The following is a 125,385-nucleotide window of genomic DNA, read 5'->3' as shown; positions in this document are numbered from 1 at the left end:
TCGTCCGTACACACCAGCAGATGGCCGACATCTTTCAGATGTGCTACACAGCAGATCGGATATGGCTGTAAACTATGTTGTTCACAGACATCTCCGCTGTACACACCCGGCGATGCACTATAGATGTAACAGGCGATATATCTATCAATGTGTACCCAGCTTTAAGCAGGCGAGGGTCTGTGTTGCATTATATAGATCTGCCAGCAGCTTGAAATCTTGATATCATACATTAGTGTGTCATACACCTAAACATTCCTCCACAAATGCTTTATAGAATAGTGACAACTGCGTTATAATCCGTACAGTGGTTTGCGAGATTAGCCCGAACACACAGACAGATGCCTACCAGGGAATTTTTGTAATACTTTGCATATATACAATATGTTGTGGATTTTGTTACCTATGTCCTCCATGGAGATAGCCACACACTCGGGACCTCATTCAGAGCCGCTCGACCTGAATGAGGACGGCCACTTCTCTATAATGAGCGGGCCTCCTGGCCGCTTGCTAAACTGTGGGTGACCACCCACAGTTTTAGCGAGCGGCCAGGTTGATGGTCGCGATGGTCAAGACCATTGCGACCATCGGGGCTTGCGACGAGACCCTTGTGGTAGGGTCTCGCCTGCCGCAAGCCCCAGTGAGCTTTCGGCTCTAATAGAGCCGGAAGCTCATCACTGACATCACGAGTCGGGAACGCCTCCGTTTGGCAAGCCACCCCCCCACCCCGCCTACAAAACGGTGCGAGCTGTCGATCACCATCGACAGCCGCCCCTTTTGTAGTGAGCCCCGGAGCGAGAGAAATTCTCTCTCGCTCCAGGGCTTGCGCACGCGCAGTGTGGCCGCTGCGCGTGCGCAGGGCCTCAACATCAATCCGCTTGCGAGTGGGTCTGAATGAGACCCTTTGTGTAGATCACATCCACACAGTAGGCATGTCCCCACATCACTGGTCACACTGCCACAGCGCTTGTCATACTCCACTGCAGCAGCACATAATAGGCCCTTCAAAAATGTCAGCACCAGGCCCATATGGACCTTAATCTGGCTCTGGCCTCCCTAGGTAGTGTCTTGAGCCAGTATGCATATAGATCATGTGGTTCGGAAGCCACCTGTTTGCGTAGGAATAATATGTCATCTTCATACAGCAGAGGTTCAACCAAATAATACGGAATATAAATTTGGGACAGGGCAAAAAATTTACTTCTCTGATCAAATCTCCATATTATCATTATTGTTTTTAATAACATACTTACCAAAATATGGAGGAAAAACCTGAATGATTAGATCAACTGTATCCTTAGATGGTGAAAACCGCTTTATTCCTATGGAGGCATGCTCGCAGGAACGAGAAACTGACATTGTGTGCATGCGGTGTCAGATTCTCAGGAGTCATTCGACTATGAGAAAGACTCCTCTAATACGCCTGGAAAGTAACTTGCAAAGACAACGGTTATCGCTACTGCTGTCACTGAGATATACATTTAGTAAGTAGATGGGAATTTTTTCTTAAAAATTAAAGTCTGCTGTGATATGGACTGTTAATAATTGTGGCAGTGCAGCGATTATTAAGCAGTAAAAAGAGCGGAAAAGTGGACAACTGGAGACGTTACCCATAGCAACCAATCACCTTTGAGGTAGCATTTATCAAGTACATTCTATAAAATGATAGATCGAAGCTAATTGGTTGTTATAGGCAACTTCTCCACTGGTTCACTTCTCCACCCATTTCACTGCTTGATACATAACCCTCACTGACCTGTATGCTTCTTACTGTTGCTTTTTATCACCCATATACCATCATTTGCAGTGCCAAGACATGGCTTTAATGCACCCTGTGCCAGCCCCCACACACCCCTAGTTATGGCCCTGATCATTCGTAATGTTCCTGCTTCTTAATAAGCTTTTCTCTGTTGGATGACTGACACCCTGTCCTGACATCTACTTGTTGGGTACATATTATCCCCAAATATCCCAGTATAAGGGACATAACTAGCTACTGGCAAAGGGTGCCACTGCACACAGCGCAAAGCTCTGTGGGCGGCACCGCAGCTCTCCACAGTCCCTGTATGTGGCTAGCAGGGTGCTGCAGCTAGAATCCCAGTAATGTCTTAATCCCCTTCACGGAGAGGACCCTGACATCATCAGTTAGTGTCCAATGTCATTCCCTGCCATCCAAGTGGGCATAGAGGAGGAATATAACCTTGTGGCTAGCATAGGGAGCTACCTAGCCCGAAGCATGGTCGAGCGCAGAACTTTCTTCTTTAGGTGGCCTTAATGGGCATGGAATTGCACTTCTGCCCTCACTCACGTCACTTCCACGTCCCTAGCATGAAGGGGAAATAAGCTCAACACTGCTGCAAGGGACCGGTGACGCAGAGCCGTACCTAGACTTTTTGGTGCCCTGTGCCAGAAAGAGCATTGGCGCCCCATTCATTTTTCAAAGGGACATATTGCACCCAAAAAAGGGCCACGACTTCATGGGAAAGGGCCAGGAAAGAGATAGGGGAGGTCAGGAGATGCTGGGGATGAAATAAGAGGAAGCTACAAGCAAGAATGATAATAAACAGAAATTTGACAGGCCCAAACAGCGCCCCCTGCCCTGTGCGATGGCACCGGCCGCACTACCCTAGCTACGGCCCTGCTGTGACATCACACCCACGTGACCTGCGATCAAAGGGGGAGGAGCAAGGATGAGAACGGGGGGTCAAAAGTGTCCCCTCGCGGGCTCGCTACGCTTCGGGCATGGTGGCTCGCTACAAAAATGTATTCCCGCTCTGTGCCCACGTGGATGGTAACACTGGAGCGGTCCAGCCCTACTGCAGCGGTTACGTGGTTGCAATGTCACAGAGGTCCTTTCTCCAAATAGAATCTAGCAGCAACTTGCCCATATCAATCTATTAGCTTCCAGGGGTGTATCTAGGGATCCGAGTGCCCCTGGCAAGGTAACGGATTGGCGCTCCCCTCCCCCCATAATTTCAGTAAGTGCTCCAAGTAGTAGTCCCTCTATGCAGTGCCCCCAGTAGTAGTCCACCCTATGCAGTTACCCCAGTAGTAGTCCACCCTATGCAGTGCCCCCAGTAGTCCCCCTTATGCATTGTCCCCAGTAGTAGTCCCCCCTATACAGTGCCCCCAGTAGTAGTCCCCCCTATACAATGCCCCCAGTAACGGCCATCCCCCCATAACGTGCCCCAGTAGCGGCCCCCTATACAGTGCCCCCAGTAGCGGCCACCCCCCCATAAACTGCCCCCAGTAGCAGCCACCCTCTATACAGTGCCCCCTAGTAGCTACACTCCCCCCCTCTGTGCTGTGCCAGAAAAAAAACCACACCCACACAGAAAAAAAAAAAGCAACTTACCTGATCCCCGCTCCTGCCGATGTCTGCCACTGTCCACTCCTCCGGGCCCGCTCTCGCTGTGCACTATGGGATGGGAGAGACGTCATGACGGCTCTTCCATCACCTGCTGCGGGGGGAGCTGGAGGGCGGAGCTCATGAGTGCGCTCCAACCAGCTCCCTCCGTGGACGCAGCAGCCAATGAGAGTCTGTCTGACTCTCATTGGCTGGCTGCTATAAACAAACACATGCTGCCGCTGGCGGCTGTGTTTGTTACTGTGTAGGGCAGACCGCTCTCACTCGGTCTGCCCTACACTTGTGGGGCACGGGGGACTAGTTCAAGCCCCTTGGGTAGTCCACCTACTGGGCGTTGGTGGTACTGCCGGAGACAGCGTCCCCCCCTTTGGCCAGCGCTCCTGGCGAGTTCCATCCTGGCCAATGGGTAGATACGCCCGGTAGCTTCTACTTATTTTATAGAATGGACCCATAATTGCTAGCTAGAAGCTGATTGGTTGGTATGAGAAACCTCTCCATTCGGCATACCATACTATCCCTTTAAACCAGGACGCTCATGAATTACACAGGTTCTGTGTTTTGCTGACTTCAAGCCTGGTTTTAATGAGCCACAGAACCTGTGTAATCCATGAGTGTTCTGGATTTAAAGGGATGATGTGGTAAGCCTAGGTTTTAACATCATGTATACTGGGCAGCACAGTAACTTTCAATTACGGTGCCTGGTACACCCCATCAACGCATGGCATAATGCAACGGGGAGCGGGGCTGCAAGCAACCATAACAATGGGGGGCTGTTATGGCTGCAATCTGCCATTTGGGGCGTCCAGAGGCTGGGAAGGTTACATTCCCCCTCAATGCCCATTTGGATGGTAGGGAATGACATTTGACACTAACATCAGGGTCCTCTCCGTGTGGGGATTTAGGGGTCTAGTTACTAAGCAGTGTTAGGAGGCAGAGTGAAAGGAGATAAGGTGCCAGCCAACCAGCTCCTGTCATTTTTCAAACACAGTCTATGAGATGGCAGTTAGGAGCTGATTGGCTGGTACCTGATCTCATTTCACTTTGTCTCCTAACACTGCTTAGTAAATAGACCCCTTAGACATTACCCTTGCCTGCAGCAATCTATTCTAGATCTATCCGGATGGAAAACTTCTCTAGCAGTTGTCCACTTCTCCTTTCTTTAGATTTGATACCACTCAGTCACGCTTATCCATTAGCCCGGCCTGTCATACAGGTGACACGCTTCTGCCCTATGTATATATCTGGATTCTGTGATATATAATACAATAATACAGCGGAATACTGGCTCCACCTCTGAGACAGTCTGATGTGCGACGAAGAAGACAGGAGGAATGTGACGTGACGGCAGCCAGTCTCCGCTCCTCCTTACCATTACGCTGAGGCCGGGGGCGGTGACTGTGTCGCGGCTGCACTGCTGCAGCGGGCCGGGGAGCCTCAGTCCGTGGGAGGCCATAGTGGCAGCGGCAGCAGCGTCTCGTATTCCGGCTCAGGTGGGAAGCAATTAGCAGCTGCTGTGTGCTGTAATGACGGGGCTAAGCATGCAGACCGGGCGGAGGCAGCACAGCAGGGAGCGGGTGGCCTCATGTCACTCACGGCATACATACACATTTGTTGTTACGCCTGGGCAGCAGCTCCCATGTGTGTGATGGTTATGCAGACCCTTCAACATGACCCCTTCCGCCAGGTCCAAAATACTCTGCTCCTAGATTTCCCACCTAATGTATGATTGCAGCCACCTGTGTTTAAACACCTGTCTCATCAATTAATTAGTTCAACACAGGTGGCTGCAATCATACATTAGGTGGGAAGTCCAGGAGCAGAGCAGTGTGTACCTGGTGGAAGGGGTCGTGTTGGAGGGTAGGGATATGAGGCATAGATGGTGTAGGATACATAGGGTATTTTTGAGCTATCCTCTTGCATTATGTATGAATGGTGTGCTGCCAGTTCAGTCCTTGCTTCGTAAACATGTTTAAAATTTTCATAGCTGCCACCTGATCAACTGTGTTTGGTCATGTATACAGTATGCTACATGAATTCTTCCAGTGCTGCAGTAACTTATTACCACAACTATGTATGTTTGGGCTTGTTTTACTAGGTCAGGATCTGTGGTTGTTCAGCTGTAGTTGCTCTACAGTCAAGCTGGGTACACACTGGGCTATATCTATTATGGGCCAAATTCAATTCAGTGCGATGATGAATAGCCGCAGGAGGGAGCTTCCGCAGCTATTCAATACACCGCGCTGTTTGCCTGGATTGGGAAATGGTTAAGTCAGAGAATGCTGGTTATCAATTTTGGGTGTGTAGCTCGCTATGTCTGTGAACAACGTTGTTCAAAGGCATCGCATTTGCTCTGCAGCACAGCAGATGCGTCGATATATATCTGCAGATATATCGCCCATCTGGCTGTGTGTATCCGGCCGCCCTTACACATGCTGCAGGGACCGCTGGTGATTGACATCACTCAGCAGGGCAGGCAATCCAAATGCCCACCCAGTTGTGATATCAATGCTCCTCAGTGGTGGGGAGGGCCACTTTTTACTGCCGAGGGCCACTTTGATATATATATATTATTTGCGGGCCTGGTGCAAGCCACGCCCCCTCTGTGTGACATCACATGAGGATGGGGTCACAATCACCGGTGATTAAAGCAATGCCCGGGGCATCCTGAGGATGCTCTGTGGAGCTGTAAGGGCAGCGGTGTGACCGTCTGAAGCGTCCTAAGGAGGCTCCAGGTGGCACTGCTGCATAGATTCTGGCTGCAAGGTGCCATTCTAGGCACCCTGCTAGCCAGACGAGGCTAGCAGAAAAAAGTTCCGAGGGCAAGACCAAATTATTCCGGGGGCATTATACGACCCCCGGGCCTGAGGTTCCCCCATCCCTGCCTTACCTGATCAGCCGATCTGACGGTGGGTTGGCAGAGAGATCTGCCTGGTTTGTCCCCACCTTCAGAGGCTGGCATTGGCTTGTTGGGACTTTCAGCAGTGGAACTATTGGTTATATATTGCATGAATAAGCTGGCCAGTGCGTCAGTAATTATTATCACCACTAAGTATGTGGGGGCCTGTTTTATAGTACGGTGTCCAACTGTAGTTGCTCTACAAGTCTTAGAGGGATGTAATCAGAATCCCAGCGGTCATCAGAATACCGGCTATGGAATACAGTCACAATCCTGATGGTGAGTAATAGGGTTAGGCTGCGGGAGAGCTAGGGTCGGGTTAGGCTGTGGGAGGGGAGGGTTACGGCGAAAGTTAGAATACTTGGCCAATATTTGTCAGTATTTTGACTGGGATTCTGGAGCCGGCATTGTGACCATCGGGATACTGACTGAGGGATCTTGTACCCCACCTGTTCCAGAGGCTGGCATTGGCTTGCTGGGACTTAAAGTTTAGCAGCAAAACTACTAGTTTCCTTTCTTTGGTGTAGTGTGTATCAATAGAATGAAACAGTCTATGAAGTGTTTTGTGTTGAAGACTTCACACTAGGTGGGTTTAGCAGGGTGCTGTGTCCTTCCTGATTTTAAAGCTGTGAAATGAGTCCTGCCCTTATGGTGGCGCCCTGCTGAAACAGCCTGCCGGATGTCGTCTACACACCCGGGCCGCAGTATCCCGCGGGTGGGAGAATTTATGGTGAAACAGACAGTCAGGTAAATAGTTGCCTTGCGCATGGCATGTTTTCATTCTGCAGGGAGAGTTTAGGCCTTAGGGGCTTCATAGCATCTCCGCGAGTGCAGGGTATGCCCCGTACAGTGACAAAAAGGGGACACGTCTAAAGTGCCTATTTTCATGCCAGGCGCCCTGCCCCTTTCCGGCCCTGGTGTGAATACTATATATAGTGGAATTCTCTTAACAGAGCGGACAGTATATATTGTGAAGCCTTTTTCTGCTTCCCACTAGGGACCATGTTACAGATGCTTGAGTACCTTAAAGTCCAAATGTGCAACCATTAATGGGCACAAAAGAATTATAATCTATGTAAAATTGTTTATTAATGGGTATTCATATAGCGCGCACACATTCAAAAACATGAGGAGAAGATACAAACTCCACACCCATAAGGCCTTGTTGGGAATCCTAAATGCAGACCTAAGTGATGCGAGCAGGGGCGTATCTATAATGGGTGCAGGGTTTGCGGGGAACACGGGCCCCGCACCGCACACCCTGCAACCATAATATTACTTAACCTCTCCGGAGTTCCACGTCGGTGCGGGGGTCCGTCGCTGTAAAACGACTGGAAAATGGCTGCGGCGGCCATTTTCCTGTCGTATGCGCAGTACAGGGAAAATGGCCGCGGTGGCCATTTTCCCGGTGACCTGTGCATACATTATAAACTGTGGGCACACTCTAGTGCCCAGAGTCTGTAACTCCGGCGCTGGCCGCGCACAGCTCAGTGCTCTGCCGGGTGGAGAGGAGGGGGCCCGTGTCGGAGAGGAGGGCGGCCCCCTCATCTCTAGAAATGCTCCTGGCTGTGAGCCAGTAATGCTAACCACTGCCAACCGTGCCGCCCAAAATAGTTTCCATGACTTATTGTTTTCTTGTAGAATACTAATTAAACTATATACCAGAGCTTCATATGACCTTCAGTATGTTTTTTTTTTTCTCAGTAACTATACCTGCAAAAGTCTAACATGAATTATTTCGGCTGTAACATAATATGTAAATTAGAGGCCAATGTACTAAGCATTGGAGAGAGATAAAGTACCAACCAATCAGCTCCTAACTGTCATTTTTCAAGCACGGCCTGTAAAGTGACAGGAGCTGATTGGATGGCACTTTATCTCCGTCCACTTTCTCTCTCCAAGGCTTTAGTACACAGACCCCACAGTGAGGGAATGGGAGGAGTCATGGTTGATCATATTCAGGGAAACCAGTAGCTTGTTGTTTGTACATCAGCTTTGAACTTTTGATATCACGCTCCACTTGAACATACATCATATTGTGTCATTTCAGAAAGGAAGTCCTAATATTAGAATGTTGCCTTGGTTGAAGCTGGTTAGTGTTTACTGAGTCTATATCCAGGATATCGTCTCTCAGGATGTGCATTTAAATATTGTTTATGCACACATCATGGTAACTGCTTCAAAATCCACCTTTCTAATATTAGTCCGAATGCTTACATTTTAATATTACCGTATGCAAAATGAATTTGTGTGTTCTTTGTACTGGAACCTTACTTCCATATTGCTGTTTGATATACCAAGCTTTATATACTTGTAGTAAGAGTTTTGATGATCGCTGTGGATTTGTTTATAATGCAGCAAATCCTCTTTATCACACCCCCACAAAAAAAACATTCCACACAGAATTTCACAGGACCTGTTACTTCTTGTATTGGTATACTATACAACAGTTTTTATCATTTTCTCTGATTTTGAACCAATGTTGCCTATAAGAACAATGCATAAAGACAATAATTTATTTGTTCCTAAGTAGATGTTGCCATATTGCTGAAAATGTCCCTCCACGATCATACATTTTTGGTAATTTAAATTAATGTCTTTTTAGCAGTGTATGTTGTAGCTGATTTTAGATTTTTAACTGTTTTTCAGTGGCATAGTGGTTAGTATTGCTGTCTCAAAGCTGTGCGGTCATGGGTTTGATTCCCACTTATACCCCTTTTACTCCGGAGCTAAAACCCGTGTTATTGCAGGGTTAACCCGGGTAGCTCCTTGGTGTAAAAGGGGAAAGGGTTGGATTGCTGGGTCGAGTGACCCAGCAATCCAACCCAGGTAACTTGCAGTGTTAAACAAGGGAATAACCCGTGAAACCCGGATCGCGCTGTTTACACTGCAGGGTAACGGTGACCTGGATCGTGCCGTATGCCTGCCGATTGGCCGGCTTCAGTGGCGCTTGGCGATGACGTCATCTCCAAGCGTCCACTTCAACGGCGGAAAAGCCAGGTCTCTGCAGACCCGGCTCTGGTGTGAAAACGCCGGCTTGGGAATATCCTTGGTCAGCGCCGAGGAAATTCTGGCTCTGAGCCGGATTGGAACCCTTTTCCAACCTCTGGGTCAGACCCGGAATTTTGGTCTAAAAGCTGTATAACGATGTATATGTTTGTGTGGATTTCCTCTAGTGTTCTGACTTCCCTCAAATTTCAAAATCATGTAGGTAGGCTATTTTGGTTTCTGACAAAACTGGGCTCAAGCATGTAAGAAATTTAGATGGTCAGCTCCAACGGGGCAGGGACTTGTGTGTATAATTGCTTAAGGTGCATACACACGTAAGGTGCATACAATCTAGTTGATTGGTTGGAATGAAAATCTGGTAACGTATGGGAGTAACTGATGATCAGCAATTTGCTCCTAAATGCCAGAAAATAGATGAAAATGGTCGTTAGACAAGTTTGTTAAATGTTTGAACAACATTTTCTGTCCATTTTCTGGCGTTTGGGAGCAAATTGCTGATTGTCATTTGCTTTCATTCCTTACCAGATTTTCATTCCAACCAATCAACTAGTTGGATGGTTGGACAGAAAATCTTTCCGTGTGTATGTAGCTTTACAGATTTGTCCAAATACATCTTACGTCCGTGCGCTACAAGTCAAGTTAAATATAACGTGTAAGCGCCGTGCGACTCAGTAACACCGAGCATTTGTCAATTGCGTCTTATTCACAAAATGGTTGCACAAGCAGCTTCTGATTAAAATATGTGGCATGCCTATATACTGTGTGCAACTGAGGGTGTATCTGTATGCACAATGCTACATTACAGTGTCAGTGGCTGTGACTATAACGTAGCATTTTGCATGCACATACACCCGAAGTTACACACAGACTACAGGCATGCCACATATCATTTTAATCACCAGAAGCTGCTTGTTTGTCCTATTCGCATCGCTTTTGAAGGTAAAAAAAGTTGCACGAAAAGAGGCTGCTGTTTAACTCGCAAGGAAGTAAGATGTATTTGGACACATCTGTACGACTCTGTAGGGTGCTACAGCAGAGTTTCCCAAACTCTGCCATTACAGACCAGGTTTTAAGAATATCCATGCTTGAGCACAGGGGACTAAATAAGTACCTCAATCAATTTTGATTTAACAATCTGGACTGAAGCATCTTTAAAACCTGTGCTGTAATGGCGGAGTTTGGGAAACTCTGTGCTACAGACTCTCAAATAAATTATCATAAACTGTTTTCAACCCTTTGTATAAAGTGTTTTTTTAAAACAAAAGGGGGAGATGTATCGAACCGTGGATGGAGAGAGAGAGTACCAACCAATCCGCTTCTGTCATTTTACAGAGTGTTTGAAAAATTACAGGAGCTGATACATTGGTACTTTCTCTCACCACTTTAACTCTCTCTAAGGTTAGATCCATCTCCCCCAAAGTTATTTCATACATGGGGCCATATTCAATTAGCGTTGAAAAGCAGTTTTCGCCGTGTTTTTTTCGCTGATGTCGTAATTTTCGTCACTTTTCAGTTATTCCTGTATTCAATTGTTCTGACTTTTCACCGGTGCGAAAAGTCAATGCATCGGGACCTGCGAAAAAGTATAGCTGGTGAGAAAAAATATGAGATATGGTAAGAACTTACCCTTGTTATCTCTATTTCTACGAAGTCCATAGGGTTCCACAGGATACCTTGGGGTATAGGTGTGACGTCAGTCGCAGGGCACCAAAGAGTTAAGCTTTCAGCCTCCCAGGATGCACTAGGTCCCCCTCCTATACCCCGCCCCCAAGCCAAGGCACCTCAGTTAGTTACCAAGCCATAGGCCGGAGGAGGAGAAGGAAGAGAGAGAACAAAGATCTGGACACATACAAGAATCACATTCTCACCAGAGGGAGACGGAAAACCGGTGACCAGAGCAAAGCCCATCTGCAGCACAGGTGCAACAGGGCGGGAGTCCTGTGGAACCCTATGGACTTCGTAGAAATAGAGATAACAAGGGTAAGTTCTTACCATATCTCATATTTTCTACTTCAGGGTCCATAGGGTATCCACAGGATACCTTGGGGATGTCCCAAAGCAGTATCCTTTAAGGGTGGGGACGCTCCTGTGCAGAAAGGAGAATCCGCCGCCCGAAGGAAGCATCCTGAGAGGCGAAGGTGTCAAACCTGTAATACCTCACGAAGGTATGGACAGAAGACCACGTAGCAGCCTTGCAGATCTGAACTGCCGAGGCACCACGTCGAGCTGCCCACGAAGGACCCACAGACCTAGTGGAATGAGCCTTCAGAGAAGGAGGGACCGGTAGGCCTTCATGAAGATAAGCTTCAGAAATAGCCATACGGATCCAGGCTGCCAAAGTTTGCTTTGAAGCAGGCCAACCCTTTTTACGGAAGCCAAAGAGGACAAACAAAGCGTCCGACTTCCTAAACGAAGAAGTGCGGTCAACATAAGTCCTTAAGGCCCGCACAACATCCAAAGAGGCCTCACCCACGGAAAGACCCGGTGAGTTAAAGGCCGGAACAACTATTTCCTCGTTAATATGAAACTGGGAAACAACTTTGGGAAGAAACTCGGGCCGAGTGCGGAGCACTGCCCTGTTCCCATAAAAAACCAAGAAAGGGGGTCTACAAGAAAGAGCCCCTAACTCAGAAACACGTCTGGCCGAAGCAATGGCCAGAAGGAAAACAGTCTTAGCTGTTAGCCATTTAAGATCCACTGAGCCCAGTGGTTCAAACGGCGGTCCTTGGAGAGCCCTCAGGACCACAGCCAAATCCCAAGGCGCCACAGGTGGAACAAAGGGCGGCTGAATGCGGAGAACACCCTGCATAAAGGTGCGCACATCCGGGATTGTAGCAATCCTACGGTGAAACCAGACAGATAGGGCCGAAACCTGTACCTTCAAAGAAGCAAGGCGAAGCCCATGATCTAGACCCGCTTGCAGGAAGGCGAGAATCCGAGACAGACGAAACTCCCGCGGTGCATAACCTCTCGGTCGACACCACTGGAAGAACGTATGCCACACGCGATGGTATATCCTCGCGGAAGACGGTTTCCGAGCTCGTAACATGGTACGCACCACAGAGCTGGAAAACCCCCGGGACCTCAGCATGGCCGTCTCAACAGCCACGCCGTCAAAGACAGCCGAGTTAGGTCCGGGTGAAGGCAAGGACCCTGAGACAGAAGGTCCGGTCGTAGCGGCAACCGCAGAGGAATGTCCACGGACAGATCCTGAAGGTCTGAGAACCAGTGCCGTCTGGGCCACGCGGGAGCTATCAACAGGAGCGTCCCTCCTTCCTGTTTGAATTTCCGGATTACCCGTGGAAGAAGGGAGACCGGAGGGAACAGGTATGCGAACCGGAACGTCCACCGGACGGACAGAGCATCCACCAGAGACGCCCCTTCGTCTCTTGTGCGAGACCCGTACACCGGCAACTTGTTGTTGTGCCGGGACGCCATGAGGTCGATTTCTGGAAGACCCCACCTGTCCACCAGTAGTTGAAAAACGTCCGGGTGCAGGGACCATTCCCCCGGATGAACGTCCTGGCGACTTAGAAAGTCCGCCTCCCAATTGAGCACTCCCGGGATGAAAACCGCTGATATGGCCGGAAGATTGCGCTCCGCCCAAACCAGGATCCGAGAGACCTCTACGAGAGCCGCCCGACTGCGAGTTCCTCCTTGCCTGTTTATGTAGGCCACGGTGGTAGCGTTGTCCGACTGGACCTGCACCGGGCGACCCTGGAGAAACCGCTGTGCCTGCTGGAGAGCATTGAAGACCGCACGGAGTTCCAAGATATTTATTGGAAGCTCCGCTTCTGTCGGCGTCCACCTGCCCTGGAACAAGTGTGGACCCGAAACTGCTCCCCAGCCCCGAAGACTGGCGTCCGTTGTCAACAGGACCCAATTTGGAACCCAGAACGGACGTCCCTTGTTGAGGTGGGTCGTCTGTAACCACCACGTAAGGGACAGGCGAACCTCCTGGGTGAGCACAATCGTCTGGGACTTCAGAGACTGAGTCAGCCCGTTCCACTTGGACAGGATCAGGTGCTGCAGAGGTCTGGAGTGAAACTGGGCGTATTCCACCATGTCGAACACCGACACCATGGAGCCCAGTAACCTCATCGCCGAGTGTAAGGACACCCGGCGGCTGTGCAGACAACTGCGCACCCTTGACTGTAAAGCAGAGATCTTGTCCTCCGTCACGAAGATCCTTTGCTGTCCCGAGTCCAATAAGGCTCCAAGATGCAGAATCCTCCGAGACGGGATTAGAGTGGACTTCTGCCAGTTGATTAGCCAGCCGTGCCGTTGCAGCAGTGCAATGGTCAGGTCCAAGTGGCGTAACAGGAGCTCTGGAGATCCTGCCACCAATAACAGGTCGTCCAAATACGGCAACATGCGGACTCCCTGCAGCCGCAGAGAAGCCGCCATGACCGCCATCACCTTGGTGAAAACACGTGGTGCTGTTGCCAGGCCAAAAGGTAACGCCCGAAACTGGAAGTGGTCGCTGCTGATTGCAAACCTGAGGAACTGTTGATGGCGCCAAAGAATAGGGACATGCAGGTAAGCGTCCTGTATGTCCAATGACACCAAGTAGTCCCCAGGTTCCAGCGCCAGAATGATGGACCGTAGGGTCTCCATCCGAAACTTCGGGACCCGCAAAGACTTGTTGAGTGCTTTGAGGTTGAGAATCGGACGATATGACCCATTGGGTTTCTGTACCAAAAATAGATTTGAATAGAAACCCTGGCCCCTCTGGGAGAATGGAACCGCCACTATAACTCCAGCCTGGAGCATAGTGTGCAATACCTTCCGCAGCTCCGTAGCCTTGTTCCGGTCTGATGGGAGACCCGTGGTGAAGAAGCGAGCCGGGGGTCTGTGCCGGAAGGAGAGGGCGTATCCGTGGGAAACCACCTCCAGAACCCAAGTGTCTGTCGTAGTAGTCGACCAACACTGGGCGAACTGTAGCAGGCGGCCTCCCACCCTGGGATCCCCCAAAGGGAGGCCCGGACCGTCAGGCCGCAGGCTTGCCATCTGGCTTGGGGGCCGGACGTCTGGTACTCCATGCCTGCTTCCGGGGCTTGACCGATTTCTTAGGGCCAGCCTGTCGAGGAAACGACTGTGGTTTGGGCCTGCCCTGGGCCCTAGATGACCGAAAGGACGATGGTCCCGAACCAGAAGGAGCAGCGGCCGACGGGAGACAGGCAGATTTGGCTGCCGCCAGCGTGGCCACAATCTTATCCAGATCCGGACCGAAGAGAACTTCTCCGGTAAACGGCAACGCTTCCAGACCTTTCTTGGAATCTGCGTCCGCCTTCCAGGATCGCAGCCACAAGGTGCGACGAGCAGCTACCGCTGCTGAAGAAATTCTAGACACCAGAGTACTAATGTCTAGAGCCGCCTCGTTGATGTAGGTGGCCGAATCACGGAGATTGCCAATCAACTCCGCCTGATCGGCCGGACAGTCGGATTCAAAAGAAGCCTCTAATGAATCCGCCCAGCGCTCCATCGCTCTGGCAACCCAGCAAATGGCCATAGCCGGCCGTGCTGCCCCCCCTGCAAGGGAATAAGCGGACTTCAGGCAGATTTCTACCTTGCGGTCCGTAGCATCCTTAAGGGAGGACATGGATGGCATCGGCAATGTGGCACTACGGACAAGACGGGTCACGTGAGAATCCACCTGTGGAGGGGATTCCCACTTCGCAAAGTAATTATCCGCGAACGGATAAGCCACCGCCAGGCGTCTCTGCGGCTGGTATCTTTTGCCAGGTTGTTTCCACGCCTCCTCTAAATGGTCCACCAACTGACCCGAAAGAGGAAAGACTGTGGCATCGCCCTTCACATCTTTGAAAAAGGCATACTTAGATTTAGCCGCTGGGGGAACTTCGTCCTCAATCACCAAGGCTGTGCGGACCGCCCGAATAAGTCCAGGAATATATACTTTGGACTTAGCATCAGCGTCCTTAGTATGGAGAGGTTCCTGATCGTAAGGATCTAGAATCTCCCCATCATCAGACGTCCCTTCGTCATCCTCATAAGGAGCGGACAGAGACGCCACCGGCCTTTTATGAGACCGCATCACAGACTCCCCTTGCAACACATCCGACAAGTGCTGTACAGAACTCGTCAGGGAGTTAACCCACGCTGGCTCCTGAGAACCCGGGAGCGGGGAAATAGGGAGACTGTGGGGTACCACCAATTGTCGTGGGAACCCCTGCATGGGTGACGACACCACAGACTGCTGGGACAAACCCATCGGAGTAAACGCGGGCTGCGGAGCTAACTGGCCCACTAAAGCTGTTAACGCCTGAGCGAAACAAGCCCAGGGCGGCTCCTGTACCGGTGCTGTAACCGTAATAGGCCGCGCCATGGACAAACACTGCCGGCAAAGGCCCTCCGCGCTACCCTCCCCCTCCGCTAACGGTACTTTGCACGTGGTACACTGTAGCCGGAGGGGAAAATCACTTTCAGACATGATGGCACCACGTATGTGACCTCTCTCACCAATTAAGTATTAAATAGGCGAGAGACCACCCTGCAGCACCGCACCGCAAGGGCTTTAGCAGAAAGAACAGGGACAGTAATAAAGCTGACAGTTTAGATGAAGAAAAGATTACAGGCAGCAGCGCTAGCACAGTCACATACAATGCAGAGAAATAACAATTCCTGCACTAACAGCGCTGATCACTCAACTACACAGACACAGGGCCTGGTAGGACACAGCGCTGCATACACAGACCTGACCACAGCGGAGGAGAGGTATGCGGGGGGACCCAGACCACGATGCTTCCTTCCAGCGCTTCCAGCAGCGTTCACCATGCGTTCTGGAGAAGATGGCCGCCGAGGAGCAGAGAGGAGGCTGGCCTGGGGGAGGAGCGCTGCCACAGGACCAGTCGGCAGCATGCAGAGAGGGCTGTGTGCAGCGGGGGAGGCGCCGGCTGTGAGACAGGGAAGGCGCGCTCCCCTGGCATGCATTTAACCCCTGGGACGCCGCAGCGCTACCGCTCTGCTGCGGTCCGCTGTCCCAGGGGGTAGTGGAAGCGCAGGTTGGTCGCCTGGCTCCACGCTGCAGCCAGTCCCCAGGGAGCCCCCTGCCTGGGGACTTAGGACCATGTGAACAGCGGGGACCCACCGCGGGACCCCGCTGCTTACCTCTGTCCCCCTTGAATCCGGCCATGGTCCGGAGCATCTGGGGTCACCGCTAGCTGTGACCCCAGACGCCCACCAGCATCCCCGGATCAGTACCGGCGTTCTGGTACCGGCGGGGTGTAGGGAAGACAGCATGGACGTCAGGACTGACTGTCCATGCTGTTCATCCAGTTGTGCAGCCACAGCTGCATGAAGAATAAGCTTCAGGGGCTCTTCTAGCCCCCACTCCAACAGGTGCACCCGACTCCGGCCGGGCACCAAACTAAACTGAGGTGCCTTGGCTCGGGGGCGGGGTATAGGAGGGGGACCTAGTGCATCCTGGGAGGCTGAAAGCTTAACTCTTTGGTGCCCTGCGACTGACGTCACACCTATACCCCAAGGTATCCTGTGGATACCCTATGGACCCTGAAGTAGAAAGTGCAGAATTGGGGTTTTGGGGTACAAACTTCCAAAAACCGCCCTGCACCCCTTGGACAGTCCCCCAAAGGTATTCTATGTCAAAATAATTTTAAAAAGTACCACAGGACACCCCGAAAAACGACTTTCGTGTTGGGGGCGAAAAAACAAAAGTTGGGGGACAAACTTCTAAACTAGCTAAATAGACTCTGGGGGGTCCCCAAGTATGCACCAAGTGTTTTTTAGTTTGCATGTGGATTTTTCACATTTTTTAAAAGTTCACATTACCCACTTTAAAATATGTTTGCACCCATTTTCAGGTACTCCAAATTTGATGGGACTACTTATTTTCCCCAAAAAACTTGGTAAAACCTATTCTTCACCACTTATTCAAAGTTGCAAAATAACAGCTATTAAGACCATGTAAAGACCCCAGAATACCTGCAGCAGGGCAGTTCTGGGGTACCCATAGTGAACTCCGATGTCAGATCATCTGTTGGGGGGTGTCAGGCTGATTTGCCCAAAATTTACAGCACTTTTCGCTCCTTTCGTATTTGCCGGGTGCTGTTTTCGCCGATTTGGAATTGAATGCGGGGATATGCGGGGATGAGCGCGATACATTTTCACTCTGAAAAGTGGCGATGACGGCAAAAAGTCAGACCGTGCAGCAATATTGGGCTATTGTGATGTGCACTTTTGAACATTGCAACCCGACATCGCGCATAGTTGAATTGCCCCCATAAATTGTGTTGATGTGAAGTACTGACTTGCCTTCTCTTTGTTTTATAGATATTTGGAGCTATAAGAAAGGACTGCTATTCCATTGTCACATAATACGACTTCCTGGTGAATGGTTACATGAGATATGATTGCCAATGACAAACAGTTAGAAATTGGCTCTAAGAGGAAAATACAATGGTCTTGTAAACACGGTCATACAAACATGTGAGTAGCCATCACTTGTGTTCTCTGTATGTACAGCAAAAGCAGGAGGAGCAGAGGGGAAAAGACTTCCTTCACCTTATTGGTAATTAGTGTTTATTTGGCAAAGTGAAAATGCATTCTATATTGCTTTTTACCTGTGCTCTATGAAGGGTGTGCCTTGAGTTTCTCCAAATATATATTCTCTTTCATCACATAAGTCTTAGTGCCGCTCCCTGACTCATCAAACAGATTGAGCTGTGGGTACAATGTCCACTTTTAGTACATTACGAGTATATCTCAGTTTGTGAGGATTATTTATTGACAAAGTGCACTTTGGTTTTGTAACACCCTGGGGCGGATTGGGAGCACAAAAGTGTGCTTATTTTTTCTTAATAACAACTGAATGATTTTCTATAATATGGAGACGGCAAAATCATTTAGATGTTTCTAGAAAAAAGTGGTTTCTCTTTTACCTTATCTGCTTTCATACATACTGAGGTTCAAAGTAAGTGTCAAATAGCGCTGGTTATAACGCATTTGCCAATTGACACCTCTTTTTACATCTCCCCATTATGTTAGTCAGTTAACACACCTAGATGATCTGGAACACTAACACTGCATGTTTTCCAGGAGGACCGGGTTTGAGAAACAGTACTATAGGGCTTGTTTCAGAGGTGGATGCAGTGTCCATTTCAGTGGCAAGTGGCCAATGTTTTCAGTCCGCACGTGTCAGTCACACTGATCATGTGCCGTGATGGTCTTGTAACAAAATAAGCTGCTAGTGTTAGGTAATTCTCATATCTAGATGTCTTCATTTTACCTTCAGTGAGTATAATGCATTTCTTCATGGAGCACTTCCACAATTCAAGTGACATTATTTCTTCTCAAGTATGTTATAGTATAATTATTTGGTGTTTGCTAATACACGTAAAAGTACACATCTGTACAGTTTCTATAAAACATTCTTTTTAGCCCTCAAGTTGGACAAGTTTTTCATCACCTGAAGCAGAGCAGCATCCCCATGGCATTGTGCTCACGCTATCTAATGACTAGAATAATATCCTTGGGTTGATGTGAATATATTAGCGGCTAGCATTGAGACTAATGCCGGGTACACACTAGACAATATGTCGCCCGATCCGACCGGACGACATATCTGGCACATTGGCTAGGGTGTGCCCTCAATGTCGCTGACAATGCGCGCATCCTGCATTCAGCATGGTCCCCGCTCTCACGCCGTCACTCCGGGCATCGGCAAGTGTGTATGGACTTACCGATGCCGGCACCCTGCCGGGATGCATCGCTAATGAGGTACGGACACACTAGACATCGCCTAGTGTGTACCGGCCATAAAATGTCTGGTGTTGGTGTATTCAGGCCATGTGGGCGGTCCTTACAAGGGCTGTCTGTAACACTAGGGGTCAGTCCTATTAGCCACGATGTACTATCGCGGGTGTGAGTCTTCGCAGCAGTAGTCGCACTTTACGGCAGCCTGAACTAACTCAAAAGTGCTCACAGCCCCATAGGGCTGCGAGCAACATTGAGCGACCTTGGGCTGAGAGCGGGCCGTGAGGGGTGAGATGAGGTGCTGTTGCTGGTGTTTTAATGCTGTGGCAACGTAAACTCACACCCTTTGCGGTTTGTGTATTTTCAACATTGTTTTCTAGGGGGTGCATAAAAATAAAACACACAGAATTCTGAAGTGCCAAGTTCTTACTACATATTCAGTTTTTCCATGGAAGGCTGGTCGATCGTTCTTTGTAGCCTTCCAACAAGTGCTCTCTTGCACAGATTCTTGCTTTTGTACGACAGGCTCTTTTAGATGAATTTACAGAATGTGGCAGCGCAGTGGTGCAATGATCCGTTTTCTTCTTTCCACCCAGCTCTATCTGGATGGGTTTCCTCTGGGAACTTTGGTTTCCTCCCATAATCCAAATTCATACTGGTAGAGTAATTGGCTTCTGACAAAAAAAAAACTACTCTAGTGTATGTGTGTGCACATTTTGTAGGGAATATAGGGGGCGATTCAATTCAGTGCAATTTGAATAGCGTCGGGTAGGAGTTCCTGGAGCTTCAATTGACCGCGCTGCACCCTCCACTTAGTTGGGAGATGCCGGTTACTGCACCATCAACCAGGTGTTAAGTTGCGGTAACTGGCATTCTCCAACTACAGTGCTGGCTGCGATGCTGTTGGCACACACGCTAAGCTGGAAAGCGGCATCGGGGCCCTAGTTTAGTCAGATAGCATCTTGCACCTCACGAAGATGCGAGCACAAATCCTCTAGTCAGGAGTTTACAGCGCGTTCAATGGAATAGCTCTGGGAACTGCTTCCCGGGGCTGTTCAAGATCACACTGAATTGAATCACCCATGTAGATTGTAAGATCCTCTGTAGAAGGTAGTGATGCCAATGACTTAATATTCTCTGCACAGCGCTGTGGAATATGTGTGCGCTATATAAATAACTGTTAATACAAAAATAAATAATACTGTTGTTCCATATTATCTCCGCTTCTTTGGGGATTTTCTCAAAATGTTCTATAAACATATTTTATTAAATGTTCATATATATTGGTTACTTACAGGAGGTTATGCATCACTTGTATAAATACAGTTTGTGTGCTTTTTCTGTTTTCAGTTTGTGCAGTTCTAGTGCCCATCTATAGTGACGATGGTAGATGTTGGCAAATGGCCAATCTTTGCACTCTGCCCACAAGAGGATCTGAAGTTTGTCAGACAAGCATGTGTCTTTGGTTCTGGAAATGAGGTTTTATATATCACGAAAAATGATGAGGTAAGGTAGACAAAAGCCTGTACTACGTCTGTGTAAAGAAAAAGAAAAGAAAAGTTTGGACTTTTTGTTAATTTACTGATATATTGACCTTGTTTTCTAAAAGTATGACCTGTTTTGTATCTACTGCTGATGTTGGTTTAAATGAAAGCAGATTACACAATAAAAAACACAACAAAATGGACATGAACCTAGTAATACAATGTCTACTTGTATATTGTGTGCAGTATACACACATAGTGGGCAGTTTATTAGTTACATCATTCTAGTATTGGTTAGGACATGGCATTGCCCTCAGAAAAAATCTTAAGGATTTGTCGCGTGAAATTAAAAAGCTGCTGGAAACCTTTAGAGAGTCTGGTCTATATCAGTGGTGAAACTCTAGGTGGGTTGAGCTGGGCTCGTGCCCTGTGCACCATCGGACCGGGGCGCCGCTGACCGCGGTCCAGGACACGGGTGGACAGTGTAGTGCGAACCGCATAGAGTGCAGTCCGCACTGCACAGTAACAAACACAGCCGCCGGCTAGTACACTCGTACTACCTGGCGGCAGTGTGTTTTGGCAGCCAGCCAATGAGAGTCATTGGCTGCTGCGCTCACTGCCGGAGCCGGGCTGAGGCTCACTCATGAGCTTCATCTTCAGGCTCTCACAGTGGGCGATGGGAGAGACGTCATGACGTCTCTCCCATACTGCAGAACGGGTCAGCCCGGGAGGACGGAGGAGTGGACAGCGGTAGCAGGGATTCAGGTGGACCACTACTGGGGGGTACTGCATTGGGGGGGGACTACTATTGGGGGCACTATATAAGAGGCACTGCATAGGGGGGACCACTACTGGGCGCACCTATATAAGGGCCACTACTGGGGGTACAGCATAGGGGGGGGACTACTACTGGGGGCATTGCATAGGGGGGACTATGGCTGTACACTCATGCTGCAATTTTCTCGTTCTACCACATTCCAAAGGTGCTCTATTGTATTGAGATCTGGTGACTGGAGGCCACTGGAGTACACTGAACTCATTGCCTTGTTCATAGAACCAGCTTGAAGTGTGCTTTGTGGCAGTATGTTATCCTGCTGGAAGTAGCCTTCAGTAGATGGTTAGACCGTGGCCATAAAGGGATACATTTGGTCAGGCGAAAACTCATACCTGCGATCATTATTTTTAATGGTGAAACATGCGAAAAGTTATCCAGCTTTTGGGATATCAGTCTGGCCGCACTTTTACTTTCATTTGCAACGGTACCTAACACTTGGCCGCAATAAAAGTATTTTGGGTTTTTAAATTGTGTAAATTGGCTGTTATATGCGTATTTTGCATAAGTGTTGAAAATTGATAGAAAGCAATAATTTTTGGGGAAAATAACTGCTGGACGTAAATTGGGGGTGCATTAAATGGGTGCAAGCATATTTTTGTATCTATAAAGTGCACTTGTAATAAAATTTTAAAATACATCTGCAGCCACCTGCAATGTTTAAAATAGCTGTCCCATCCATACAGCCCCCCAAAATACCAGGCCCACTCCTTTAAACCCATAATCTTATTTTTATTTTTTTTTTAACCCATAATTGACATGTCATATTTGAACAAATTACGTCAATATGGATTTAGCATTTTTATTTTTTTTTCACCTACCCTGAGATGGTGAAAACGTATCGCCAGTTTCTGTCTATGCAATTATCACAAATGCGATAATTGAATTGCACGAAATCGAAATTATTGCGTCTTATTGAATCCAGCCCATAATGTGTCACTACCGCTACTCTGAGCAGTTGACCCAAGGCACGATGAATCCATTGATTCATGTTTACGCAAAATTCTGACCCTGCCATCTGCATGTCACAGCAGTAATTGTGTTTTGCCAGGCACGTGTTTCCAGTCTTCAACAGTTCAGTGTTACTGAGCCTGTGCTCACTGTAGCCTCCGTTTTCTGTTCTTAGCTGGCAGGAGTGGAACCCGGTGTGGTCTGCTGCTGCTGTTGTAGCCCATCCACTTCAATGCTATGCATACATTGTTGTAACACTGTTATTTTAGTTAGACTTTCTGTCAACCTGAGCCAGTCTAGTGGTTCTCCTTGGCCACAGAACTGCTAATCGCTGGATGTTTTTGTGTTTTGCACACCATTCTCTGTAAGAGACTGCTAAACTCCAGGGATTTTCACGCACAATAATTTCTGAGATACTCAAACCACCGCATTTGCCACCAACAAAATCCACATTTAAAGTCACTAAATCACTTTTCTTCCCCATTCTGGTGTTTTGTCTTTGTGCATGTTTATTATTATTATTATTATTATTATTATTATTGTTGTTGTTGTTATTCTCATTTATTTATATGGCGCCGCAGCACCTTACAAAGTACAGAAACAAACGAGCACACCAGAAAACTGTTATTAACATTACAAACAATGCAGGACAAGTACATGATTTATAAACATTGCTGCATAACACCTACTGTAAATAAGCAGCAGGGTGTCAGCAACCAAGTGTTAGGTACCGTTGCAAATGAAAGTAAAAGTAAGGCAAGGAGAAGCAAGTGAGGGAAGAGGGCCCTGCTCGTGAGAGCTTACATTCTAAAGGGGAGGGGCAGACAAACAGGGGAGACTCAGATGGGCTAGATCAGGGGTCTTCAAACTTGGCCCTCCAGCTGCTGTGGAACTACACATCCCAGCATGCAATGCCACCTTTTTGATATAACAGCATGCTAAAACTATGTGCAGTGCATGCTGGGATGTGTAGTTCCACAGCATCTGGAGGGCCAAGTTTGAAGACCCCTGGGCTAAATAGTGAGACAGGAGCATAGAGTAGTGGGTTAAGATGAGCGCTGGAAAGCTTTGAGGAAGAAGTAGGTCTTGAGAGCCCATTTGAAGATTAAGAACCAGGAAGCAAAGTTATGGAGGAAATAAGAGCTAAGGCCAGGGGTAAGAAAAAAGGCAGCTACTCCAAGAAGTTGGAAGAGGAGACTGTTACGAGTGTTGAATGGAAAGAATGAAATGGAGGGTTCATAATGTAAGATTTGGTAGGAGTGACCCAAGGATAGAAGGACCCCAAGACCACCACCGTGGAAACCTCCAGGCCAGGTGTCCGAGAGAATGTGAGGCCCTCAAAGGAGATAGCTGCAGGAGCAGTGGTATCAGATGGGTAAAGCAAGGGTTTGGTGATTGCAAGGAGAATCAAGGAGTTACTCATGAATGGGGACGGGGACCAGTTTATTATAGACAGAACTGGCTTTCCAGAGGGCACAGGAGAGAGGCTCAGAGTTAAGAGGCGAGAGGAGAATGAGATTATTAGGGTTGATCTAGTGTGGAGGTGAGATTGATTTAGAGCCGGGGGATGAAGAGAGTGTGGGTATGTGGCGGGCTTCCGAATGAGGAAGGGTGACAGCAGGTGGTGGGTAAGGTGGAGGTGTGGTGTGGGTGGAGAAGAGGAGAGGTGACTTGGAGAAAAGGGAGATACAGGGTTTAGGGGTGGTGCAGCAGGACCATGGTGGAAGAGAAGTGAATAATACTGGATTTATGGGAGATGCAGTGGAGAGTATTAGATGGGATGAAGAGAGAGAGAGGAGAGGAAGGAGGGGGAGAAGGTGGAGGAGACTATGGATGGAGTAAAGAGGTGGGAATTGGTAGTATAGAGGAGAGAATAATGTAGCTGCTGAGTGAGAGGGAGTAGAAGAAAAGAGGCATAGTGTAGATGAGGGAATTGAAGGGAGGGAAACGTTAGTAGTAAATGAGCATAAGATACAGGCACAGTACAGTTCAAATGTCAAAATCAGATAAAAGGAAGAACAGTGCTGGTAGATGAAAAGGCACAACTACAATAGTATATTATAAACAAAAAGGGCCCTGCTGGTGAGAGGGCCTGTCAGACGTGGTGGGTTTGGAGGAGAGCCGGTAGGGCTTGATAAAGAAATTTGTTTTAGAAATTGTTTAAACTTAGGTCAGAGGTGGAGAGTGTAAAAGGAAATGGGAGTGTGTCCCAGTGGTGGGCAGCAACACGGGTGTAGACATAGAGGCTGGAGTGGGAAGAGGATATCTGTTGGGAAGAGAAGCAACGGCAATAAGCAAAACAAAATGGCTGAGCGGGAGTGTGGAGGGAGATGATTGGGTGAGGATTATATAGGAGTGAGCGAGGGCTCTGAACTGGAGTCTGGGGAGGCAGATACAGAACGGATGGAGAGAAAAATTAGCTGAGCAGCAGAATTAAGGATGTACTAGATTTGAGAGAGGTGGGAATAGGAAGGGCCAGATCGGAGCTTTCAGGAGTCCACTTGAGAGATGATCACTGAAAAGATGACTGTATTTTTTTGAATCCATGGGGAGAAAGGGTCTGAACCTGAATGGAATGAATTGAAGAGGCCATGACATTGGGGTTTGAAAGAGTGGAAGGATTACTGCTAGACACCAGACTTGTGGGAGAGAAAAGAAAGTGGTGTTGTCATTAGATAGCGAGGTGAGGAAATGCTGATAGTGGGAAGACGATAAGCTCAGTCTTCAGTAAGTTTAAACGAACCAGTTGCCAACCGTGACAGAGAAGCCTGCCGGTGTTGGAAGATAATCTTCTGGCAGCCGCCAGGCTCAGGCCACCCGGCTGGCCCCTCCGGCTCCCCCAACTGCCAGCTGGGCTACAGGAGGTAATTGCCACCACCTGCTGGTAGCAGCTTTACACAGTTCAATGAGCCAAACAAACCTGTAAGATAAATAAATATATATATATATATATATATATATATATATATATATATATATATATATATATATATATATATATTAGAAATAATAGAAATAATTTTTTTTTTATTTACATGCAATGATGATTTGGTCCTTGGGTCAATAAAATGCAATCAAGTGCAGCCAGTGATGTGACCAACGTTTCAGTGTGTTGCTCTCATCAGGATTATGTTTATATAAAGAAAACCTCTCAACTTCTATCCATAGTGCAGCATATCCGGGATCGGGACTGAGGGCCTGATTCAGATGTGGACACTATTTCGATGTTCACGATTATCGGCGAACTGTGCATGCGTTTTAGCTGCAGCACGCACTGCATTTGAATTGGATCAAATGGGACTACGGTTCTAGTTGCTAGTGAGTGACAGACTGGCCTGTTTTTGTGGGAGGTAACTGAGTGGAGGCAAAAACTGTCGCGCCCATTTTTTGGGCGTTTATCTCCCTACATCTGCGATACTGTATGCAGAAAATATGGCGCCAGCGTCTCGGTTCCCTTGGCCATTCTGTATGACAATGGGATTACTCAGATGGTCGATTATCAATGATCTGTGTTCACCCATGCAAATTTATACACCGTTGCTTGGATTTGCGAGGCCGCCTCTGAGCATCTCAAAACATTTCCAGGCAGCTATGGCATTACCATATGTTCATACTTAGCGTTCACTTTAGGAACCCCCCCCTTATCACTCCTGGAGACTTCCCTGGCACTTACGGACATGCTGGGCCGCCCCAAGCTCTCCTCTCTCTGTGACTAGATGCGGTGCGCATGGCATCTATTCCCCGGCGATGATGTCTACAAATTTGCAGCTGATAATGCGTACACATCTGCATCATGCCCTGAGTGCCCAGTCGGCTTCACAGCCAGATGATATTACATTGAGATGTCACGTCAGGCGCCTGGCATCTGTGTATCAGACCATTACTATAGTGGCATATAAACGTTTCCCTTTTTGTTCATCTGGTAGACGCAACCATTGTCAAGGAGAACTGCTTATGTGTTTTTATATGCCTTTGAATATTTATATATTGTAAGTACATTATATTAAATATTGTGCTTTTATCCAAACTGTGTTTGCACTGTGTATTTTTATATTTTTTATGCACCATTGAACCGAATGAAGAGATGAGACACTATGAGGAAGATGGGCATATATATATTAATCCTATGCGGTAGGAAGAATACCATTGGGAGTGGTGGTGACCCCTACTATCCCTAAGAGAAGACTCACTTATATACCCATTTTGTGTGACACGTGGTGGATAATATTGTAACATATGTATTACACTGTTATATTTTTATTTCATTTTTTTAACATGTGCATCGTGAGAACATACTGACTGAGGAAGTGTGCCATATAAGAAATATATCCCAGTTTTTTTTATAAGAGTGGAGAGGACGAAAGCCAGATTAAAGTGGGTGAAGGAGGATGGTGTTGGGGGAATGAAAGTGGAACATGATTGTAGATAATGTGTTCAAGAAGCTTAAAGGCAAGGAGAGAAACGGGTCAGTAGTTAGACAATGACTCGGGGACAGTTTTTTTAATTTTATTTATTTTCAGGATACTCTAGTACACAGGGGACAGAACCTGATGAAAGATTATCATTTTTAATGATATATGATCGCAAGGGTTCTGAAGTGTATAGTGGATGGAATATATAATAACATTACATAGTACATAGATGATCTAACAGGGCAGTTAGACAAGTTACCAACTTTACAAGTTTACACGACTGCAGATTACATTACATTACCTAGAAAACAGAGAAGGAGAGAGGGACCTGTTTTCAATATGTTATGTTCTATAGGGGCTATGGGCGAGCACATAGATGGAGAGGGAAGCAGAGTAGGGTATTGCAGAGGCTGCATGCTTAGGAGCAGGGGTGCTAAGCCTGGGCGGAGAGACGTGTGATGGGGTGTTTGAGGCTGGATGAGTATGTAATTTCATATATCTTTTCAGATTTTTTTCCAGATTGGTTTATGTTTGATCCAATTATATTTCTCAGAGAAGTTGTGTTTAGCCCATGGCAGAACTTGTTTCAAACTAATAATTTATCTCTATCTTTCTAAAATATCTTTGTACTGTTTAAAATAACATTAATGGGTTTTGTTATTTATTAGCACATTTATTGCTAACTAATTTGGAAATTATTGCAAGCTTTGAATGCTCCAAGACCCTTTTGTCGGCATACATATGTATATATGCAATTTGGAACAAATGGCTTGCTTTTCTATTTTATATTTATATAAATCTATTATTTTATGTTTATTTCACTTTTTTGTTTTCAGGTTTTTGTGATGGGCACAAACAGCAGTGGCTGTTTGGGGACTGGAGATGTTCAAAGTACTATTGAACCAAGATGTCTTAATGTGCTGTGTGGGAAGAGGATCGTCGGTCTGAGCTGTGGAAGTGGTCCCCATGTTGTCATTGTTACCTCTGGTAAGTGTAACTAGTGTACAGGATGTCTAGTGCGTCTGTCAGAGCTCTTATAATTTACCGTAACTCATTACTCTTTATGTATAAGGCTGGTAGAACACGCAGCCATTGTGCCAGCTGGCTATGGGATCAGTGCAAAAGAGGGAGTGTAATTGGATCAGCACAGGGTTGCTGTTAATGGGATTTGTAGTCCACACATATGACTTGACTGCTACCTACTACACTGTGTACCTCAGTCAGAGTCGGTCGAAGCGGTCGTACGGGAAAAGGGGCCGGATATGCAAATGATTCCCTTGTAAGTTGCGTCCCTAAGTTCGGATCGGTAGCTGACCGACCAAGGGGAGGAAGCTGTCGGAAGACAAAAAAATACGCCCCCTTCTCGTACGCATTGCACATCATCTCCGGGCATTTAAGGATTAATTGAGACCATCGGGAACCATCGGAACTGGTCGTAGAGCTTAAGGTTGACCATACCCTCTCTTAAGCTCTACGATCATGTCAGTGTAAAAACCTCCCATGTCACATGTGCCATGACGCTACTTTGTTAATTATGCACTCCCATAATCCGTATGCACTCCCATAAAACGCTGTTCGCATAATGAGGCACGCCTGCGTTCGGATCTCCACTCCCCCGTTTTCAAGCACCTTCTCCTGTTACCACCCACAAACGCCTCCATCTGTCTCTCAAACTACCGACCTGGCTGTGTTCAAGGAGAGAGAAATTTCTGATCGTAGCAGCTAGTTTGCGCACGCGCATTGGGAACTTTACGCATGCGTAGTATAGCGAACATCGGTGGCGTACGACCGTGCGGCCGCTTCGACCGACTCTGAATGAGGTCCTGTGTCTATTCCTTTACTGTAATGCCACCTTACCATACAAACCACTAAACAACCCATATTATAGTATGTGTAATACTGAATACAGTAAAATCCTTACATACACCCTCACACCTAGATTCGGCATGACCAACCTGAAATGACATTGAGTCATATTGGGAAGGTGAGACTTGGTGATGGTCAGTTTTCTTTTAATTTTCTCAAAACCACCATCCCAACTGCGAAATACTGCTCATCCTTAATGTCCTCTTGAAAAGTTTTAAAGCCTGCATTTAATTACAATTATGAAACTTGAGCGCTACATGTGGCACCCAAAACACCAGTATAATATGTTTGCTATACAATAAGTCCATATACATATATTATGAAAATTAAATGTGGAAGTTTTTGTTTGATGTGGACAACCTGAGAGTTGTCCTTTTTTTTTTTTTCTTTTTTTTTGTTCCTAATTTTGAAACTTGTATATAGCTCCAGGCAGGCTTGGTGTAGCCAAGTTTATTAATGTAATTTAAAACTGTGAAATACAGTAAAAATATTTTCAATTTATTGTTTAGTCTAAAAAGACGCCTCTCCTGTGTCTCAAAGTGCCCCTCTCCCGTTGCCTCCCACACACATACGTTACATTGTGTTTAGCAGTCTCTATATTCTGACTTGTGCAACTAAACCCATGTTTCTTCAGGGTCCATAGGGATCCACAGCAATACCATGGGGAAAATGTGGTTGGAGTGATCCAGACACCAAATTGTTAAGCTTTCAGCTCCCAGGATGCCTCAGGTTCTCCTTCACATATACCCCGGCCACAGGCATTCAGTTTTTAGTTTGGTGTGGCAGGATTCAGACGCACCATTATAACAGGGGGACTGCTCATGCAGTACCAACCTATATATTTTATGATTTATTTTATTTACTTTAAAACAAGCAGCGCTAAGCGTCCTAAAGGACGCCTGTGCTGCTGCTCCATCTACCCCCACAGCAACACCAGTAACTGGACTAGTGATTTAGGCGGGCACCAGCAGAGATTGGCTAGCTTCGATACTGGGACCCGGGACTGCAGCCAGGAACGCAGGTAAGGTGGTTCCCCGCTCGTACGGAACCACGTGGCAGTCCGTACCTCCAGCGGTTGGAGACCTGCCGGAGGTTGCTGTAGTGGGGTGACCGCTGCATCCTCTCCCCCACTAGACCACCGGGGCAAGTCAGTCTGGCGTCCGGGACAGTGGCGGCGCCCATGTTTTAAGGCCAGCACACCCGGGTGGTGATGGACTCTCCCTTGCAGCCCCTCCTCCAGCCCAGACGCCGATCCAGCGGAGGTTTTCCTGCTTCTGGGTTGCTCCTCCTACTCTCTGTATATGAGACTCCCAGCGACCACTATCATTGTGCTGAAGCTGCTGGTCTCAGGAGGTTTGCGTCTAATCTCCCTGTATACCTCTCCTCAGAGGTCAGGTTATTCAGTGCTCAAAATCATACCAAGCCTTGTGCTTTGATTAGTTGATTCAGGGCCCATTGCAATTAATGATATATGCAGTGTATGTGACTTTTGCTAGCTCTGCTGTGTTGTTACTGCCTTTATTTCTGTACGGTCAGTTATAACTATCACTACTATTTCTCCTCAACCCTTTGCTACAGGTGTGTGGGGAATATTTTTTTTTTTATGTGTGTGTTTTTAAAATTGTACTTCACATTTATTGTTTTTGTGAAGGCAGTCATATTTGCACTTATTTATTATGTCAAAGAATAAGGGTAAACAGGAAACTGAGGCCCGGTGCTGGTTTCATGTAAGATTTGTTTGGTGGGCTTGTCTCCTCAGGACTTTAGACAGGATGGTTTGGGTGCTGTTTGTTATAAAGAACCACCTCACCAGTCCAGTTTACCAGTCCCTGTACAGGAGCCATCTTGGGTGTCCTCCTTGTCTCAGGTAGTGTACAGTTTGGCTACTCCCACGCTGCCTCCCTTAATGGGATACCCCCACCAGTTACAGCCCGCTATGTTTGTTCCCCCTGTACATCCTTCCATGGATTTATGCCCACTCAAGTCAGAGTACGGCTCAGTCAGCTGCTGCATTTCAACAAATGCTGCAGGCGAACAGACGGTTAGTCACCAAACTGTCTAAGCGGTCAATTTATTAGTCTGCTCAGAATGTAGATTTAGACTCATCATCTGAGGAATTGGAGGACCATCCATCAGTGGATGTCCCTTCTTTGGTGAAGGCGGTCAAATCCTATATATAGAGGATAATGAGCCAGCTCCTAGACCTAAGGCTCCAGTGTTTAAAGACCAGATGGTGGTAAAATCTGAGTTTCCTAAGTCTGAGCAGCTCACTGAACTTATGGAAGAAGCATGGAGTAACCCGGATAAACGGTTCCATGTTACAAAAAGATTAGCATCTTTGTATCCTTTCCCACCTACTGAATGTACTAAGTGGGAAGTCCCTCCTACTGTGAATGCTCATGTTACACATTTAGTCAGGAGTGCTACGTTACCTATACCGTCAGCATCTTCACTTAAAGATCCTACAGATAGAAAACTTGACACATGTCCTAAATCAGTGTTTTCATTGTCTAGAGCTGTTACTCCACCAGCTATGGATGTGGCTTGGGTGTCCAAGGCTGTTGAAGAATGGACGGGGCATTAGAAGATACTCTAACGAATGCTACCAGAGAACAGCTGAAATATATCTCCTACATATGGGAAGGAGCCTCTTGTTTGGGAGAAGCTGCAATAGATGCTGGGCTCTTGGCTTCTAGAGCATCGGCAGCTTCGGTTGTTGCTCGTAGAGCCCTTTGGATAAGGTCCTGGAAAGCAGATAACAGATCCAAGAAGGCTCTTGAATCCTTAGCTTTTTGGAGCAGAATTGGATAAGATAGTGGTTACTCTGGCACCCTCAAAATCTGCAGGTCTGCCATCAACAGCTACATCAAAGTGTAGGCAATCTTCTTTTTGGTCCTTTCGCCCTCAGGGAAGGGCAAAAGGACGGTCTTCCTCCAGACCGTCTAGTTCTCGCAGGACCACTAAGCACCAAACTAAGTTATCCTGTCCGGTCAAACGACCAGCTTCTTAGCTGGACGACAAACCCTTTGCCTGATGGGGCGGGCCTCCTCCCGGGGATCCCAGGGTTGGGAGGCCAACTTCTTCAATTTGTGGACTACTGGCATCAAACAGACGCCTGGGTCTGAGAAGTGGTGTCTCGGGTATGCTCTCACTTTCCGGAGGCATTCTCCCCAGAAGTTTTTTTTTTTACAACTCCCCCATCAGATTCTATCAAGGCCTTGGCCCTCCAGGAGGCCATTTAGTCCCTACTGCGGGCAGGGGTGATAATCCCGGTTCCTGTGGTACAACAAGGATGGGGTTATTACTCCAATCTATTTCTGGTGCAGACACCAAATGGGTCTCATCGCCCTATTCTAAATCCAAAAACCCTCAACAAGTTTATCCGTGTACCCAAGTTCGGTATGGAGACTCTTCGGTCTATTATTTTGGCAATGGAACCTGGGGATTTTATGGTTTCCCTGGGCATTCAGGATGCGTATCTGCATGTGCCTATCACACCAGCAATTTCTACGGTTTGTTCCTACAACAACGTTACCAATTTCAGGCACTGCCCTTTGGTCTATAAACGGCCCATCGGGTCTTCACCAAAATAATGGCGGTTATGACGGCAGGGAATCTGAATACCTGGACGACCTTCTGATATTGGCACAGTCTCCAGCTGTTCTACAACACCATCTCCAACTGACCATTGCCTGGCTACAGACACACGGCTGGATCATCAATTGGAAGAAGTCCTCCAATACAGCGCATGGTACATCCCGGGATTCTAGATTCTCATACACGCAGGGTATTTCTGTCAGAGGAAAAGATTTCAGCCCTAATATTGTGAGTACGCAAATTGCTATGCAAGAGAAGGGTATCCATTTTATCAGCGATGCAGGTCCTGGGGTCAATGATGTCCACCTTCAACATAGTGGAATATGCTCAGTTCCACTCCAGGTCTCTGCAACAATTGATTATCTCCCGGTGGAATGGGCAGTGTCCTCTAATACGGTCCCAGAGGATCCTTCTCACTCCCAGAGATTCGGCGCTCTCTCTCGTGGTGGCTACGAAAGACTCATCTGGACAAGGATCGCTCATTCTGGATTCCTCACCACGGGCGCCAGTCTTCGCAGATGGGGGGCGGTGACAGGTCATCATACCTTTTCAGGCTGGTCCAGATCCAGTCCGACAACGCGACCACAGTAGCCTATCTAAATCATCAGGGAGGCACGCAAAGTCAGGCAGTCATGAGGGAAGTGATAAATATTCAGATCTGGGCAGAACGTCATCTTCCGGCTATCTCGGCAATATTCATCCTGGGAGTCCTCAACTGGGAAGCAGGCTTCCTAAGTCATCAGGACATACACGCCGGAGAGTGGGCTCTCCATCCTGGAGTTTTTTAACTTCTGGTAAACAAATGGGGCGTGGACCTCATGGCCTCACGTCACAACCACAAGGTTCCAAAGTACTGTTCCAGGACCAGAGACCCCTCAGCCACCTTTGTGGGTGCACTGGCAGTGAAGTGGGGCTTCAAGCTGGTGTATCGCTTTCCTCAGATTTCCCTCCTCCCAAGAATCCTCAGGAAATTCAAGCAGGAAGGTGGCACAGTAATACTGGTAGCTCCTGCTTGGCCCAGGCGCTATTGGTTCACTGATGTACGGAATCTATCCATATACACTCTGTTTCCTCTTTATCTATGGCCGGATCTGTTAGCGAATGGTACCTGCCTGCATCCGGACCTACCTCGTCTGTCTTTGACGGCGTAGCTCTTGAGTCTTCCATCTTAAGAGCCAAAGGTTTCTCCTGCTCTATGATTCAAACGGTGCTTAGGGCATGAAAGCCTACCTCTGCCCGCAGTTATTACAGAGTGCGTATGCAAATTCGGTTAACTAACAGCAAGGCAGACGATAGCACAGCAAGGCATAAGCACGCCCACTATGTCTTGGCGTGCGATCGTCCGGTGTATGCGGACTCCCACTAGCCTGTCTTAAGGCATTCACTTGCACACGTCATCTCCAGGAAGTGTATGCAACCATCGGTACATCAGGTACCATCGGAATACCCTACCGCAAGCACTGCGAGCACTTCAATGTAAAATTCAACCAGGTGACGTGTACAATGACGCTGTCTGTTAATTATGCACGCCTCTGAAACGGCGTTATGACGCTCAGGCACACCTGCGTTCGCATCTCCACTCCCCCGTTTCTAGTGGCCTGCCCCTGTTACCCACCCACAAATGACTTGTGCTGTCATTCATTCAGCTGGGCTGTCTATGCTCGGCGAGCGCACACTTCCTGATCGCTCGGACTAGTTCGCGCACGCAGAATGCGAACCATTGGCAGCTACGAGCCCTCGGTCTCCGCCTGGCTACTCTGAGAGTAAAGGTTTCTGCGCTGTCAGTTTGGTTCCAGCGAAAGATTGCTTCTCTGCCGGATGTTAGAATTTTTTTTCAGGGTGTTCTCCGAGTGCAGCCACCTTTTGTTCCACCGTTGGCACCGTGGGATTTGTCTTTAGTTCTCAAGGGGTTACATTTGAACCTTTTGGACTCACTGGTTTTGAAGTGGTGGACAGCGGAGACCTTTTCTCCTCTCTATCTCTTCTGCACGCAGTCTCTCTGAATTGGCAGCGCTCTCTTGTCACTCCCCCTTTCTGGTTTTTCACCAGGATAGAGTTGTTCTCCATACACGGGCGGGTTACCTTCCTAAGGTAGTGTCCCGTTTTCATGTCAATGAAGAGATTCTGGTTCCAGTCTTCAGGCCTTGCTGTAGGTGAAGCCTCTCTGGATGTGGTTTGTGCTCTCCGTATCTGTGGATCGTATAAACTTTTAGAGAATCGGACGCTCTTTTTGTGTTATATGGTTGTCACAAACGAGGATGGCCAGCTAATAAACTCTGGCTCAATGGTTACGCATGATTATCTCTCAGGTTTACATGCAGGCTGATCTCCCTGTTCCAAAGACTGCGACAGCACATTCTACCTGGTCTGTGAGACCATTGTGGGCGTTTCGCCTCTGCTGAACAATTGTGCAAGGCAGCCACGTGGTCTACTGTCCACACTTTTCTTAGGTTCTACAACTTTGACACTTTTGCCTCTCAGGGTGCTTCCTTTTGGGCGGCGGCCTCTCCTTTCTGCGCAGGAGCGTCCCCACCTTTAAGGGAACTGCTTTACTAAATCCCTGTGGATCCCTATAGTTAACGGATTCCATCATCTTGTGTGAGAGCGTTTCTGGTGTACATGGTTCTTCCTCCTCCTGCCTTGGGCTTGTTTACAAAACTGAATGCCTGGGGGCGGGGTATAATGTGGAGGAAGACCTGAGTCATCCTGGGAACTGAAAGCTTAACTGTTTTGGTGCCTGAATCACTCCAACCACATTATCCCCATGATATGCCTGTGGACCATATGGACTTCGAAGAAAAAGAGTTAACAAAGGTAAATCTTCCCTGATATTATTTCAGTTTACAATAGTACAGATACAGCAATAAACACCAAACATTGCAATATATTTCATTCTATTCACATTAACACCTATACAGACTACTAAAATCCTACATTACACTCTATCTCCCACTCACTACATATAATGAGTTACACTGCATGCACCCTATTCTCTCCCTGGTCATTATGTCACCAGGAACTGCATTTCATGCACAGGTGTTCTGCATCACATCTACCCTTGTGTGTGTGCCTCAAATTACCTTTTTCCCCAAGGGTGGGGAATGTCCGGGCACGATTCTATTCAACGCGATGTAAATAGCGCCGGGAGATGGCTCCCGGAGCTATTCAATTCATCGAGATGTTAGGTTGGGGAAGGCTCGTTCTCGCGCCTTAAACAGGGTTTTTAGGCGCGATAACGGGCATTCCCCGACCTAACTTCCCGGCGCGAGGCTGTTTTCCAGGCGCGAAGGGCAGAAAACAGCCTCGCGCTGGGACTTTTGTTGGATTTCTTCTCTCATCCCCGGAGGGATAGAATAAAATCGTGCCCATAGTGTCAGAGCCGAGTGCTGCACTTAATTGTACAGTGCAGCACCCAGCTCCTGTCACTTAGGGGGAGTCTGCACCTTGGTGTTGCCCCTCGGCGGGTAACACCCGGGTGCGGCCACTGACCGCAGTGACACTACTCCAGCAGTGGCATTCTCCCCCTCAGCAGGATACGGCTATTATTATGGCTGCGCAGCGGGGTGTACAGGGCTGTCATCAGCAGGTCCGGCCTGGTTACATCAGTGCTGGTGAGAGAACCCCAATGTTGCCCCTCCACCTTGCCTAACATACGACCAGGAACCATCAGGGATAACCCTCCAGACCATCTGCCCCTCTACTCTCCCTGGTGCCATACACAGACACCGCCTTCCCCTCCTCTTGGCTGCCGGAGCCCACCATCTGTCCAATCTGGCTGGTTGGAATGAAAACCTGGTTATGTATGGGAGCAAATGACAACCGTCCATATCTCACAAACACTGGAAAATAGCAAAAAATGGTCACTCAGACAAATTGGTTAAAACTAGGGATGTGCAGGCTCGGATAGGTTCGAGTTTGCACGTGGAGTTCGGATTTTTCCCTCCAAAAAAACGGAACTCAGAACGAGGCAAAACGTCATCTTACATGGACGAACATCATCATTCCTGGACAAAAGACCAGGAATGATGATGTTCGTCCATGTAAGATGACGTTTGCCTCGTTCTGAGTTCTGTTTTTTTGGAGGGAAAAATCCGAACTCCACGTGCAAACTCGAACCTATCCGAGCCTGCACATCCCTAGTTAAAACACACACATTTAACCAATTTGAACAATTTTTTTTGTCCTTTTTTCAGTGTTTGAAACCATATGATCGACTATCATTTGCTCCCATACATTACCAGGTTTTCATTACAACCAGCCAGATTGGACAGATATCTGACAGATAATTGTATAGAGTATGCCCTGCTCTAGTGACCAGATATAGCAGGCTAATTTTTAAGTTGATGATTTTGTATGACCTGCGAGTGATGTTATAAATATCCAAATGGCCCTTGGCAGGAAAAGGTTCCCCACCCCTGTTTTACCTTAACGCTTTATTGTAAAGCCAATGAGCATGTCACTTTTTCCTCTAAATTAAAATTGTTAAAATAAACTCAAGTTTGGGTGCATATATTGCTGTTTCAGTAAGTAGACCTCGTCAGTCTCACATAATTCCTCTATGATCAGAGCTAGATATGAGTTTCCGTGTAACATGTTAGGGTTTTCCATTAATACTCCCAATGTAATCAGTTACTTTTATACTTTACAACTTTGGATAATAGAAAATGGATGATTGTTGTTTCTGCAGATGGAGAAGTATATAGCTGGGGGCATAATGCCTACAGCCAGCTGGGAAATGGGTCCACTAATCAATCACTAACTCCATGCCAAGTATCCACTAACTTGGTAAACAAGAATGTTGTAAATGTGACCTGTGGCTCACATCATTCCATGGTGGCTACATCTGACGGAGAGGTAAGTGCTTGGTGTTTCAGCCTAGGAGATGGTTCCTTTACCTGATTAGTTCACTACTTTCCAAAGTTGACAGATTTTGAAGTTCCCTGAAATCCTCCATGTACTTTTATTTATTACCTTTTTGGGATTGGACTTGTAAATAAATATTTCTAACACATTTACAGCACTAACACTATTCAGTTACTGGTATTTTATACTGTATATTCTACCTACAGGCCATTTTTCTAATGTGTTTATATTTTATTCCATCCTGGTCATCTTCATTTCTATACCAATACTGATAAGTGGACTTTTGTTAGATGTAAAGAAATTTTTGGATTCACATTTCTATTATTTATCATTGGTGAGAAATGTTATTTCCTTGTAAGAACTGTAAAGTTCACCTCTCCTTCAACCCTGTAATGAGTGAGGGTATTGCCAAGCTGCTTTATAGCTCGTATTGTTTACACCTCACCTGTCTAACTTCTTCAATGTCCTTACCCTCACTAATAATAACTTCCCACTGCTCCCACCACTAAAACATGCCCTGAAACGAAGTGTAAAGTGCTATGAAATGTGCTTGCACTGTATAAATAAATGCTTTGCTTCTATATTAAAGAGAATCGTACCAGTCCCCAATGTTTTGTGAGCCTTGTACCCATCTCACTCCTCTCTTAAATATCTAAGATCATAGAGCGAATGTTATATAACCGTGGATACAAATAAGCTGTCACACATTTTTTTTTTTTTCAATAAAAGATCATGTGGTGTAGGGATGGCCATCGGTGGGGTATCCATCAATGGGCCCATTTGTGATTACCATCAATTGCACAAAAATCTATGGAGAACCATTCATGGTTTGCACCCTCTCGATGGCCACCGCTGCTGGGGGCACGGCGAGCTGGCGGGCCAATCTAAAATGGGGGCGGTGCTTAGTGGGTGCTGGGGTGTGTGGTTAAGCTTCGTCCTGTCAAGGGGAAAAAAAAATATTCTCCCACCCATCCATCAACGGTGGACAACCATGGGTTCTCTGCCATCCATGGCAAAACTAGTTGACATCTGTGTTTTTAAATCATTGATGATCGATGGCCATACCTGATGTGGCGTGCCTGGCAAGCACCTGGACCAGACGTGCCAAACATGAGCTTCCGGCCGGCGTCTGCCTTTTTCTTATATTTGGGCTCACTGGCGGCTCATTGGTACAATCTGCAAAGCCAAGGGATGCCTTCTGGTTGCCGCCTACTCACCCACCTGAAGCATGGGCCTTGATTTAGAACTGGATCCGGCGGAGTGCTCCTCTGTGCAGGGATCTGGAAATTCTACCCCCTCGACACGCACTTATCGACAGCTGCCTCCTGGACCTGGTTCTGGCCCGAAGATCCAGAGATTACCTGTTACATTTCCATCTCTGGAGCCATTGCTGACTGCCGCTGCTTCATCTGTGTCCCAGTTGGCTCTTGGGACAGCGTCGCTGCTGGCTTGTCCTGGTCCATGTCCTTTTTCATATTGTAAATACCAAGGGAAAGGGGGATGGGGGAATTTAGATGAGCACAGGACAATATGATAATAGCAATGTATATTATTGTTATAATATGATTTGAAAAATCCACAATCATCAAAATCAAAACCCTATGGTCAGTAGGGGCCTGAAAAAATAACAGTGGAGGTGCTCCCCGGAGAGTACACATCATTGGGAAACAAGAAAGAAGAAAGAGCGTTTTTTTTCTTCTTTCTTGTTTCCCTTTTTCATATTGTCCCTGCTGCTGATGAATCCTGAGGGGTTTGGGCTGTACTCTAGCCCCCTGCTCTCTTCCGGCCCGGGATATCTCCACCTTTTTAATTTGGGGACATAGTAATGCACATCCTGCTGTAATTCCTCACTAATTTCCCATTTTATTCTATATACTTTATTCTATGTATTTTCACTGATTGCATCCTTGCAAAAGGGGATCCTATTTTACCATTTCTGTTTTTGGAACTCCCTCTAGTGGACTACCTATACAACTACACCCCAGTGTGTGTTTTTATCCCATACCCCCTACCATTAGTGTTCGTGAAAACGCTTATATTCATAATTAGGTATATTCAATTAGGTGCGAGAATAACAAAAATACCGTACCTGCAGGGTTTTTGCTATTCAGTTAGGTGCAGGGTTTTTCATTTTTTTTTTTTTTTCTCGTAGCCACAGAGCAAAACCAATTTTTTCCTAAAATACATATTTTTAGCAAAAATGGTTGGGAATTGCCCTGGGACCCCTGCGGAATCCCCCCAATGACTAAGCAATTGGAAGTTTTAAATTGACTTAATTAGTCCAATAGATGCTCCCTTTCTAGCAGCACTGTTCTCTCTTCTGCTCTCCAGCATGCTGAAGGAGTATGTGTGAGCGTTGTCATGCCTGTCAGTGTGTGAACCAGTGACTCCCTGTCGTGTGTGTGTGTGACCCTGTGACCCCATCCAGTGTGAATGTGCTGTGCAGTCACGTACCTCACTCTGGTCGACTTCTCCGGTGCAGCAGGCAGTAGCAGCCAGTCCCGGGAGTGAGAAGAAGCCGCAGCTGGGCACAAGAGAGACCGGAGTCGATGGAACAGGTGTGTAATTTTTTTTTCTCTCGGGCACAGTAGGGTTTTCAATGCTGAAAAGCTTGCGCATATACAGTCATGTCCATAAATATTCAGACATTGACAGAATTTTCAGATTTTGGCCTCTATTCACCACCACAATGGCTTTGAAATGAAACAAACAAGATGTGCTTTAACTGCAGACTTTCAGATTTAATTTGAGGGTAATTACATCCAAATCAGGTGAACGGTGTAGGAATTACAATGGTTTATATATGTGCCTCCCACTTTTTAGGGGCCAAAAGTAATGGGACAAACTAAACAATCCTAAATCTAACTTTCACTTTTTAATATTTTGTTGCAAATCCTTTGCAGGCAATTACAGCCTGAAGTCTGGAACGCATAGACATCACCAGACGCTGGGTTTCATCCCTGGTGATGCTCTGCCAGGCCTCTACTGCAAATGTCTTCAGTTCCTGCTTGTTCTTGGGGCATTTTCCCTTCAGTTTTGTTTTCATCAAGTGAAATGCATGCTCAATCGGATTCAGGTCAGGGGATTGACTTGGCCATTGCATAACATTCCACTTTTTAGCCTTAAAAAAACTCTTTGGTTGCTTTTGTAGTATGCTTCGGGTCATTGTCCATCTGCACTGTGAAGCGCCGTCCAATGAGTTCTGAAGCATTTGACTGAATATGAGCATATAATATTGCCCGAAACACTTCAGAATTCATTCTGCTGCTTTTGTCAGCAGTCACATCATCAATAAATACAAGGGAACCAGTTCCTTTGGCAGCCATACATGCCCACGCCATGACATTACCACCACCATGCTTCACTGATGAGGTGGTATGTTTTGGATCATGAACAGTTCCTTTCCTTCTCTTCCCATCACTCTGGTACAAGTTGATCTTTGTCTCATCTGTCCATAGGATATTGTTCCAGAACTGTAATGGCTTTTTTAGATGTTGTTTGGCAAACTCTAATATCTGGTCTTCCTGTTTTTGTGGCTCACCAATGGTTTACATCTTGTGGTGAACCCTCTATATTCACTCTTGTGAAATCTTCTCTTGATTGTTGACTTTGACACATATACATCTACCTCCTGGAGAGTGTTCTTGATTTGGCCAACTGTTGTGAAGGGGTTTTTCTTCACCAGGGAAATAATTCTTTTGTCATCCACCACAGTTGTTTTCCGTGCTCTTCCGGGTCTTTTGGTGTTGCTGAGCTCTCCGGTGCGTTCTTTCTTTTTAAGAATGTTCCAAACAGTTGATTTGGCCACACCTAATGTTTTTGCTATCTCTCTGATGGGTTTGTTTTGATTTTTCAGCCTAATGATGGCTTGCTTCACTGATAGTGACAGCTCTTTGGATCTCATATTGAGAGTTGACAGCAACTGATTCCAAATGCAAATGTCACACCTAGAATCAACTCCAGACCTTTTACCTGCTTAATTGATAATGAAATAACGAGGGAATAGCTCACACCTGTCCATGAAATAGCATTTGAGTTGATAGTCCCATTACTTTTGGCCCCTTAAAAAGTGGGAGGCACATATTGAAACTGTTGTAATTCCTACACCGTTCACCTGATTTGGATGTAATTACCCTCAAATTAAATCTGAAAGTCTGCAGTTAAAGCACATCTTGTTTGTTTCATTTCAAAGCCATTGTGGTGGTGAATAGAGGCCAAAATCTGAAAATTCTGTCAATGTCCCAATATTTATGGACCTGACTGTGTGTGTGTGTGTATGTATATATGTATATATATACTCCCAGATTTGGGGTGCAGACCTGCACTCGCCATTCCCAGGACTGGGGTGCAAGTGGCCTGTGACCACATTGCCTAAATAAATAAAAACAGAAAGCCCAGCACTCACCATGTTTAAACACTCTCAATGATGTCTAAATAAATAAATAATGGGCATTTGGTTCATGGATTGATCAATGCATTTTAAGCCCGCAGCCCACATCACGGGACCCCACTTTTCTGCAGGTCCTACACTATCCGTCACACTAATGGAAACCTGGTAGCTGTTATCACATAGTTTAGACTGAAAAAATGAAAGCTATGATCACAAAAGGTTAATTAAAAATTAACCGCATAAACAAAGTCAGAAACCCACTGCACTCGCCACTCCCAGATTTGGGGTGCAGACCTGCACTCGCCATTCCCAGGACTGGGGTGCAAGTGGCCTGTGACCACATTGCCTGGTAGCTGTTATCACATAGTTTAGACTGAAAAAACGAGGTAACATTTTTTCAGTCTAAACTATGTGATAACAGCTACCAGGTTTCCATTAGTGTGACGGATAGTGTGGGACCTGCAGAAAAGTGGGGTCCCGTGATGTGGGCTGCGGGCTTAAAATGCATTGATCAATCCATGAACCAAATCCCCATTATTTATTTATTTAGACATCATTGAGAGTGTTTAAACATGGTGAGAGCTGGGTTTTCTGTTTTTTTTTATATATATATATATATATATATATATATATATATATGTATGTATGTGTATATGTATATGTGCACATACCTACGGTGATCCAAAATTGGTTGTGAGGTCCGTGTGATTTTTTGCGGTTAAAACTTTGCGACCTGTTGAATATGCCCCTAAGTGGCAGACCCTTATGCCTGCGTGGATTCACCCATCTACTCCTATGAGTTGTATTGTGATATATTGTATGGCCATGACACCCTGACTCACCCTAATGCTATGGGGGAAAGGCTATGTGATGACCTCGGCCCGGGAACCCGTCTTAGATTTCAATTTAATATAAATAAGAGTGTCCCCAAAGCATTTCTTTTTTTGTGATATTTTTATTTTATTTTTTTTGCCTCCAAGCAACTATTTCTGCAGTATTTTCTAGACAACCGGGCTCGGCGTAATACTCTCCATATTTGGGGGATTTCTGAAGATGTCCAGGGCCCTGTTTATACTGACTAAAGTGAAATTGACGATGCCGACCCTAACAATGTTATTCTCTTTGACCGCGCACATTGTGTGCTTCGTCCGAAAGGTCTTCAGTCTGAGGCTCCTAGAGACATTTGTCGCTTACATTACCATCATGTTAAAGAAGAGCTCCTCAGCAAAGCTTGTAAGTTGGAAAGCGTCGAATTCAAAGGCTCAAAGATTAAAATTTTCTCCGACCTATCCTGGACACTTTTCAAAAATGACGCCTTCTTAAACCACTTACCGGTGGTCTCAAACAGAAAGCTATCAGATTCCGTTGGGTTTTCCTTTATGTATCCAAACTTCTCATGATTACCGCCAGGTTACATTGCAAGCACCTGAGGACTTGGACAAATGTTGTGCTGCACTTGCTATTCAAAAAAAAAAACCCTGTCCCTCACGGACTGGACTCATTTGACCCTCCCGTCTTGATCCTCTTGGTCCTATTACTGAATGTGCCTTCTGGGCATTAATGAGAGGAAAAAAAACGCTGTGCCTTGTCCCCGCGTCCTGATCGTGTGGAGTCCGGCATCTGATGGTCCATCATATCTTTTTGTGAGCTTATATTTATTTTTCTTTAGGTTGATGATTGATGGACTGTCCTGCAGTGTACCCAGGGCCTGATTCAGGAAGGATCGCAACTGCTACAGCGTACTCAGTCGATTGTTGCGTACTGCGCATGTGCGAATGCCTCACTGCAATCGGGACGGCGATCGCAGTGAGTACGCAGACACAAAGCAGAGTGATTGACAGGAAGTACTGTTTGGGGGTGGTTGGAGAAACGCAGGCCTGCCAATGTGTTGGAACACTGTTGCAGGGACGTGCATAAATTACCCACTGCGATTGCATACGCAGCATGAGCTCTCACTGTGTGCAGGAAGGTTAGCAATTTAGTGGTAGGGTCATTCCTGCCTTAAATGTGCGAGTGGCTCCGATGTACTTCGATGTTACCAGCGTTTTAGCTGGATTGCAAGGTATTACGGGTGTGCGAGAGGGGAAGTGGGCGTCTGCATGTTGTCTGTGCGAGTGATTTGCAATTATTAGCATACTTTCGTGGCAGAACTGCGTGCGTGATTGCAGCCGCTCACAATTGCTTTACTTGTGTTTATTTGTCACACTTCTCTGCAGATTACACAGAGTCCCCTCATAGGATTTCACAGCTTAATTGTTAGTCATTTTCTATAGTATGTTATTGTCTTTCTCTTTTTCCAATGTTCTATTACTTTTACAGCAGTTTCTCCTGTTTGCCTTGTACGCTTTTGCGGACATTATAGATATGATGTAGATATGTTATTATAGTGTTGTTGATACATAAGTGTAATTGTAGACACAAATACTATATATGGGGCAAGAAACCTGGATCCATGCTTGCTAGGGCTTTGAGAGCGCAGAGGCTGGAGTCCTATGTGCACTCTATCTTTGGGGAGAAATGTCTACAAGGTTTCCTTTAGTACAAGTGACTAACGTTGTCATTTGCCCTCACCTCTGTTCTATAGGCCTGACATGGTGCAGGTATGTAATACTGTTACCTCAGGACTCCTCTGATGAAATGCTGCAGAGATATTACAGTTTCCGTATACCTATCTAAATTACTGCAGAGAGGTCCTGTAGTACCAAGATACTGCTCCCCATCTGGCTATACAGCTAAACAACTGAGAGAGCCTGCAGAATAAACATTCTGCCAATGTCTCTCTGGGACTTTATTATTAGTGATAGGTTCAGTAGCCTTTTTTGGTCTACTGGTCCCTTTAATGCAATGGTACCCAAACATTCTCATTTCATGGTGCCCTTAGGTCCCGTATATTTTCCCTAAGGCCATGGCATTGTACACTTTTTCTAGCTTCTGCAGATATAACTGGCATCATCCCTATCGGTACTTGCACCTGCCCCATGCCAGGTACACGAGATCCGTCAGAAACAGGCTTCCCTTCTCTGTACGCACAACTCCTAATCACACGGAGAAAAAGCCTACTTCACATCAGTCTCTGTTCACACAAGATGCGACACGCATGCGTAGGACGCATTGTAAGGCACATGCGCAGTCTGCTCGAAATCGGGAGATGTTTCCATTTTCACAGATGTGTCCAACCCAGAGTCACCCCCACAAGTGAATATTTATGACTGACTTGCTCCACTGTGATTGATGGACTGGTGCAAATAAAATACACTTTGACATATAGGGCAATCTTATTTCTCTAATTACAAGTTATTCAGCGCTGTTATCAGCCCTTTTACGCTGATGGCTAAATGCAGAAAGTGTCAGAGGTATTATGGACAGGAAGTGTGGTGTGCATAGGAAAAAAAAAACACTTCCGCAGTGCTAAAAATCTTCTATCCGATCACACCAGTTCAATTAGCCGCTATATCAATTTAAAAATAAAGTTGAATTATCTGGTCTTTATAATACAGTTGTGCTTTTACCGGTCAGTTCAAACCTGTTTTGTTTTACATATCTGAACATTAATAGGAAAAATGGGCTGTATCATTTATCCAGTGTGCATTATGTTTATAGTGTTTTGTGGATTAGCAAGCATTCATTTTATTAGTTAATCATTGTACGCAGTGCACAATGTATTATTTTACCAACAGGATGTTTGCACTAACATTGTCATGTTGCTGATTACTTTTTGTTAATCAGTTGCAAATGTTTTTGTATTGTAACTCTTTGGCACAAAGCATGGCTAACTGAATATTCTTTTACTCCAACAGGTGTATGCTTGGGGTTACAATAATTCTGGGCAGGTTGGTTCTGGCTCTACTGCTAATCAGCCAATTCCTAGAAGAGTAACTAGTTGCCTACAGAATAAGGTTGTAGTTGGCATTGCTTGTGGCCAGATGAGCTCCATGGCTATAGTGGACAATGGGGAGGTAAGATGTACTTTTTATGCTTTGATTGACCTCCAAGCACTGATTTCTATCGCTAACTGGGAAAGGTCCAAACAAATATGTCCCCACTGTACAGTAAATACAGGCTGTCCACCTGTTACCTGAAGCACTGGGCTGGCCCGCAGGTAATGCTGCTCCCGCAGGGGAAATGGCTTGTGGTAAAGTTATCTGGAAGGATATGTCCTTTTGAAAATGGTTTATTCAAAAGTGAACAAATCTTCAGCTATAATAGAGCTACAGAGGTGATTGCCATAGTGTTTAGTGGAAATAGGATGCATCCATTGCATACCTCACAATGGTACTAATACAATGTAACTCTTCGCTGCTCATTGATTGAAAAAGTGACCTTCCAGTGTTCAAGTACTTCTTCAGTGTTGCCTTTTGAGGACGAATCTCATACACTGGAAAGCTGTGAATTAAACAAAACAAGGCTTCAGATACTTGGTCAGTAAGAGAGGAATTGCCACAGTCTCTCCTTGTGTTTTACTTGAGTAACAAATTACCAGTAAGTGCCTGTTCTCCCACCAGTGTTAGTGCATTCCTGTATTCCCTGTGAGAATAGTGTGTAGGTAGGCCTTGTGCTATAGAGCATGTGAGGGGAGATCTGCCTGGGTATATGGTCATTTTGGATACTCTGACATTTGAGATCCTAGGCTTTGCGTTTTGCCGATGCTGTTGCTCTAGTTGTGATGTCCGGTCGGGCTACAATAGTGCCCCTTGTTGTGATTCAGGAAATGTCCACTACTAAAGCATTGTAACATCTCCTTTATAGCCACAGGCCAATCACAGCTGGTTAGTCAGGCAACTGCAGTATCCATATATACATGAATGTACTGTATCAAGAGATACCTCAACAATTTTCCTGAGCTTCACTTTACATATATGAGCTGGGATTAAATAAACCTGTATTGAGAACTGTCCTCAAGAAAATAGAGAAGTCATTTAATGGTGAGTTAGAGACCCCCCTAGTGGATTGATGGCATTAGAACACCACATAGCAATAGCATAGACCGTAAGTAACTTCTGTAAATGCCAAAGTCATCAAATGGAGGAATAATCCAAATGAAGGGAAGTGCTTATATATAATATGTATGTGACTAGTACAGTTCATCTATACCCTAAAGAATTGCATAAATTGGGAATGGTCTAAATAACATATACACCAAACACCATAAGACCTCCAGTTATGTGTGTTGCTTGCATATAAATTCTGCAGGTTCCAGAATTGACATGATATTCGGTTGTATTGGGGTGCTGAATGTTTTAACCAAAGCAGATATTATTTATTTTGCCTGGTCGGATCACTGTTTGGTTTTAGCTTCTATCGATCTCCTGCACTTATGCAGGGGTCGCCCCTCATGAAGACTGAACGAGACTCTGCTTCGTATTCCGGAATTTAAAAACTTCCTCAATTCCCATACCAAAGATTATTTTGATCTAAACGTCACAACAGAGGATGTTTCTTTCCCCATGATATGGGAGGGATGTGGATTAACAGATAGACAGTAAAAAGGTCGACAGTGTCTAGATAGACACCAGATGTTAGACAGTCAATAGGTTGACTGGAACAAATGGTCAACACGAAATTGGTCAACACATGATTTTTATTTTTATTTTTGCCCTAATCTTCACCCTAACCCTCCCCTTGGTGCCTAACCCTCCCTCCTGGTGCCTAACTCTAACTGTCGGGTAAGTGCCTATCTCTAAATAAAAATAAAAATCATGTGTCGACCATTTTTGTGCCAACCATTGTCATGGCAACCTTTTCACCCTGTGGACCATTTGTAGCTGTCGACCTTCTTACATGTCGACATTTTGTCCCAGGCGACCTATTGACTGTGAAACATCTGGTGTCTATCTAGACATGGTCTATCTTTTTACTGTAGTCTATAGTCCGGAACCCATATGGGAGGCTCATAAAGTTGTTATTAGTGGAGTGGTTATCAAATTTGCTTCTCATAGAAAAAAGCAGCAGACTAAAAGGATCACCGACCTTACTGCACAGCCGGAGCGCTCTCATAAAACGTCTCACTCCCCATCAGAGCTTGTGCAGCTCCAAAGTGTTAGGGGTGATCTTCAGTCCGTGTTGGCAGTGGAGACAGAGAAATCGCTTCGCTGGCCGAATCAAAAGTTATACGAGAGGGGAAATAAATCTGATACTTTCTTAGCATCTCAATTGAAAGCTAAGAGGGCGTCGCAGACCAAAGTGGCCCTTAGGAGCAAAACAGGTGCCCTCAATTCTAACTCAGTCTCTATTAATCACTTCTTTTACAAATATTACAAAGCCCTGTATAACCTATCTAAGATCCAACAAGTCACGCAGCCGCCCTCTGTCTCTATTCAGGAGTATTTGGACTCTTGTGAACTTCCCCAGCTGTCTGGCTCTGCCATTTCGGACTGTCTGGCTCTGCCTATATCCTATTACAAATCATTCTCTGCTCCTATTAATTCCTCAGTTGGTCACCGTTTTTAACAAGATTCTGGAGGGTGGACACTTTCATCCAGACTCTTTTGAGATCTCTCATTATTGTAATACCCAAACCACAAAAGGTCCCAACTTGCTGTACTAACTATAGGCCAATTTCTTTAATTAATGCTGATATTAAGCTCTTTGCAAAAGTCTTGGCTAATAGGTTGAGTTCATATTTGTGTCACCTGATCGACACTGACCAAGTGGGCTTTGTACCCAGAAGACAGGCATTAGATGAGGTACCGCACTGTGACCCTTATTACCTATATTAATAAACCTAAATTGCCGGCGTTGTTGTTATCCCTTGACGCAGAAAAGGCTTTGACTGCTTGTCACGGCCTTTTATGTTCCAGACCTTGCAGACAATTGGTTTTCGTGGGGGCTTTCTCCCAGCACTCAAGGCCTTATATTGTGGTCCAACGGACATAGGGCCTCATTCAGACCTGCTCGCAAGCGATATGCGCTCGCAAGCATGTCAATGGTGGGGCACTGCGCATGCACGAGCACCGGAGCGAGTGAGAAATTCACTTGCTCCGGGGCTCGCTGCAAACAGGGCGGCTGTTGATGTTGATCAACGGCTCGCCCCGTTTTGTAGGCGGTTCGGGGGTGTGGCTGGCCAAACAGGCGTTCCCTAAAGAACGCCTGCAGTTTGTGGGCGGCCCTACTGACATCATTCGTGATGTCAGTAGTGAGCTTCCTGCTCTATTAGAGCAGGAAGTTCACTGGGGCTTGCAGCAGACGAGACCCTACCACAAGGGTCTCGTCGCAAGCCCGATGGTTCGCGACCATCACATGGCCACTCGCAAAAGCTGTGGGTGGTCACCCACAGCTTAGCGAGCGGCCAGGGGGCCAGTTTTCAAAACAAAAGCGGCTGCCCTGATTCAGAGCGAGCGCTCGCTTTTTGCGAGCCGTTCTGAATCAGGGCCATAGTCTCAACCAAGGGGCTGTCCTCTCCAGTCTTAACCTGGGTAATGCTTAGGATTTCCCTTTGCCTTATGCCCTGTGTATCGAAACATTGGCATCTGGGGTAACCCTGACATTATACAAATTATCCTTGTTTGCGGATGATGTGCTGTTAATATGGTCATCTCCTTTGACTTCTCTCAGTAACTTGCAGGCAGAATTTCTCACCTACCGGGACTGCTCAGGGCATAAGGTAAACAGCTAAGTCAGAAGCTTTGGCCTTTCTACTTCAGGGTCCATAGGGGGTCCACAGGGTTGACCTTGGGGTATAGGTTGGGAACCAAATCCGGGCACCACGCAGTTAAAGCTTTTAGCTCCCAGGATGCACTTGGGTCCACTCTCCCTATAACCCCACCCCCAGCCAGAGGCACCTCAGTTTAAGTTGTGCCCGGCCGGAGTCGGGTCACCGTTTAGTGCAGTGGGGAGCTGATTAGCAGCCCCTAAGCTTTATTTTTTCTTTTTTCTAAGTACAGAGTTTTTTTATTTTTACTTTGGACTTTCAGAGCGGCAGCGTCGGACTGTCCATAGGACGTCTAAGCTGCCGCTCCGTCACCCCGCCGGCGCTGAGACGCCAGTACAGATCTGGGGATCTCAGCGGGACCCCAGAGTCTGTACTAGCCGGACTCTGCGGGCGCCCAGGACTGCTGCCGGATCTACGGGGAGCAGGTAAGGTCGCGGATCACCGCTTGCGGTGATCTGCGCATTTAATATGCAGTCCTGTGCCTCCGGTCTCCGGGGACAGACCGGAGGCGCCGGCAGTGGCGGCGGGCCCCCCATACCCCGTGTGTCCACTAGACCACCAGGGACTTACTGATCGGCGCTGGGAGCCGGCGTTCCGGGAGGTTAATAGCCGGCCAGGGGAGGAAGCTTTCCCTGTTACAGCGGCTCCTCCCCTCAGCTCAGCGCGCCTTTCAGTATGTATAGTCTGGCGTCGCTGAGCTGCTTCCTCCGCGGGCCACGCTTCTTCTGAGGTCTCCAGCGGCCATTTTCTTGTGGTGTAGCAGCAGAGCTCCGGAGATGGCAGTGAGTCCAGTCCCCCTGCGTACCTCACCATCAGGTCAGTGTACACAGCGCTGTAGCCTTCCCAGACACTGAATCTGGGTAAGTTGAATGCAGTGTAATAGTGCAGTATATTATATGACATGTTTATGTATATATGTATATATCTGCATGGTATGTGACTTATGCTAGTGCTGACTGTCTGTATTTAATTCTCTCACCTGTCAGTGTATATCTATCCCTTTTCCTTATCTGCCCTAATACAGCTGTACTTAGGGTGGTTCTGAGACCTCACATTTATATACTCGTTGATATTTGTGAGGTTTGTCACATACTGTTGCGTGCTGCACGTTGCCACATTTTCGTTGGAACTGTGTGTTGCATACGCTGAAAATGGGTCCCTGCGGCTAATTTTAGCATCAGTCAGGACCAGTATAGCACTGCTTGATATTTCCGCCAAGATTGGTCAGATATGTTTGACCAGGAGATAGAGCGTTATACTGCACCCATTTTTGCTATCCTGCAAGTCATGTGCTGCAGGTGTTAGTGCGGAGGATTTGTTTCATAAAGGGTTCTGTGTGTGGCGTCATCTGGTGCCGGCCCCTTTCACGACCCCCTTGGGAGGTTTGTTTTCTCGGGATCCTCTCAATTGCGGATCGCCGGGTGGGCCCCATTGTTGTACCTCACTTGGGGTTACTTCACCATACTGCCCTTTTCATCTCAGGGTATCTCGCAGTTTCTTGCACTCTTCCCCTGTGACACAGACTATCGCTCCCTGCAGGGGGTTTGCGCAGTATATGAAATCCCCCTGGTGCCACCATAGTCTGTCATTCCCCTTGCAGGGATTCCCACGGCCACCCTTGGTGGATGTCGTTTTCTACGAAACGCAAATTGGCGTGGTTGACGCCCTGTGGTTACTTCCCAGTTGGCTCTGCGTGAACTGGATACTGTTTTGGGCTCTTTCCCTCTTACACGGGGGGAAGCCTATTTCAAGTATTATTATCCCTGCTTTGGGCTGGTGGCAGGTCCATTCTGGTTAGAGTGAATGTTGACCTGCACCTGTATCATACACCCTCAGTATTGTGTGCCTTCTGGTTCCCTGTTGCTGACTAGCGGGGGGATCGCATGGCGGGACTCTGGCTGTTGTCAGTTATGAGATATTACAACAGTGTTTGGCCTCCTGTCCCAAATTCCCTGAGGGTCATCACGAGCCCCTCATGGGGTGGATGGGCGTGTTACTCGTCAGATTACAGACGTTACTATGCATCCCATTCCTGCGTGGTCGGATTCTTCTGATCCGTAGGTGGTAACTCTGCCTGAAATCAGTATACTCGCTTTCAGGGGTTGTTACCCATCCTACCATGGCTATAGCATGGTTGGTTAATACTATTGCATACTAAAGAGCTGATGCATTTGTAATGTTTTTTCCCCACCAACACGTCTGGGGTTCAAATGTATTTGGTCGCTCATGTAATATATGCAGTTGTCATAGGTGGACATGCCTATATTGGATACCAGTCTCCTAACTTTCAGAGTTCCGGCTGCGACGGTATCCTCCGTAACACCCTATGGCTGCGCTCTGGGAATGCAGAGGTGCAGATACCATCTATAGGGTAGATCTTGTTGGGTCCTGACCTTGACAGTGGCAATACAAATTTCCCGCCTTCAGCTATGCCCACTACAGGGCCTCAGACTAAGTCTATTAAGTCTTTTTGTCCTCTGGGTCAGACTAAAGGTCTGTTTCTTCAACCGAGCAGGCCTGGACTGCCAGCCGATCCTGCTTCTGAACCTACGGATATATCGTCAGCATGACGAGACAGGCCTACCACTGGGAGATGGCGATTTTCTCAGTTCGCCCGGTACTAGTGTCTAGTTGCTGCGGCTACGTGGGTAGGAGGGTACGCCCTCTCTTTGCTCAGGCGGCCTATTTCCATGTGATGGTACGCAGGCCCTTATTCGGACCCGAACAGGGCCTTACGAATCCAGAAAGCTATACAGTTGTTGGGGTAAGCGGAGCTAATTGGGCCATCCCCACTTTCTCAGCGAGGGACTGGTTGTTCTGCTTTCTTTCTGGTGCGGTGGCTGAATGGTCCTCTTTGGCCTATTCTCTGTCTCAATTCCCTGAACCAGTTCCTAAAGCTACCTGGGCTCAGGAGGCAATCCCTATGCTCCATCATACTATGTTTGGAACCTGGGGACTTTATGGTATCACTGGATATACAGGACGCGTGCCTACGGGCACTTACAGAGACCTTGCCTCAGCATGGACTGAGGTTTGCTGTATCACAGCACTTACGGTTTTCGGGCTCTGCCTGTTGGGACTGTTCTCAGCCCCACAGGGGTTTACCAGCGTTTTGGATTTTCTGACAGTTCTTCTGTTCAGTATATCCCAATGCTCCTGTACCTGGATGGCCTCCTGCTCTTAGCAGGATCACCGGGGTACTTTACAGCCGGGTCAGGTTGACTGTGGCTTCTTCAGGGTGCAGAAGTTTAATCAATGGGGAAAAAGTCCTCCCTGCATCCCTCTCTGGGTATTCTTCACCTAGGAGCCCTGCTGGATTCTCAGAATCTGAGAATTCTTCTGGCGTAAGACGGCATCTCCACTCTTCCATTAGGAGTACATGGATGTCTGCGCAGTCGACATATGTCTTTGCACTCTGGGAGGCATGGTCCACTATTCAGTGTCTGCCTTTGGAAGGGTGGAATGGGCTTAGTTCCATTCCAGGCCTTTCCATAATTGGCTTATCTCCAGATGGAACAAGTTTTTTTTCTGTCTGATCACTGTTCAAATGATGCTGCTCTCCCCGGAGGCAAGTCTGTCCCTTTTCGGGTGACTATGACCATCTCGTCCAGGGTATTCTTTGCTAAGGACAGTGTCTGGTTCGCATCCATTTCAGTGCAATTGGATGTCTGTCGATTCCACCCTGTCAATTAACTTGTTGGAACTTTAGCCTGTCTTGGGCCTTCACTCTGGCATAGCCCTTGTTTCCCAGTGAACCTGAAAAAGTTCAGTCCGACAGGGTCAGAACAGTAGCTTCCTTTTTAGCAATACTGTTCGTTGGGTGGCAATGTCAGGTATGTCATACATTCGGACATTGTCTGAGGGTCTCCTCCCGACCATCTCGACAGTGTTCATTTCAGGTGCTCTCCATTGGGAAGCGGGAGTCCTCAGCCGTTACGACGTGCATCCCGGGGACTAGTCTCTTCCCCAAGAGAGGTTTCATCTCCTGGTGAGCAGGACATGGTGACACTCATGGCCTTCTCACTCTATCACACTATGGTGTTACAGTCCGACTCTGGGGATTCTGAAGCAACCTTCAGTGACTCTTTGTCGGTGAAGGGGTTCTTCCAGTTTGCGTACCTGTGTTCTCCAGTCTCCATTATTCCTCGAGGGAAGTGTTTCAATCGAGATAAAGATGCTTTCCTGCTGGTGGCTCCTGATTGCCCCAGATGTCAGGGGTACTTGGTTTTTCGGAGTCTCTCCATCGATACTCCATTCCTGATGCTTCACTACCCAGACCTGTTGTCTCAGGGTCCTGGGGTTTGCCTTGGACCTGGGTCGTTTGTCTTTGACTACGTCCCTACAGTGGTCTTACGGCTTCCATGGCTTTGTCATCGTTGGAATGATTGGAGCACATGGATCAGCTTTTGCTGGGACCTACCACAAACTGTGGCAGCCATCATTCTTATGGTATTATACCTATCGATACGATCCTCTGGTGTCCAGGATTTCCAGATATTCTGGCATTCCTTCCGGCTGGCTTGGGTTTCACCCTCGGCCTGGCCTTCCTGACAGTGCAGATCTCTACACTGTCAGTATGATTAGGTTATGGAATTGCTCCGCTCTGATATCCAGTTCATCCTTTGGAGTGTTTTCTGGATTATGCCTCCATTTGTCCTCCCTAGGGACTCCTTGGGAGTTAGGAGTGGTTCTTTGTTAACTCCGGGGAAAGTTAATGGAACCGCTGGTTGTGATAGCCATTACATGGTCTATTGTTTTGGCTTTCTCTCTTTCTATCAGGGAGTTTATATCAACCAGGTGAGTGTCGGAATTGGGAGCGTTCTCATGTGGCTCCCTCTTCTGGAGGGCATCTTGTCAGGGTGTGAGTTGCTCTCACCCTGTGTTTCTTCTTAGTGATTTTCAGGTTCCATATTATTCTGGAACTTATGGTGCGGCCATTCAGTCCCCAGTCCTCTCGGCTGGTGTGGCCTCATTGACTGTGGTCCGGCCTCTGTGGATTTATGTGATCCATTCAAGTTCCTGACGGAAATCGGACTCCTTATTGGTGGTCTGAGATTTCTGGTTTTAACAGGAAAGGATGGCCGGCCTATGGCCATATGTTGGCTGGACGGCCTCGTATGTCTTCTTCAGGGGCCTACCCATGGGTAGGCCTTTCTGTTGTTGCTGCTTGTTTTTTTCTCGGGCCATGTAACCCTCGTGGGTGGCTCGCTGTGGCGCCTTGGCTGCTTTGCCTTGCTAGGTGGCCACGTGGTCTTCTGTCCACACCTTTTTAAGGTTCTAGGCATTGTTTTCCTTTGCCTCTCAGGATGCTTCCGTTTTGACGGCGGATTCTCCTCTCAGCACAGGAGCGTCCCCTCCCTTGGTTGAACTGCTTTGGGACATCCCCAAGGTCAACCCTGTGGACCCCCTATGGACCCTGAAGTAGAAAACAAGAGATATGGTAAGAACTTACCTTTGTTATCTCTGTTTCTACGAAGTCCATAGGGTCCACAGGGCACCCGCCCTGACGCACCTGGCTTCAAATGGGCTGTGTGACTGGTCACCGGTTTTCCGTCTCCCATTTCTGTGAGTATGGTTATCGAGTGTTCCAGTTTTCTCTCTTTTTTTTTCTCCTCCTCCGGCCTTTGGCTACTTACAAACTGAGGTGCCTCTGGCTGGGGGTGGGGTTATAGGGAGAGTGGACCCAAGTGCATCCTGGGAGCTAAAAGCTTTAACTGCGTGGTGCCCGGATTTGGTTCCCAACCTATACCCCAAGGTCAACCCTGTGGACCCTATGGACTTCGTAGAAACAGAGATAACAAAGGTAAGTTCTTACCATATCTCTTGTTTTAACCCCCCATCCCCCCCACACACACTATCAATAAGGAAGCTATTAGAGCTTAACTTTGATTACATTTGGCATCCAAACTCTTTTAAATATATGGGCATATCTAATACGAAAGCTTACGATCGATTGTACCAGGCTAATTATATCCTCCTACTTTAGTTGCTCAAAAAATATCTTACAAAATGGGCCGCCTTCTGTATTTCTTGGACCGTTCGTGTTAATTCTAATAAGATGAACATTTTACCCAATAAAGGTGCCGTTGTCTTATCTTCGTGAAGTTCAGTCGCTGTGTGGTTCATTTGTGTAGTCCAATAACAAACCCAGACTTCGTAGAATGTGCTTGTCAAAATCCACAGTTAATGGTGGCTTGGGATTGCCCATCTTTGAATTATATTTTCATGCAGCACAGCTTTGCCATATTGTGTCCTGGCACACTACGGAAGGGAGTAAAAAATGGGTGGTTCTTGAGAACGACCTGGTGGGTGACCAACCTGTGAGCTTTCTCCCCTGGTTCTCTCCGAATATGAGACTGGCCTCGGTTGAGGGAGTTCTTTGTGTGAAGGCTGAATAAACTATTGGATTTGGCGCCATACCCGTCCTTTGTGATTCCCCTCTGACGTCATCCACATTTTCCTTTAGGAAGCATATCCTCATACATGCGTCCTTGGGTTTCTATTGGAATAACTAGAATCCTCTACGTCCAAGGTGACTTCGCACCCCACTCTTTTGCTGATTTATGCGCGAAATCTGGTTTATCACCTAGGTTTCAGTTCGCATATTTGCAAATCAATAGTTTCATAAACTCTCTTAGTAAACCTCACAAACTTAGACAACCTACCTCATTTGAATGTCGTTGCATTTATGATCCCAGCCATAAGGGTACTATTTTACTCCCATACTCGTTGCTAGCCACCCCACCTTGCGAGTTAAAGGAACCCTTTGAGCACTTGGGAACTTGACTTCAGTAGTGCCCAATTCGTGGCTTGGAGGACAAGGATTGGGCAGATATTAGGTAATGGGTGTCTAAATCATCTATTACCACTAATATCAAGGAAAACTCCTTTAAACTGTACTCGCGTTTTTGTACATGGTCCCAGCGAGGTTGCACCTTATTTTTCCGGGATCATCAGACAACTGTTGGAGACAATGTGGCCATACTGGGACCTATATGCATATTTGGTGTGATTGTCCGGTGATCTCTAATTACTGGAATTAAATTTCTTCCTTGATCAGTAAGGTGTTAGGTATCTCCCCTCCAAAGGACCCACTCGGATCCCTCACTAAACCCCAAAATAAATTCTGCAGCCACACTTTTGATCACTGTGAATTGGACGCAAATAATTGCTCCTCCAGTGCAGACTTTAATCAATAAGATATGGTTTACTGCGTCAATGGAATATATTTCTGCTCTACTCAGTGACTCTGTACCTGGGACACTTGGTACTCTTCTTACCAGAGACAACTCCTTGGTGTGGTATTATACTGCCCTATTCTGGGTCAGATCTGTTATATGTTGTCTCAGTCCCTCCCTTATTTCCCCACTCCTCCCCTTGTTGTCTTTTTACTGTCTGTGTTATTTTATTTTGCTCTTTAAGTTTGGAATTAAACATACATCCCACCAATAGCTTGACTCTACCTTTTTGTTGTACTTTTAAACTCTCAGGTTTTTTTTTTTTTATTGTCAAATTTGTATTTGTTTTATACACATTATATATTTTCTGATTCTACATATTTGTTTGTAAAATGTATAAATAAAAAGATTAAAAAATAAATAAAAGGCTGCAGGATGGTGTATTTGTATAGTTTTATATTGGACATTGGCATGAAATGTGACTTTCCAACTGACCATCCTTTTATACATCATACTGTAAATGTATAATAATTGGAGCAACAATTGGAGAGCGAGAAACCAAGGAGGAAACACAGCCACAAATCTTGTATAATAATAATTTGTATTATATCTTGTATATAAAATTCATTGGTTTGTTTGTCTGGTTATGCATTCGGACACTCCTGCACTGATTGGTATGAAACCAACACAAGTTGGTCCAGTTGGATCCTGGCCAGGTTTTAGGGGGGTTGAGGTCCCGGTTGGACCTCCCGGTGGTGTATGCTGAGCAGAGCTTTGACCCGGGGAGCCTGTACTGTGCCTTCCACTGGATGGATCTGGATGAAAACTTCACAGAGGGTGGCAATTGGTCTGGGATGCCTAATGGAGTGGTTGGGGTACAGGTCGGACCTCACGGCGGAGTGTACTGGGCAGAACTTTGACCCAGGGAGCCTGTTCTGGGCCTTGCATTGGATGGATTTGGATGACATCACAAAATAAAACGTAATAATTTGAAGATTTAAACCTGGGCAGCGCTGGGTACTTCAGCTAGTAAATAATATTATAGTATGGTAGTATGTCATACTAACTTTTTCCCACTGCTCTCCACGTCATACCGCCCGATTCAGCACTGTTTGGAGGCATGCCTCATGCTCTCATTGGGAGCTACCAGACAAGCTGCTCTCCCATGGAATCATATTGTACATTTTTATAGAGCAGACGATAGTCTATTTGTAGCATAGTGTAGAGATCTGTGTAATGTATTGTGGGTAATATAGTGTGTTTATATGGGTAAAAAGCACACATAGAAATTTACATTTTATAAAATAATAATATTTGTCTAAATAAACTCTTTCAGACTATCCATCACATGTGCATTCTTCTCTCATAATGTGTCCTCTAGTATGTATTATGCCACTGCTGTGATTGGTGTTTCGTATAGAAACATTTGCATTTGAAGATGTAACTGTTGAATTTATAGACTAAATAATGCCACATTGACGTCTTCCATTCTTCTATTTAACACATAGTTATATCTATGTAATACCCCTTTTACATTAACAGTAATAACCCTGGTTATTGCACGTGAACGCGCAGTAAATTGTGTAGTGTGAAAGGTGCAGGTTGAAAGAAGCCAGAACCCAAGTCACGAGAAGGGTTGAATGCGTGTTCCAACTCTGCTCGTAATGCAATGTGAACCCGGGTCGATGCGACCTGTGTCCCGTTCACTACATAAGAAGGGCCAGCGCTTTTAGATGAGCCGGTGCTTGGGGACGAGATAATCACGTGATGCCGATGGCGTCATCAACCAGGCATTAATGCCGTGTCGGGCCGTCTGTCTGTATTGGGTCCCATCCAGGATGGGCGCGTGAACAAAATCTCATTTGCGACCCGGCATTCAGATGGAAAGTATAATTTACCTGTAAATATTACCTGCCTGATGGCGTCATACTTGCTGTAAGACCCCCATCCCCCACAAAAGCCTAACAAACCTTTTGCTGTTAGAAGAAAAAAATAAACTCTGCTAGGGGGACTTTATATTTACACCAGTGTGTCTGGAATTCACAAGTCGCCTCCTTCCATTGCAATCTATTAAGGTAAATGGGGTGAAATATTATCACAATACCACACTATACGCAGAGAGATTATTTGATATGGAATGTGTTATGTGGAGCTGTTCCTGTCTGATTGCCTTGGTATTAATGTGCTGGTCAGAACTTAAGCAGTTCATTTCTTTTGGTATGAAATACAATCTCCACAATATGATTGTATCTAGGAAAGACAAATCTGGGTATGTATACAGTGTAAAAGACACTCGCCGTCTTCTCACTTATCCATAACTGACAGGTAGCACATGTTTTCTGATTCTGCCCAGGAGACGTCGTTTTGTCATACGCACTTCTCCCGCAAATACAACATAAAGATAAGATTATTGTATTGTGATGACTAGCAGTGGGACATTATTTAGATTGTAATACTGATAAAGTGAAGGGAAGATGGTTTCCATTGCTTCCCTTATCGGCAGGGTCTGTGTTATTTTATCTGCTTGTTAAGAAACACAATGATTGCATGGACTATATTTAGCACTGGGAACACTGCGGTCATCAGTCTTTTTGTTTTATGTTTGTAAAGGTTTATGCATGGGGCTACAATGGAAACGGACAGCTGGGATTGGGTAGCAGTGGCAACCAGCCAACGCCGTGCAGAATAGCCGCTCTTCAAGGTATTCGCGTGGAACAGGTGTGTATCATTAAGGGTTTTCTGTGACACAAGTTTGTGACTGGTACATTCTCCAGAATAAATCCTTGATAAAAGAAGAAATTGTTGTTACATAGTTACTTGGGTTGACATTCAGCCAAGTCCGTTATCTTCATATTCCCCCTTAGTCATATCTGGTGTAATTACGTGTATCTCTGACAAATTTCTCATAACTAAGATGTTCCATATAATTTATTTATAGTTCCTGTTTCCACCTTTGTACTAGAAAATCAGACTCTTGTATGTACTGTAGAAAACCATGGAAAAAATACCTTGCTTTTAAATTGTCTTTTATTCCTGTTTATAGTCATTTGTTTAGCAGACGGTGATTAAAGTGTTTTCAATATACTAGTTTCATTTTATTTGAGAACGGGCCCAATTTAAAAGTACCTTGTATATATCTAAACCGATAAATTGCTATGGTACTCCCTGCAGCTAATGTCCTCTCTCCTGTAGATTGTTTGTGGTTACGCACACACCCTGGCATTGACAGATGAAGGTGGCATGTATGCGTGGGGAGCCAACTCCTATGGTCAACTGGGTACAGGAAATAAAAGTAACCAGTCTTACCCTGTTCAAGTGTGTATAGATAAAGAAAGGTAACTCTCTTATCTTTATTACCATGCATTGTGACATTGTATGTGGACTTGATTTGCACATTAGGGCTCGATTTCTGAGCCTTTTTCTTTTTATAATTTGCTGTGCATTAATGTAAACTTACAAGGATGCTATTTGTTCCCAATTGTGCACCAGTTGTGATATGAGTTGCAGGTAGGACAATAAATGTAAGCTCTATAGCTGGGTAGACACTGGGCAATATTTTAGGCCGTCCAATCGTCGTACAGACACATCACATTGTCTATGCAGCACAGCAGATAGCTGCTATATCTGCAGATATATTTCTGCATCTGCTGATGTGTATGGGCAACCTGCCGATCGTCCGTACACATGCAGCATAGACCTGGCGGTGAGTGACGGCTCAACTGGGCAGGCAAATTTTAAATGCCTGCCCAATTGTGATCTCCGGCCCGACACATCGGGCGGACGAATGGTAAGCGTCATCCTAGTGTGTTCCCTGGCTTATCATGGAAAAGAGGTTACATAACACAAACAACCAATAAAATATTTACTTTCATTTTCTATTTAATGTAATCTGCAAATCACAGGTCCCAAAATGCCCATCTTTTCTGGACACCAATACAACAAAAGTGGCTTGCCACTTATTTATGGATAACTATTATGCAAGTATTCCGCCACAACATTGGTCCTACTAGTTATTTCCTTTTTAACTCCGTGTCAACCATAATGTATAGGTTAGACAGCTGAGGAGAGACAGGAAAAATAAACTCCCCTGGAGGGTACTTAGTGTGACTCTTCCTTTTGGTGGCTCTTCCTGGTCTCTCATCTGTGAGGTGCATGTGCAGTGTCAGTGGCTTAGCTGTTCCCATTGAATCTGGATGGTCTCTCTAGCACACTTCCATGAAGGTAATCAGGCATAGGGGTGGCTCCCTGGGGGCACTTGTTGCTACTTCCAAGTTGCAAACATAGGGCTGGAAATTCAGCCCTCCTTTTATAATATTGCTAAGCATGCTGGGAGGTCAGTAGCATCTACTATATATGTAGTCACTTCCGTGTCATGTCTGTGCTGATGGGGGGGCACTATGGAATGCAGAGGCCTGCGCTCCTTGCTTCTGGTGTCAGAGATGCACCAGAAGCCGCTGCTGTCAGGGTCCGGTATTGTCCGCATCCTCACTACACCACCGAGGCATTGTCTGACGCCGGGGATCAGCAGCAGACTCTTCTGCTGCCACGAGGCCAGCGTACCTGGCTGGTTAACCCAGCTTAGGGGAGGTAGGCGCTCCCCCGGCAGCTCCTTCCCAGACTCATACCCTACGAAAGGTTTCGCACGTCTGGGTTGCTCCGCCTACCCTCCACGTGTATATGAGACACTCACAGTCCACACTAAATGAGCCCTGTAGCTGTTAGTCTCAGGAGGGTTTGGGTCAGTCTCCCTGTATACCACTCCCTTGGTTAAGGTATATAGGCCCTCATTCAGAGCCGTTCGCTATTTGCGGTCGTTCGTTTAAAAACAAGGGGTGGCTATTCAAATGATCCGTACGCACATTGCAGTCTGTTCACACCTCTAAGTCTGAACGAGCGAGCAAAACATACGCTCGTTTATTTGTTAAAAACGCCCCCTGGCCGCTCGCATCATACGTCATGTCCGCTATTTATTAGATTAATCGAGTACATCGACCAGCGTATGAACTGCTCGCTATTCTTGTGGTTGGTGTTTGCTACCACAAATTTGCGAGCAGTTCTGGCTATAAAATAACCCAGTGACGTGGTCAATGACGCTGCTGTATTAATTATGCACACCCATAAAACGCCCGTTTTGACCTTTAAGCACGCCTGCGTTCTGATCTCCACTCCCCATTTTCAAGCACCTTCCCCTGTTACCACCCACATACGCCTCATTCTGTCACTCAAAATAGCAGGCACTCGCTATATTGCGTACCAACGATTTTCGGCCGCACTGACTGGTTCGCGCATGCGTACTAAAAACCGTACGCATGCGCAGATGTGCAAACATCGCTCGGAACGAGCGTACTGCCGCTAACGAGCGGCTCTGAATGAGGGCCATAGTGCTCTATAATCCTACCATTCCCTTGTGTTTGTGTAGTTGATTTAGAGTTGATTGTAATTTTATTACATATGCACTGTTTTGCTAGCTACTGTATTGACACTCTTTTATTTCTGTCTGTCAATTATAACTATCACTGTTTTTTCTCTCCATCCTCTTGGGGTGGAGGTTTATCTCTGAGTACTTCATTCATTTAGATTTTGTGAAGACTGTCGCATAACATTGCAATATAGAGTCCACTGGGACAGGGACTGATGTGAATGGCCAAATATTCTCTGTAAAGTGCTGCGGAATATGTGTGCGCTATATAAATAACTGATAATAATAATACAGGAGCCCTCTGTGCTGGTTTCATGTAAAGCATTTATGACTTATTTGTCCCCTCAGGACATTAAGGATGGTTTGTGTGTTGTCTGTCATAAAGAGCCACCTAACCAGTCCAGTGTACATGTGCCTGGACAAGAGACTTCTTGGGTTTCCTTTTTTTTCCTAGGTAATGAAGCAATTTGAGGATCGTATGGCTGCTCCCATTATGCCTCCTTGGATGGGGTGTCCACAGCATGCTATGTTCGCACCTCCTATGCATTTTTCCTGGAAGGATGTTGATGGCTATTATAGTCAGACTATGGCACCATCTAATGCTGATAGCAGACCGGTAGTTACTTAAGCGCAAGTTAGCTTATTATCAGTCTACTCAACATATGGATTCAGACCAATCATCAGAGGAATCAGATGATGCACAAGGTTCCTCTCAAGGGTCTAGCTCGGGGGAGGAGGACCATCCGTCCACAGTGGAATTTCCTTCTTTAGTGAAGGCGGTTAAATCAATCCTAGACATTCAGGATGATGAACCAGCTCATAGTAAGAAGTCTTCAGTGTTCAATCACCACCGGAAGGTGGTCAAAACTGAGTTCCCTGTATCTGAACAGCTCACTGAGCTTATGGATGAGGCATGGGGTAATCCTGACAAACTTTTTTTATGTGAATAAAAGAATAACATTGTTGTAGCCTTTCCTGGCTTCTGTATGTACTAAGCGGGAGGTACCTCCTACTGTGGATGCTCATGTGACTCATTTGATCAGAAATGCTACATTGTCTATTTCGTCGGCATCCTCCCTGAAGGATTCCACTGATAAAAAGATTGAAGCATGTCTTAAGATGATCTTTTCATCATCTGGAGCTGTTACTCATCCAGCTAAGGCGGGAGCCTGGGTAGCCAAAGCTGTTGAAGAATGGATGGGAGCATTGGAAAATTCTCTACCAAATGCTACCAGAGAGCAAATGATGTATATCTCCCATATATGGGAAGCTGCTTCCTATCTGGGAGGAGATGCTGTAGATGCTGGAATTTTAGCTTCTAAAGCATCAGCAGCTTCAATAGAGGCACTTAGGGGCCTTTGGTTAAGATCCTGGAAAGCTGATACAGGGTCAAAGAAGGCGCTGGAAGTTTTACCTTTCTATGGAAAAGTACTTTTTGGAGCAGAGTTAGATAAATAGTAGCTAGTCTGGCAGTTTCAAAGTCAGCAGCTCTGCCATCTACGGCGACTGTAATGTCTAGGCAGGTTTTTTTCGGTCCTTCCTTTTTCAGGGACGAGCAAGGGAACAGCCTTCCTCTAAGACATCTAGTTTTCGCAAAATATCAAGGCGGCAAACTAAGAGGTTTGCCCTGCAAAGACATCCAGCTTCTAAACTGGACCAAAACCCTCTGCCTGATGGGGCGGGCCTCCTCAAGGGGATCCCAGGGTGGGAGGCCGACTAATTCATTTTGCAGATTGTTGGTGTCAAACAGATGCTTGGGTCCGAGAAGTAGTCTCTCAGGGGAATGCCCTCACTTTCAGGAGGCATCCTCCCCAGAAGTTTTTTTGCACAGATCCTCCAGCAGATGTTGGAAAGGCTTTGGCCCTTCAGGTATCTATTCACTCCCTGCTGCAGGTGGGGTAATAGACCCAGTTCCTGTGTCTCAACAGGGAAGGGGTTATTATTCCAATCTATTTCAGAAACCAAATGGGGCCTATCACCTTATACTAAATGTAAAAACCCCTAACAGTTTTATCCAAGTTTCGTATGAAAACTCAATTATTTTGGAAATGGAGCCGGGGGATTACATGGTTTCCCTGGACATTCAGGATACATATCTGCATGTTCCTATTATACCACCCCACCAGCATTTTTTGACGATTTGCTGTCCTTCGGCAACATTACCAATTTCAGGCTCTACCCTTTGACCTATCTACAGCTCCCCGGGTATTTACCAAAATAATGGCAGTCATGACAGCCTATGTCAGGTGTCAGGGAGTCAGAATTCTGCCATATCTGGATGACCTTCTGATAATGGCACAGATTCCGGTTGTTTTACAAAACAGTCTTCATCTAACCATAGCCTGCTTTCAAAAGCACTGCTAGATCATCAATTGGAAGAAATAATCACTTTCTCCAACACAGCAGATGCTACATCTGGGAGCTCTTCTTGATTCTCGGGCACAGACAGGGTTTCTGCTAGAGGACAAGATTGTGGCCCTATCATTGCGAACACGCAAGCTGCTACGCAAGCAAAGGGTATCCATTCAGTTAGCGATGCGGGTCTTGGGATCAATGGTATCCACTTTCGACATGGTGGGGTATGCCCAGTTTCATTCCAAGCCTCTGCAAAGATTGATTCTCTCCAAGTGGAACGGACAGTATCATCAAATAAAGTCCCAGAGGATCCTTCTTACTCACTCCAGAAGTTCATCACTCCCTCCTGTGGTGGCTGAGAAAGGATCATCTGAACAAAGGACGTCCATTCTGGATTCCAAATTGGGTGTTTCTCACCACAGACGCCAGTCTTCGCGGATGGGGAGCAGTGACAGGTCATCACACCTTTCAGGGAAGATGGACAAATCAGGAAAGTCCTCTGCCAGTAAACATTCTGGAACTGCGAGCAGTGTACAAAGCACTTGTCATAGCACAGAACCTGCTCCAGGGCAAGCCGGTCCAGCTTCAGTCCGACAATGAGATAACCTCAATCATCAGAAAGGCACAAGAAGTTATGCAGCTGTGAAAGAAGTGACAAGGGTTCTGATTTCAGCAGAACATCATCTTCCAGCCATCTTGGCAATATTCATACCGGGAGTACTCAATTAGGAAGTCTGCTTCCCAAGTCGCCAGGACATACATGCCAGAGAGTGGTCTCTCCATTGGGGAGTGTTTCAGCTCTTGGTAAACAAATGGGGTCTACCTGAGAGAGATCTCATGGCATCACATCACAACTGCAAGGACCCCAGGTACGGGTCCTGGTCCAGAGACCCATCAGCAGCCTTCATGGACGCACTGGCAGTAAGATGGGACTTCAAGCTGGCGTATCTCTTTCCTGCAATTTTCCCTTTTCCCAAGAGTTCTCAGGAAACTCAAGCAGGAAGGCGGAACAGTAATACTGGTGGCTTCGGCTTGGCCCAGACGTCATTGATTCACCGACATACAGAATCTGTCAATAGACAGTTCATATCCTCCATCTATGGCAGGATCTGCTAAAGCAGGGCCCCTGCCGGCATCTGGACTTGCCTTGTCTGGCTTTCACGGCGTGGCTCTTGAATCTTCCATCCTAAGAGCAAAAGGTTTTTCCAATTCTGTAATTCACACGATGCTTAGGGCACAGAATCCTGCCTCTGCCTGCATCTTTTACAGAGTTTGGCATTCTTTTGGTCAATGGTGTTCCCACAGAAAGTATGATCTTAAGGTGTTTAGGATTTCCAGGATACTGGCTTTTCTACAGGCAGGTTTAGACCGTGGTCTCCGTCTGGCTACTTTGAGAGTGCAGGTTTCTGCACTGTCAGTCTGGTTCCAGAGGAAGATTGCCTCATTACCATATGTTACATTTTTTTCCAAGGAGTTCTGCGAGTTCAGCTTCCTTTTTGTCCCACCGGTTGACAGCGAGAAGAAAAGGTCTTTGCTATTACTTCTGCTTGCAGAGTCTCTGATTTGGCAGCACTTTCTTGTCTCTCTCCATTTTAGATTTTTTTTCACTAGGATAAAGCTGTTCTTCGTACAAGGGACGGTTACCTTCCAAAGGTATTGTCCCATTTTCATGTAAATGAAGAAATTGTAGTTCCAGCTTTTCAGGCTCCAGATCTTTTTGTAGGTGAAGCCTCCCTGGATGTAGTTTGTGCTACCTGTATCTCTGTGGAGCGCACAACTTTGTTAGAAAATCAGATGCTCTTTTTGTATTATACGGTTTTCACAAACGAGGATGGCCAGCTAACAAACAGACTCTGGCGAGATTGCTACAGATGACTATCTCTCCGGTGTAAACACAGGCTGATCTCCCTGTCCTAAGCACGGTGACAGCACATTCTACTTGGTCTGTAGGGCCATCATGGGCATTTAGTCGTGGTGCCTCTGCTGAATAATTGTGCAAGGCAGCCACGTGGTCTTCTGTCCACACTTTTCTTAGGTTCTATGCCTTTGATACTTTTGCCTCTCACGATGCTTCCTTTGGGCGATGAGTTCTCCTTTCTGCTCACCTAGGGCTTACTGCTTTACGACATTCCCATGGAATCCCTGTGGATCCCTATGGACCCTGAAAAAGAAAAGGAGTTATCTAGGTAAGTCTACCATAAATATAATTATCCCTCTATGTTACATGTAGCTGGTAAAACCAAGATAGCAGATTATCTCGGTCAACAGTGGCGGAACTAACAAAGACAATTGAGGTGGTCTATGCCAGGTGCCATCCCTGAAGGGGGCACCAAACCTCTTCCATTGCCCCGCCTGGTTCTGTAATAGGCGCTCCAGAGCCCCCCTTCTGGAGTCTGGAGTGGATCTGCTCCAGGCAACTAAGGGGTGGGTGCACATGCTGAAGTGGAAGGCCCATGTCAGCACCCCCCTGCTTACACATGCAGGGGGACCCACTTCCTATGCTCTGGCAGTGAGCACTGTGCAGTATACATCAGCCAGAAGACTGGGTTCCTTATTAGCAACAGGCAGGGAGTGGTGGTTAAGGGGGTGGGGTGTACTGATGGTGTTGGTAGTTTAATGAGGGGTGTTTCTGGGGTGTTGGTAGTGAACAGGGCCGGCCCGAGCCTAATATTTTTGGTAAGCGAAGAAACATTTTGGCGCCCCCTGGCGGAATTTGTACGCGGCGAAGATGCGTGCACCAGCCAAAGGAAAGGGGTGTGGTCTCATGGGAAAAGCCATAATCACGAGCGCTGTCCTGTAATTCCATTCATGTTGGGTACATGCCCAGTGCTCTTGGAGCTGCTGGGCATGCTCTGTCCCTTTCTCCAGTTAATAGATACCGCATGCATATGCATGGCATCTATTCACCATTCCCCCCCATCTGGGACACTTTCTCGCCATAATCAGGGTGGTTGGGAGGTATGCTAAAGGCGAGGTCTCAAAAGAAAGAGGCGTCACACAATAGTATCTCCAATTCAAACTACACCACACAGTAGTGCCCCTTATACACAGTGCCCACAGTAGTAGCGCCCCTAATACAAGGCCCACAGTAGTAGTGTCCCTTGTACAATGACTACAGCTACAGTGTCACTTACACATAATGCCCACAGCAGTGGTATCCCTTATGGAGTGCCCCCAGTAGTGGTGCCCCTTCTGCAATGCCCCTATTAGTAGTGGCCCCAGTAGTAATGCCCCCAGTGGTAGTGCCCCTGTAATAGTGCTCCCAAACGTAATGCTCCCTGTATTAGTGCCCCCTATAGTAATGCCCCATGTAACAGTGCCCCCATTAGAAATGCCCCTGCAATAATGCCCCCAGTAGTACTGCACCCAATAGTAAGGCCCCTGTAAATGTGCCAACAGTAGTAATGCCCCAAGTAGTTAGCCCCCCGTAGTAGTGCCCATGTAAAAGTGCCCCCAGTAGTAATGTCCCCTGTAAATGTGCCAGCAGTAGTAGTGCACCTGTAATAATGCCCCAGTAGTAATGCCCCCTGTAAATTTACCCCCAGTAGTAATGCCCTATGTAAGAGTGCCGCGCATACTGTACACACACAAATAAAAACAGAATACTTACCTTAAGCCCCGATCCTGCGTCCTCTGCCGTCCGCTGCTCCTTGGAACTATGGGAGAGACGTCATGACGTCTCTCCCATAGTGCCCGTGGGGGGAGTTGGACACCGGAGCTCAGGAGTGAGCTCCGGTGTCTGCCGCTCCTCTGAACTATGGGAGAGCTGTCCCCTGTGGGACGCTAATCCAAGCGCTCTTTGCTGGTTGGCGCCCTACGCACCTGCGGTAGTCGGCGTAACGGGCAGGCCAGCCGACTCTGGTAGTGAATGAAGGGGGTGTCTGAGTGCTACTGGAGTATTCGTAGTGTATGTGGGTGGGTGCCCCTGGGGTTTTGGTAGTGAATGAGGGGTGTCTGGGCTGGGTGTTGGTGGTGAACGTAGAGGAGTGTTTGGGGCTGATGATGGTAAATGAAGGGGTAGTCTTGTGATGCTGGGATTTTGGAAGGGAATGCACATGTGGGGAAGGGGGGGCAGCACCAACCACTATTTCGCACCTGGTATGAATTTACGCCCTGTCAGCCAATATCAGTCCTTACAGGAGAATGGACTTTTAAACAAAAGTTTGGACTAACTCAAATACATTTGATGAAAAAACCTGGAACACCCAGGTAACTCCACTAGAAGTGTAAAGAGGACATACTACTTTGTACTTTCTGGCTCTGATTGGTCAAAAAATATTTAAATATGCCCTGACGATGCAAGAAGGATCCATGTTTTGAGCTGTTGTCTTCATATCCTCACTCTGCTATCTGTATGGTACAATTGAAAATGTGATTTGTCAGACCACATGACACATTTTCAATCATTTACTGTCCAATTCCTGCGTTCCTGGGAAAACCCTGTTTGCCATAAATCGCAATAGTGTATGGAAAAGCCTTCTGTAATGTGCGGTGTACTGTTTGGTAAGAGGCCATCTGATTTGATATCTGATTCAGATTATCCGTAATATGATGCACTGTTTCCTGTCTGTGGGACTAAACAAGTCTTCCTGTGCCGATGGAGCATGCAGTAACCGTTTATGACCACAGGCCTTGCACAGTCCCAGTCTTTTGCCTGCTGGTAAACTTTGTGTACACTTCCTGAAATAATTCACTACTGCAGCCACTGTTGCGAGCACAAGCAATCTCATTCCTTGTCCACAGTCCGTCAGATTGTCTATTATTTTATGAGCGATACACTTCATTATTCTCTGGATACCTTCACCCTTCCGTTATTAAACAGATTGGGACATCCTACGTCAGCACTGGTGGTCATAATAATTTGGCCACTCAGTGTATAATGCCCCTAGAGTAAAATAGCCACATAGATGTGCTTTGTGTAAAGTATAACACTTGGCATGAACAAACCACATAACAACATGTATTTATAGAGCGGAAGTATTACTTATGTCATAGGTGTGGTAGCATCTGATAAGCACTGAATTGCTATTTACTGTAAGTAAACACTCTGAAAAGAAAGTGTTTTGTTTTCTGTTCGTAATTTCTCCAAGTGCATCAGTGCAGCCCATGGTATGTATACAGCGACTGCTCTCCCTATAGTGTCTGCAGGTCACTGAGCTACTACTACAATGGTGACCGTGCCAGGTGTAGTGTTATTACTTCTGTATATTTATAGCTGTCACATACTGTACGCAGTATCGTACATGGAGAAGACAGAACATAAATAGCACAAAGTGAGAAGAATACACAACAGCTAACTTGTATAACTACATAGCATGTATACAAGTTATAGTAAAACCATGGACAGGAAGGGACAAGTAAGGGTAGTGCAACTAAATGTAGCTTGTAGGAGCAGGCGCTGGTGAATAGGAAGGTGGGAGTACGAAGCAATAGCAGAGATGTGACTGGTATCCAGGGCTTGTGTGCAGCCTGCTTTCTCCTCATTACCACACTCTATACTGTAGTAGGCTTAGTCAGGAATATAACTGGTTGTTTCCCTAAAGAAGACCAGTACTAAACATAAAGGATAGTAAAAGAAAATAAAGTGTTAAATTCAGAGACTCGAAAAACTCTGTTTAGATCAATATTTAGCAAGTTATCCATTAACCCCGCCAGTATACCCTCTCATCCCGGACACTGGTGTCTGCATTGTTACACTGAAGGCAAGATACATGGTAGAGGATGTTATTCCTATTTTTAAGTCTACCAGCCCAACTCCTCCATCACTACCAGCTGTACATTCCCACTCTGTCACCCTCCTCTTATACTCTTTCTTCCATCCTGTATTTATCTATCTATCTATCTATCCAGGGGCGTATCTACAATGGGTGCAGGGTGTGCGGTGAACATGGGTCCATGGGGGCCCCGCACACCCTGCACCCATAATATTACTTACCTCAAAGGTGTCCCACATCAGCGCGGGAGTTCAGCGCTGTAAAACGACTGAAACATGCGCATGCACAGTACAGGGAAAATGGCTGCCGCGGCCATTTTCCCGGTGACCTGTGCATATATTATAGATTCTGGGCGCACTCTAGTGCCCAGAGTCTATAACTCCGGTGCTGGCCGCGCACAGCTCAGTGCTCTGCCAGCTGCCGGGTGGAGAGGAGGGGGCCCGTGTCGGAGACTGCACACGGGCCCCCTCCTCTCTAGAAATGCCCCTGTATCTATCTATCTATCTATTAAAATGTCCCCACTGACTGAATCATCAACGCCCAACCCCTGGACTTGAAACCCCTGAAACATGAAAATCGGGGACATATTCCTTCCCACTAAACAGGGATTTTTTGAAATTCAACTCCTAAGGGGATTAAATGGGCTAAAATGTCTTACTATGGCAGTGAGGGAGGGGATGCGTTACTATGGCAGTGAGGGAGGGGATGCATTACTATAGAGGTGAAGGAGTAATGTATTACTGGAGCCATGAGATGGAATTGGAAACAGTAAATATCTAAGGTATACCGTGGGGAAAACTGGTACATCAGCTAGTAATTATAATAATATTCCCAGACAATAAAACTGGATCTGCCAGAGTCTTAAAAATTAGCTTTCCAAATTGTCTTTAAAACCATAATACGGAGCTGAAAAGGCAAGTAATGCCACCAATGTAAAATGTATATATGAAAGTCTGTATTGCTTATCTGAAATAACTGTATGACATTGCTGTGCAGGTTACTACATTATGATGAAAGTGCTTCTCTAGCTAAGCAGGCAGATTTGGAGCAGCAGATTTATACACCTGCACTGTATTGATTGGTAGATTATTATGCTGGAGAAGAGCTGTTGATCTCAGTAACCAATGATTGCCTTTTCAGATTTTCGACCATGATGTATGTCACTAGGGCACTGTCCTAAAGATGTGTGAGGAGCTTCAGTTATCTGTAATGCAGTGTGTCATGGGGGTGATGGTGGTAATAATGTTACTGCTTATGAGAGCTAGATTGGAACACCATTCTAACTCTGGACCTGATTCAGACCCGCTCGCAAGCGGGTCGATGTTGCGCATGCGCGAGACCCGAATAACAACGGCCAAGCCGTCGTTATGGGTCTCGCACCAAAGGGGGCGTGCTGTCGATGGTGATTGACAACACGCCCCCTTTGGTGGGCGTGCTGGGGGCGTGGCTGCCCAGACAGAGGCGTTCCCATAGAACGCCTACCGTCTGGGGCCGGCCCCACTGACATCACTAGTGATGTCAGTGGGAGTGCTTTTGGCTCTGATAAAGCCAAAAGCACTCCAGGGCTTGCGGCAGCGAGACCCTACCGCAAGGGTCTCGTCGCAAGCCCGATGGTCGCGATGGTCTTGACCATCACAACCATCATTTTGGTCGCTCGCTATAGCTGTGGGTGGTCACCCACAGCTATGCGAGCGGCCAGGAGGCCGCTCCAAAAAGTAGGAGGGACGGCCCTGATTCAGAGCGAGCGCTCTGTCAGAGCGTCCGGCTCTGAATCGGGGCCTCTGGTCCATGTTTCTGAACACTAATTCTGGGTGTGATGTATGAGTTTCTAAACATATGCAGTAGATTGATTGTGTATCCATAAGAGTTTTTTTTTTAATCGTATACTAATTTAATTTTGTTGTATTTTCTTTTGTTTGTGAACAGAATAGTAGAAATTGCAGCTTGCCACTCATCCCACACGTCTGCTGCTAAATCTCAGAGTGGTCAGGTGTACATGTGGGGGCAGTGCCGGGGGCAGGCTGTCATCTCCCCACATCTCACCCACTTTACCTGCACAGATGACGTTTTTGCCTGCTTCTCCACGCCTGCTATTATGTGGCGCCTGCTTTCTGTAGGTGAGAAAATGACTACGCTGGGTGTGATGTTTCTGTATGACCTCTGAAGGTGAATGTACAGTTATGAGATAATTCTGCTCTTAGTCAATGTGCTACCTGGTGCCCCAATAATCCCGTTGCTCTAGCACTTCCTGACTGTCCTTACCTTGTGTACAAGACATACAGAATGGAGTGTGATTACTTTGTACTTGCTAATGAAAGTGTGCCATACTTGTGTTTATTTATCTGTTACTTTTTATGAGGATCTCTATTAATGTTCAGTCTTAATATACATAGAGGGTTTTCCTTTTAGAATTGAAACTACCTTTAATGTAGAAACAGTACTGTTTATAGGATGTTTGTCATATCCATGCCAAATCTTTACACAACCGGGACTCAGTGGCAGCACTTTTATTACTAGAAGAGGAGCATAGTGGGGACTGTCCTCAGTAGAATGGCTACAAACACACATTCGCATGTATATAGTGCACTAGTGCTAGCATTTTACTGTTTGTTTATATAGCTCTTACATATTACACAGCCCTTTACAGAGGATATTTAGTCATTCACATCAGTCCCTGAACCAGTGGATCTGTATTCCCTAATACACTGACACACACTAGAGTTAATTTTACCTGTATGTCTTAGGAGGGTTGGTGGTAACCTAAATATACACAGAGAGAACAAGAAAACTACACTCAGAACTGCACTTCATGACACAGGTTCCATTCTAACTACCCGAGGAGCTTTGTTTGGAACTTAAGGCGTGTTTCAGACCCGCTCGCTAGGATGCGTTCGCACGTAGCCTGTCGATGTTTGCAATCTGCGCATGCATATAAGACCCAGTGCGCGAACTAGTCCATGCGATCGGGAAGCGTTCGCAGCCTGTATGCAGACGCTCCGCAAGCATGAATGACAGGACGTGCCGTTTGTGGGTGGTGACGGGGTGGTCGATGGTGACCGGGGAGGGGGGGGTGGTCGATGGTGAGTGGGGTGTGGTGGTGCAAACGCAGACGTGTCTGTGCGTCTGAACGCCGTTTCAGGGGTGTACATAATTAAGACGCAGCGTCAGCATACACGTCACATGGCTGAATTACACACAGCAGCACTCGCAGTGCTTGCGGTAGGGTATGGTCAGCCACAAGTGCTGCGTATGTGTCTGATGTTACCGATTGTTTATTACACTTCCTGGAGATGATGTATGTTACTAAGGGTAAGTGGGCGTCTTGTGTCTGGGTGGTGGATGTCTAAATACGTACCGTGATCGCACGGCAAGACATAGTAGGCGTGCTGATGTCTTGCTAGCGAGCGCAGGTTTTGCATGCTTTGGCTGCTGACGGCTGCGTGCGAACGTGTCTGAATCCGGCCCTTATTACTGTGTGAATTGGCAACCGCCCTCCACAACCCTGTAGACATATTAATGGCATGTGGGAAATCCGGTTGTAGCTTATATTTCCCCTGGCCCAGTATTCAATATCAAACAGTGTCTCAAGCACAGCCCCAGTGCTCAGCCACTTCTGGACTGTTGAACTTCAGCCTCATGTTTCCCAACAAGTCCAGCCTGGGCGCCAACCACAAACCCACTACTCTCCCAGCCATTTCTCATTGCGCCTCATGCCTTAAAGACCAATTAACTACTTGTACTTCATTACTTGTCTGAAAGTGAAGTAAACAACATAAAATTTAGATTTACATATAGAACAATTACACAATATACCAGAAAACAAGACTAAAGAGGAGCTTAAAATATTGGATCCAAAAAGTTGCTCCTAACCTGGTAACCATAGGAAGTGTTTCTGAATTGAGGTTCTATTTACCTTGTGTGTTCTCTTCCTGCCTGCAGAGCCAGATGATCACCTGACAGTCGCGGAGTCACTGAAGAAGGAATTTAACAATCCTGAGACTGCAGACTTAAAGTTTTTAGTGGATGAAAAATACATTCACGTGCACAAAGTTCTACTTCAAATTAGGTAATAGTTAGGTGTAGAGGTTGATTCTAATCAGAGACAAAAGTATGTAACTAAGGTAAATGTACTTTTGTTTAATATCCCCTTCCCCCCTAGATGTGAGCATTTCCGTTCATTTTTGCATGAAAGTAACGAAGACCTAATTGAAATGAACCAGTTTTCCTATCCAGTGTTTCATGCCTTCCTGGAATATCTGTACACAGATAATATCAGCATTTCTCCAGAGGACGCCATTGGTAAGTCTAAATATGCATTGGCTTTACCTCATATTTACTACCTATCAGCTAGACGTTACATAGGCTTGTAGCAGTTTCATTTTAAATTCATTACAAAATTGAGCCTTATGTATTAACCTTACTAAGGGCCCCAGTGCTCCATTTTGGCACTGAGCAGCATCATATGAAATATTCGGGCAATCTCAGAGGCGATGGGGGATAATGGTGCAGGGAAGGTGGGAGAGAGCAGTGCACTAGGCCAGATGGTGATGTTTCCTATCATTATCATACGTACACTCCCTCGCCTCTGCTCACGCCCCACTGATGGCTTCTGTTTAAATGCAAATATGGAGGAAACCCTACAATTGCACTACAGTTTCCTCTATAATTTACCTTTATATAAACTCCAAACATTGGGTGAATATTGGCGACTTGAACCAAGCTGTGGGGTCTGTTGCATGATGGGTCTGGTTTTTCCTCTGCTAGATCCATGTTTGCAAAGTACAGTCCTCATTTCAGAGTCTGACACTAGGAAACCTCTGTCCTCAGAGCCAGGTTCCTTATATAAGGTCACTGTTGAGATGAGAGAGGTTATGGCTGCATTTGCCCTAATCTCTGCTGTCACTGATTTAAGGAGCTGGAATAATTCATTGCTGAGTGCTGAGTGCACATAGTGATGAATGTCATCCAAGCCCTCTGCAGAGCTTTATCCAGGTGCCTTCATGGTCCTCAGTGACAAACTCCTTAGGCAACATGGAGACACCAAGAGGATGTTCCATTGTTTTGAGGTAGGTGCTAAAGCAAGACATCTGGCGCAAGGAGGAGCCTGATAAGGGGTAGAATATATGACGAGTAATTACCAGAAGGGGTTCCATGTAACACATGGCTAGCAATTGCCTAGAGGTATTCTCTGTGCAGTATACGGGTAAAAATTAGGATGGTATATATGTCCAGACAGTGTGTGCTGTGTAAAGTGTTGTGTGCATTATATAGCTGTAACTTGGTGGTAATCCTCTGCAATGTATGGCTGCTGATTATGTTGTTGTGGGGTATTAATCATATATAGCAGAACACAAGGTATTTATTCATTGTATTGGTTTGTGAAATGAACCTACCAAAGAGGAATGATATATTATAGGAAGGCATGGGATTGACCACGTTAGAATTGTATGTACACAATCCTAGTTCCCATTAGAAGTGCAATATACAAGAGAGTATGGGGAAAAGGGATAAGAATTGTAATGTGATCAAACATCATGTGTATTATACCTTTCTATAAGACCCACATGATAACGGGGTTGTACATATCAACAGCTGTGATATATGCCCAGACCCTAACCACCCATCATGTCCGATAGGGCCTGATTCAGAGTTACCATCGCTGGTAGGTCTTTGGACATATGCTAATGCCACAGAAGGGGTCTTGTGTAAATATGTCTCCTGCCGTCTTCTTTTAACCGCTACTGCGTCTGAGGATGCAGCATTGTATCACCATCGGGCAGCTTAGGCATACTCAGACTGGCCGCCAGAACTCCTCTGCCAGGGCCAGGAAATATGTGTCGGTAGACACAGAACTTGGCATGCCTGGGAAACTGGGTCAATATGCCCCTGTTTTCTGGGATGTAGCTCGACTCTGACGCAGTCTAGTCCACCCACCATCGTAGATGTATGGAAACCATTGGGTTTGCGTACATCTCTGATCTGGACCATCGTACAGATGTGTGTGGTGAATGTGGCTCCTGAATGAATCGGCAGCTGTTCCTGTCCACTCACCAGCCAGTCACTATTTAGACTGTGACACTGAGCCAGGAGATAAGGACTCTCACTCAGAGACATTTCCCTGGCTGTGAATGCTATAAGTGGGTGGTTGCTGTCTGGTAACCACAAGGGTCCACGGAAGGGTTGTACAAAAGGATACGGTCCCTTTTAAGGTTTGTGTATAGCAATTAGTCTGCCAGAAATCTGATCAGGCAGTGACACATTGCATGAGTGACTCATAAACATGACATCATACAAAGTTCTGTAATGATGTAGACACTTCATTAGAATGAGGCAGAAAATTCTCCATAGTTTGCTGAAGTGAAAATACATTGGCAGTCATCTATATTGGCCATAGATGATATACTATATATTGCAGTAAGATTATTACTAGTCTAACACTAGGAAAGTTTATATCATACTCTTTACTGAGTATTCCTGGAAATAGTGTTCAAACAAAACCTAAAACTGGGAATAGAGAATAACTTGATTAGCAGATTTTTTTGTACAGATTTTGTTAATTTGTGTTTTAAATTTCACAGGACTTTTGGAGTTAGCAACAAACTATAGAGAGAATAGGCTGAAGCAGCTCTGCCAGCAGACCATAAAACAAGGTATCTGTGAGGAGAATGCCGTCATACTACTGTCAGCTGCTGTTAAGTATGAAGCCCAGGTACAAGGACATCTCCTTATACATTATATAGAAAATCAACGTCTCTAACATTTCACTTTTATACACATCATAATGGAATGAAGCTTGAAATCTAGGGATTATTATGTGTGTAACAAGGTTCATTTTGTGTTGAGCTGGAAGTTCCCATTACTGTTCCTTTCTAGTAGAAGGAGAAGAGATCAATATTTGATTTTAAACCAATCCTTCCTGTCCACCCTATCCCTACCTAGTCACGCTGTTGACTTCTACAGTAACTTCTCAATTAGGACACCGCTACCAGTATGCAGAGAAATCCACAGTACTAGGGTAGGTAAGGATGATCCATTTGTTAATGTAACAGCTTGAAGGAAAGACAGAACTCGTAATGAATTTGCCCTCACATCCTCAATTGGTAAAAGTTCCGTAACCTGAGTAACCTTGCAGTGAAAAACCATCTATGGCCTCCTTCCAGTCCTAGTGTATTCCATACTTACTGTACAGTGAGTATGGAAAGCACCTCAAACAAATGTTTGTATCGACCTAGAATATAAGCCAAAGGTGCTCTTTTTCCAACACAAACCAATTAATTTGTCTGTTCTTTATCATGTAACTTTTACAAATTATTTGAGAGTTCAAAAGTTGTCAGCCGTATTAATTTCTGCTATGCCCTCCTTATAGATGAGACTAAAACTCAACACTTATTTACAAGATAAGTGACTTACACCATGGTAACATTGTGTTTTCATTCCATACATTGATGTGTGACTGGATATCCACCAAGCACGTATTCTCATTGCAATCTGGATCAATATATAGGATGTAGCAATTATCCTCACGTTTTAAACTCCTGTAATCCTGTAGATGTGTAAGAGTGTGAGCAGGTACGTCTCACCTCTGTCTGTTATTACCCAGTCTCATTTTTATTACTGATTTGTTCTCAATTGTAACCAATTGGTGCTATATAAATAAATGTTACTAAATAATATATGCATCTATCCTCCTTTTGTAGGTGAAGGGATTTGTTTAATTTGCCTAGTTGTAAAACTGTATGTAATGATACTATTGCTGTGGCTTAGGTGCATAACCTTACATTTGTTTGTGTTCCACTTAATGTGGAATTTTCCTGTGGCTAAATATGTAAGAGAGGCAGTTACTGTCCAGCAATAACCACACACATTGTAACAACCAAAGGTTCATCCTTCAATATTCTCTGGTTATCCCAGTTTGGTATATATAATTTCCCTAATGAGATGCTTCTAAGGACGATCAAGGTCATTGAACCTGATTTGCAACCAGATAAGTGTAAAATAACTGTATGGGCACCTTTATGCCTCCAGACTAGGCCAGACCAGTACTATATGATGCCTACTCACAGGCTGATGATAATTAAATCCAGGTTCACTTTTTTAACAGTGCAACAATATAGACACAGCTCATTAATAATATATGCACGTATCTGAAGAAATTATGAATAACATTTCAATGTTTTCTGCAATGAAAACACACCCATGTAAACTAGAAATGGCAAACAATAAATGAATTGTTTAAGTTGTATTCGTTCATTTAAATGGAAATAAAAATTATATATATATATATATACACAGATACACAGTCAGGTCCATAAATATTGGGACATTGACAACATTTTCAGATTTTGGCCTCTATTCACCACCACAATGGCTTTGAAATGAAACAAACAAGATGTGCTTTAACTGCAGACTTTCAGATTTAATTTGAGGGTAATTACATCCAAATCAGGTGAACGGTGTAGGAATTACAACGGTTTCTATATGTGCCTCCCACTTTTTAAGGGGCCAAAAGTAATGGGACTATCAACTGAAAAGCTATTTCATGAACAGGTGTGGGCTATTCCCTTGTTATTTCATTATCAATTAAGCAGGTAAAAGGTCTGGAGTTGATTCTAGGTGTGACATTTGCATTTGGAATCAGTTGCTGTCGACTCTCAATATGAGATCCAAAGAGCTGTCACTATCAGTGAAGCAAGCCATCATTAGGCTGAAAAATCAAAACAAACCCATCAGAGAGATAGCAAAAACATTAGGTGTGGCCAAATCAACTGTTTGGAAAATTCTTAAAAAGAAAGAACGCACCGGAGAGCTCAGCAACAACAAAAGACACCGAAGACCACGGAAAACAACTGTGGTGGATGGCAAAATAAGTATTTCCCTGGTGAAGAAAAACCCCTTCACAACAGTTGGCCAAATCAAGAACACTCTACAGGAGGTAGATGTATATGTGTCAGAGTCAACAATCAAGAGAAGACTTCACAAGAGTGAATATAGAGGGTTCACCACAAGATGCAAACCATTGGTGAGCCACAAAAACAGGAAGACCAGATTAGAGTTTGCCAAACAACATCTAAAAAAGCCATTACAGTTCTGGAACAACATCCTATGGACAGATGAGACAAAGATCAACTTGTACCAGAGTGATGGGAATAGAAGAGAAGGAAAGGAACTGCTCATGATCCAAAACATACCACCTCATCAGTGAAGCATGGTGGTGGTAGTGTCATGGCGTGGGCATGTATGGCTGCCAATGGAATTGGTTCCCTTGTATTTATTGATGATGTGACTGCTGACAAAAGCAGCAGAATGAATTCTGAAGTGTTTCTGGCAATATTATATGCTCATATTCAGTCAAATAATTCAGAACTCATTGGACGGCGCTTCACAGTGCAGATGGACAATGACCCGAAGCATACTGCATAAGCAACCAAAGATTTTTTTAAGGCTAAAAAGTGGAATGTATGCAATGGCCAAATCAATCCCCTGACCTGAATCCGATTGAGCATGCATTTCACGTGATGAAGACAAAACTGAAGGGAAAATGCCCCAAGAACAAGCAGGAACTGAAGACATTTGCAGTAGAGGCCTGGCAGAGCATCACCAGGGATGAAACCCAGCGTCTGGTGATGTCTATGTGTTCCAGACTTCAGGCTGTAATTGCCTGCAAAGGATTTGCAACAAAGTATTAAAAAGTGAAAGTTAGATGTAGGATTGTTTAGTTTGTCCCATTACTTTTGGCCCCTTAAAAAGTGGGAGGCACATATAGAAACCGTTGTAATTCCTACACCGTTCACCTGATTTGGATGTAATTACCCTCAAATTAAATCTGAAAGTCTGCAGTTAAAGCACATCTTGTTTGTTTAATTTCAAAGCCATTGTGGAGGTGAATAGAGGCCAAAATATGAAAATTCTGTCAATGTCCCAATATTTATGGACCTGACTATATATTATATATATTTACCTTTTCCACGTGTAATATCTCTTCTTCGGGGTCCGTAGAAATTACCTTGGGGGTCTGTAGCTGGAGTGGTCCAGGCACCAAACAGTTAACAAGCTTTAGCTCCCAGGATGCCTTGGGTCCCCCTCCATACATGCCCCGCCCCTGGCCGTCAGTTTTTTGCTGTTTGGTGCAGGAGCACCATGTGGACAGTGGGACTGTGATACCAGTCCCAAATAAGTATTATTTTTTTCTTCTCCTCAGAGTGACGGAGGGGAGACCTGAAGCAGCTAAGCGTCCGGATAGACACTCGTGTCGCCGCTCCGTCATCCCCCGCCAGGCCGCAACGCTGGTGTGGGTACTGGTGATTTCGGCAGGCTTAACCAGCCCAGGACTGCAACTGGGAACATCGGGGATGCAGGTAAAGGGCTCCCCGCAGCCGCTAACATGGGGGACCATGTGTGGCATTCCGTGCCTCCGGCAGTGGAGACCCGCCGGAGGAAGCTGTAGTGCAGAGCCAATGTGTAAATTGTCTCCAGCACTAGACCACCGGGATATGAGGGATCCTGACAGCAAGGTGCTTGATGGCGGCCGCCATGTCAGTGTGCCAGGTGGATCCATACAGCATAAGGGGAGGTACGATATCCCCTGTTGGCCCCTCCCCCAACCTGGATACTGGTTCAGTTGCAAAGCTTCCCGTGTCCTGGTTGCTCCTCCCAGCCTCCTTCTATATGAGTCAGCCAGAGACCACTCTTATCTGCTCTCGTTGACTAGGTTCTCAGGAGGTTGTGTCAGTCTCCCTGTATGGCCTCTCTCTACGGTGATCAGGTCATGCAGAGCTCAATATACTACCTGGGCTACATGGTAGTTGCTAAAAGAGCTTGGTGCATATAGTTACAATGCACATACATAGTTAATATATATTATATGTGACTTTTTGAAATCTGTGTGTTATGCTGCCTTTTCTAAATAACTGTCAGTCATAAACTATCACTGCTGTTTCTCCTCATTTACCCTCTACTGTAGGTGTGGGATATATTGGGTGTGAAAAATTGTCACATTTGTACTCAGACTTTGCATAGCACTAGAGATATTAAGTCCAAAGAAGCTGAAAGACAGGTGGCTGAGGCTCCTGTGCTGGTGTCATGTTTGCCTGTAAAGCGGGGTTGTCCCCACAGGATTTCATAAAGGATGGATTATGTGGCTACTGTTTTAAGGAGTCGCCACATCAGTAAAACCTACCAGCTTCTGGGCAGGAGCCCCCTTGGGCTTCCTTTTCCCATATTATGGCACAGGTTGCGGATAGATCGGCGGCCCCTGGGCCAGCCGCAATATTGGGATCCTCTCAGCAGCTGCAACCTATGTTCTTTTCCCCCATTGCATCCGTCCTGGTTGGACATGTATGCCCACTCAAGTCAGAATGTGGCTTAGTCTTTAGCAGCTTTTCAGCAGCCAAGGCAGGCGACTAAGCCGGTGCAGCCAAAGTAAAGAAGGCGATCGGTCTTGCACAACGTCCGTCCTTCAGATTCTGGTACATCTTCTGATAAGGTGGGATACACAGGGTTCCTCTCATGAATCCCCCCTCAGACGAGGAAGACAGTTTTCCAGCTGCGGATGTTCCTTATCTGATTAGGGCGGTAAAGGCTGTGCTACATTAACGAGTAGCCAGTACAAAGAAAGGCTCCAGATTTAAACGTCAGAGGGCTATAAAACCTGAGTTTCCCAGATCCGAGCACCTTTCGGATCTTCTGCGGGAAGCATGGAATTCGCCGGATAAGAAATTCCATAATATAAGGAAGGTTAAGGCCTTATACCCCTTTACAGCACATGTGGCACATCTAGTTAGGAGCGCCACAATGCCTATATCATCTGCATCCTTGCTTAACTGTCCCACAGATAGGAAACTTGAAGCCTGTCTTAAGGCAATATTTTTTCTGTCTGGTGTGGTTACTCGCCCAGCCATGGCTACAGCTTGGGTTTCCAAGGCCATTGAGGAATGGATGAAGACACTGGAAAATGCTCTTCCAGGAGCTTCCAGGGAACAGCTGACAATTATCTCCTATGTTAAGGAGGCAGCGTCCTACTTGGGAGAGGCAGCTTTGGATGCTGGTATATTATCCTCTAAAGCATTAGCGGTCTCCGTTGTGGCTCGGAGAGCCCTTTGGCTGAGGGACTGGAAAGCTGATGCAGGGTTTAAGAGAGCCCTGGAATCTCTTCCGTTCTCGGGGGGGCATTTTGTTTGGCACAGAGTTAGACAAGATTGTTGCTATGGTGGCGGCCCCTAAAACGGATGGTCTACCTTCGGCATCCACTGCTAGACCTAAGCGGTCAGCCTTTCGGACACAAGGAAAAGCAAGAGGTCAGTCTTCCGCTAGAACCAGTTCTCATAGGAAGCCACAGTCTAAGAAGTCCTGGCCAAACAGACGTCCGGCTGTCAGGTCTGACGTTAAGCCTGCAGCTTGATGGGACGGGCCTCCCCCAGGGGGATCCCAGGGTAAAAGGCCGACTTCTTCAGTTTTCAGACTCCTGGCATCTTACAACAGATGCCTGGGTTCAGGAGGTGGTCTCCCAGGGGTACGTCCTTACTTTCTGGAGAAGTCCCCCGCAAAGATTTTTTGGCACGACTCCGGCAGCGGATTCGGTAAAAGCCTTGGCCCTCCAACAGGCTATACACTCCCTGCTGGTGTCAGGAGTAATAATCCCGGTTCCAGTGAATCAACATAGGAAAGGGATATTATTTCAACCTCTTGATTCAAAAACCACCGGCCTATTCTAAACCTAATTGGACTCAATGCATTTATCAGGGTGCCCAGGTTTCGCATGGAAACTTTGCGGTCGAGTTTATTGGCTATGGAACAGGGGATTTCATGGTATCCTTGGATATTCAGGATGCATATCTTCATGTACTAATTGCACCGTCCCACCAACAATTCCTGCGTTTCGCAGTCAGGCAGGAGCATTTCCAATTTCAGGCACTGCCTTTTGGTTTATCAACGGCTCTCGGGTGTTTACCAAAATCATGGCAGTAATCCTCAGATGCCAGGGAGTCAGGATTCTGCCATATCTGGACGATCTCCTGATATTGGCTCAGTCGTCACAAGAGTTGCAGCATCATCTCAGACTGACAGTAGCATTTCTACACAGACATGGATGGTTTGTAAATTGGAAGAAGTCATCGCTTCTTCCAGTACAGCAGATGGTGCATTTAGGGGCACGGTTGAATTCTCTGGCACAAAGGCTATATCTGTCAGAAGACAAGATTGCGGCCCTTCAGCTGAAGATACGCAGGCTTCTTCTCAGCCGATCAGTATCTATTCATACAGCAATGCAAGTACTGGGAATCATGGTGTCGACCTTCGACATGGTGGAGTATGCCCAGTTCCACTTAGGACCATTGCAGTGTTTAATCCTCTAGTACCACTCAATAAAGGCACAGATAATCCGTCTCTCGCCAGATGTGCGACTGTCCCTGTCTTGGTGGTTGCAGACGTGTCCTCTCAACAAGGGTCGCCCATTCTTGATTCCAGATTGGGTACTCCTCACGACTGATGTCAGCCTCAGAGGATGGGGTGTAGTGACAGGTCGTCACACATTTCAAGGAAAATTGACAGCAAGGGAAAGTCTTCTGTCCATAAATGTCCTGGAATTAAGGGCAGTATACAGAGCGCTTGTTCAGGCTCAGGAAATATTAAAGGGTAGGCCTGTCCAGGTACAATCGGACAACGACACCGCAGTAGCGTACCTCAATCATCAGGGAGGCACGTGGAGGCAGGCTACTGTGAGGGAAGTGTCAAACATTCTGATCACCTTCCGGCAATATCTGTGGTGTTCATATCAGGATTCCTAAATTGGGAAGCTGACTTCCTAGGTCGGCAGGATATACACACCAGAGAATGGGCTCTTCATCCACAGGTATTTCAGAACCTGGTGGACAGATGGGGTTTTTCCAGAGGTAGGCCTCAAGGCACAACCACCGGGTTCCCAGGTACGGGTCCAGAACCAGGGATCCTGCACCCGAGTTTGTGGACGCTCTGGCAGTGAGGTGGAACGTCAGACTGGCGTATCTGTTTCCTCCGTTTTCCCTTCTTCCCAGGATCATCAGGAAGGTCAAGCAGGAAAGTGGTACAGTAATACTGATCGCTCCTGCTTGGCCCAGGCGCCATTGGTTCACCGACCTACAGTCTCTCCATAGACACTCCGTGGCCTCTTCCTCTAAGGCCAGACCTGTTAATACAGGGTCCCTTCCTGTATCCAGATCTTCCTCGTCTGTCTTTGACAGCATGGCTCTTGAGACCTCCGTCTTAAAGGCAAAGGGTTTCTCCGATTCGGTGATTCAGACAATATTGAGGGCAAGGAAACCTTCCTCTGCCCGCATTTATTACAGGATTTGGCACTCGTTTTCTCAGTGGTGTGAACTGAGGAAATATGACCCTAAGGTGTTTAGGGTCTCTCGAGTGCTTTCTCTTCTTCAGGCTGGTTTAGAGTGGGGTCTCCGTCTGACCACCCTGAGGGTTCAAGCTTCTGCACTTTCAGTTTGGTTTCAGCGAAGGATCGCCCCATTGCCTGACGTTAGAATATTTTTTTTCAGGGTGTTCTGAGGGTTCAGCCTCCCCTTGTCTCCCTAGTAGCCCCGTTGGATTTGACATTGGTGCTCAGGGCTTTACAGGCCCTCCCATTCAAACTCCTGAAACCAGTAGCCAGAAGAAAAATAGCCTTCGCTGTCAACTACTTTAGGTCTATCGCTTCTGCCCGCAGGGTCTCCGATTTGGCAGCCCTGTCGTTTCGCTCTCCTTTTCTGATATTTCATCAGGATAGAGCTGTTCGTACTAGGGCGGGGTACCGTCCTAAGGTGGTATCCCGGTTTCATATGAATGAAGAAATTGTGGTTCCGGCTTTGCAAACTTCTGGCCTTTTCAGCTGGTGAAGCATCACTGGATGTTGTCTGTGCTCTACGTATCTATGTAGACCACACCAACTCCATTAGAAAGTCAGATTCTTTGTGTTTTTATGGCTCATAAGCGAGGCTGGCCAGCGAACAAATAGACTTTGGCCATTTGACAATTTCTCAAGCATACACAGCAGCTGATCTTGTTGTTTCAGACACTGTTACGGCACATTCCACGAGATCTGTGGGACCATCGTGGGCGATGCGGCAAGGTGCCTTGCTGAACAAATTTGCAAGGCAGCCACGTGGTCTTCTGTCCACACCTGTGTCAAATTTTATGATTTGACACGTTTGCCTCTCAGGATGCTTCCTTTGGGCGTAGGATTCTCCTTGTGGCTGATAACACAAGACCGTCCCCACCCCTAGGGGGAACTGCTTTGGGACATCCCAAGGTAATTTCTATGGACCCAGAAGAAGAATATAAGAGTTATACCATAACTTTAACACTCTTTCTTCGAGGTCCATAGGGTCCACAGCACATGTTGTTGGGAAATTATTTTGTATTTTCTAATTCCCTCTTGTTACAGTGTGTGTGTCTGGAATGCAAGGGACCTTTCTACCTTCCGTCTAAATTTTTCTCTCCTGCTTGGGCTTGATAACAAACTGACTGCCTGTGGCCAGGGGTGGGGTATATATGGAGGGGGACCCAAGGCATCCTGGGAGCTAAACCTGGTTAACTGTTTGGTGCCTAGATCACTCCAGCTACATACCAAGTTAATTTCTGTGGACCCTATGGACCTCGAAGAAAGAGTTAACAAAGGTATATTATACCATTTTTATTTTTTTTTTGTTGTGTATTGGCACTTGTGTTTGGGAATACTAACTTCAATGCAACTTCTGGAGAAAAACAATCGGTATACAGTATTAATTGGAGATTCTTGTGGCAGCTCATACTACATATGTATATTGTGTGTTTAAGCCAGATAAGTGAAATCTGTTCACATACAGTTAACTGGCCGGTAACACGGATATTGTGTCTAACGATGAACCAAATCCTGGATTTGGTAACTACTAAGGGATTTTAGCAATATTTCTCTAACCAAATGCTGACTTCATTGTGATTTTTTTTTTTTTTTTTTTAATTGTGCAGATATTTTTGTGGCATCCTGTGTAATTTTCCTATATTAATTGTTTTATTTAGTCAAATCTGTGTGTATAGATTTGGTGTCAAGCCAAACTCTAAATCCTGGAGTAGGTGCATTTTTAGCTGTATTAAATAATAAGAAATCTTTTTACAAACAGATATTTCTTCCTAGGACCTTGAAGACTTTTGCTTCCGATTCTGCATTAACCATCTGACTATGGTCACCCAGACGGACGCCTTTGCTGACATGGACAACAATCTCCTGAAGAAATTTATCAATAAGGCGAGCAAAGCCGGAGCCTTTAAAAACTGACAAGGGACCTTGGAAGAAGAGGGTTCAGTTTGTACCATACCAGATAAACTTGAATTACAAAGACTTTTTGGTCAGATGATAATATAAACAGAACATTGATTTGCCACTAAAATAAAGTTTTTAAAAATCTATTCATTTTAGAACCTCACCTGTACATATAAATCACACTCTTCCTTTTTCTACATGGTTCAAGTCCCCATGGAGCATTTGACAAAGGTGCAGAAATAATGCACATTATATAGTTTGTATATGGATTTATTACACTAAAGGAAAAGGTAAGTTGAATTCTAGGAGCCCATTCCATAATGTGTACCTGGTAAGGGCCGGTAAGGTCAGCATTTCTGCAGAAGTTCACACCGTGGGCCTGATTCAGAGATGGACGTAATGTTCATGTCAGACGCAGCAGAGCGATTTCTATTTTGCCACTGCGCATGCATCAAAGCCGCATGGCGATGGAATAGCGACGGTGGTCACAGAGGATATATTTGCAAAGTGAGTGACAGGCAGTCAGCATTGGGGGAAGGTAACGGGGGGGGGGGGGGGGGCTTTGAAAAACGCAGACTTACCAAGACATTTTTCCCTAGTCAGCCTCTGCAGTGTGGTGTGGCTGCAGAGGACTTGGTGTCTTAGGTGAGACACCATAGGCTTGCTCAGGGATTCGATGGGTGACTAATGTTTTTGCTTTTGGACAATGGTGGGCGCATCGGTGCACAAGACTGCGGCTGAGTCATTAGCATATTTTCGCAAGTCCGCTGCCTACGGGCATCGTGTGCATCTCTGAATCAGGCCCTTTGATCCAAACAGTCCTGGGCTGGTGCTTGACATTGAACTTCCTTAATATGGTGACTTAAGCTAGTGTATTTGGACCTGTAGACACTTGGTTCTGCAACCAGATAAGTCTAAACTGACTGTATGGGCACCTTATGCCTACAGGGAAAAGTGAGAGAATGGCCCTATGTGCAAATATTGTACGATGCCTACTCACAGGCTGATGACGTTCCATTTTCACGTCAACAGTGCAATAATATACACACACTAAGATATGCAAGTATTTGAAGAAATGATAAATAACCTCTCTTGTGCTCTCTGCACTGAAAACTCATTGTTGCCAGGGAAGAAAGTAGAGGAATCACAGGATTAGGATAGATTTTTATGTCTGCACAACGGAAAAAATGGAAAGAACCTTTGCAGCACAATAGGGTAGATGAATACGCTGTAGTAACAGCATACCCTCTAAAGGTGTGTTTAGACAATTATTTTGAACGATTTTCCCAATCCGACGCAATTGTGTATGCACTAGGCTCCAGCAGTGTCGCCCCTGCATGCAGCTCAATCAGACAGTCTCGTTAACGACTTTGTTCAAATCGTGCAGTGTACTACCGGACAACCAGGTGATATGTTATTTTATAGTTAAGTCTTTATTTGTTTTATTGTTGTCCTCTTCAGTCGTTTCATTATTTGATCTGCCACTTGGTGGGACTTTGTGTGGCTGGTCCATGTATCTCCAGCACTCACCTTAAAGAAGAGAGGAGACAGAGACTTGCCTATTTTGTAAGTCGGGAGAGTGTTCTCTCTGCAGTGTGGTGTCACAGGCTGACGGAATTACTGCCCAAGAGAACCGCTTGCACATTTGAGCAATTACCTCTTAACAGCTCGAACATCTTTGCTTATTAAACGTGGCCACTCAAATAACCTTACCTTTACAGTCTAATGTGATGAGATCGTAATGTGACATACTTTGCTCCGTGAACATAATATTGGGGAAAAGAATCGGCTATTGGACATACCCACCCCTATATATAATTGTGCAGATTTTTTAGCATGTTATAGATAGAATGTATAGTACACCTGAATATGTATGTGTTTTATTAATTAGACTAATATAAATACATTGAACATTATTCTGGCATCTTGATCTTACTTGGTTCTGCCATATTTGGTAATAGTATTATACATTTTTTTATATACTTAGCGCAAAACCCGTTAATTTTTTGGTGATTGGCTTTGTAGTTTTTTTTTGTGAACTTACACAGGTTCACAGGTGTTTGCATCTGTATAAAATTAATTTGTGCACTAATTATATTAATATACAATATTTTATTTATTAGCGCCCTGCCTAATCAGTGTGTCAGTTTAACACAACACATTGCCTAGGAAGAATGTGTAGAGGAATCCCAGCATTGGGATAGAAAATGGAAAGAATCGTTGCAGCATAATGGGGCAGATGAATACACTATAGTAACAGCACTTCTAAAGGTGTGTGTATATATACTAGGGGTGTGCATCGGCCACTTTTCGTGTTTTGGATCTGGATCTTTCTTCGTGTTTTGGATCTGGATTGGTTTTGCCAAAACCACCCTTCCGTGTTTTGGGTTCTGGGTTTTGTGTTTTGGATCTGTATTTTTTTTTTTTTTTAAATCACAGAATGTGTGGGTTTTTCTGCTCCTGTGCTATTATTAACCTCAAAAACCTTAATTTCCACTCATTTCCAGTCTATTCTGAACACCTCACAATAGTGTTTTTTTATGTCCAAAAGGTTGCACCGAGGTAGCTGGATGACTATGCTAAGCGACACGAGTGGGCGGCACAAACACGTGGCCCATCTAGGAGTGACACTGCAGTGGCAGACAGGATGGCAGTTTGAAAAACTAGGCCCCAAACAGTACATACTGCAAAGAAAAAAAAAAAAGAGGTGCAAGATGGAATTGTCCTTGGGCCCTCCCACCCACCCTTATGTTGTATAAATAGGACATGCACACTTTAACAAACCAATCATTTCAGCGCCAGGTTCTGCCACACGACTGTGGCTGAAATGATTGGTTCGTTTGGGCTCCCACAAAATAAGCTGGCAATTAATCTGTCCCTGCACAAACTGGCTCTACGGAGGCAAGATGTCGTCCTCATCCTCCTCATCCACCGATTCCTCATCCTCTTCAGTGTTGTGTACATCCTCATCCTCACAGAGTATTAATTCGTCCCTGCTGGAATCCACAACCACAGGTCCCTCTGTACGTTCTGGAGGCTGGTCTCCCTGGAAGAGTTGATAATTCATTTTATGAACATCATCTTCTCCACATTTTGTGGAAGCAACCTCCTACGCCTTTCGCTGACAAGGTTCCCGGCTGCACTAAACACTCTTTCGGAGTACACACTGGAGGGGGGGCAACTCAGGTAAAATAGAGCCAGTTTGTACAGGGACCTCCAAATTGCTTCTTTTTCCTGCCAGTACAGGTACGGACTGTCTGACATGCCTACTTGGATGCTGTCACCGATGTAATCCTTTAACAGACAGACGCACGCTTGTCGCTGCTGCTTTAAGGATGCAGGTGCGGCTACAGCCCACACATTTCACAAAGACAGAAAAAAGAAAAAGAATATTTTTGTTTGTGGAGCGCACTTTGAGGGTTACACCACCCTTTAACAGACAGATGCACGCTTGTCGCTGCTGCTTTGAGGACAGTATCATATGCAGTGACAGTAGACTTGTCAGAAATTGTTGGCACGTCCTTCAGTCCGGACCAGATGTCCAAACCGGCCCTTGACTTATGACACAGGCGCACGCTTGGCGCTGCTACTGTGTTGATGCACGTGCGGCTACATCGCACACAAGTCACAAACACACAAAAAAAATAGTTTTTTATTTTTTGGAGCACTTTGAGGGTTACACCACCCTTTAACAGACAGACGCACGCTTGTCGCTGCTGCTTTGAGGATGCAAGTGCGGCTACAGCCCACACAATTCACAAAGACAGAAAAAAAAAAAAAAGAATTTTTTAATTGTTTGTGGAGCGCACTTTGAGGGTTACACCACCCTTTAACAGACAGACGCACGCTTGTCGCTGCTGCTTTGAGGATGCAGGTGCAATCTAGACGGGATTTGGAACCGGGGACACACTACCTCCATCAATTGTCTAAATCCCACTGCACTAATGGCGGATACCGGACGCACGTCTAACACCAACATAGCAGTCAAGGCCTCAGTTATACATTTTGCTTCAGGATGACTGCTGTCGTACTTCATCCTCATCGCTAGGGACTGTTGGAGGGTCAATTGTTTAGTAAAAGTGGTGGTGTTCCTACTTCCTCTCTGGGATGATGAACAACTCCCAGCAGCAGCAACAGCACTAGGAGGAAGTGGTTCTTGATCTTTCCCTATTTTATTTTTATCAGAGAAAGTTTGGTCCTCCATTTATGTTATATTGATATATACGTGCGGCTAAAGCGCACACAAACACAGAAAATATTTTTTTATTTTTGCTGGAGAGTAGTGCACTTTGTGGGTTACACCACCCTTTAAGAAATGAGCCAGCCGGCTCTTTACTTATGGGACACAGGCGCACGCTTGGCACTACTTTGTTGATGCACGTGCAGCCACAGTGCACACAATTCACAAACACAGAAAATATTTTTTTATTTGGTTTGGACTGGAGTGTACTTTGGGGGTTACAGCACCCTTTAACGGTCAAGCCAGCCGGCCCTTTACTTATGACACAGGCGCACGCTTGGCACTACTTTGTTGATGCACGTGCGGCTACTGCGCACACAATTCACAAACACAGAAAAAAAATATTTATTTTTTTTAGCACTTGGGGGGAGCAACCCTGATGGACAGAGCACCCCCTGGACAACACTACAGCACCCCTTTAGGACTCGGACACTGCACAGGACTTTGGAGTGGACACAGCCCCTATGGAGAACTGACTGCACAAACAGTCCAGCCAGCCCCTATGGACTTTGAAGTAGTGGACACAGCCCCTATGGACAACAGCAGCACAGCACAACACTACTCTGCACTACACTGCCCAGCCAGCCCTAACTCCCACCCTCCCTCTTCACTGTCCACAGCCGAGTGAGAAAATGGCGCCGACGCGGGTACCTTATATAGGATCCAAAACCCGCGAGACCCGGAAGGCGGGATGATGACGTTTTGCCTCTATTTCAGATCCGAGTCAGGCGGGAAAAGTCGAGCCTGACTCGGATCGGCGGGGTTCGGATTTCAGAAATCCGAACCTGCTCACCCCTAATATATACACAATTTTTTTTAACAATTTGCTCAATTCCGATGCAAGTGTGTATGCACTATGTGCGCTCCATACAGCTCAATCTGACAATATCGTTAACTATTTTGTTGAAACCTTGCAGTGTGTAAGTACTACCGGACGACCAGGAGATATGTTGTTATATAGTTAACTATGAAACGACGCATAAAATATCGTTTGGTAGATTGCGCAGTGTGTATGCACTAGATTGTTTGTCTGGGAGTTCAAAGGAAATCTGGACGACCACCGCTTCATTTGCAAGTTGTCTAGTGTGTACGCACCTTTAATAATTGTTTTGATTTTGTAAAGCCCAGAACAAATAATGAAAGTCCCCATGGAGCAGGGACATACTATTGCAGGTCCCAGAACCAGCCTAAAATATAATCACAAACCAACAATAACATGAGATAATGTTTATTATTTTCTAAATGTAAAGCTCATATAGCATTGGATGGAGAGCAAAAAACTGCTGCTTCGTTGACACACACTGTTGTTTTTTTTTAAAACCATCTACAAACTTTTCCCGTAAATGTAAGCATGCCTTGCTAAGGTTTTTGCTTTGTTGTCGCCTTTTCCAATAAATGTACATAATGTGTTTATGCTCAGGTAGCAGGATAGTAAACATGGAATTATGAGATTGCAAAACAATATGACACTTCTAATAAGTGCTGGTAAGAACATAAACCCACCAAAAATCTATTGTTGGGAGTATGAAATACGAGGTATGTCTGTTAAATAACGAGTGATTAAATAACTCATCTTTATTTATTGGTATTACAAATGTAATGTATGTCCCCATTTGCACTAATACATCGCTGTAGTCTTGTAGTCACTGGTGGAAGGCATGGAGCAAATCCATTTCTGTTAGTTGTTTCAACATATCTGCAGTTTTCTTCTTTACAGCTGATTCAAAATGTGTCTTTTTAAGCACTGATTTAACTTTTGGGAAAAGATTAAAGTCGCAAGGTGCTAAATTGGGCGAATATGGAGGATGTTCAAGTGTAGTAATGTGATTGTTGGTCACAGAAAGTGCTTTGTGACAGGCGCATTGTCCTGGTGAAGAATTAAACCATTTTTCCACAGTTGCGGCCGTTTCTTCCTGACCCTCAGCTTTTTCAAAACTTCCTTATAAAATGCTGGGTAACTGTTGTGCCTTCCGGAACCCATTCTTGCAAAATTACAGCCTTGATATCGGAAAAAAACCAATTAGCATTGCTTTGAATTTTGACTTGCTTTGACGAGCTTTTCTCATTCTTGGTGATGACTGTTTCCCAGTGCATTGACTGTCTTTTGGTTTCAGGATCGTACTGGAAGATCCATGTTTCATCACAAGTGATTACTTTATGGAACAGGTGTGGATCTGCGTTAAGTTGCTGCAGAATGTCAACACAACAGTCCTTACTAAAAATTTCAAATTGACGAAAAAAATGCCAAGTTAAAAGTTGAACAAGGTGTCACTCTCCAGAAGAGACAACCAAATTAAATGGCGACTCACGATCAACTGAACGTCAGAGCGTTGCTGCTTGTCATGCAGGTTCAGGGTTATTACGTATGCAGTTAGAACCGGTTCTGACTGCTTTGTTTACTAGGTGGAATCACAGTCTTATTATTTTATAGACATACCTCGTACATTGTATGTAATAAAAAAAAAAAAGCATCTTAAATGCACAGTTCTATGGAGTATTGTATTTCCCACTGCTTGCATGCAACTGCCCACCTGGATCACAGGTAGACCATTATCCTGCCACTCTAAGGGGTGACTTATAAATCATACTACATCAGTATTATATAAATGGTGCAGTGTTATTTTGTACTGTGAGGCAGGAGACCTTTAAAATGTCATTTTTTCTTTTTCCTTCTGAATTTTAAAATACATTAATAGTTTATTTTCCCCAAAAAGTATTAGAGTTTAGGGACTTCAACATGTTCTTTTCAGGGTTATTAATACAGCTTTGTTATGAAATTTCTCCACTATTGTGTTTTGTGTAAGTGAATAATACGATAGGCTTTATAGCAGCTATTTTCTTTTAGGTGATGTGATATCAATTCATTTTCATGATATGCTGTGTTAAAATATTGTAACACATAAAACCTGTTACCCCTAAATCCATGGGACACGAGCTGTTTGAAGTCTTGATACAAATGTTTTCTGAAACCCAGGCTGGCTACCATTGTGCTGTAGAACTTTTCTGTGCATCACGTCTCTGAGTATAATAGTCTACAATGGGTCATGGTAGGTTTTACCACTGAATAAGAAGTCAAGCTGCAATTAACACACAGATTGTAAATAAAAATAATCACACACAGGCGTTAAATAGTACTTCAGTCAGTCAATAGTGTTTAGATCCTTAATTTCAAGTGGAACTGAAGCAACCTGCAAAGTAATTTTTCCTTGATCTGTAGCTGTTCAGTGAGGAAATAATAAAATTATTATGTGTGTGTGTGTGTATTTATTTATTTATTTTAGTTCTGTCTTCCTACTCCCTGGATATTAACCGTTTCTCCTGGAGGAATACTTAGGGTTTACCCTGCAGCTAACTGAACGTGCTGCCATGATTGAGTTTAGCTGTGGGAAGCCCAGAGGGTGGATTTTCCTAGCAGCCTCAGGAGCTGTGCTGAAAAAATCTGCATTTTAACACACTGGAAACTCAGATCCAGCACTTTGCACAAAAATGGTTTTGGGCATGAAAGCGAGCTATTCACTGCCCTTAATTGAATTTCCCCCCTTAGAGGTATAGATGTGTCCTTACACATCTCTGCTGCAGTTGCACCAAAAAGCCCCTCTCCGTGCACAAAGTCCTGTGAGACTACTCGCATCGGGCATCTTTTTTGTGCTGAAAATGCATCTAAGTTGCAATGTGACTAGGACACACCAGCAGACTGTTACGATTATACGGATATATGACTAATAATGGTAATTTGCTAGACTTACTGTGGTTGTGCTGCACTGAGTGTTTTAGCTCAAGCTCCTGTAGCCTCCCTACTCAAATTGTTTCTTTGCCATCTATTACAGCTGGTGCCCACGCCATCATTTGAGTCTAAGCACAGGTGCATCTAAACTCAGTCTAACCTTCCCTTCTGTTTGGGTGCAAAGCAGGACCACCAATGACACACAGCTTAATGAGAACTGCAGTTTCTCCTGCTCATAGTTGAGGGAAAGGCAAAAGTTGTCTAACAGGTGCACTGTGGGAAGGTGCAATATATGAAATATATGTAAGTAATAAAATCTATAGAATGAATTGTGCAAAAATTAAACAAAATACTGAGCACAGAGTAAAAACAAACTGGCACAAGAACATAATTTCAATAATTTTAGAAAAAAAAGAAATTAAATGTTTCCAATTATCTTCAGAAAAGCATGTCCAGAGCTTGTGTGTGCTGTGCAAGCATGAGAGCCAAGCTGACCTATTTCGGAAGGCTTCTGATAGGAGTGTAAACACAGAAGAATGGCGCAGGTTTTTCAATATACATAAAACTAAGGGTATAGGAAGACTTGGCTGCATTTTAGAATGAGAAAACCATTTCAAGATCACACTAATTAAAACAACTCCACGCAGTCCTTGGCATTACAGTAACATGACACCACAATACATGCTGATTAAAAAATGATGATGGACCATACCATTTAAAAATTATTAACTTGTTATTATATTGTGCTCCAACTAACACACTTTTAGAGGATTTTTTTTTTTTTTTTTTTGCCACCTCTGGATACTTAATCCATTTCTTTATCCTAATGAATTCTGAGTTTTTCAGCCATGCATTTATATAAAGAAAAGTTTGTATCGTTTCTACAGGGGTTTTCTGGTTTCCCTGACTCGCCTTCAGATACCTGCGTTACAGTGTGACAGGTGTACCACCCCAGTAAACCTTCCTACTTACTGCGGTAACACAGAGCAGCTCTGCTGTGCTTTCCACATTGGATAGAATTGTACCTATGGCACACATCTACGTCATATAATAGGGTAATGGGAGTAAATAACTTCCAGATGATACAAAAGCATGGTTGAGAAGCACAAAGAATCAACAAAAAAAGGGATGTAGTCAGCATCCCAACAGTCACAATACAGACAGCGGCATCTTGATAAGTATTAGGGTCAGGAGGAGACTTAGGGTTAGGCTGCGGGAAGGGAGGGTAAGGGCTTACATAAATCTGTCAGGATTGTGACTGTCGGGATGCCGCTTTTGGCATTCTTACCGTCGGGATCCTGTACCCAACCCAAAAATAAATGTATAATAAAAATTGCATGAAGTACAATTAAATAAAAGCAATCTGAAAGTGGGAAAGTTGTGCATATGTTCTCGAGTCCACATGAAAAGGTAAAGTACAAAGAAGAAAAATTAGGACCTGGTTTGATTAAGTGATGTACAACTAATGCAAGCTAAAGCAGATCAGATGGTTATTAACATTTTTACACAAACTGTTCTGTGATGCGATTGTCCATACAAGTCATGTTCCACAAGATTTTACAAACACTTGTACAACGAATGCTAGCATTAGCCATTGTTTTTATTTATAGGATTACTTTTACTTTAAAGGTAATATTGTTCTTTTATATTTGGGTACATCTCAGATTACCATAATATGCAGAACAAGTTGGTAAAAAAAAAAAAACATGTTCAAAGTCTTCTTAAAAATTGCACTTGTCACACACGCTGGAAGCAGCTAAACCAATGAGAAGCTACCAGAAACAAGAGCCTCAATAATAATAGGTTAGTACACATCAGAATGCACGAGTCAGTGTACGCTAAGGTGATATAACCTCCCATCTCACATTCACCTACATATGCATCAGATGGGATGACTGCTGACTACGCACGTGAACGTGCGCACACTGTACGATGTGAAGCGATATGTCGTTCCAATTTGCCTGAAATGATGCATTCCTCATGCATCATTCTGTGTACAGAGCAAGAGCTCTTTAATTCATTGATAAAAGTTTCAATACTACAGGCATTGCAAAGTAAAATAATAAAAAAAGAACATGCTTAGAATTAATATAAATCAATCAAAAGGAAAGCCAGTGCGCACAAGGTTATAAGTTAAACATAGTCCCATTCAGTGTATTACAGGAAACAATAGATTTGCAGGAACAAAATAGTCACAGGTTGTTTTAGACTTAAGAAAACAAAAGTAAAAATGTAGAAATGATACGTTACGTTTCACCCAGATAATGTTTTCTATAAAAAAAAAAAAAAAGTTAAAACAAAAAAAATACTTAAAAGCTTCTTATTATAAATCCACAGACAGGTGTGCTAAGCATTTTACATATATATTAAAGGCCTGAGAAATAGGCGTGTACCTGGCCGTTCCTCTTTCGTGTGCATGTAATGTCTGCAAAAACACATCTAATAGTACACACAATATAACATGCACTAAATATGAAAGTGTTTGTGCTCACAATTGTTATTTGCTACTATAGAAAAAATAAAATATATAGATGACACTTAAGCATTAGGCAAGTACCTGGGTCCCTATCTTGGCACGTTCTGAAACACACTAAATAGTGTGCCATCTGTTATTTGTCAGGCTGGCATGGCAGCATTTACAGTTTGTTCTGACTTACATGGGCAGTTGAACATACTATCCTTCTCCCTGGATAGCAGGAGGGCGTCCCACCATTACCTTCATGTATCTGGGCTAGTTGGCTTGTACATGACAACATGCCAAACGCCTGCAGTGTATCCATGGCATGGAGTGTGGGCGACTGTCACAGCATCGGTATAAGCGTCATTACTAATAATGGAGTATGTTCATTTTCAGTCCGCTATTTAAACCATAAAATGTATATATTCAAGCTGAAATATTTCCAGTGTCATTTCTTTCCTTTTAATTCTTTGTTTCCAGATCCTGTGCTGCACTATCTACACAAGGCAGCATACTAGCTACAGCAATATATACTGCTCATGTCATTGTACTATCACGTACTATAGGGCACAGAATGCTAAGGCAGTAGTATTAAATTCATTAATAATTGTCCTTTGGGCTCAGGAGAAATCGTGCACAGCATTTAAATAATAATTATTCAAGTATGAAATAATGACACTATTAGTGCACGTTAGGGCTATCCCCATTGTGGCCACAGGATTAATGTTCCTTCCCCGGGTCTATGTTGGAGTTTAGGATCAGGCTGCTGTCAGTATTGATGAGTCCCTCTCCTTGGGAATTGTGGACACTTTTTCATTTAGACCATTACTGAATGGGGAATGATAAATCAAGTATGATTTTGTATGTGTTAATAAGCATTTACAGTTAATGTAACAGTGACAGAATGTAAAATAAATGGTTTATGACAATCAATGAAAGAATATAGGGATGAAGCAGCTACATAGCGCAGCGGCAGTCGGGGGTCTCACTCGTCTTCTTTCTTCTCGGGGGGCGGTAACTCCTCTGACTTCTGCTTCTCTAATCTCTTTCTTGCAGATGCTGTAAAATATATATATACACACATATAAAAATCTTTATAAGCATTAAAGAATAAATCTGAAAAGACATATCCAGCAAAATATACCCTGCGTCTCCTCTAGAAAGCCTGTGTGCTATACTGAAGGCTAGATGTGATTTCAAGGCCCAGGACTAATAGAGCTCAGTGTTTTATCTACCACTGACAGTAGTCTAGTCACCATAGTCCCAGTATATACTGTAAATGGGTGTACATCTCTTTCCTGTATAAAGCCTGCAGATTGGATGTTGGTATCTAACATGGGGTTAGAATAGGGTGAGATAGAGGAAGAGTATCAGCTGTGATTAGAGCTTAACATCACTGTGCATCATTGTGCTGTGGTCAGTAAGTAACATGTAATATGGAGCCCATGTACCAAGCCGTCATGCTCTTATCATCTAGATTTCTTTCCACAAATATAGTTTTACACTGGACGCAACTGCAGCTTTAACTGATCCACCCCGAGTGTCTGATGCTTCCAGCCGGAGATCAGTTCCAAATACCTGCACGTGGGAGAAGCAGACTGACCTGCCATCCTTTGTCATTATAATAAGTCCTGATAGGAGTGGATAAAGCTACATAGCATTAAAAAAAAAAAAATTGGCACATAATGTACACAGGCTTGTCCCATTGGTTATTACCTGTCGCTGCCAGTATGGTCAGTCTTTCCCTTCTATACAATGTCTGCTTGCCCTGATAAGCCTTTTACTGCCCTGCCGGCAATAGTGGCTAAATAATATGTAAAGCTCTCTCAATGCATAACAGTGTATTGGATTATAAAACACCCTTTGTATAGAGAGCTGCCTTCATGGCAAGAATAAAGAAAAGACACACTGAATAATTTTACATCAACAGATGCAGAAAAGTCCCAAAGTCAGGGAGAAGGGCCTGCAATGCTGAGTAGCAGCAAATTGTAACTAACACAGAACCTACTGTATATCACAGGCAAAACCAGAACATATAATCAGTATAGCACATCTTTATGAAAATTATAGCTTTCACCATCATGTAGCTTACATGAATCACCTCACTGTAATTGAAGTTGGCTTTGCCTGTGTGTGTCCCGGTTTACCCTGACTGTACTGTCAAGTTTCTTGTTCTGTCTTGTCAGCATGTCCGCCCAGTCCATTGCTGTTTTGTCAGTCTGTATGGCCTGTTTAGAACAGACAGACTAACAGGGGTATCTACTATATAAAAGTGCTAAGGGGTATTCTACTATATAAAAGTGCTAAGGGGTATTCTACTATATAAAAGTGAAAATTTGTCGTGAAATTTTACATACGAGCGTATTAAAACACGGTGGAGGCAACTAAAAAAGTTTGAAATTGAAATGAATTACTGTTAATTTGTAATTAATGAAAAACCACAATTTTTGCATAGCATTCGCCCTCTACAGGTCAGGTACGGAATTACAAAAGGATTTAGCTTATCTACTATTTTTTCTTTTCTATCTTCTCTACTATATAAAAGCGAAAATGTGTCCTTCTGTACTTCTGTCTTTCTATACAAATCCACAATTTACAAGCGAAGATCGTGACATTTTACATACGAGCATATTAAAACACGGCGGAGGCAACTAAAAATTTTAAATGGAAATTAATTACTGTTAATATTTAATTAATTAAAAAACCACCATTTTTGCTGGACGCTCATTGTGGGGCCTCATGGCACATGGGTAAGGCCTTGGAGCAAGCGTTTTCTGTTGTCATGATCTTGATGTTTATTATCGAAGAGAGCTTTAGCAGGCTTTGCCAGCATTCTCAGCTCTCTGACTATACCAAATTACGCAACATTCACTTCTTTCTTCCAACTGTGTCAAAAGGATGACTTTGCAAGGTCCCTGCTGTACTGTGAGTTGCCAAAATATTACACATGGAATGCTTCTCCCAAAGACTTTCTGCGCAGAAAACAGGGAGTCGCTGTAGATGGTCATCCTGGTATCAGAGCAACAGAAGCTCTTGGCCGTGTTTACACTGTACATCCTACAAATTTTGAATGCTTCTATCTCCAAAGTTTGCTTTACACCGTTACAGGTTTTACTTCCTTCGAAGACCTTAGGACTGTTGATGGGGAAGTTTGTCACACTTTTCGTGAGGCCTGTCTAAGGAGAGGTCGGTTGGAGGATGATGTGTAAACAAACATTCTTAAAATCCTGGGCAACACCGGGTACTCCAGCTAGTATTTAATAAAGTGCAGGTTTTTAGAAGTGGGGATGTTGCCCATAACAACCAGATTCTAGCTGTTATCTTCTAGAAGGAGCTAGATAAATAAGTAGAATCTGATTGGTTGCTATGGGCAACATCTCCACTGCTATAAACTTTAGTAAATATACCCCTAAGAGTCTAACAGGACAAGCGCTAGATAAAGAATTAGACAGGACAGGGACCAGCTATCTCTCCTCAGTATTTCTGCCTGTCCTGTCAGTTTCTCCAAATCATGTTTTGCAGCTATATCTACCAGTCGTCTGTCTCTCACAGCTCATATTGTATGTATGAGGTACAGTATGCCCCACCAAGCTTCACCACAGGCCCACTTTCTATTTAATAATAGCATTACAGGAAATATTGTTTATGCAGGTATGCTTAAGTCTTCTGCAAAATGAATTTCTATTTTTGATTCTACATGGAAACAGACATTTTCTATCCTGTGGCACATTAAACACAATCGCAACTGATTGACAGATGGAATCCTCTCTGCAGATTCACCTGTGATCCTTCCAGTCTTGCACTTAACTTTCATATGCTGGTGGAAAATCTGCTCACCCAGAAGTAACACAGTTGTCAGACTTATATAGTTTGTTATAACTTGTAATACTTGTTTTTCTTATATTAAAATGCCTGCTGATATTATTACTAGAGATGAGCGGGTCCGCTTCTCCGAGAACCGGACTCACCCGAACATAGGGGATCAGAGTACGGCTCGGGTTTTCCCGCCTAACTCTGAATCCAAAACGAGGCAAAACTTCATCACCCCGCTGTTGGATTCTCGCAGGTTTTGGATTCTATAAAGGTCCCGGTGATCGGCACCATTTTCACTCCGGCTGTGTAGAGTGAACAGTACAGATGTGCTCTACTCTTCTCTGTTGTTCAAGGGTGCAGTGTTGTCAGGCTGGGGCTGTAGTACATAAAGTAGGGGGTGCTGCTGTGTCACTGTTGTCCTGTCAATCAAGGGGCTCTGTTCTTATCCGTTGTTCAAGGGTTTAGTGTTGTAGTTGTTCAAGGGTGCAGTGTTGTTGGGCTGGGGCTGCATTATATAAAGAAAGGGGTGCTGCTGTGTCACTGTTGTACTGTCAATGAAGGGGCTAGGACTGCAGTTCATAAAGGGGTGCTGTGTCATCCAGGGGTGCTCTTCTCCAGTGTAAAAAAAAAATCAAATTTAAAATTATCATTCCACAAAAAATTATTAAAAAAATATTTTTTTTCTTCATTTTTTTTGTGTGCGCGCTAGCTATGGTATTATTGGTCGGTGACACTGCCGTTTATCATCCACGTATTTGTGACTCTGCAGGTGGTCTCTCCGCACTCTGCAGGGGTGCTTTGTTGTCCATAAAAAGGTGCTGTGTTGTTCATCAAGAGGCTGGTGCCTCGTCCAGGGGTGCTCTTCCCCAGTGTAAAAAAAAAAAGTTAAATAAAATTAGCGTTCCACAAAAAATAAAAATCTTTTTTTCAGGTTTTTTTTTTTGTGTGCGCTAGCTAAGCTATTATTGTTCGGTGACACTGCTGGCCAGACCACAGTTTATCATCGATGTATTGTGACACTATAAATCGTAGTGTAGTGTGTTATTCTTATTCGTGAAAAATATTGTGACAGTAAGTGGTAGAGCAGTGTTTTACTCATAACAAATCTTGTGATACTGTAACACTGCACTACCACTTAGTGTCACAAGATTTTTTTATGAGTAAAACCCTGCGCTACCACTTAGTGTCACAATATTTTTTCTGAATAAGAAAAGTATAACACTGCGCTACCATTTAGTGTCACATTTACTCATAAAAATCTTGTGATACTGTAAGTGGTAGTGCAGTGTTATTTTCTTCATAAAAAATAATGCAACACTAAACGATATCGCAGGGTTTTACTTATAAAAAATCTTGTGACACTATACTTAGTGTCACAATATTTTTTTATGAATAAGTATAACACTGCGCTACCATTTAGTGTCACATTTTTTATGAAGAAAATAACACTGCGCTACCACTTACAGTATCACAAGATTTTTTTATGAGTAAGTGGTAGCGCAGTGTTATTTTCTTCATAAAAAATGTGACACTAAATGGTAGCGCAGTGTTATACTTTTCTTATTCATAAAAATATTATGACACGGTAGGTCATTGATACCACAGTGTAATATTTACCCTTGGTACAAATTGACGTGTGTGCTGTACCCCACTTCATTCGTGTCTGTTGATATGGAGGAAAGCAGGAACCACATACTAGTGCTGGAGCTTCTGCCAGTGCCACCAGTCATGGCGATACTAGTCCATCTACATTATCTACTAAAGCCGATGCCCAAGGGCATACAGAGCTTAAGTCAGGGCATATAAAATCAAAGAAACAATCTTTTACAGTGGTAAAGAAAAAAAAAAAACTTCAAAGGGAAAATTATCTGCAGAAAGAATAAAATTGGCAATATGCCTTTCACCACTCGAAGTGGCAAGGAAAGGCTAAAGCCTTGGCCTTTATTTATGACTGGTGGTTCTGCCTCTTATGATGATGTAAGCCCTTCTCCCTGTAGACGTTTAAAGAGAATGAAAATCATTAAGGAACCAACTGTGCACTCAGAAATGTCACAAATCCCTGAGGAAAGTGTGTCGGCAGGTGCCATGTGTGAGCCTGACCTTTCCAAAACTGTATTCAAAAAGGAGCCTCCTTCCACCACTTGTGCGTCCACTGCAAATGTGGGGATGAGCAGTACAAGTCAACATGCTGACATAGAAATGAAGGATGCTTCTGTGGAAGTGCACCAGGATGAGGATATTTATGTAGTTGATGTGAATAAGGATGATGTTGAGGATGTGGTTTGTGTAAATCAGGCCCCAGTGGAAACAGTTGTTGCCCATGATCAGGAAAAGCCCATTGTCATGCCTGGGCATAAAACAAAAAAATCCACTTCTTGTGTGGAATCATTTCTACCCAAATCCAGCCATCTGTACCCGTTGTCATGCCAGAGTAAGTAGAGGTAGGGACCCCAACCATCTAGGAACCTCCTCCCTGTTACGTCATCTACAGCGCATTCATCAAAAGTGTTTGCAAAATTCTGAAACTTTGTCTTAAAAAGAAACAACAAGCAGTCCAGCATCAGCTAGCTCCCTTCTCTCTGCTAGATCAAAGCACCTGGCATCTTCACCATCAACACCTTCATCACCAACATCCTCAATCATGATCAGAAGTCGCCCTGCATCCAATTTCATAAGGCTAACTCAGTCCTCCCCTATCCTGGATTCCTCAGAAGAATCCTTGAGTGCTACGCCTGCTGCTGGGAGTGGATCTTCATCCCAGAAGGGGACCAGGAACACTACTAGTAGTAATTCTAAAAAACAATTGAATGTGAAACAATCCTTTGCAAAGGGGAGCAAGTATGACAGCAGTCACCCAGTGGATCACTTACGCCATAACATTTATTCTCGAATTAGATGTGCATCCGATATCCACCATTAGTCCAGTGGGTTTTAGACAGTTAATTGAGATCCTCTGTTCCCGCTACCAAATCCCATCTAGGTTCCACTTCAATAGAAAAGCAAGTCCCAGCTTGTACAGGGACGTTTAAAAAAATGTTATTGTCCTCCAAAATGCGTTGTACCCAATGTCCACTTAACCACAGATATGTGCAGACAAGTGGAACAGGGCAAATGCAAGATTACATGACTAACAGCCCACTTGGTTGGTGTACTCCCTTCAGCGGCAGCATCTAAGAAAAAGCAGCTTATTCAGAGGCAGGCTACTCTGTGTATAACAGGTTGTCAGCAGTATGCCTCTTAGTGAAACCACTTAGAAAGTCATTGCTAAATGAATTACCCCGCTTGGACGCTCCTTGATATTTGTGAGTTCTGACAATGCCACTAGTATTGTGAAAGCATTACAGCTGGGTGAATTCCAACACGTCCCATGTTTTGCTCACACTATTAACTTGGTGGTGCAATTTAAAAACATAAATGACAGGGCCGTGCAGGAGATGTTCTCCTTTGCCCGCAAAATCTCTGGGCATTTTTGCCATTCAGCAGGTGCATGTAGAAGACTGCAGCACCTGTAAGAAATGTTGAATTTGCCCTGTCACCAGCTGAAGCAAGAGGTAATTACGAGGTGGTACTCCACCCTTTATATGCTTGAGTGGATGGCTTTTTGCTGTTCCTCCATCCAAAGCTACACAACGAAGTATGACATAGGAAGAGGAGGGCGGACTGTACCTTACTCAAGCTCAGTGGAAAATACTTGCCGTGTTGTGCAGAGTGCTGAAACCCTTCAGAGTAGTTACTTGTGAAGTGAGTTCAGACACTGCCAGCTTGAGTAAGGTAATTCCCCTCATTAGACTGTTGGAAAAACAGCTTGAGAAACTGAAGCAGGAGCTGAACTGAAGCGATTCCGCTAAGTATGTTGGGCTTGTAGATCAAGTCCTTTATTCGCTTCGCCGGGATCCAAGGGTTGTCAGGATCTTCCAATTGGAGCAATACATTTTGTCGATCGTGCTCGATCCTAGGTTTAAGTCATACCTTGTGTCTTTCTTCCCAACGGACACAGATCTGAAGAGATGCAAAGAGCTGCTGGTAAGCAAATTGTCGCCATCGCTGCATCACGTGCCACTAGAATGTATCTCCTTTAGTTTCTCCAGCAAGTGCGGCTGCCAGAAAAAACTAAACTTACCCAAAAAAAGACCCACTGGTGATGCAGACGAGTCAACACAACCAAGTTTTGACATCTGGTTGGGTCTAAAAGAATTGCCTACAATTAATGAGACCTCTCCCGTGACTCCATCTGATATGGTCACCATTAAAAGAATGTTTGAGGACTATTTTAATGGTAGCGCCAAACAGGCATGTCAGACAGTCTGTTTCACCACTGGCAGGAAAAAAATATCAATTTGGAGGCCCTTGCACAAACTGACTTTGCTTTACTTGCGCTGCCCACCCTCCATTGTGTACTCAGAAAGCGTTTTCAGCACAGCCGGGAGCCTAGTCAGCAATCGGCGTAGGAGCCTACGTCCTCAAAATGTGGAAAAGAAGATGTTCATCAAAATGAACTACAAATTTCACGAGGAAGACCTTTGCCATCTGAGGCTGTAATGGTGGATTCCAGCGGGGACAAATTCATATTGTGTGAAGATGATGTACATATCGAGGGTGAGGAATCAGATGATGATGACGACAACATCTTGCCTCTGTAAAGCCAGTTTGTGTGCCGAAGAGATCATTGCCAGCGTGTCAGCTGCCCCTTGATTGTTTGTTTGGGCCCCCACAAAACTAGCTATCACTTCAGCCACAATTGGCAGTCCCTGCCGCTGAAGTGATTGGTTTGTTAAACTGTGCATGTCCTATATACAACATAAGGGTGGGTGGAAGGGTCCTAGGACAATTCCATCTTGCACCTCTTTTCTTTGCATTATGTGCTCTAGGGCAGGGGTGGTCAATAAGCGGCCCTCCAGCTGTTGAACTACAAAGCCCAGCATGCCCTGCAGGGATGTGTAGTTCTACAACAGCCGGGGGGGTCGCTTATTGACCACCCCTACTCTAGGGCCTAACCCCAGTACTTACAGTCGGGATGCCGGTGCCGGGATTCTGACAGGTGTCGGGATGCCGGCGCCAGCATTTCGTCTGTTGGTATTTTGCCAGGAACCCTCCGCCACAATTGGATGTAACAAAATAATAATCTTTAAAGGTCTGAGATGATGCACACCTTTTATCATCCTGGTTGATTACTAGGAATCTGGGCACCAGAATTACGACCACCGGCATCCCGATGGTAAGTATTAGGGTTAGGCACTAGGGGGAGGGTTTGGGTTAGGCTGCGGGGGGTAAAGTTTAAGGTCAGAACACTTACCTAGTTGGGTTGGATCTTCTGACTGTCGACATCCTGACTGCCAGGATCCCATACCCAACCTGTTTCTGGGTCCTCTGCCAAGGGAGAGATAGGCTACTTTATACCAAAACCACTAAATCACCATTCTCGCCACAAAGCTTCATGCATTCAACATATAGCTGAAACAATTAAGAGAAATCCCTGTGTCCTCACTCATCTCTTTGCACGCCTAGTCCCGTGAGACTCTGCTAGCGCTGGGCGTCTTTTTTTTCCAAAACTGCGTCTAAGTCACAATGCAAATCCAATTTGATATGCAATACTTGTATATCTGTGTGCGACTGAATCTCTCAATCAGCATACAAAGTGCTACAATGTATCGGACGCAGCTTTTTTCCAAACCAACTTTCTTTTTCAGTCGCGTACAGATATACAACTGTCACACATCAAATTAACCAGCACAGTCTCCTGGTGCATCCTAGACGTATCTTCGGCAAAAAATGACACCCGACGCTAGCAGAGTTGCATGGGACCTGGAGGCCCACTCACACCAGGCAAATCGTGTATTGAGGCTAGATGTATGAGGACACATCTGTAAGGCTAGATCTATTTCCAAGACATGGCACTGAAATAATAGCGATGCCAACTGTGTTACTGGACTGGAGGAAGGGCAAATAGTAAAAATACTGTGGGATTTCTCCTTCAAAAACACTTCTTTATTTCTTCTGTTTCTGTTATGCAAACCCATTAGGACTAGGAGTTATGTCCCAGAATCAATAAATTGTTTAGAAATGGAGCAATTCTAACCATGGGACATTTACCATGTGGAATTGCTGTCAATATCTCTAATATTGCCTGGTCCCTGCTTTTACATTACAACTGGAATAATTATGTACAGCCTAACTATATAATCTGCAGTAAAAGTAGGGTGGAATAGAATAGTTTGTCTTATCACGTCAAAGACTTGTCTTGCTTACACAATAATACGTACTCACATTCTGAAATGACCTGCAGGAAACTGAAAACGAGAAATGAGAGAAGAATGTGGATGTCTTGACAACAAGTAACATTTCCTAATCTGATTTTTTGTTGCTTTTTGACGTGTTTTAACAGGCAAATTATGTTCAACTTGGAATGTTTAGGAGGCAGTGGAATATATTACTTTGTATAATCTCTACTAAAGTGCAGCACTGGAAAAACCCTCAGCGTGCAGGTGCACACTACAATCATCTGCTTAGCTGCAATGGTATAAACTAACAATTACAACTAGCTTCATATAGTTAGAATGACACAGCTTCCTATGGAGGATCAAATAGCTTGTGTGTTAAGTCAGAGCCGCTACTAATATACACAGCAGCGGCCACTCAGCAAATAGAGAGTGCGGCGGGCAGGCGGTTCCGCCCCCAAGGCATCCTGCACTCTGTGCGGCGGGACAGGCAATACCACCCTAGTTACAGCCCTATGTTAAGTGTCTGACTGTGGTATATGAGGTTGGGCGTTCAAGTTCTGTGTATGATATGCTGAGAATGATCTGTATTAAATATAGGGGGAGGGAATTTAACTGAAGATGCACGTATCTTAGCCGCCTGAAGTGGGAGCCAATGGAATGAGAATCCTCACTATTGCAGGGTTAGCCACCAGAACCAGCCATCAGTACTAATCCATCAATGGTTCAGATGAATCATCATTCGTTTCCCATCCCTAGCGCTTAGAGATCACAGCTGTGAACATATTTGACCTACAAAAAAAATTCCACAGTATGACTGACACATTGCTCATGTGTAAAGGTGCATACACACAACAATTTTGTAACCAACGATTTTCTTTCAGATTTTCTCTTGAAAAAGTGAACAATTTTCTGAAGTGTAATGAACGAGTCTTTGAACAATGAACGAATAAAGTTCCTTCCCTGAATGAAACTCATGTTGGACAGTCTGAAATGTATAATGAACGATGAACGATAACTACAAATGGGAGTGCGCATGTGTGATTATCGTTCATCGATATAACTCAAACTGAATGATTTTTTGGAAGAACGATTTAACAATAATGACGTCGTTATCGACAAATCGTTCAAAAAATCGTTACGTGTGTGTATGCACGGGACTTAACGTGAGGTTTTAGCTCCAGAGTTAAGTGCCTGGAGCTATTCAATAACTGCCCACTGCTAACACGTGTTAAGGTGCCCATACACGGTGCGATAAAGCATGTTCAGTAGATCTGGGGATGCGATGTGCGATCCCATGCAGCCCTATGTGGGTGGGGGAGCCGGCATATCGGGCGGCCGGCCACCCGATCGCTCAGTGTGTGGGGACCACCCGATATGTCGGATCCTCCATCACGCCGCAAGGTGCATATCGCACAGTGTATGGGCGGCTTAGCCATAGCTCCCAGGTTAAGTGCCCAGAGCTATGCCATTAGTGCCCTTGGTAAGCCTGCAACTAGCCCCACATTGCGTATTCAAATTTTTTTTTTACATTCGGATTTGCAAGAATAATAGTGCACTTTCACACATGGAATTCATCTGGAAGGTTCAAAAGACACTGGATGACTGCTACAAAGCTGGAGGAAATAGTCTGTGCGGGCACTCTGCACATTCTATAGGAAACAGAGCCAAAATTGTGCAGCAGTGGTGCTGTGGATAAGGGGGCATAGTGACATAGGACCTGATTCAGACCCAGTCGCTAAGCTGCGCTCGCTCAGGGCGATTGAAGTATACGCATGCGCATATATGCAATAAAGTACGCATGTGTGAACCAGTAACTGCAGCCGGGAATCGTGCGCTCGTAGTACACAGACTGGACGCTACTTTGAGTGACGGGAAGGTGCTTGTGAACGGAGGAGTGGATTTGCGAACGCAGGAGTGTCTGAGCGGCAAAACGGAGTTTAATGGGTGTGCATAATTAGCTAAGTAGCGTCATTGAACTCGTCACTTGGCTGTTTTTTAGCCTGAACTGATCGCAGTGCTTGCGGTGGGGTAGGGGCTACCCCAAGGGCTACGAGCAGCTCCGATGGCTCTTGATGTTACAGATTATTCATATACTCACTGGAGATGACCTGTGCTAATAGAGAAAGGTGGGCGGCTTCATAGACCTGCGTACGCTCACTGCCGTCACTCTCTAAGACATAGAGGGCGTCCTTAAGCCACAAGGAGCGATCGCGGAATTTGCATACCCGGCCCCTTTTGGCAGCGAGCGATTACAGCTTAGCGAGCAGGTCTGAATCAGGGCCATAGTCCATTATAGGATCAGCCTGCAAAGGTATACCTGGGAAGGAGTGAAAGAAAGGCTCTTTTCTCCTCTTCATTTGTTTCTCCTAGGTGACAAGGCTACACGGCCCATTCACACGTTTTTCCTGGTAGGCCTGTTTATGAGTTGTTATCATTCTATTGGGTTCCAGAACATAGTACACACGATTACGGGTGAGGCAGAGTCCTACACATTACATTAGCATCTGCATTTATGACCAAAGAGAGAACACTAAGTTGTATCGGTACTCTCTCACTTAGGCAAAGTTCAGTGTGTGTGTGTCAATGTAACTCAGGGCTATGGATGTAAGCATAACACGTCTGTTTCCAGGCACATTTTTTCCACCTAATATATAGGGAGGGGTAATTGAGCCCTGAGGATGGTGATGACGACTAGCAGCAAAACATGTGCACATCTCAGGCTGGTACAGCTTTACACAAGGACTAACAGACATTGTTTTTCTGTACGCAGTTTGGGAGCAGGATACTTAAACAAGGCTGCAGAAAAATATACAAAACCATGTCTGCAAGTTATTATATTATCAACGGGAGCAAATGAACTAGTATGGTGCATGCCTGTTTTGGAATTGAACAGGTTTTAGGTGAAGCTGTAACATTAGCAAAGGAACAGAGATGGGAATTTAAAATGAGACATTCGTCACATATGCCCTGGGACAGTCCTGATTCATGGCCCTCAAAGGGGATGGTGCTTATTAGGGTGTGGGTGGAGCTTAATTGGAAAGTGCGTGGATTGGGGCATGTTTTATTTGCATAGATAGGGGCAGGGCTAATTTTGTATTATATTACAGTCTACAAAGTAGACTTTTTTGTAACTCTATAAACATTAGCTTTAAGAAAATGATGGTTTTATAAGTAAACTGCCACTGCCTAAATTCCACTTGATGTGTCCGTTGCTGATGTTTGTCATGATGAGGATACCCGTATTGAAACTATACAACTGGAAATATAGATTCCATTCCATTATATCATATCAAGGTAGAACTGTTGCCATCATCACATTCTCCAATATTGTGTAGATTAGTCAGCAATAATTGCCTGCTCCATTCATGGAAATACAGCAGCTAATTTTCTCCCTGCCAGCAGAAAATATGTAGTGTGACTGCAGTGATGTCACTATGATCAGTGCAGGTCAGTCATTATGACATATTATGGGCAAAGACAAACCACCAGAGCACAGGAACATCAGTAATATTTCTGGAGGTGATCCATCTCTTGCTGAAGCTAAAGTCTATCCCTGGAAGAGCGAGCAAGTGTGTTATCACCACCAGCAATTGTTCAAAGCATTATAAAATCTGGGCTTTTTCCAGTAATATTTTTTTTCCCTTCTAAAATTTCTAACATCAGAAAATGAGTAGTAGAGAACGTGAATGAGTGGAAACCTTGGTAAGTAAAAGGTTTCATCAGTAAAACTAATCTAATGCTTCTCATTCTAAAGCAGTTGTCCTTAGAGGATGGAGGAATTATCACAGTGGTATTAAGATAGTGTCCTTGTTTTACTGACTCTCTTCCTGTAAGTCAATTTCTCCTCCTCAGATAGCACTTAGGGGCTTATTTATTGAAGTATTTTTGTGAATATCCTCTGAAAATTGCAGTTTACGTAGGATTTACACTTCAGTATACCCATTATGTAATGTCTGTGATATTGCCAAATGTATCAGGCTCCAATAAACAACGATTTTCAGAGCTTGGGACCGCTAATGCCATTGGCTACATGTTACTCGCTGATATAAGCTATAAGTTTGCTTTGTATTCAGGGAAGCATCAGTAATGGTCGCTTGCATATGACAGCCGCACATGAGCCATAACTTCATATATGAACACCGAAGTGTTTGCGTAAACTTTAACCATACTTCTTACACTTTGCAGGGACAGACTCCCAGCGTAGTCCGTGTCCTTACAAGCCTTTTTTAATACATTGCCCTGATAAATTATTTCTTATCGCCGCGATATGTGTTGATAAGAAATCATGTTTTTCTTTGCTAAAATGCGGGTAATGTTAAATCAGCTCCCTAGTTCTCAGAATGACTTCCTGTGTGTACATTTATACCAAGTACACATCCTGTGCCTACAGACATTACCTCATTATACATTCTTCTTATACACTAATGGGACATATATAGACACTACCTTTTGTCAGTCACAAAAATGAAAGCCAGTGTTTAATTAGTTGTAATGGGGAACATATCCTTTTTTTTAATTAAGTGTATAAAGAATTTCATGGATTTTCCAAGATATTTTACTGTATATAATAAAACAAATATCTGTCACTCTTATGATGTAATACAGTGCCGATTGTTTCTCCATTACTGACTTTCCATTTACCAGCCTTGGTATCCTGTCCTGAGGGTTGCAGTGGCCGCAGCCGCCGCCTGTGCGGAGGGTGGCCGCGGCCGCCGCCTGTTCGGAGGGTGGCCGCGGCCGCCGCCTGTGCGGAGGGTGGCCGCGGCCGCCACCTGTGCGGAGGGTGGCCGCGGCCGCCGCCTGTGCGGAGGGTGGCCGCGGCCGCCGCCTGTGCGGAGGGTGGCCGCGGCCGCCGCCTGTGCGGAGGGTTGCAGTGGCCGCAGACGCCGCCGCCTGTACGGAGGGTTGCAGTGGCCGCAGACGCCGCCTGTACGGAGGGTTGCAGTGGCCGCAGCCGCCGCCGCCTGTACGGAGGGTTGCAGTGGCCGCAGACGCCGCCGCCTGTACGGAGGGTTGCAGTGGCCGCAGATGCCGCCGCCTGTACGGAGGGTTGCAGTGGCCGCAGACGCCGCCGCCTGTACGGAGGGTTGCAGTGGCCGCAGACGCCGCCGCCTGTACGGAGGGTTGCAGTGGCCGCAGACGCCGCCGCCTGTACGGAGGGTTGCAGTGGCCGCAGCCGCCTGTACGGAGGGTCCAACTCTGCTCCTTCAAGCTAAACAATGTTGGCCCCATCCCTTCACATATCACAGTGCCGGCCCACTCTCCACTGAAGCAACCCCTCACAAACCACATACCAAAATCCTATATGGATCAGGAGGGTGGACCATATTGGAAATGAAATTCACAGTCAGCCTCAACTGGATGATTATATACGAGACAAAGCATTTTGGCTAAAGACAGCCATGAACATCAAATAGGTAAGTGGGCGTGGAGAAGAATGTCCTTCTAGTAAAAACAGCACATTTCCTAATCTCATTGTATATACAATAATTTCAATCCTCTATAACTCTATCCCTGACCCATGCAAATGCAGCTTTCGTTCTCTTCACTCCACCAAAACTGCCTACATCAGTGTCATTATTGACCTTCTCACAGCCAAATTCAAGGGCCACTTCTCTATTCTCTTACCCCTCTAACTCACAGTATCTTCCGACACCACTGAACACCCCCTGCTCCTGTATATCCTCCATTCCTTTGGACGCCAGCTCTTTCCCGATTCATCTTCTACTTGCCAACCCACATCTCTATGTCTACACCCACTTCTACCTCTCCTCCACTTCTCTTTTCTGTCGGGGTCCCTAATTCTTGGCCTACTTCTCTTAATCTACATCTCTTTATTGGGGAACTTATTAGTTCCTTTGGTCTCCATTACCACATCTATACAATAACCACATTTACCTCTCTCTATCTGATCCTCTCCCTGGTCACTGCTGTCTATTGTAAATCTCCTGGATTTCACAATGCTTCCTGAAAAGCCATATTTCCAAGGAGGGGAGGGAGAGATCGGAGGCCAGTAACCAGAGGGAACAGAGAGAAACCAATGTCAGACCTGGAGGAATTTGTAAAAAATCTTTGGCAGGGATGACATATGCAGATTGTATTTGAATGACATGAGGCGATCGTCTAGGTAATGTCATTGAGGGTAGTAATATCAAGGTTGTGCCAGTTGTCCAGGACAAGTCAGGGATTAAAAGAACTAGGTTCAACAACGGTAATTTAAATAAGGGAAGAGAAGGAAGCAAAAAAATGTGTAGCAGTTTATCCCAAGCTTTGAAAGTATCAGAAATTGCTCTGGGTGTATGGGGTGCAACAGACTGACCTGGGTAGACTGTTGGGCCGCAAAAGTTCTATAGTAGGTACAGTGCAGTGCAAACAAAATTCCAACGTCGCCCAGGGTTTTAAAGGGTTAGGGAAAATCTTGTCCTGAAGATGGTTTAATAGACAAGCTAACTCATACATTTCAAGGTTAGGGAAAGCAAGGCCTCCACAAGGAGTTTAAGCTTCCTTGCAAGTCGGGCTCTCTTATGTTTTCATGTAAAAGCATTCAAGACAGAATACAATTTATTAACCCATAAAACCGGAAGTATTCTCTGAACGAATCTAAAAAAGTTGAATATATTTCGAAGACTAATTTTAATCACCGCTATACTGCCCATCCACGATATCTTGTAGTTTGTCCAATCTTGTAAAAGCGACAAGGTTATGGAGCAAGGGCTGGTAAGTACACTCGATAAAGTCACTTTCCTTAACAGAAATAAGCATATTAACATCCGTTATATATATATATATATATGCACACACATACATACACACACACTTTTATTTCAGCTTCAAGTGAGAATCTTTGTTTTTCAATGGGTCAATAAAGGCAACACTTCTTTCACAATGTGAAAGTCTATTGTGGGAGAACATTAAAAGAGTACTTCCCTTCTCTCTTCCTCACACATCTTACACATAATGTAGCTAACCTTTACCCTTTGTCTCAAGTGAAAAGCCTGAGCTCTGCGGGAATACCGGTCTTCTACAATCGGTTCAAGGTTCAATGATTGAACAGTTAGGTTCAAAGATCTGCTCCTCCTACAGGTTTTACATCAGAAAGAGGGAGCAGAGGGCACACCTGATGAGTCCTGAAATTAGTAATGACACACGTACTCAGTACTTATCATATGACAATCGTTATATGTTGCATGCCTCTATCAGAGAAGTCCTGCGGTACAGCAATCTTGCGCCCAATGTTCTTGTATAATAAAGAAGAATACTTATTGATTTATTACAAATCTCCTCTAAAAACTTAAATGAAAAGACTAACATTAAGGTGCGTACACACTGGGCGATTAAAGTGGACGACTGAACGATAACGATATTGTTATCGTTCACTTTATCATCCATTTTTTTACCTAAACGATGAACGATAACGACGAACGACCAACAATGCGCGTTCCCGCAGGTCGTTCGTCTTTATCGTTCATCTGGCAAACATGCAGGCCAACCTGACAATATTGTCAGGTTGCTGCATGTTGGGGAATGGGGGAGAGAGCCCATCGCTCAACAATATCGTTAATGATATCGTTCAGCGGGTGTGCTCAATGTCATGAACGACATTGAGTACACCCTGCCAGGGACACACTAGACGATATCGCTCAGCGAGCATATCGTCTAGTGTGTCTAGTGCTCCTTTGCTAATACACGCCGCCTTTCATGCCAATTGATTACTTCCTCCTACTCCCGCCTCCAAGATTTTGTCCGTGCTGCACCCCACCTTTGGAATTCCCTTCCTTCTCCCCATCAGACTCTGCACCTCTCTACCATCTTTCAAACAAGCTCTTAAGACCCACTACTTAATTAAAGCCTTCCAGCTCTCATCCTAACTTGCTGCTACATCTTCCTTCCTCCCTGCCTACCCCATCTACAGTCAGGTGCATAAATATTGGGACATTGACAGAATTTTCAGCCCCATTACTTTTGGCCCCTTAAAAAGTGGGAGGCACATATAGAAACCGTTGTAATTCCTACACCGTTCACCTGATTTGGATGTAATTACCCTCAAATTAAATCTGAAAGTCTGCAGTTAAAGCACATCTTGTTTGTTTCATTTCAAAGCCATTGTGGTGGTGAATAGAGGCCAAAATATGAAAATTCTGTCAATGTCCCAATATTTATGGACCTGACTGTATGTCACTCCTGTTTGTCTGCCCCTCCCTTAAAGAATGTAAGCTCTTTCGAGCTGGGCCCTCTACCCTCTTGTGCTTCTCCCTACTGTAATTTAATTGAGCTCTTACTCCCCACTAAGGCAACTAACACTCGGCTGCTTATGTGGGCGTAAAGGCTGCTAATATAGCAATGTTTATTATACATGTCCATGTCCTGTATTGTATTGTAAGTCACTGGTTACTTATTTGTTTATGTACTATGTAAGGTGCTGCGGAACACTTGTGGCGCCATATAAATAAATAATAATAATAAATACTTGTGTTTCATGGAATGTGTTGTAGTGTTCCAATTTCTGAATTAAAGAGGGTTTCTCTCATGCTAAGAGATACTCTTCCCTTTTTCAAGCTTATCTCATCCCTCTTCTGTCCATTTTATCTCAGCCGAGAAAGCAAATATATTGCAGCATTTCAAGATCATTTTCATGGAGACTTTGGTCTTGGGCTGGCGAGTCTTCACATGTTTGAACAAAAAGAAAGGTGGTCCTGGCGGAAAATGTTCAGTCGGACGGCATCCAAGTTTGAATGACTGCATACTAAATTTAAAAAGTACAGCGTACACTTTAGGCAGGAGAAATGAAGCTATGCCCCTTTTATTATAGCCATATCCTTTATAATATAAGGCATAAGGACACATTACTGGAACATTTTCTATTTTAAAAATCAAATAAGGGTCTAATACATTTTTGCCCAAACTGGGTACCAGGGCATTTGAAGGTTGGTTGCCCTGTCATCTTTGTAGGCAGTGCTGCATGCTACTGTACATGCTGCCTTAGAGAGGCAGTGCGTGGTCACCAACACATGCTTAGTATGCATCTGTGCATCCACGCTTCCTCCTGCACTTCCCCATTTCCTTGCATAGTGTCAACATGCATAAGGTGCATACTTAGCATGTAGACACTTACCATGTTGACATATCTACACAGATGACATGTCAACATGATGACATAATGACCCTGTTGGCACAGCGGTCACAGCAGAAGCAACTCCAGAGGTGTCTTTCAGGTCCTGGTGGTCATGTGATGAGAAGTTCTGGCGCAGACATCTGACAAGCGGCATTCTGGTGAGTACAGTCTCCCTGTCCCTAATCCCTACCCCTCTACCTAGTGCCTAACCTCCCCCTTCCCGCAGTCTAACCCTAGTACCTAACCCCTAGCCCTCCCAACAGCACCTAAACCTAAGTGTGCGCATTCTGAAAATATTGGCTTTTCAGGTATCTACATTCTGAGGAATGTTGATATGGTAACTATCAATGTGACCAGATACCATTAATTCATTATGTATTGGACACAATAATATTAGTGGCTTCTCATTTTGTATATTAATATTTATGCGAAACCAGTTCCAGGGATATCTTCCCATTTTGTTAACTGCATATCTTCATAAATACTGCCATATCACCATATGTTTTACTGAACATCTTACCGAGAGGAAAGCAAATATACTCTCTACTTATAATGTCCATGTTCTTTTCATTTAACTTCCCTTTAATACTCAAATATGTTCATAATGTTTTTGCTAGGATTAGTTCTCTTATTGAGACCTTCTCAACAATTTGGGTTTCCAGGCAAAGTTTCTCAAAGGTATACAAGCCTTATTCCATCCCTTTGGCTAGGATTTTGGTGAATGCTTTCTCAGCAACACCGCTCAGAGTAACCAGTGGCACAAAACAGAAAAGCCCATTTGTACCTCTGTTCTTCATGATGAACTCTCCCCTGGTGGCAGGATTCTGTGTCTCTACAGACATTGAGAAGATTTTCTTCCTAACTCCCAAATCTGTGTAAAAGACTTACAACATATGGGGCATATATGGCTACAAAATAAATTACTGTAAGAGAAAGCTTCTCCCCTTCTAAGTATCACCTCTTCATCTGAAACTGAAATCCAACTATAAATATGCCTGAAAAGGCAATCAAATAAAGTATTTGGGAATTTATAACTCACACTTAAACAATTATATGTTGGTTGGGGTTAATAATAGTAATCAAAATGAAACTACTGCAATAACTTTCCAGTAGTTTTGGTCCACATGCATAAATGGTACTGTATGTCTAATTTGGATGAAGGAATTACCAAACTTAAGACAATTACTGACCAATGGTGTTAAGGGCTTTCTGAACATAAAACTATACTGCTTGGCCACATTAGCCAGGTAGTGACATACTATAGTTTCCCCCTAAGCACATTTTGATTTTATAGAGTTGGAAGCTGGGAATCAGTATGAAATACAGCCGGCTGCATGGCCGGCGGTTCGATTCCCGACAGTGCCTGGCTGACCAAAGCAGAGTTCTTGGCAGCGGATCCTGATCGTCGATGGGTAAGTACTGACTAACCTAACCCCCTAACCATAACCCACCTAAGGGGTGCCTAACCCTAACCTCCCCCCCCAAGTGCCTAACCCTAAGTCCCCCCTGGGTGCCCTAAACCTAACCCTCCTCCCCCTGCAGCTGTCCGCTCGCGGCATCGAGGAAATGTCAGGCGTCTACATCTAGACGCCCGGCATTTCACCCTCGCTGGGATATGACAGTCGGGAAGCTGGCTGCCGGTATTAAGGCAGCCGGCTTCCCGATTGTATACCGGAAGCTGCTGTGGGTAAAGTGATGTTCCCCTAAGTACTAGTTTCCTTCAGCCCTAATGTGTGCCGTTATTCATTTCTCATGTCAGATTTGGGACTACTGTGTATTGCATTAAAAATTTGTCTCGCATGCTTCCCTACTTGCTCCCATTTAGGCCAACCCTAAATTTATTTCTGGAAAATTCCAGCCCAGTCTATTTCATGGCCTAGAAAAGGTGTCAGGTTGATGGGCAGCACAGATGGTGTAATGGTAAGCATTACTGCCTCACAGCACTGAGGTCCAGGGTTCGATTCCTACCACAGCCCTAACTGTGTGGAGTTTGTATATTCTCCCTGTGCTTGCGTGGGTTTCCTCCCACACTCCAAAAATATACTGGTAGGTTTATTGGCTCCCACCAAAAATCAACCCTAGTGTGTATGTGTGTGAGCATGTGGTAGGGGATATAGACTGTAAGCTCCACAGGGGCAGGGTCTGATGTGAGTGGCCAAATATTCTCTGTAAAGCACTGCAGAATATGTGTGCGCTATATAAATAACTGGTAATAATAATATAGATGTTTTGAGAACTGCTCATGTATTTCATTAAATACATTTCCCCATCTATACTCATTTCCTGAAGTGAATCCCTTTATAGATCATTACCTCCTTAATAAGACCAGCTACAGCTATTAAATCAAGTCTTTAGGATATCGCAGAGCCAAAGCAAAAGGCATTATCCCTTATCCCTGACTTTTACAACCTTTTATAATCTTCAAAAGAAAACCCAACTGCAAAATGTAACCTAAATTGGGACACTGATCTGGACATGCTCCCAGAGGAGGATTCTTGGTTCTTTAGAAGCTGAAGCGTTTTTAAATCTTCCACCTACACTCAAGTCCCCACCAGGCTACATAAAATATGTGGCTCTGCACAGGGCCGGTTCTCCCGTTACGCATGGTACGCAGCTGCGTAAGGCACCACATAGTGAAGGGCGCCTCAGCTGCGTACCATGCGGGCCGCGGTGCAGACTGTGTCTCTGTGACACAGCTGCACCGCGTGTGTAGCGCTGACCGGATGGAGTTCGGTCAGCGCTACAAAACACAAACACACAGCCGCCGGCGCCAGCAGCTGTGTGTTTGCTTTAGCAGCTGATGAGAGTCAGACAGACTCATCGGCTGCTGCTGCTGCTCCCACTTGCAGAGCCGGACATCTTCCGGCTCCCGCAGTGGGTAATGGGAGTGACGTCATGACGGGACGTCACTCCCATAATGTAAAGCGGCGGACGGAGGAGATGGTATCGGCGGCGGGACCAGGAGCTGGTTTCAGGTAAGTGTTTTTTTTTTTTTATTTTCATTACTTCTCTACTGCGGGGGAAGGTGGATTACTACTGGGGGCACTACAAGGGGGGATTACTAGGGGGGTGGAATACTACTGGGGACACTACAAGGGGGGGGATTACTACTGGGGGCACTACAAGAGGGGGGATTACTACTGGGGGCACTACAAGGGGGGGGGGGGACTACTAATCGGGGCACTACAAGGGGGGGCTACTACTGGGAGCACTACAAGGGGAGATTACTACTGGGGGCACTACAGGGGGGAATACTACTGGGGTCACTACAGGGGGGGGAATACTACTGGGGGCACTACAAGGGGGGAGGAATACTACTGGGGGCACTACAAGGAGGGAGGAATACTACTGGGGCACTACAAGGGGGGAGGAATACTACTGGGGCACTACAAGGGGGGAGGAATACTACTGAGGCACTACAAGGGGGGACTACTACTAGGGGCACTACAAGGGGGGGGGACCACTACATAATGGGCACTGCATAGTGGGTACCACTACCGGGGGCACTGCAAAGGGGGGGGGGGAAGGGGGGAGTACTACTGGGGCACTATATAAGGGGGAAACTACTGGGGGCACAAGGGCACTGCACAGGGGGGACCACTACCGAGGGCACTGTAAGAGGGGTACTGCATAGGGGGTACCACTACTGGGGGCACTGCATAGGGGGACTACTACTGGGGCCACTATATAAGGGGAATACTACTGGGGGCACAAGGGGCACTGCACAGGTGGGGCCACTACCGGTGGCACTGTAAAAGGGGCACTGCATAGGGGGGCGCCAAAAAATATACTTGCTTACCAAAAAATTTGGGCTAGGGCCGGCCCTGGCTCTGCATCCCTTAATGCTGAGAGGGCTGTGGTGGCATAGGTACCTTTCTTCACTTAGTAAGGTTCTGCCCGAAATATCAGCTGTCTTGAATAATATATTTGATATTTTAAGTGACCAATATCTCCATCACCAAGAATCTGTGGTCTTTCCTCCTGGGCCTCCCAACAGATGGTATATATAGGCCTGCAGATACATTTTAATTATAATTGCTACATGCTTTGTAACCACCCAATGGAAATACCCATAAGCCACTCCTTGCAATCGGTTACCAGCAACATTTTGCACCTGGCCACAATGGAAATGATAACAGGCTCTCTCAATAATAAATGCCACAAATTATCCCAAATGTGGTGCCTATGGTATATTTTCAATAGACAAAGCACTCACAGGGTCGGTCAGATGTTCTACTAAACACAAGAATTTACACTAGTACCCTAGAAGTATACCGATATCATCTCTCTGTAGGCCAACACATTAACATTACTTATGGTGCCCTCTAGCTGTAGACCGCCAGAAGCCCCAAGTATGACTCATACTCAATGTTGACAAGCAGGAAATCGGCAGCAGTATGTCGGCGACACTACACATACAGAGTTATAATGCAGCTTAAAGCATTTTTACGATGTCGCCTGTACAACTAACCATGCTGCTTTACCAGTATGCTTACACTTATACTGCCGACACCGTTAGAATGCTTTAAGTTGAATTTAAACTTTGCATAGTGTTGTCGACATACTGCTGTTGATCTCCTGCTTGTCAACATTTTAATTGTTGATCAAGCATATGTATTCCCTTGACATTGACAGTGCATAGAATAAAGGTTCTTCTGTATTTTTTAAGTATCGTTCTGTATATAGATAGACATTTAAATAAAATAAAGAAAAAAAATTCATCAAAAAGAGATTTAACATATGACTTTGGCATAAAAAAAGTAGTTAAAACTCATTATTTTCAGGAAAGGTTTTAATAAAAACACTGTTAATGCAGCATCATTGGGAAATCTCACTTAATATATTTAGAACCAACTTCATTCCATCTCTGAATGGAAAACAAAAAATCCAACAGGAGCTCTCCACAAATGGGGGTTATGGAGCAATTCTTTATAGAATAACTGAGAACAGACAAAGGGACCCCTGCATGTGCGGTTCAGATAAACTAAGGGCCTGATTGCGTAAGTAATCGCAGTTGCGATCCGTAATGAGACGGCCGATTGTAGCGTACTGTGCATGCATCACAGTGCAGACCCATCACAGAATGATTGACATGAAGTGAGTATTTGGGGGTGGTTGGCGTAACGCTGTCGTGTCAGTGTATTTGAACGCCTTTACAGGGGCGTGCATAAATTAGCCACTGCGATGGCGTACGCAGCCTGAGCTTTCACTGTGTGCGATGTGGTTAGCATTTTCTAAGTAAGGTCAGACCTGTTGCAATTGTGCGTGAGGCTCCGATGGTACTCGATGTTACTGATTTTTTTTGCAGACTTGCAAGGTATTACGGATATGAGTAAGGGGAACTCGGCATACTTATGTTGTGCTACGACGTTACATTTTGCAGACATTAGCATATTTTCGCAGCGGGACTGCGTGTGTAATCGCAGCTGTGACCGCAGTTGAATCCGTAATGAATCAGGCCCTAAGTGTCAGCTGTATTAGGGAAAGGCAGAATTATTATTTATAACCCACGTCTGAATGAGACCATGAATGAGTCTGAATGTTTTCGCCTACTTCTGTAGCACAACCTATTGCATCACTGAAAAAGGTCCTGTTAATAAAAAAACACCACAAAATGTGTTGTACCAAGCTGCGCATAATACAGAATAGAGTTCTGAAGTACAATAATGGATTAGGCGTACAAAGTGGTAAGGATTACAGCGTCTGATTGCTGTACCTACTGTATAGGGTGCACCAGGAATACTCACTCATTTCTGCTAGCTTCTGCTGGAATTTAGAATCTTCGGGTTTGCTGGAAAAGAATGGAAACATGATGAATGATTTAATATACCATAAAATCCTAAACGGTCACTAAATATTTACAGGGATGAAAAATAAACACACATCGGAAAGAACTGAGCTAACAGTATATATTATATTATGCAGAAACGTAGGTTAACATTTATGCAGCACAAATATTTATTAATTGGAAAGTTAGATCCACTTCTAATGTATAGGAAGGCTGGATTGCACTAGGACACCCATATGATTTAATATTCACAAAATGTCAACCTTTCCAAAGTTGAATGTGAAGCCTGTGATTTGTAACTGCTTTGTATAGCATAAAATATAACCACACGAATGGCGTAATGGTTAGTATTACTGCCTGACAGCACTGAGCCCTGACTATGCAGAGTTTGTATATTCTCCCCTTGTTTCCATGGGTTTCCTCCAGGTGCTTCGGTTTCCTCCCACAATCCAAAAATATACTGGTAGGTCAATTGGCTCCTGACAAACATACTGTATGACCCTAGTGTAAAAGTGTGTGTCTGTGCATGTGATAGGGAATATAGATTGTAAGCTCAACTGGTGCAGGGACTGATGTGAATGGCCAAATATTCTCAGTAAAGTGCTGCAAAATATGTGTGCGCTATATAAATAACTGGTAATAAATAAATAACAAGCAGGAAACAGGGGGAATTGGAATAAAATCATTTTTGCAAAGTTTAATAGAACATAGGATAATATTATCCATCTATAAAATAAAAATAAACAGCTATCATTGAACCAGAGTGCTAGTTTGCTCCATAAGGACTGGAAGTATCAAATATTTATCTTCCCAGTGGTCCAACGAGGATATTAGGAAAAATAGATGTAAATCTGGTATCCAACCCATGGCAATTCCTAATATTTAAAGTGTTGCCTTGTAATATCGAAGTTTACAAACGAGTATATTTACAGGCCTTTCATGTTATTATAGGACTAAGAAGTCACTTGGTTCCTAGTATTAAAGAAAAAAAAAAAAAAAATGGTACATGGACATAATTATGAGCTAATATATGCCTATCAAGAAGAGACCCAGAGCTACTCAGTAATGCATGTACAGCTTGTATCCCTGGGCTTTTTTTGCGGACCATGTTTAGAAAGTTAACAGCTAACGCACCCCGAATATAAATATTTACCATTGAATGTTTTTTAGCATTACATTTAATATAAGGGTTGAATCCTTTAAAATGTACGGGAGTGTCTTGATGACTGATTGAAAGCATATATAGCTGTATTGGGATATGATTGACATGAGATCACCTATCTGGAATTTATAATAATATTGTTATTTATACAGGATCTCTCCCAATAGGGTTGATTCAATTGTTTGTGCTCCGTAACTCCCGTCTAAAGTGGGCTGCAGTGAATACAATTGCTTTGGGTGCCCAGCACTTACCGCAGATTTCTGCTCGCACCCTACTGAGGTGTAAAATAAAGCTTTAGGGCTGGGCGTGAGCACTGGGCACGCCATAACGGCATCTTAACGCGGCTAATTGGGAGAGAGAATGCGCAAAATACAAAAACTTAAGTATTAACTAGACTACATTTGGGTTGTTATTACATCATCAGCTTTTGCAACTAAACTCTGTTCTAGCTTACTTTTAAATATTTATTTACCTGAAATCTTGAAATGTCGATCTCATAATTCATTTAAAATAAATTACGTGTTCCAAAACCCAGATTATGGCACATTAGTAAACAGTTAAAAGCCAAGTGATACCCCCTTCCTGCGGTGCCACCAATGGTGTGGGTTCTCTGCGCTATCATCTTTCAGAGATGTTAGTAAGCAGTCAGCACTATTTCTAGTCAATTTGAATCAACCACTCTTAAAAAAGTCATAACTGCAATTCCGGTTCCTCCCTTTATGCCTACAAATGTGTATAAAGACATTAATCATACCTTCCATCTGCTTCATCCTGCCCATCAAAGCGGAGTTTCTTCAGAGGTTTTGGGACTGTGCCATCCGTAGGTCTCTTGACAGGCCGCTCGGTGCTGCTCACCATTTGGTTGATTTTCAGAAATTTTTCTGCTGTCTGAAAGAAAAAAAATAATTCACTAACCTCAGGCAAGTAAAAGCTGTAAAATGTAAGAGGTACAGCAATGAGAGGCTCCACTATTTTATGCAGACATATCTTAATATTTGAAATCTCCAAAGTTTTATAGAAATTCACTTAGCTGCAAAATAAGCAACAATGTACAGGGCACATGCTATTTTAAAACTAGTCGCCAGTAGGGATGCCAATCCCGGGATTTTTTTTTCAATCCCAGAATCTGGAATTGAAAAACACTCAATCCCAGGATTCCTGGGATTGAGTTGTTGTGCAATGGGGCGGGCAGGCCGACGTGGGGCTGCACAGCATGAGCGCAAGTGCTGCAAGTATTCAGCGCTGTCCGGCGTAAAAAAAAAAAACAACTAAAAAAAACCTGCGCTCACTACTCCCGAAATCCCGGGATTGGAAGCTCCAATCCCAGGATTCAAATCCCGGCAATTTAGGTCAACATCCCTAGGCGCCAGTCAACCTTTTGAAGCTAATGGAGAAACTAGTCCGTTCAGCATTGTACACTAGGTAGAGCTGTATTTTTGAGAAGAAAGGGGACAGGGATTTGAAGACAAAACGGGACTGTTTCTCCATTACAAAGACAGTTAGGGTGTGTGATCCAGAACATAAATAAACGTAATACACCTATGGTATCGGTGAAAGACATCAAGAACTATGCATTACATGGAGTCATAAAATAAGAGTTACCTTTGTTAACTCTTTTTCTTCGAGGTCCATGGGGTCCACAGCCATTACTTTGGGTATGAATCCCGGTCATCAAACAGTTAACACAAACGAGCTCTCTGCTCCCAGGATCCACCGGGTTTCCTCCTCATATACCCCACCCCCTGCCTCAGGTAGCCAGTTCGTTACCAAGCTCAAGCATGCAGAGACAAACAAAGGGTAAGAAAGAAAAGACCCATACTTACGAGTCCAGACTCTCAAGAGAAGAAACTACGGAAAACCTCCCCCAGAACTACAGGTGCTTCTGGGTGGGTGTCCTGTGGACCCCATGGACCTAGAAGAAAAAGAGTTAACAAAGGTATGTTATACCATAACTCTTATTTTCTTCTTCGGGGTCCACAGCCATTACGTTGGGGATATCCCAAAGCACTAACCCTACGGGCAGGGACGCTCCTGACTCTCGGAAGAGAGGAGAATCCTACGCCCTCCTGAGAGGCAAAAGTGTCAAAGGCATAAAATTTGACAAAGGTATGGATGGAAGACCATGTGGCTGCTTTACATAATTGCTCAGCAGAAGCACCCTGGCGGACCGCCCATGATGGACCTACCGCCCTAGTAGAATGTGCCGTCACTGAATCCGGCACACGCATACCAGCCTGTGTATAAGCCAATGAAATTGCCATGCGAATCCACCTGGCCAGTGTCTGTTTATTGGCTGACCAGCCACGCTTATGACAACCATAAAGCACAAAAAGTGAATCGGACTTCCTCCATTTGCTTGTGCGTTTAACATAAATTCTCAACGCACGGACCACATCCAGGGAAGCCTCTCCTTGTGAGAGACTTGTGCCCTGAAATGCTGGAACTACTATTTCTTCATTAATATGAAATTTAGACACCACTTTCGGAAGGTAACCCTCCCTAGTACGTAGTACTGCTCTATCTTGATGAAATATTAAGAACGGCTCCCGGAAAGAAAGCGCAGCTAAATCCGACACTCTACGTGCAGATGCAATAGCAAGGAGGAATACCGTCTTTGCTGTTAGCCACTTGATGTCTATTGAATTTAAAGGCTCGAACGGAGGAGCCTGTAAAACCTTCAGAACTAGAGTCAAGTCCCACGGAACAACCGGGGAAACGAAGGGAGGCTGAATCCTCAACACCCCCTGAAAAAATGTCTTTATATCCGGTCTCAGAGCAATTTTATGTTGAAACCAGACTGAAAGAGCTGATACCTGTACCCTTAAAGAGGCCAGGCGTAGCCCTTTTTCCAGACCGCTTTGAAGAAAATCCAGCACTCTGGATATCAGGAATTTATGTG

At 45.0% G+C, this 125,385-nt stretch overlaps 2 protein-coding genes across 9 annotated transcripts in view; one reads left to right on the top strand and one right to left on the bottom strand.

Annotated features, from left to right (window-relative positions):
* Positions 1–4,624: 4,624 nt before the first annotated feature.
* RCBTB2 (RCC1 and BTB domain containing protein 2) lies at positions 4,625–86,117 on the top strand. Of its 8 annotated transcripts, none has more exons than XM_088445379.1 (13): positions 4,625–4,854; positions 17,580–17,735; positions 20,352–20,507; positions 27,517–27,667; positions 36,831–36,997; positions 45,194–45,352; positions 58,833–58,940; positions 59,415–59,557; positions 71,637–71,827; positions 73,650–73,776; positions 73,870–74,009; positions 76,289–76,419; positions 85,832–85,971. In XM_088445379.1, exons 3-13 carry the CDS (start codon positions 20,385–20,387, stop codon positions 85,886–85,888), a joined length of 1,497 nt encoding a protein of 498 aa, XP_088301505.1. In that variant the 5' UTR covers positions 4,625–4,854; positions 17,580–17,735; positions 20,352–20,384; the 3' UTR covers positions 85,889–85,971. The 8 variants fall into 8 exon arrangements, with proteins under 8 accessions (XP_088301505.1, XP_088301643.1, XP_088301583.1 ...); XM_088445517.1 differs by having other exon boundaries at positions 4,626–4,854; positions 76,289–76,360; positions 85,846–85,938; XM_088445144.1 differs by having other exon boundaries at positions 4,627–4,854; positions 85,846–86,117.
* A 9,400-nt stretch (positions 86,118–95,517) lies between these two features.
* The window catches only part of RB1 (RB transcriptional corepressor 1), a 262,129-nt gene continuing 232,261 nt past the window's right edge, over positions 95,518–125,385 (bottom strand). The window contains exons 25-27 of the mRNA XM_088444859.1: positions 123,241–123,374; positions 121,284–121,327; positions 95,518–97,452 (exon numbers count right to left, since the gene is read on the bottom strand). Of these exons, the coding sequence (XP_088300985.1) occupies positions 97,379–97,452; positions 121,284–121,327; positions 123,241–123,374 (252 nt within the window). The 3' untranslated portion in view covers positions 95,518–97,378. The remainder of the gene's footprint in view (positions 97,453–121,283; positions 121,328–123,240; positions 123,375–125,385) is intronic.

The sequence above is a fragment of the Taudactylus pleione genome, unplaced genomic scaffold (genome assembly GCF_031769625.1).
Source record: "Taudactylus pleione unplaced genomic scaffold, aTauple2 ptg000005l, whole genome shotgun sequence".
Lineage (NCBI taxonomy): Eukaryota > Metazoa > Chordata > Amphibia > Anura > Myobatrachidae > Taudactylus > Taudactylus pleione.
The sequence above is the reverse complement of the archived record's forward strand: the minus strand, read 5'-3'. Positions and strand labels throughout refer to the sequence as shown.

Coding starts and splice junctions, on each gene's coding strand:
- RCBTB2 (XM_088445144.1), top strand. CDS start 20,385: ATGGTAGATGTTGGCAAATGGCCAATCTTTGCACTCTGCCCACAAGAG. Junction 59,558..71,636: donor GTGTGTATAGATAAAGAAAG/GTAACTCTCTTA, acceptor GTTTGTGAACAG/AATAGTAGAAATTGCAGCTT. Junction 73,777..73,869: donor AAAGTTCTACTTCAAATTAG/GTAATAGTTAGG, acceptor CTTCCCCCCTAG/ATGTGAGCATTTCCGTTCAT.